A 123,539-nucleotide genomic window follows, 5' to 3' on the forward strand; every position below is an offset into this window, starting at 1 on the left:
GGGCCGGGGGAAGAGGCCGCGCGGGGCTGGGTTCCCGACACCGGCTCTCGCTCAGCAGGGCCAGGCACAAAGAGCCCGTGCTCTGCGCCCTCCGTGCCTCAGTTTCCCCCAGCGCTGGGCTGGCGAGGCGCAGTCCCCTGGGGGGGGGGGGCGGACGAGGGGCTCCAGCCATGCAGACCCGAGCCCAGAGGCTGCCCCCCCCCGGGATGGAGGCGCCCCCCCGCCGGCCGTGCCCGCTGCTGCCCCTGCCCCAGGCCGACCCCGGCTGTGCCGCTGTCCCGTCCCCGCAGGAGAAGCGGAAACGCCAGACGGAGATCGAGAACAAGAGGCGGCAGCTCGAGGATGACCGGCGGCAGCTGCAGCACCTCAAGGTGAGGACCCCCCCCCCGGGGACCCCTCCTCTGCTCCAGGGATGGGCCGGAGCCCCCAGCCCTGGGGGCGGCAGGACCGTGACCCCCTCCCCTGTGCTCCCCAGTCCAAGGCTCTGCGGGAGAGGTGGCTGCTGGAGGGGGCCCCGTCCTCCGCCTCCGAGGAGGATGAGGCGATGAAGAAGCAAATGCAGGAGGATGAAGTGAAGACCAAGGAGCTGGAGGAAACCATCCAGAGGTAACGGGGCCGGGGGTGGTGGTGTGGGCTGATGCCGGGGAGCCCGCAGGGAGCCGGGGACGTGCTCAGAGGGTGCCCAAGCCCCCCGGGCAGACAGGAGGCCAGGAGGCAGCTGGGTCCCCACATTGGACCCCACGGGCGCTGCCACCACGCTCAGGACGAGCGGGGCTGGCTCCCCGGGCACCCTTGGGTGGTCGTGACAGGAGGTGAGGGGGGGCAGCCCCCTCCCAGCCCCCCAGTGCCGGGGCGCTGATGGGGAGAAAGGGGCAGGGACCCCCCAGCGGTGTCCCGGCAGCCCGGCAGGAATGCACCCGGTCCCTGGCTGTGCTCGTTAATTACCGGTTAATTACCGAGCATCCGAGCAGGGCGGCCAGGCACGAAGGGGGCTTTGTGTCCGTGTAATGGCGCGGGGCATTCCTCCGGGCTGCAGGGGGAAAGGGCAGCTCGCGGGGAGACGGAACCAAAGGCTGGGCGGAGGTGCCCTGGTTCACACGGGGGGGACATGGGAGGGGCTCTGGGGGCCAGGGGGGGCTTTGCCGGGCCGATGGCTGGGGCTTTTTCCTGGGGAATGTGATCGGGATGAACGTTTCTGGGAGCAAAACGTGGATGAAGAGGGGTCACCCTGTGCCACCAGCCGATGGCAGGGCTCAGAGCCCGCGGGGGTGTCTCGGTGGCGGTCTGTCCGTCTGTCCCTGGCTGTGTCACTGCTCTGTGCTCCCCGGTCTGAGCGCAGCCCCCGGCCCGGTTCCTCCCCCAGGCTGGAGAAGGAGCTGGAGACGCTGGAGAACAGCAGCTCGGTGGCGTCCACCAAGGAGAACCTGGCCGAGGTGGCGGCGGTGCCGGCCAAGGAGGAGAAGGCCGAGATCGTCCCCAACGCGCAGAAGGTGGGCACGGCTGACCCCCTGCGGGGCCGGGTGGGCAGGGGGTGAGGGGGCGAGGGGCTGCGTCTGGGGGGGGCTGTGCCTGGTGCCTCGCCGCTGGGGCTGGGTGCACGGCGCGGTGCGTCCCCTGCGGCTCCTGACCTCGCTCTTCTGTCTTGCAGAGTCCCCTGGGCACAGCCGTAGGTAGGTGACCCTGCACCCCCCGTCCCCCTTGCAGGGGGAGCCCGTCCAGGTGGCAGCAGGAGGCTCCGTCTGCCCCGGGGCCCTCCCGTGGGCGCGTGTGGGGCACGTGGGTGGCTGGGGATCGGCTCAGGGCGTCGCTTCTCCTCTCCACCCCCAGCCAAGAAGGTCTCCAGCAGCCCCATGAAGGCGGTGGAAGGCACCGACATGATGAAGGCAGGTACGTGCCCGCTGCCACGTGAGGAGCACTCCCTCCCGGTCGCTTCCCTCCTCCTGCCCCGCGGCATCTTTCGGCTCACCGCCCTCAGTGCTCAGCCCGTCCTGCAGCCCCGCCACCAACGATCCCCGCCGCTCCATGAGTTTCCAAGCCTAGGGCATCAAATATCGGTTATTTGCCATCAGAGGGTTCGTGTTCAGTGGGATCCCGCGGCTGGTTTGCAGTTCAGGGCCCCCATCCCCTCCCCATTCCATGTCTCTGCTCCAGTTTCATCCTTTGCCTCCTGCTGTTTGCGGCTTCTCGGTGCGAGGGAGAGCAGAGACGCGGGGCCGGGGCCGGGGCTGCCTGCCCGTGGGGGCTTGCAGAGGTGCGGGGAGCAGGCAGGGGCTGCAGGGCTGCAGCCGCTGGCACCAAGCTGCCCGTGCTGGGATGGGGCTGGAGCTCCTGGAGAGGTTTCCTCTGGTCTGGGGATGCTCAGACCAGGCTGCAGCACCGGGAAGAACCCAGAACCCAGCTCTGTGTCCATGGAGCCGAGCGCCGCCGGGCCATGGTGACCCTGGTGCCTGCGGGGAGCAGCCGGGGCACTGAAGGATCGGTGCCGAGGATCGCCCGTCCCACAGAGCGCAGGGGCTGCCCTGCCCCCTTGGCCAGCACCAGCGCCTTCAGCACCGCTTCCCACGAGCGTGATCCTGGCCCCGAGCCCAGGCCCCCGCGGGTGGCCCCGCTCGCTGGCCGGACAGATGGACGCGGTGGCGGAGGTAAGGGGATGCCGGCAGCACCAGGACGGTGAGAGCCCCGTGGGTCCCGTAGGAGGGCTGTGCCCGGGATGTCGCACCTGCCTCTGCCTCCACTCCTCCTCGCTGCAGCCTGCTGCCTTGCTAACGCCGCTGAGCACCGCTGAGCACCGCTGAGCACCGCTGAGCACCGCGCCGTGCCGCTGCGCCTGCCCGCTGCTGGCTCCTGAGCACGGGCTGGGGAGGGCCGGGGCCGCCGTGACGCTCACTGTGCTCTTTGTGTCCCAGCCATGTACTCAGTGGAGATCACGGTGGAGAAGGACAGAGTTACTGGGGAGACCAAGGTCCTGTCCAGCACCACCCTTCTCCCCCAGAACCATTGTCTGCAAGGGGTCAAAGTGTACGAGGATGAGCTAAAAGGTAGGGCCCCATCCCGCACCGCCGGCAGGCGTCAGGAGCACAGGGCAGGGGCCGAGGGACCAGCTGCCCGAGCATCCCGTGGGCACCAGGGTGAGGAAGGGCCGGGGCAGCTCCTGCTGCCTCCACCGGCTCCACGGGGGAACTGGCTCAGGGCAAGCCCTCGACAGCCCGTCCTGCGCCCCAGCCAGCCCGGCGTGGGAGCCAGCCCAGCACCGTGGCGTGGACGGTCCTGAGGGGCCAGCCTGGGTTTGCACGTCAAGGCCCTGTGCTGATGGGGAGCACAGAAGAGGATCTGCTGTGTCCAGAGCCCCAGGAGCTCTGTTAAACCACAACAGCATCTCAACAGTGAGGCGATGGCACCGGCATCGCGTCCATGTCACGGGCACCTCCCGGCCAGGGACAGGATGGGGCTGAGCAGCTGGGCTGCTGGGGATCCCTGCGACCCTGCGCCACCCAGGCTGGCAGCACAAAGCCCATCCCCTGGGTGCAGAGAAGAAGCAGCTATAGGGAGCAGTGCCTGCTTTTGGGGCACCCCAGGAACCTGCTTTGATGGTGCTGGTGGCACCGAGGGACGGCTGTGTCAGTGAGGACTGACTGCGGAGCTGTGGAAAATGACCGGGAGCTGCGGTGGCTGAGCAGACCCTGGGCTCCATGGGCTGACCACAGCTGGGACCCCCCGTTCCCAAGGAGGTGCCGCGGAGCCCCCTGGCAGTGAGCAGCCCGGGTCCCTCCTGGCTGAGCCAGCCCTGCCTGGCCCAGTCATTATCTGTTATCGCTCGTCTGCCTGCGCTCCGTGGCTGTGGCACTGATCATCACATGATGCTCCAAGTCAAGTGGAAAATGCGATGCGCTGGGTGCATCCCTCACCGCCGAGCACGGCTCCTCCTGCCCTGCAGCGCTGCCAGTGCCCATGTGCTGCGCATCAGCAGCAGAAGACCCTGTCCCTCGGCAGGCACGGGGCCCCCGGGCACTGCAGGCACTGGGGCACGGTGGGACCGGGTGCTCAGCTCGGGGACCTGCTGCAAAGCATCGCCTCGGCCCGGGGCCTGGGTTCAGAGGTGCCAAGGGCTGGGAGCGGCTCCTCAGTGGTGCTGTTGGTGCAGCCGCGCCACTCGCTGCACGGAGCAGGGGCTGGGAGGGCTGGGGGCTGCCAGGAGGTGAGCCTGGCCTGGGGACAAGGGGACAGCACGGGGGAGCCAGGCTGCACGGGCGGGGCTCGTCCCGGTGCAGTCCGAGCCCCCTCCCCACCACCCCTCACCTCCTGCTCTTGTCCCCGCAGTGGTGCACGCGGTGAGCGCCGAGGCTGGGGCCCTGCAGAACGGGGCGCACCCGCTCAGCTCCTCGGAGGTGGACGAGCTCCTTCACAAGGCGGACGAGGTGACCCTGAGCGAGGCCAAGGCGGGCGAGGAGGCGGCCGGCAGCGCCCCGTCCAGCCAGAAGCCGACGCCGCGCAGGGAGATCACGGGGCTGCAGGCGAAGCCAAGGGAAAACTCCACGGCGCTGCCGCCGGGCGAGGGCGCGGAGCCGAGCCGGGAGCAGCCGGTCACCATGATCTTCATGGGCTACCAGAACGTGGAAGACGAGAACGAGACCAAGAAGGTGCTGGGGCTGGAGGGCACCATCAAGGCCGAGCTGGTGGTGATCGAGGACGCCGAGAGCAAGCCGGAGCCGGCGGGCAAGGACCACGCGCCGCCCAACGGCACCGCGCTGGAGCCCGCGGCCGCCCCGCAGCAGGGGGAGGAGGCCCCGGGCGGGCAGAAGCCGGGTGCCAACGCCACGGAAGCCAAGGAGGCCGAGCAGGACATGGACGCGAAGAAGCAGCGCTGCAAATGCTGCACGGTGATGTGAGCCCCGCGGCCGGCGAGAGCAGGCTGCCCCCGCTGAGCCCCTCCGCCCCCGCTCCCCAGGCCCGCGGCCCCGCAGGACACAGGGTTACTCCCTGGCCAGACACAGCCCCCTTTTTTCTGAAGAACCGGGGAAATCCAACGCGGTGGCTGTAAAGCCGAAGGCGGCAGCACACCGAGGCCGTGGCATCGCTCGCCCCGTCTGTCCAACGCCCGCTCCGTGCGACACCCCCAGTGCTGCGTGTGATATTTATTAGAGACCCCCCCCCCCACGCCCCACGTTTCGCCTGCCCCTCCCCACGGCCCTGCCTCACCCCGGCGCAGACACCGGGAGCGTTTCCCTCCCTCCTCCAGCAATTTCCCACCCGCCGTTGGAAGACGGACGCCGGCCGGGCCAGGGGTCAGAGACAAATCCAGCAGCCGGCAGGACCCGCGGTCACCCAGCCCGCGGCAGGCACGGCGCGAAGCCCCCCGCCAGCCCTTCCCCTGCACCTCCAGCGCCGTCTCTCCAGCACATCCCTGGCCTGGCTCCATCCTGGGTGCTTGGCCATCGTTGGCTCCATGATGCTGGGCTCGGCCGGGCTGTCAGAGCGGTGCCAGGAGCGTGCAGGGTGCCACAGACCAGGCACAGCTCCCCTGGGGCAGGCGCAGCCTGGGTCCATGCAGGGAGCCTGGCTCCACTCTCCTGGACTCTCCTCTCCATGCAGGGGCTCCTCGCCCTGCTGCTCGTGGTGACGGCAGCCACCGGCCAGGTACCGCCACCGCCACTGCTGCCGTGGGGCCGTTCCAACACCTCATCTGCCCTGCCGGTGTCACTGGGCTCCAGCACCCAAGGGGGGCGAGCGGGGCCGTGTCTGGGTGCCCACCGCCCACCCAGGAGGGTGGCGATGGCTGGGGGCAGCGAGCAGCGGGGGAGCGGGGGGTCCCAGCCCACGGGGATGGGATCAGGGCTTGGACCTGCCTGTGACACCCCGCAGCAGCGGGAGGGTGGCCCAGAGCCCCCCAGCCCTGCCCTGGGGTGGCCCCTGCGCCCTCACCACGTCCTCCTGCCCCAGGCAGCTTTGCAGAGCCAGCTTGCGGGTCACCAGTGTCAGGTCCCCAGCCCAGTTCACCCCAGGTGCTGGGACTGGGGCCTGCTGGGGGGACTGGTGTCCCGTGCAGGGTGTCCCTGGGACGCTGTCTCTGCCCTGGCTGCAGCGTGGTGGAGGTCGGGGCCGTAGCCCTGTGCCAGGACCGCCAGCAGCCTCCCCGCTCCCCTGCCCCACGCCCCAGCCCGTCGGCGGGGATTTCACCACCAGCATTCGTGTTTCCTCCCCACTGAGACCTTCTGGGGCAGCAGGGGGGGCTCCACCGTGGCTAGCCAGGCACCCATGGGTGCTGAGCCTGGCCCAAACCCTGGGAGCTGCTGGCGAAGCATCCAGCGCGGGCAGGGCTCCTGCTGGGAGCCCCCAGCTCCCCCAGCCCGGTCCCCGTGGTCCTGGTCCGCCTGGGTCCCTGCTGCAGCACGAAGCCGGGGGCCCTGCTGCCACGTCCCAGCTGCTGCCCCAGTGCCACCGAGGCTGCGGTTTTACCCCAGTTGTGTCTGCAGGGCAGGGAGCAGGGGCTGGGGGCTGCGGGGGGCTGCGGGGGCTGGCGGTGCTGCAGTGCAGGGTCTCCTGGGGGGGGCCCCGTCCCTGAGCCGTGCACCAAAAGCCTCTGGGAGAGGCAGAGCCCCGTGGGGGCAGGGGCAGAGCCTCTCCTGCCACCGGCAGGGACACGGCCGGCGGACCCCCGGTCCTAGGGCGTGTGTGACGTGGGGGGCTGGGGCTGGATGCTGGGGGGCGTCGGCCCCATTAATCCCTGGGGGTCAGGGCTGGGTCCCCCGCGGGGTCCCACGTCACCTCCCACCACCCCTTCCCGGGTGCTGATCCCAAACCAGGCCCCCTGCCGCCCTCGGCGCCCCCAGCCCCCCGGTTGCCTTCGGACCCAGCGTTGGCCCCTGGCAGAGGCAGGGTCAGGATCAGGCCCCGTGGGGCTGGGGCTGTGGGGGGGCAGCAGCAGCGAGGAGCCCGGCCGTGCCCCAGCCCCGTCCCGGCGAGCCCCGCGCCGTCCCCCCGCCTGGCTCAGCTGAAGTGCACTTCCCGCGCCCCCCCCGTGCTTTTTACTTGTGACGAAGCCGTTTGAAGTTTCCCCCCCTCCCTGACACCCCCCCCCCGTTGTTTGTAAGACACCCGAACCGAGCAAATAAAACTGTGTGAACAACCAGCCCCGCGCCTCCGCCTCTGCCTGGGAACACCTCGGCCCCACCGCTCGCACCCTGAGGTGGGCGCCGGGCACGGGGGTGGGAAGGGGCCGGGAGGGGGGTGCTGGGGAGGGGACGGTGGCCGGAGGTCGGGTCCATCCCCATTGAGCACCGCGGGGTAAGGCGGTGCACCAGCGGGGTCGGGAGCAGGGTCTGGCCCCGTCTCCCCAGGCCCCCCGTGCTGCCCCCCCCCAGCCGCGCTGCCTCGGCTCCGTCTCCTCTTGCCCCTGCCTGGAGGCTTCCCGTCAGCCTCTGCCCTTTGCCTGCTCCACGAGTGCAAGGGTCGCGGGCAGGGGTATTTGTGCCGGCACTGCTGGCAGCAGCCCTCCTCGCCTTGGCAGCGTTCCCGAGCCGTGCTGGCAGCGGGGCTGTGCCGGTGCCCCGTGCTCTGACCCGGGGTCCCCATCTCCTCCCCGCACCGGCACCGAGCGCCCTGTACCCCCTGGATCACCGGGGCTGAGCCCGTGTGGGGCGGAGGCAGAGGTGCTGGCTGGCCGGGCTCCAGCGCCACCAGGTCTCCCTGCAGGATAAATCCCCCTGCTTCCTCCCGGCGGGTTGCCAGAGGCACTCGGTCAGGGTGACAGCCAGCTGGGTGCTGCCTTTGCCACCTGCGGCTGTGCCCCGGAGGTGTCCGTCCCCGGAGCGACGCTGACAACACAGGAGGGAGATGTTCAAGTACACCCCGCCGTGGCAGGTCCTCTGTGCCACCCTGGAGCCCAGGGCGCAGGTAAGGGTGGGCAGCCTGCCTGTCACCCCCGCACCGCTGCGTCCCCGAGGTGGCAGCAGGGGACGGGGAGGGGGCACCGGGATGCTGGGAGGAAAGGGAGGCTGCTGCAGCTGGCGGGCACGCACTGGTGAAGATGTGGCAGCCTGGGCTCCTGCTTGTCACAAGGGGATGGTGCTGGGGTCAGGGCCCCCCGGGGACCACCGCTGTGCAGCCGAGGGTCTCTGCCCGCCTCCAGGCTGGTGGGGGTCCCACGGAGCTCGCCCCAGGCCAGGCTCAGGGAGGGCAGCGCCGGTGCTGGGATCCCAGGGGTCATTCTGGACAACGGGGCCCCGGCCCTGCCCGCTGGCAGAGCTGCCCGGTGCCAGCCCCGGGCTGTGCACACATCCGCACCCGCCGCAGGGTGTGGTGCTCGCCCGTGCCCCGCGGCCGCTGGCGTGGACTTTGTCTCAGCCCCACGGTAAAACAGGCACCGCGCTCCCTCCCGGAAACGCACAGCTGCCCGTGGCCGCGCCGGAGGCACCATCCCCGCGCCCAGCAGGTGCCGGCTGCTCTCCCTCAGGAGCGGGACGGGTGCCACAGGCCGCGCAGGGTGAGTCAGGTTTCCCAGTGCCCCGCAGCTGGGGTGAGTCGGGATTTACACCCCTGCCCTGCTCGGGCCTGGGGCCGGCAGCTGGGGCTGGGCCGTGCGAAGGGAGCAGCGTCTGGTGGGGCGCGGGGCTATGGCAGGGGCCGCAGGATGAGGACGTGGCCAGAGGATGAGGATGGGGACATCCTGCCCCAGGTGCAGGCGCAGCGAGGGCAGAGCACGGTGGCACGGGGGGCACCACCCAGGCCGGCCGTGACGCCTGGTGCCAGGCCGGGCAGGGTGCCCTCGGTGCTGGCTGCTGGCGGCGCTGCCGGGCTCCGGCATCCACGGCCCAGGGCAGCAGGAGCGCTGCAGCCACCGTGGGTCTGTCCTCGCCCGTCAGATACAACGGCTCGAGGTCTCTGTATCCAGCACAGGGGCTGCTCCCCGCTGCCGGAGCTGCTTTGGTTGGTCCCCAGGCAGGACGAGGGCCGAGGGGGCTGGTGGGGGCAGCGGGGCCGGGAGCACCGGGGCTGCCACGGCAGCGAGAGCGCCCGCCCCAGCCCTGCCTGCGCAAACAGGGGGTTATCAGGCAGCTGGCACGGGGAAAGCTGGGCCGGGAGAGGCCCCGTGGTGTAAACAGGAGAGTGCGAGCGGCCTCAGCGGCGACTCCCTGCTGTTTGCTCAGCCCACGGGCTCCTCCGCACGGCTCCCGGCAGCACCCCGGGGCCAGGCTGCGGCACCCGCGGCTCCCTGAGCACTGGGGATGCTGGTGGCCAACTGGCCGTGCCCCCACGCTGCCTCCCCGCTGGGGGCTGCCTGCTCGCAGGGAAGCAGCACAAACTCTTCCCCTGTTTGTGCTCCTCCATGGGGAGATCTCAGCCACACAGCCAGGGTAGAAGAGCGGCTGGCACCCCCCTGCTCTTTGGGGTTTCGGGGCTCTTCAGCACCTCAGTTGTGTCCGTGGAGAGGCAGAGGGTGCCCAGAGGAGGGGGCAGCGGTGCATTAGCACGCCAACACGGTGCTGCAACGCGCAGCACGGCGCTGCCTTGGCACACGGCCGCGTTGGTGCCCCAGCACGCTGCTGTGCCGGCGCACTGCTCGTTGGTGTGCACCGGGGGCCGTGGGCCAAGGGCACGGAGGCTGTGCAGGCGTGGGAGCCGTTGGCAGCAGGGCGATGGGTGGCGTGGGGGGGGGTGGGAACGGGTCATTGAACCCAGGCCAGCGATGAGCCCAGCTGAATTCTTGGAATTCCTCCACGGGGCTCAGGCTGAGCTTATCAGGGCCACGCAGCCCTGGGCCGCCCCGGCAGCACCCACACCCCACCGCCACCCGGCCAAGCCACTCCCCGAGGACGCAGCTCAGGCGGGTGCCACCCTGGGGCACGGGGACCCCCGCGCCGATGGCTCCAGGACAGTAAGTGCGGCACTGGGGGCACCGGCGCCACGCAGAGGGGTGAGCGCAGGGGGTACATGCGTACCCCAGCCCTATCCATAGGTGGTGCGGGCGTGGGGGCTGCCTGCAGCTCGCTGGCTCGCTCCTGGGTGTCCCAGGCGTGCCGGCAGGACTGGGGGCACAGGGGCCTGTGTGCACGGGGTGCGTGAGCACAGAGCAGGCAGGGGCCGGGCAGGCGATGCCTCGTCTGTGCCCTGGGTTTGTGCCAGTGCCACCAGGTGCCGCAGCCCAGGGACGTGGTCGGGAGCTGGGGCACTGCCTCCCCTGCCCCTCGCCGGTGGGTGCCACTGCTGGGCACAGCGGTGCCACGAGGATGGCAGCGCCGTGCCGTGCCCACTGCTGGAACCCCGGGGTGGGGGGACCCTGGGAAGCACCCGGTGCGTGTTTGATGGTGAGGGTGGCCGATGGGCGCTGCGGTGCTGCCCGGCCCAGCTTTCCTCAGTCCTGCACCCCCAGGGCTGAGCCGGGTCAGGCTCTGTGGGCACGGCTCTGCCTGGGGCTGGGCCTGCCGGGGACGCTGGCCCCGGGTGCGGTGCTGCCAGGAGCCTCTGCCAGCCCCGCTGCTCTCCTTGCCCCCTTCTCCTCCTGCTGCCAGCAACCCGAGCTCCCCAGCGCTCCCAGCAAGGACTTTTGCCCCCTCCAAACACGATTACCCGTGGGCAAGTTTTCATTACCCGTGTCACCACAGGCTGTAAACGGGTAATAATGAGTTATGGGAAGGAAAATAGAGGCTGTGGGAATCCAGCTGGGCACGGAGCAGCTGGGGGGGGCATTTCCCAGCAGAGCCCAGGCCTGTTACTGCTGAAGACAGTGGGGTTAAACTATGCAGGGGCATCTCCCTGCACCCTGCGACACCCCAGCTGCCCCTAACGCTGTCAGCGCTGCCTAGCCCCAGGTGCTGCCCCCCGGGAAAGGCTGAAATAGCCCCGGCTGAGGGCTGAGGAGGGGCTGTGGATGCTGCAGGGGATGCATGGCCACAGCTCCCCGACCCCCGCCTGGGGAAGCGGTGGTGGGGTCGTGGTGACAGCACTGCTCACCCGGCCCCCTCGGAGCTGCGGCATCCCACTGGGACCAGTGTTCCCTGCTGGGGGCAGGGACCCGCCTGGGCTGCCCCTCCCTGCCCGGGCACCCACTTTGTCACCGAGCTATGGCCCGGTTGGCAGCAGGAGGACCCACACCAAGGTCAGGGCAGGTGTTTCCTCCCGGTGTGCGTGACAGATGGGTTAAAGTCCCATGCTTTTTATGAGCCATGAAACCGTTTTTATGGTCCTTGCTGTTTCAATAGTCTCAGAGACTTGGAGCTTCCTTCCCATAAACACGCAAGGAGAAATTCCAGGCAGAGGTGGGCACGGTGTCATCAGTGCCTGTCCCAGCTGTGGGCACACGTCCCCGGTGCCACCCACGGTGAATGTGTGCCGAAACCCACGGCCAGGGCGAGGACAGAGGGGACTGGGGACGGGATCTGGATGTTGGCTTTTGGGCAGTTCCCTTTGAGAACAGAGAGCTGACCACTTCTGTCCAACAACTGCCGTTTCTGGGTAAATGGAGCAAATTGCTATTAAGACGTCTTTATCTTGCCTTACTGGTGTCTCCCTGTGGGCTCGGATATCACCTGGGCACTGCAGAGGATGAGTGCTGGGTTGGGGACGGAGCTGCGCCGCTCCGACTTCTGCTCCTTGAGCTTCTCCCGACGGCTTTTCTCCCCTCCCGCCCGCAGGGCCAGCAAGATCCTGCCCTCTGCTCAACACCTCTTCAGGTGAGCCCGGAGCCCGAGGGTGCCCGCGAGGCCGAGCAGTGCCCCCAGCCCCAGGAAGGTGCAGATTTGGATGCTGACTCCTGCCAGGAGATGGACAGGGTCACCAGGCACCTGGTCTTCCAGCTCCCGCAGACGGCGCACCGACACGACCACGCGCCCGCGGATGGCGACGACGACGTGTTTGGGTCCTCTCAGTACGGCAGCCAGAGGGTGGAAAATGGCTACGAGTGGAGAACGAGGCTGAAGTCGCCCTCGTATTTCCTGGATGGTGGAAAGGACGTCTGGACCCCTTCCCCAGACAGGGAGTCCAGGCTGGAGGTGGTTCGGTCGGGAAGCCTGTACGACCTGAGGGCTTACAGGGGTGAGAGGAAGCCCTCGAAGCTTTATGAGGATGACGAGCAGGAACAGTACAGGCTCCATCCACCAAACATCTCGCCCGAGAAAGCAAAGGAGCTGGAGGACGAGAGGAGGGAGGTGATCCGGGGGCAGGTGGTGAGGAAGAGCTCCACCATGGCCGAGAGGTGGAGCTCCATGGATGAGCTGAGCTCCATCAACGCGGGCGCGGGCGGCCAGGGGGAAGGCAAGCACAAGGGCACCAGCACCTCCAGCTTCGGCATTTACTTTGACAAGACATCCTCGGGGAGGGCAGCAACGCCCATCGACCCCGAAAGCATAGACAGGGAGCAGATCAACTTCGCCGCCGCCCGGCAGCAGTTCCTGATGCTGGAGAAGACCAGCCCGGGCTCCCTGCTCAGCCCGGGGCAGCACGCCGTGTCTCCGAAGCCAGAGGCGATGACAAGAATCTCTAGGCAAGAGTGGCAAAGTCCTGAGACCGCCACGAAGGCTGAGAGAGGTTACGGCGACGCCGGTGTGCCCAGCCAGGGCAGGACGGACACGAGCACTTACCAGGTGTACAACGTCTCCTACAGGACGCCCGTGAAGGCGGAGGGTTACGCTCAGGGAAGGGATGATGCCGGGAGGTTATATCACACCGGGAAAACATCCAGCCTGACCAAAGCGTCGTCCAGAGACGACCTGGACTCTGGCTTGGGGGAGATGTACACCGAGGGCAGCACAGGCTACGTCAGCAATGGAAGCGTGGAGGTCTTCAATGGCCTCGTGGAAGTGAGGAACAGCAGCAGCAGCCCCGACAAGGAGCTGAAGGCCAGCAACGAGACGCCCATCGAGCGGGAGATCCGCAGGGCACTGGAGAGGGAGGAGAACCTCTGGAAAGAGAGGGGCATCCAGCGGCTGACCTCCAGCAGCGAGCTGGTGGAAATCCAGACCAAGCCTCTGCTCTCCATGCACGCGTCTCCTGTTCCGGGCAGGAAAGGGAAGGACAAAAGCCGCGCTTCCTTCTACGTCCAGCGGGAAATAGAGCAGGAAACCAAGCGCGAAGAGGATCTGAAGAGGCAAGGGCGGCTGCTGGGGCTGTATGACCGGGGGACGCAGCAGGAGCTGGACGAGCGCAAGAAGGTGTTCGAGCAGGAGGAAACCCCCCCGCCCAAACCGGCCCCCGCGAGAAGGGCAGAGGAGCGGAGGAGCTGGGTCCACGAGGAGCAGCCCTCGAGCCACGGCTCCGGCCCCGCGGAGGACACGCGGGCCGGGAGAGCCCTGTCCACCCACACGGTGACCCTGACGCGCTCCCAGGCGGCCCAGCCCCGCTCCGTGCCGCCCGCCGGCGAGAGGGGCCGCGGGGAGCCCCCGGCGCACGACCACGCTTCCGCCAGCGCCGGCAGATGGGCACGTGAGGATTCCCAGGGAGGAAGGCTTCCCGGCTCCACCCCGAGCCCCGCGGGACCGGGCGTCCTGCGCAAGGAGCACTTCTCCTTCCCCTTCTGGAAACCCAGGATCTCCTTCGTGGACGACATGGGGACGCAGAGCCCGCTGAGGAGGGAGAAGGGGCCGGATGGGGAGGACGGCCGGGACGAGCAGTACACGCTGAGGACGTGGAAGCCCCAGACGTCGACGCTGATCGAGGAGGAGATTCGGAGCGACCTGCAGCGGGAAGAGGAGCTGCAGGAGCAGCGCAGGCGGCGGCAGCAGTTCGAAGGCTCCTCCCTGGGCAGCAACGACGGCTTCTCCAGGGAGGGCTCCCACTCGCGCCACAGCTCAGGTAAGGGGAGGAAAGGCATCGCAGGAGCGGGGCAGGCAGCTGCGTCCTGCCCCTGCCCAGCGTGGCTCCGAGTCCCAGCAGGAGCCCTCAGCGGGTGGGCAGGGAGCCCTGGAGTGCTCGTATGGAGGGAGGCAAAGCAATGAGGGAGCAAGATCCCGAGTCACAGCCTGTGCAAGGTGCCCCTCGCAGCTGGAGGCGGCCTCGCGCTGCCCTTTGGGATGATTTGACAAAAGGGCCCAGAAGTGCCCAGTGCATGCATTGCCCCTTCCTTGGTGCTGGCACCCAGGGGTGGGCTCCCAGCGGTGACCACAGACCCGCAGAGGTCCGGTCCTCGGGCTGGAGCCCGGCCCCGCCGTGGGTGCCTCCATCCCCGGGGTCGTGCTCCCTGCAGCCCTGGCAGCCCGGCCCCTCTTTCTCTCCCCAAGCCGCCTCAGGTGCCAGCGGCAGCTACTCGGTGTCGGGGTCCCCGGTGCCCACCCCCTCCTCGCGCCAGGCGGGGGTCCTGGGCCTGGTGTCGTCCTTCACCCCGCTGCGCGTGGCGGCTCCCGGCCCGGACAGCAGCGACAGCCTCAGCCCCGACTCGGCTCACTCCAGCACCTTCGAGGAGAGGAGGAGGAGGATGAAGGAGGACGGCAAGGTGAGCGCATAGGGGGTGCTGGGGCTGCCCCGGGGGCGGCAGCGTGGGCTCCCTGCCCTGCTGGGTCTGGTGCTGGAGGCTGGGGGGGGTGGAAGGGCCCCGCCATCTGCTGGGGGTCCTGGCCCAGGGGACCCCTGTGGTCCCCGTGCCGTGCTCGCACGCCTCCCCCGGCATCCCCCTGTGGCCGCCGCTCTGAACCTCTTTTCCTTCCTTTTCCCAGTACGCAGGCATCGAGCCCGTGGACAAAATCAACACGGAGGTAAGGCCCCTCCTGCCCCTGGGGGACGGGGATTGGGGGGCTCAGGGGGTCCCTGCCCGGGGTCGCTGCTCCAGCCCCAAGCGGCCGGGGGGGGGCAGGCGCCACACGGGGCCGGACGCCAAGGGCGGGAGCCCCAGTTAGGGGGAGGGCAAGTTGTGCGGAAAGGATTGCTTTTTTTTTTTTTATCCATAAAAGTGTTTTTGTGACAAATCGTGCTTTCTGGTCCCCCCAGGTGGTGGAGAGCACGCGGGTGGGGCGGCACAAGAGCGCCATGGCACAGCGCTGGGAGGCCGGGCTCTACGTGCGGGACGAGGACTGAGCCGCGCCGGGCGGCTGCCACCCGCAGAGACTCGCACATCACAAATTGCATCCGTTTTTAATAGAACAGATGATCCTTCTGATAAATTAAACGTGCTCGTTTGTGTCCCCCCCTTTCCCCTGAGATGAAATAATACTTATGTAAGGGGGTAAGAATCAGATCACTTTCTTTTAATTTCTTCTGCCAGGAGACAGCTAGATGAAGAGAAATCATACGGTAATTTAACTTCTTTCTCATTGCAAGCTGTGTCCCTTACAAAAACAAGTTTTATTTCTGAGTGGTTTTAGGTTTTCAGATGCTGCAGCCCCAGCCGGGAGGGTGCCTGGGCTGGAGCGTGCCGCTGGATCAACACCGAGCCGGGAAATTGAGGTTTCTGATTAAGTCAGGCAATCTGCTGAAGCGCAGTGATATCTAACATGTATTAATGCTGTTTATTTTGCTAATTTATTAAAGAGTCATTACTCTCATTCCTCCTGCTGTGTTGTTTGCCCAAACGCTCCGCTGGTTCTGCAGCTGGGGGTTAAAACGAGCGCGGGTGTTTCGGGAGGCCGGGGCCGTGCCTCCCGCTGCCGGCAAGGGGGCCCCTGGATGGGGCCGGATCCTGCCCACCAGCCCCGGAACCTCCCCGAGAGGCCGAGCCGTCAGCGGGCAGGAGCGAGCACGCTGCACCTTGCACGGGCCCCCTGCGTCCCGCGGTGCTTTGAGCTCAGCCCCAGCTCACGCTCAGGGAGGTTTTGGGAGCCTCGCGGGGGTGCAGCAGGTTCCCTTCTGCTGCCGCTTCCCCTTTGGGCTCACACAGACGGCGGGGTCATGGTACAGTACATACAACCCTGTGTATGAAAAAAGAAAACGGTTTTGCAGAACCCTCTGGGTGCTCCCTTCTCTTGCCAAGGGCCAAACTGCTCCTGGCGGCTCCAGCAGGGCCCCGCCGTGCCTCCCGGTGCCCCCCGCGACGGGGCCGTGCAGCGCCCGCTGGCACCGAGCTCGGGCAAATTAATTTGTCTGCGCTGGATCTGGGTCTCCGCCCCAAGCAACTGCTTCTTAATTGAGATGCAAAGATGACAAGCAGGTGGGGAGCTGCGGGATCATCCCGGGTGGTTTTCTGTTCCTCTTGGGCCCCACAATGAAGAGGGGAAAGGACGGGGCCGTGTCCAGCCACGTCTCCAGGAATGCCCTGTGTGCTCCTGGGCAGCTGGAGACACCGGGCAGCTGCAAGCCCAGGGCTTTTGGTCGTGCTTCTTGCAGAAAATAAATGTTCCTAGAAATCGGGTTCCACCAAGTGTGTGCATAAATGCATTTTATTAAACAAGCAAACAAAATTGGGACACTGCCTTGCTTTAATTCTTCTTTCAAAGTAGAAGTGTTTCCAAGTCCCCTAACCGAGGCCTCTCAGAAGCCCTTTTTGCAGAAGACACTGCTCCTAGCAACAGCCTACGCTGGGTAATTTCCTAATTATTTAAAATGTTTACAGTGCGAGCTGCCGTGACATGCGCTGGGACAGTTACTCGAAATTTCTGAAAACGCTAGGCCCTCGCTTCTACACAACGAAACATTTCTGGGGCTGATCCTTTCTTCTGTGAGCAGCAATTAATAAATACCCTTGATGAGATCTAATTTAGCCATCTACACAGGATGCTACTCATCTGTTTGACATGCAGTTAACCAGAAATTTAGCTTAGAAACACTGTAAGACAAATAAAAGGATCCACAGATATCCTCCCACGTATAGAGGCAAGTGACTTTCCCCTGGCATGTGAACGCGGCGAGCGTGGGGTTTTGGGGAGGCACGAGGGCTGCTTTCCCTCCTCAGGCTCCTTCCCACCGTAAGGCGTGGGGGCGGCAGGGCCCTGCTCGCGTATTTACTGTGTTTGCTTCGTGTTTGCTTTGTTGCTTTTTCCCGCAGCAAGGCGGAGAACCAAGAGATGCCGGTGTGACTGTGAAAGGATAAATTCTGCTGACTAATTGCGCCACCTGGTTTTTGAGGTAGCAGCCTTTCATTAAGGAGCTTTGGGACGTGGACTAAACAGGTCAGCACAGAGGAAATAAAAGGCTGACCTGCCTGCTGTCTTCTTGTTTCATCCAGCCAGAGTAAACCTGAGCCCTGTGGGAAAGGGTTTGCTCTGGCTCTCGGTGCCTGTTTGCAATTTGCCACACGGAGCTCCACGTGTGGCCATTCCTGAGCTGGGCACGGAAGGTTTGCAGGTTCCTGCAGCTGCTGCACCAAAAACGCAGGCTGTGGTGGGCAGCACGAGGAAAGCTGGAAGGCTCTGAGCGTTTGATGGAGCGAGTTTGTCTTTTTTATGGCTCCTCAAGCATCTGTGAGTTACTTGGTGATGTTAAACTTGAACGGGGCTGCTTCTGGCGAAGGCCTTGGCCACAAAGGCCTCCTTAAGAGCCCCTGACTGGGGGCTCAGGGGGATTTCAAACGCCCAAAGCCCGCACAGGGCCGGCTCTGTTGCCGGGAGTGCCGGCAGGCTTGCTGCAGAAGAGAGCAGTGAGTGTGCTGGTGTTCTGGGAAGCTGTTACCTGGTGGTTCAGGCTTACTGGTTCACCCTTGTAGGACAGACAAACAGTACTAAGTAAGACTTAATTTTATTAGAACATGTCAACAATTCACTCCAACAACCGGACTGTAAGAGTATATTGACCGAACAGCTGAAAGAAGTTGTTTAAGTCTACCGAAGGCTAATCATGTGGCTGTATTTAGTGCCCTGGGGAAAACGCCATAAAACTTTTCAACGCTGTCAGATATTTAAATAACTTTTAAAAACAGTCAGAGTTTCTTAAATCTACAAATCTTTCATTAAGAAAAACGACATAAACCTTGTTGAAAGTATTCCTATGAGCTATGGATTAGCAGCTGGCAAACATGGTATTTCATCATCCTCCTTCCACCCCACAACGAGCTCACGGTATTTATCCCTTTATGATGGGCTGTGACACGGCAGACTAAATACAGTTTGCAAGTGTCAGCTCCCCTAAATACAAGCACAGCTTGTTATTCAGCTGCAGAGCCCTCTCCCTGGCAGTGCAGCTATTTTATCATGTCACTAATAATAGAGTAGAACGTTAACTTTTCACGTTTGTAAAAATAGAACTCTCATATTTATTTAACTTACTGAATTACCAATTCTGTTAAGAAAAAGAACAATAGAAGTTTTTCACTTCTCCTGAAAGCTAAAGTAATGCAAATCTGTAGATGTTGGAAGGTGACACTGAAGGGATGGATTTTCTCTTCAACCTCTGCTAACTGTCGCTACTTAAACCTTTCAAACATACTTTGAAACAGGCTCCTAGCCAAGTGGCACAACAGAAACCAGCGGCTACCTTTACTTCTTGGCCTTCTTTTCAGCTCCTTTGACTTGCTGGATAATAACTTTCAGCATCTTTTCCATTTTGGATTTTGTCAGTGACTTTCTGCAGTACCACACTTGGTCCCACATGGAGTAGAGGGGCTTGGGAGACAGGTAGAGCGGATCGTAGTCGTGAAGCATGTCCAGCGGCCTCTTCTTAGCGTACTTCTTGTAGTCCTGGATCGGACAGTTATCTGGGTTGTCAGGCCTGGCAAAGAGGTGTGCAGCTGCTTCCCCCGTGGTTTCCTCTGCGTGGAGGTCGTTCTTCCACGCCAGGTACTCCAGCCCTGCCTCATCCTTTCTCAGCACCAGCTGTCCCCAGTACAGGTTCTGGCTGTGATTGTGTGTGCTTGCCCCAAACCCCCTAATGATATTTATGAGCATCAGGTGCAGAAAGCCCTGAGGGGTCATCTGGCTCAACAGCCCGTTCTTACGAAGGACATCCACGTTTTCATCCGTCAGGTTCTCTAAAATAGTCCACTCTCCCTCTCTCTCTTTTTGAGACAGATGCTGACGCTTCAGTTTTAAGGCTTCCTGAGACATTCTGAATTCCGCTCCTTTAACCACGCTGTACTCGTAGTTGTGATCCTTCAGGTATCTGTCAATGCTGCTCTGGAAGAAGTACAAAGAGTTGGCGGAAAAATCCATGCCGTTTTGTTTCTTTGCGGAGCTGTAGAACCAGGCCAGGTAATTATCGAGGTCTTCAGGTGGCAGCTTGTAGATCTCGCGCGCTTCAGAGGGGCAGTGTAAAACCAGCCAGTCTCTGAAAATCTTGATGTCGCCAGCATTCCGGTTTTTCTTCTTCAGCCCATCTAAAAGATCAGAAACAGCACTGTGAACAGCACGAACTAGCAAGATCAGCAAAATAAAAGGGGGCACAGAACAATGTTCACCTCCCTTTTAAAAGTAAGTCAGACTGAGACTGTCACGGACCCCTTCCCTTAAAGCTCTGGCTTTATCTGTGTTCTCAGCCAGCCCGCGCTGCTTGACAGCGCTGCTCTAGGCAGGACTGCTCCCTGCCCTGTTCCTTCTCGCTTGACTGGTGAATCTGCATGCTATCAGCAAGGTAAATGTGAGATTCTTTTTCTTTTAGAATCCTGTTTAATGGGGACAGAATGATTGCCCGGTGAGATTTCATCACTGAATGGGATTGTGGGATTCACGGGGTGGAAAGCACTGGTGCAAGTTTTATGGGCTATCTGGGACAGCAGCAGGACTGGAAACGGGAATTGTCGTTGGTGGCTTGTCCTTACGTTGGCGAGGGACCAAATTTCACCCCCGCTGACTTTGGAGCTGGTTCTGTGTGTCTGTGGGACCGCTCCCGTACCCACTCGCTGCGGTGCTGGCCCTGAGGCTCCAGCAGTCCCGAATGGCCTCGCTGTCCTTCAGCAATTTGCAGCTACTCTGGCAGTGCCTTACGGTGACTGCAGGGGCCACGCTTGGCTCTGCTAAAATAGCTGGGAGTTGGCCTGTGCTGTGATCTGCCTCGGGACCGAGTGGCATCCATCTCGTATGTTCAAAGCCTTGTAGCAGACGCTATGTAAAACACATTTCAAAGCGTTCCCCTGCACGGAAACCTCTCCAGGGCAGGAGAGCTCTCATTGTGGAATAAAAACATTAATGAAAGTTAGGGGTGAATAGTAAGGAAGCAGCAAAAGATGAGTAAAAGTGTATTTTTAAAAAAGGGTTGCCAGGATTCCAGTTGGGTTCTTTCTCAAGTTGCTATGGCAATACCACATCCACCTAGTTCGATGTAGCATGAGAAATTAATTCTTTGGATTGCTGAAAAGCTCCATCTGCTCGCCTGTGACTTTTCCAGGGCTGGGGAGGGGTAGATTAAAAAGGGTTCTAGAGCCAACACCTAGAAATTCCCTTTTGTACACCAAATTATTTTGTACACGCTTAGTTGTTATCTTAAAATGCTGTGGCGGGATTGAGGTGGATTCTACTGATCCCTACTGATCCCCGTGCTGCTGTTCCGGTGCTTTGCCTTTGTTACTGACTGATCTACGTGAAGAGATGAATGGCTTGTAAATCAATACGTGCATGCAAAGGCCTCGCTTGAGCCATAAGCCATTTATCTTGACAGGAACAGCGATTGCACAGACGTTCCCAGGTGAATTCCCCATCCCTCCTGATGATGTACGTTGTCAATTACGAAAACAGTGCTCATGAAACTGCACCAGTGTGCATGGTTGTGGCTACGCAAGGCATGAAAACGTAACGCTGAGCGCATTGAGGAGGACCACTGGTGCTTTAACTACACCCACTGTGGTACAGACAAACCCCAGTGCTCTCAGTAACCTGCTTGCTCTTAGGGGCTGCGTGGGAACGCGGGTGTGTGGGACTCAGTGCGTGGAGGTGAGAGGCGTGCTCTTGGCTGCTCTTCCTGTTAGGTGGAGCCAGGGCATTAAGCTACTGGAAGGAAGAGAAATGCTCTGACTTGAACCAAATTTTCAAAGTTTGCCTCCGTGTTTATGCCCAGATGCTAGCAGACAAAAACGTAAAGATGCCGAGGCAGCAGTTTACCTGGTGGTACTGTGCGACACCACCTGCAGGCATGCAAATCATAGAGGCAAATGTTGTGGCTCTGCCAGAGCATCTTTAAAGTCCTGGGCATTTGCATTTTATTTGAGGTGTTTAATCATTAAGTAACGTGTATGTACCTGGCATCAAGGATCTGGTGCATAACATATATCCTAAAACACGATCACTTAAATCAATTTTATTGATAGCTTCCCCACTGCTAGCATCGTTGTGATAGTGCCTGCACGCTGCGTGCCAGCTGCTCCTTCTCACGCAGACGGTGTCTGTCCCACAGCAGGATTAGAACAGCCACTGGCTGGGCTGTTCTCATGACAGGGAGTCATCTAAAATACACTGTGCGTGACTTAGCCTTGGTGTTGGAAGCTCCCTGGTAAGCCATGGATCTCACAAGTTAATGTTTGTGAAATTATATTTTCCCCCACTCCAGCAGGATTCCAAGGACAGCATGTAGGAAGATACCAAAAATTTTGGTCCCATTGCTGTCTCTGGGATTTTTTGTCATTGACTTCAGTGAAGCCAGAGATTCAGCCCCAATTTCTCCATTTCACTGCTTTAAAAGTTACTTCCTTGTGCTTTTTTCTCTTGAGACCAGAGTTCATGTCTCTGGTTCCAGCTTCTCACAGGGATTCTCTCTCAAGCACAGCCAACACGCTGCATGGTGATACTGAACAAAATGAAAGACCGAAGTATTCAAACTGGATATTTTAGGCTGGGCCACAGCCAAGTGTACATTCGGGTAGCACAGTGAATGCCATCATCTACTGAAGCGATGATTGCTTAAGCTAGGAACCTTTTTTAGTTCCTTTCAGTAGAAATAGCATGCCCCCTATCAGCTGCACTTATTTTGATGCCCCAATACAGATTTTGGCAGCTCTACCAAGTCCCCCTCCAGGTGATTAACAAAACATGCCCACATGCCCACCAACGCTCCCAGGAATGAAGCTCCAGACTGTCTTACTTTTGTTTGAGGATGGATGCTCCGAATTCTTGTTTTCTGGGCTCAGTAAGGCTGAGTGATGAGCTGTAAGCTCAGACACCGACGGTTTGCTCCCCTCAGGAGGGTTTTCAGCAGCATTCCCACTGAAGCCTGTTCCTGGTGTGCCACACTCGGGACAGCACAGTTGGAGTTGCTGCTGGACATCTACAGAGGTTTCAAACTGAAAGAATGTCACAGAGGTGGGTGACTCTAGTTGGGCTTTTGCTTCAGTGCTGGAGACAGAAATTTGTTTTAACGGTTCCTTTGGTGTTGCTGACCCGGTGGAATTCCTTGCTCTAGAAGTTTCACTTGTGAACTCCACAGGATTAAGAGGACCTTGACACATGAAGCTGCTTTCCAGGATCTTCTGATTATTTACAGGGGATTTTAGAATAGAGAGAAGAGTTAAGGGTGGCTTTTCTGTAGGGGCAAAGCCAGATGTGGGAGTGGCTGGCTGCTTGGGAATTGCAGTCTTCTGATCATGATGCGTTTGCAAATCTACCTCAGCAGTTACACAGCTAGTTGGTGGTGAGTCTGACCAAATATTCTGTCTGTCTCCTTGGTTTTCTGCATCCGATATGTGCTGTTCATCATCAGAGATGATTTGTGGATCTTCATTGCTTCCTAGCTTCACTGTACGTGCGTCTGTTTTGATTTCACCTTTGGACACATGCTGTTCTGCTGCAAAGCAGGGTTTCATGGATTTGTTGTTTTTCTGATTTTCTCTGGGTGCTGGTTTGTTATGTACTATGTAGACTGTGTCATCTCTTTGTTGAGTGACCCCTGGAGATCTGCTACGTGATCCTGTGGCAGCAGTGTCTCTTCTAGCTCTCTCAAAAGGTGAGGTTACCCTGATCCTCTTTTCACCTGAGTTAGCTTCCCTCGATGGAGCCTCGCAGGACGTTTGCCTCTTTCTCTTTTCTACAGCTTCATTCTCTTCTCTGCTTCTGAAGTGTAATTTTTCACACGGCCAGTGATATGCGTGTCCACCCCTACACATCCACAGGATAGAATTCTCTCTGCTGGGATGACCCGAGCTCTGCACCGCTTCCAAGGCTGGGATTTGTTTGCAGATATTGCCATGAGTGTGTGCCCAGGTGACGAGGTTGGAAAGATCCATGCAAAGTGAACTGCCATCGCCGCACCTTTCAGCACTGACGCTCTCGTTCTGCAAAAACATGTTGGGAGTAAATTAAGTGGAAGAGTATGTGCATGACATAGCAGTCCTGGGAACGTTTCCATCCCACCTCAACAAAGTAATAATTCCAAATCAGTGAGCCTTCTACTGATTCTATTTGTGTACTTAAAAAAAAAAAAAAAAAGTCTACTTTGAAGACCTAGAGGTCTTGCTCAATACTTGAGCGTGGTCCTGGAATGAGGAGCTTATAATAGATATTGCATACTTATGTGCTCAGAGTCTTGATCAAGTAGCTCAGCGTAAGAATTTGTCATGCCACAGCAGCTGTGCATGTGTTCTACAGCCACAGCACCGCGGAGATCGATGTTCTCACTGAGCCACCAAGCCTCTACCACAGCGCAGGTGATGGGAAGGCACCTTGCGAAGTGCAGTGCTGTCTGTGGGGCTGAGTCCTGCGGTCCAAACAAGCTTGTACCCAATTCTGTACTCCCTTATGGAAAATGTAACGGGGAAGTGTCAGGAATCAGCTCCTCAGTCTCCCACTTCCCCACAGCCAGCAGGGCTCGTTGCTCTTTTGACTGTGAAATGGTAGCACTCCTGGCACCAAAGGGAAATCAGACACGTGAAGCTGTCTGTAGGATGCTTTTCAGAGACAGAAAAGTGGACCTTGCACCCCTGTATCTAAAACTTGTTTTAAAAGATCTATATTTTTTAATGTTATAACTGATTCTGTTAGAAAGAATCACCTATGGGATCGTTTATGCCATAAAATACACTCACCATGCTGCTGGTTTCTATCTCACCGAGTGCTCGTTCGGGTGGAGTTCAGTAAGTGACTGTCGGAATATCCTTTCCTTCTCAGAACCTAAAATACACGTTGTGTGTGTGTATGTAATATATTTATTACATAGTTAAAATCTCTGGCTAGCAGATGCCACTAGTTTTTGGGCACTTTGATTACAATCTGTGGCTAGCGATCTTTAATTCCACAAATGGAGCGAACTGCAGAAACAGAAGGGCCAGAAATTGTGAAGCGACTTGTAACATTATCTGAGTTTTCAAATACTGACACGAGGCAGTTTCCTAGCTAAGGGGTTCTCTGCATCTGTCATTCATGTTTACTGGAGAAAATCTGAAATTCTCCCATCGGTTTTGAAAACTTCCATGGAGTAGTCTGGAGCAGCATAGCAATTTCTGTGTAACAGGTTAGAGGAGAGGTCAGAGAGGTGACGTTCATTCCTGTCGGTGTGTATATTGCAACACAGCCAAGAAACCTGACCGTGCCTTACGGGACTGATCCGGCACACATTTATAGCTCCTAATGGCAGCCCGTACCCCAGGCTGCTTAGTCTATTATTAATTAAAAATTTTGCCATAAGTGGTGGCAAAAGATGCCAGAAGGAACACCAAGGACTGGAATCTCATCTGGGCTGGCCCTGCGAGCAGCTCTGGCCGCTTCCCTCGGCTCTGAGGGTGTGGGTGAGCGGCGCCCATGAGTGCGTCCTCGCCCTGCGCCTGAGCTCGAGCCTCGGGGCCGGCCGCCAGCTCCGGGCGCTGCTGTTCTGAGCCAGCTGCAGAGGATGGAAGAAGCCCATCCCAGCTGACAGCCACAGCACTGCTCCGCTTCTGTGAATGCGGTGTTTGTCTGCAGGGATTTATTTCGTGGGCATGTTAGTTACACTGAGGGGAAGCCTGCAGGCGCGCGGGCTGGGAAGCGGCTGTAGCGCAGCCGTCTGTTCGTGTGCCAGCAGCCGAGGCAGAGGCTGTGCTGCTGCCCTTAGTGCCCAACCTCTGCCCTGCCGTGTTTGTCAGGCCCATGCAGGGTGAGGAGAGGCCGGGACGAGGCCGAGCAGCCCCGTCTGGAGGCCGGGAAGGACGAGCGTGGCCGCCTGGGCTGCCGGCCCCATCTGCGAGGTGAGGTGGGGACGCAGGGAGCAGAGGTGGGAGGAGGTCGTTGTGATCACGACAGACAAATCCCAGGGAGCACGGAACTGCTGCTTGGCCAACCTCCCACGCTGGAGAGCTCCTGGAAGCGTGTTTGCAGCAGCCCTGCTCGCTCGACCCAAAGCTGCCGGCGACCAGCACGCTGCAGAGTCCCGGCCGCGCTGCGTGGCTCCAGCTGGCGAGGCGCTGAGCACACGCTGCCTGCGAGCACTTCGGCCTGCCGATGCCAAAGCAAAGCGTGCCTCGCTGGGTGCAACGCCCAGGCGAGGAGGCATGCAGAATTTCCAGGCAAACGTTTACTCGTTCCAAGCAGAAGGAAAACAAAATACCATCGAGGTGGTGCGGGCTTCCGAGCTGCCTGTCCTGAGGGAAGCACAGGTGACAGCCACGCTGCCCAGCACCCGCAGGACAAGGAACAGCTCTGGACATAGGCACAGCACAAGCCCAGCAGAAAAGGAAAGAGACAAAAGCAAAGCACAGAAGAAAGGCTCTCTGTAACCTCAGCAGACAGGTCGTGGCACTAACTGTTCCTTTCCCCAAGAAAAGCACAGGTCAGATCTCCTCGCATCAGTTTAACTTCCCGATGAGGACTGAGCAGGAGGCATCAGAACCTTGCCTGTTTGGGGGTGAATGCTGCATGTCAGCAAAGCTCTGGAAAGCCTTCTGCTCTTACGCTAGCATCACTGCGTGTGTTCCTTTTTATGGCTTCCTAATGATAGTACAGATAATTTTAGCCTAGAATGCTTTGCTGTCTGCATATGCCAGCTTGTGAAATATGTAAAGCCAAGATTTTAAAAGAATCTTCTAACTGAAGCTGCTTGCTTTAAAAAAAAAAAATCCCTGAATACGTTCTGGGAGCAAAGGCATGCTTCCAGGGAATTTTAAAGCAGCAAACACGTTCTGAGCTCAGGAACTGTTAATCTGGTGTACGGACGTATGGTCATCATGATCTCGCTCCCAATGAGCCCTAGAGAACAGAGTTGGAAGGCACCTCGGGTGGCCATCGAAGCCAAGAGAAGAATGAGCTTTACCCAGGCTTCTCCTGAGAGGTGCTCGCCTTCAAAGCTCCCAAGGACAGGGGATTCACAGCCTCGCGCAGCGCCCTGCTCCTGGGCCTTGCCGTGCTGTACAAACTTGGGGGAGCAGGTTTCTGCTCTTTCTGAAGTTAGTGATGAGTTTTATCTTCCACTTCAACATGAGCAATTTCTCCCCAAAGAGCTGAACTGCCTGGGCAATCTGGCACTTACACACACTGTGGGAAAAGGTAAGAGAAGCGGAAGCTCTGTGGTCATGAGGCCATGAAATTATGGACTTGGCAGATGAACATCTTGATTTCCATCACGGCTGTCTTTAAATGGAATGCTTTTATCTCTCCTTATCTCCGAGCACATGTCTTCCTTTTCCTGATCCCACTGAAAAAGCCTTTTTTTCTCTCTTGATATTTAGGTCCAAATAAAAACTCTGGTGATCAGCTAAGGACGCTTCTTCAGCCCTCTCCTGCGCTGGTATTTACATGAGCTGAGGGTACCTCCAGAGACGCTGCGAAGTGGAAGTTTGGATTTACAGTTAGAGCTGAGCGGGGGAAGAAAACCAAACCATGCATTTACCCCGAAGGGCTGAAGTGGCAGAGGTCTCATCGCTTCGGTCAACAAAAATCAGTCACGATTGCTGCCGCAACGCCTCCGGCTTCAGCAAACCCAGGATCCTCACGGGGGAGGCGATCTGGGCTCGGGGCTTGAACTTTGTTTTGAAACCTCAGGCCTGGTTCTGTGGCCGTGAGCGAGGCAGCATTTTAATTGTCTTTCCAGGAGAGGCTCCCATCTGATAATGGACACTGCGTGCAGAACCCACACCTTTGTGCAGAAAAACAGGACATTCCACAGCTGCCTGATAAATGTTTTTGTTTATTTTTTTTAACCAATAGGGTTAAAATTAGTGTGCTGATACAGCTAAGTGAACTCATGCTAAGTGGATTCTCACTAGAAGGAAAAAGAAAAATGTTTAAGAAAAAAAATCTACAAGCTTTTGCTGTCTCACGGTCCTGATCCACGCTGAAGGTTTTCAAGACGTTAGCACGATATTTGCGTACTTCACTTGGCCACGTTTTCTTGAACACAGAGATAATTTCCCAGAAGTCTGCAGCGTTTCAAGAGAGCTCTTTAAACTCAAAGCTGACTAAAAGCATTGAAATGCTTCTTCCCTGTTAAGACCTTCTTGTGCCTGGTTTGAGCCACTGGGGGGGGGGAAATACTCATCCATTTCTGACAAACTTTCTGAAAACCATTTGTTTGTAAGGTTTGTATATGGAAATCACCTGAAAATTTGTACTTTTTCGCATTCCAGTGGACTCCATGCAGCGTTACGTTATGCTAAAGGTTGTCTGAACCCCTCTGTGACACACAGGCTGATGCAAGCAGGATAACTAAATAAAGAAACTAATTGTATGGACTCTCCAAGCCCTTTAACCACGGTGTTCCTGTCCCTCCACCCTGTAATAGTGCTAGCTGTGTTTCTCTGAAGTCTCTTTATAAGTCTGCTTCACAGATTAGAAACCCGAGGCAGGCACAAAGCAAGTAAATAGGAGCGCTTTGCCTTTCTAGCTCCAGATAAGACAGTGCAGGAAACTGGAACAATCCCGGTAGGAAAACAACAGGATACAGAACAGCAGTTCTTAAACGTGACTCCCAGCCCCTGCCCCCAGCATGAATTGTTTGCTCCCGCTCACTTGAGAGAGCTCACCAGGGGTGCAGCAGCACGGGACAGCTGTGAAACGGGTGCACGGGAGGGGACGGGCTGCCAGAGAGCCCTGGGAAGGGGCGAGGGGCGCCGCTGGGGCACGTGGCGGCTGGGCAGGAGGGGTGAAGCTGTGCTTCCCCGTGTCCGCTTGGAAGGAGCAAGGAGGGAGCTGAGAGCAGAGCAGAAGTAGCTCATGGCGCTAAAAGTCATTGAACTTATCCCACCGCTTCTAAGCAAGGGCCTTTGGGGTGGATCAATCATTTCCCAGCACATCGTTCTTCCCGTACTTGTCAGTGTGTCTCTCTCCTTCTCCTGGCTATGCCGGAGCCTTCTCAGCACCTCTTCAGCTCTCTTCCTGCTCCCCCGTATCCTTCCACTGCTCCTCCTGCCCTGCTTGCAGCAATGCAGCTCCCAAGATGCGCTCACTACAAGGTGGTGATAGTGGGCAGGGTGTAACTGCTTGCACCAGCTCCGAGAGACGGCTATTGAACAGCCTACAGCAATCACATTCCTTAAACAGGAGTATTTTGGTCTAAAGAACTGGATGCTTTTTTTCAGCTGAGTCTTAATTATCTCTTCTCTTGAGGGTCTGCATTACAGAGCTGCCGTCCTTGTAACACAACCGAGCTCTAAATCAAGTCGTCTTAAAACAGAGCCAATAAAAGCCTGCAGCCAGCTGGCAACAGATCGCCTGGTCCAACCAACTGTAATCAACCACTAAAAACAGATGTAGTAAAGGAAAAAATTAATTTGAAATCACCAACTGCTATAAATAGGCCCTAATATTTTAGATCCCTGCAAAGAAGTGGGAAAGCTGAAATGTGAGTAGGGCAAACCCGTTACCGCAGAGCGTTACGGCACCGGGCAGTGACCGTGCTCCTTCTCCCGCTCACGCCGCCGGTTGTGAGCTGGTGCCACCGGGGGCCGAGCGGGCCGTTATTTCCCATAGCGATTGTCATTTATTTTCCCGTTTTTGTTGTTTTCACGTTCCTTTTCCCGTTGCGCACGAGGTTCCGAGCGGCACCAGCTTGGCCAGCGGCGCGGTCACAGCGCAGCACCGGCGGCTTCGCGGAGCCGCAACGCAAAAACGAGGGGGGAGAGGGGGGAGGAGGCTCGGGTACGGCCGGGAGCGGGGCCGGGAGCGGGGCCGGGAGCGGGGCCGGGAGCGGGGCCGGGAGCGGGGCCGGGAGCGGGGCCGGGAGCCGCCAGCGCGTCCCCGCCAGGGGGGGCTCGGCCGCCGGCCTGCGCGCCCGGCCCCGCCCACCCCGAGGCCCCGCCCCAGGCCCCGCCCACTCCATGTGTCCCCACCCAATGATGCTCCGCCCGCGTCTTGAGGCCACGCCCCCATTCTGAGGCCCCGCCCCTACCGGTGCCGGGGGCGGCGCCTCCTGTCCCCCCGGGGCCTCTCGGTGTCCCCACGCCCCAGCGGGGGCTGCGGGAGGGGGACGCTGCCACCCTCAGGGGCTCGTTAAGGCCACCGTGGAAGTGCCCCCGTGGCCCTTACCTCCTGCACGGTCACTCAGGATGCTTCAGGGAGCCTCCCATGGAGCACGGCAGCCTAGGCCGAGAGGCGAGAATCCCACCAGGACCCAGAGGACAGGGCAGCCTAGGGAACAAGAGAAAGAAGGCATTAGTGATTTAGGAAATGATCTTACAGCAAGTGGTGTGGGATGGAAGCAATAAACAGCAGGTTCTCTGCCCCGAGAGCTGAGTCTGCAGCCACTTCTTATAGGTTGTGTGAGGCAAGGAGCTGGGATCGGCGGTATCTGGAGAGGCACCCTAAGAGGCAGCGGCTCCTGGTTTGTCTCCCTCTTGAGTGCTGCGTTCAGCAGGAACCGAGTCTCACGGATGAAAAATACCACAGCTGGATGGCATCTTGCCTCCTGGAGGAGCAGTGAAACCTAGCACTGGCACACCTAACCATTAATTTAGGAAAGAAAAATACATTCTGGCATCACGGCCCTAAGAGGCTGCCAACCCTTGTCCTGCAGCAGCGATAGCACACTTTCCAACATGTGAGCAAGAGCAAGTAATGAAGCCCACTCTCCAGATTCAAGCAAAATTTGAGTCAATAGCTGGGTTCAGATCTGCAGTTCTCTGCTGTAACTGCCCTGAGTGCACAAAGGCGTTTCTGTACAGACGTTTTTGGAGGTTTTGGAAACCTCCCCAGGCCTGCACCACAAAGCCTCTTCCTGGGCCTTCCAGCGCACGCTCTCAGATGAGCCCGGCACCAGTGAACGTGCCTTAGAGAATCACCCAGGCTGACGGCTCCCCAAAGCCTAACTGGGTACCTCAAATAAGCTATCTGTGCACGGCTAAGCTTGTGGGAAGGCAGGCCTGCTGGCCAGAGGGCTGGGTTACAGCCACAGCCGAGCTCCTCCGCCTACATGAAACCCTTTTTGTTTCTTTGGTGACCACACGTGTGCTTTAGTCCTCGTGGCAAAGCCCGGGAGGGCAAATCCTGCTAGCTGGCTTCGAGTGGCTGCAGAAGGAAGTGGTTAGCTCACAGTATGAAACGAAATATCTTCTCAATAACTGAAGAATTGGTTAATCGAGCAAGAAAACGCACGCTGTATGTGCGGAGCAGGCAGCTGTGCACAGCCTGCAGTTCTGCAGCCTCCCGTGCCCCTGTGCTGCAGCACATCCCCCAAACCCCTGCTGCAACGGCGCTGCCATCACGCCCTGCACTCACTGCCCTCGCCTCTGAGCATCTCACCAAATGAAATATTCAACGTGCTGAAGGATATTAAGTTCCTTTGTTCCTCTGGCAACCGAGATCCTGAGCGCTCTCAATCCTCCCTGCCTCCACGTGGCGCAGGTTCACGTCTCAATGTTCTTTTAATGCTCAATTTACTACTCCGGAGGCCTCAGCACCGGCTCACCTGCGTTACACAGCAACTCTGATGTACAACCTACTGGGCAAGGACACAGCTACTTCACGGGTGGGTATTTCTCATCCGCACCCAGGCCCTGAACTGCGCAGGTGGGAAGTGCTCGGGGCAGAGCTGGTGGCTGGCTGTGCAGGAAGCCAGCTCCGTCCTGTGCCGAGCAGAGCCCAGAGACGGCTCCCAGCGTCTGCCCAGCAGGGCACTCCCTAGCAGAGGCCAGCTGTAACTCCACAGACATCAGGAGCGGTCGGTCTCCGTGTTACAGCACTAGTTAGAACTAGTTAAAACACTGGAGGTAGGTTACTCGTTCTGTTCATCGCTTCCATCTAGTTGTCAAACAAGAGCCACGCTGAAATCCCTGCACCACCTCTTCCCACTTCCAGCACCTGAAGCATCGGCGAGCCCTCATCCCACAGCGCCAGGCCCCTGAGCTGCGGGAGCAGGGCTTCCCCGCGCTGCCTGCCGTGCCGAACACCCCCCAGCAACATATGGGCCCGCCAACAGAAGCCGCCCGCTGCATAATTACGGCACTGACAAACCAATTGAACCTCGGCAGCTGCCACTGGGGAGATCTCATTCAGTCTCAGTATTGCCTTTTAAACTTAAGTGGCACTGGAACAAACACATCTTTGATCCAAGTAGGAAATCATTTGGAGCTTTGTGTTTAATAGAGCTGAGGCCCTGGGAAAATGATGGCTTTATTAGCCTGGATGACCGTGCGGGCCTCATGGCAGGCAGGCGGTGGTTTGCTCCGACAGTCCCATCACTTCCTCAGACCTGTTTGGAAGTATTTGTTCTGGAATTGATGTGAAACAAGGACTTTAATTCAGCTGTGCTGCTGAAGCACCTACAGACTATGAGGAACCTCAAACAAGTATTACGGGAGGAGGAGAGGGAGCACGATTTTGGCAGTTCCAGAATAAAGTTACGTCTCTGCACTTCTGTCCTTGTGCTACGTCGTGCTTTCCTGGGGCCTGCAAGATTTGCTGCAGTAAGTTCAATAAGGAAGAAGCAAGATCCATAAAATATTCAGTAATGATTCATACCAAGTAGCCACGAAAACTTCGTCCTTCAGCCCTTCGAGCTAGTTGGTAGACTGGTTTGGCAATACAGTTAAAGAAGCTGTTTTCTTCCTAAAAAGATAGTCTCAAGGATATGTTTTAAAATACCGTCTTGCTCTGATTTTTCAAAAAGCATTCTCCTGGATTCTTTGGAAACTACTTAAATGCTTCATTTCTTAGAAGGTTGCTGTAGAAAAGCAAGTGAGAGGTTTCCCAAGAAAACCACATCAGCGTATTCACTGGTGGAGGGAGCTGTAAACATTGTCAATCTAAATATTGCTCTTAGTTACAAACAATTATACGGGCTGCGAATGGAAGCTGGCTCTGGCACAGCAAAACCTGCCGTGCAGACAGTAAGAGGGGGAGCAGCTTGCAGACGTACACCTAACGGCGAATGTCTAGGTGCTCTGCATGTCTGTCTCTGTCTCTTTTAGGGCCCCTTCCATTTAAATGACCTGTGCTCAGCCTGACGTTCTGTCTGGAGTCACCCAGCACCTGGGTAACATCCACTCAGGTAGCAGATGCAATGGGAGACATCGGTACGAGCCAGCAGCCCCTCGGCCCGACAGGTGAGCGATGCAGAGCCTCAGAAATAATGCATGAGCCACGTGGGGCCCGGCAGCGCTGCTCGCATGGTGGCTGCCACGGCTCCCCCACTGAGCTGGGAGCTGCACGCCCCGAGAGCTGGGGTGACAAAGCACCCGCCAAGGGACTCGCTGCTGGGGTGTTTCTGAGGAAAATGGGCACTCGGCGCTTTCTGCTGGAGTTACGCAGAGCCCCCGAGGTCCCAGCATGAGCGAGAGCTCGTGGAAAAGCTGCCTGCTGAGCCATCACGACCCCTAAGTGGTTTATCAGGAAACTGGCAGCACCGTTAGAGTGGAATAAAATAAAATCATTGTAAGGAAAGAAAAGAGCATTCCAGCCGCTTTCTGAGCAGCTTTGTAGCACGGGAAGGTGCCTGAACTGCACTAATCCTTCACTGCAGAAAATGCCTCCGAATAAAGGAAAAGAAATGTAGAACTGCAGCCACACAGAAGAGACCCCAAATTATGTTTATTTCCCTGCCCTAGGATAGCAGGGGAGATGTGCTTGTAAGGATGGTTGTTTGTATAAATAAATGTTCATTCTTGGCAGTGGAATGCAAACTATGCTGAAGGGCTGGAAACAGACCACTCTGCAAAGCTGAGGCCAGAGTAAGGGAAAGATGAAGCGAGGCTGTCGGGAGGAAATTCACATTCATTTTTAGCAACTTGGAGAGTTTCTCAAGCATGTTTGACATTTTTAATTATGCTGATGTAGAACCTATTCCAAGGACAAAAGCGGTCAGGATTGCTGGGTAAACAATTAGGAAATCTCATACCAGCCAGCTAGGGGTAGTGTTGCCTGTGGGGCTGGAGACTCTGCTGAAACACGGCATCATCTTTCATACATCTAGACAAATGGAATTTGAGTGTCTTGCAAAATCTTTGCCTAGGTCAGGAGACTCAGATCCTCATCTTGCAAGCTTTTTCGAAAGGCGTATTTTTGACAGTACACATGAGACAGGAAGGAGATCAGTCTGCTCTGCTGCTACTTGGCTGAGCTTTCCTGCAGTGTTTCCTGAGAGGCTAGGAAACAATCTCGTTACGTTTCTACCAATTGTCTCCGAAGCGTTACCCTTAGAATGGAAATAAAACTGACATTTCTTCAGGAGAACAAGATCGGCTCTGCAGCGCCGAGCCCCAGAGCCACGGCCTGTTGGTCTGCCTCCCATGCTCGGCACATTCTGCAGCACGCCTGCAGCGCCTGGGTTCGTGCGGGGAGCAGTGGAGCAGAGCTCAGCAGGCTCGCTCGCCCTCCTTCCTCTCTGAAGAATTTGCAAAGAAACGTACCTGTGGTTTAATTTCTGAGTCAAGGCTGATAAAGACGGCACAGGAATGGCAAGAGTTTGTTAGCGAGCAGAAAGGTTGCAGGAAAATGAGAAGGGAGTGGTTTTTAATGCACACCTGCTCTGTTTGCCTCGGCCACCGAGCTGCGGGTGCTGGCGGCACTTTTAGGCTGGTAGAGCTGAATAGGAACTTGCATTCTCTTTGAGATAATGGAAAGTCACAGAGGAGGTATCCAGCTTCTGGGCATGAATAAATCATTGAGGGGATGAATTATTCAGCGATCATCCCTACAACATGTGCTACATTCAGACTCAAGAGGCAACATCCCTATTGTGTGGGTTTTCTTCCCAAACATTACAGATGTATGACAGGCTAATGAATCTAAATAGGCAAATGTTGGGAAACGAGATTAAAAGAGTAATTTAAAAAAGAGCAGTAAAAAGCTGCGTGAAAGAGCTGGCATGCTTCGGGCTGGAATTACGCTGGTCAGATGCTCTCTGAACTCGGTGACGTCGGATCAAGCTGTCCACAACAGTTAGGAGCGCGATGTGAGGAATGAATAAAGAGCGGCTCAGGAAATTGGAAACACAGGTTGGAGGAAACAGACGGGGCTACGAGCGCAGGAACAATGCAGAAGCTGGCCCAGTCGTCCACCAAAGAACAACACGGGCGCTACACCTGATTTCTCCAGAGCCCATCTGCAGTCTTGATGCCACTTACAAGGTATCTGAAGATGCCTGGGCTCAGCTCCGTGCTGTCGGGTCAGTGTCCTTGCCTCACGGTGCTTTTTTTACGCTCCGTTTTTACGAGCTGAAGTCAGTTGGATTAAGAGAACAATCTGACTGCAGTGACTAGAAGGCTGGCATTGTTCAATCTGGACTGATAGAATTATTTGAATTCCACACCCAAAATCACAGAGCCTACGGCCTGAGCGAGCAGAGGCAATGCGTGATCCCCGAGCAGCACGTGCTGACAGTTAATGATCTCAGAAAGCTGCCGTGAAGAGTTGCAGCTCGGGTGTAAGCTGGAGCGGCATAATCAAACCATAGAATAATCTGCTCCAACCCTGGCTGGAAGAAAAAAAAAGTCCTGTGTTCAATAGCCAGGAAATGGCTGGTCCGTCCTTCGCAGGAAATGAGTCACCCGAAGGCATCCGCGAGGAGCAGCGAAGACAGGGAAGTTCTGAACTAACAGGGACTGATAACGACAGGCCGGCACACAGATAAATTTCTCGTTTTCTCTTAGATTAGGGAGAAGAAAAGACGTAAAACACGAGTTGTTGTGATTATGCCTACAATTTTAGGCCGATGCAACTACTTGCAGCACAAAGTACCTGTGGGTACGGCGTGTCAGCCCCGTGAAAAGGTGAATGAAGAACATACAGCGCACAGTAAAAGCTGCACGAGCACTGGAGGCGCATGAAGTTCGATTCCTGACCAATTTATTGATCAGCCACCCACTGGTGCTCTTTTTGGTAACACTCCACAGTGCCAAATTCTTATGGATCAGTGGAAAAAAAAACACTTCCCTTGCTAATGGTGTGTGCTGCTCCTAAAACCAGCAGGCTGCAGATCAGTGAGCTTTCTGCAAGCACCGGAGCTAACGAAGCCGGCTGCCCCCCGCTCCTCTGCACGCTCACACCCCCAGCCCAGCTTTCTGCCTGCATCGCTTGTAACGCTGCTGGTCCCCCCCCTTTCCCCTTCCCTCGCTCAGGGGTGAGTACAAACCCCCTCTTCTCAACAGTTTCGGGCCACGTGCGAGCTGCCCGGCCCAGGAGCAGCCACGCCAGTCCTTCTGCCGGTCGAGGCGGCACCGGGAGCCCCGCGAGCTGCGGGCCAACCCCTGCCAGAGCCCTGGTGTGGCGTCGTGAACGATGCACAGAAGAATGTTCTGGCACCCCGAGACGTTACAAAACTGCACGCACTCTTTTAAACAAAACAGCCACGTTAATTAAAAGTGGGTAAAAAGAAATAAAAGCAACAGAAAGAGGCAAAAGTATTCGAAACACCCCCTGCCCCCCCCCCCAAATTCACTGGGACTAGGCTGGAAGCAGAGTTCTATGCCAAGGAGTTTCCTGGTTTAGGACCTCGCAGGGTGCCGTGAATCATGGGGGAGGAGGGGAGGCTGCAGGAAAAAACTGTTAAAAACCACAGCTGGGCAAAGCAGCAGCTCGCACCTCTCCAGCTCCTGTTCCTGAGCAGGGAGCGGATTTTGGGGGGTTCTTGTTTTTAACTCACTGACAGACGGGGAGGGTGGAATCGTAAGGGGAAGGGGAAAAAACTTCCTGGTTTGCGAAGGAATACAGTTACAGGGGAGAAGTGTTCGCTGGCTGTGGGGCGGCTCCAGGGCTATTTTAAAAAGACAAAGAAAAAAGGCAGGAAAAGGGTCTCCTTCGTTTCCCAGAGTTTTTCGTCCCAGCACGGCAAAACAAATTCAGAGAGATAACATGGGCAGGAAGGGCTTAAAAAAAAAAAAAAAAAAAGAAAAACCTGGGTGTGTCCCTCAAGGCCTTCCTAGCTGTGAGTAACCGGAGCCTGGGGGAGGGTGGGCCCGTTTTGGGCCCGTTTTGCTGGATTGTACAAAAGAAGCTGATTCATATTTTTCCCTTCTCCCTCCTCGTTTTTTTTTTTTTTTTTTTTCACACGGCTATTTTCATGTGGGTTTCTTTTTCAAAACAAAAAGAAACACGGAGACGTGTCCTTCTCCCAGTTGTTTTTTTGTATAAAGTATTACTTTTTTCTTAAATGCATTTTCCTGTTTGGCCCAAGGAATCACTGTCCATGACCCCGCAGTATCTTTAGTCAGTTTGCTCCCACTGTATCTGAAAGGATACTAAAATTTCTGTTAAATATTACAGGAAGATGATAAAACGTTGCATAATCAGCATTTCTGCCAGAAAATCTGAGAAAGCTTGAGCAAACCCTCAAAGAGTCTTTTAAGCTAGCCCAGAACTGCACAGCACAGTGCTAATTCTTTGATGGCATCCCCCCGTGTTTGCTTTTCCAAAGATATCTGAAAAGCAGCTGCACAGGCTGTGGATCTGCACAGGCAAGAAACTGATCTCAACAGCTACTAAGAAGTCAGGTATCATTCTGACCAGCAATTAGTATACGGCATTAATGGTTTTTTTTCAAAGTCTTGGTGTTATATTTGGGGTACTGGTCTTTAGGGTGCGCTTCTTTACAAATGGGCTCAAAGATTGCACATTAAAAAAGGAGGGATCCTGCCTCCGTGCTCCCCTCTGCTGCAGAGGGGTTTCTTACAGGATATGGATCGGGTTGTCCTGACGGGAAGATGAATTAAACCCCTCCACAGGAGACAGCACTTAACATAGGCACAGCTCAAGAAACTGCGTTATGGCTTCTGAAATGAGATTTCAAATCGTGCTCTGCTTTGATCAAATCACTTCATCTCTCCGGCCCTCAGCTCAACACCTCCGAAGTGAATCACACAATCCTATCATTTTCCCATTCTTTGTCTGCCTGATCTAAGTTGTAAATCTCTTATCAGTAGCACAAGCTGAACCTCCTTTCAGGGGCAGTACCCAGCAAAGTGACTCTGGTTTCAGGGAGGACCTTTGGTCGCCTGGAGTGCCAGGGAAGAACGTTCCTTTTCTCCAGTTTAAACTTCACCACTGCACTGAGTGAGGGCCAAATGGCCAGGAGCCCAATAAAGCGAAGATATGGGAGTCAGCAGCTACCAGCTCTTGGTGAAACCCAAGCTTTTTGGAAGCTTTTGCATGTCACAAACAGTGACAGGAGCAGTGCAGCAGGCTGACATCCAAACTATCTGACCACTGCCCCACTCTGAGAAGATAAGGTCTTTGGCCATAGGAACCAACACAGTAACATGTCTGAGAGAAAATTATAGCTGGTTTCACGTTTTTAAACGCTTTTTTGCTATATTTATGTGTTTAGCATATGCTTCAGAAAGAAATGGGAATATAAAAGGCATGTCTGTACCTGTCAGCGTTACCTGACACTGAGCAGGAACACTGCCCAAGGCCAGGACTCCAAGTTCAATCTGCACTTCTAAATCCTTCCCTAACCCTGCACAAGGACACCACTGCTGGCACGGCCCAGCCGCTTCCATCAGAGGCAGACTGGCAGAAGCACACAAATGTTTTCACAAAAAATGTCAGAAGTGGGTGTGCTGGTGAGGAACCAAGGATCCTTTCTGCAGTAAGACCAGTATTATGTTGCCTAGAGACTCTCACAACAGGATTGCTGCTAATGAATCCGAGATCAATGTGGACTGAATGTTTGATATTTGATTCAGCGCTGCACAGGGGACTCGTAGGGAGGCCTGGCACAATTAATTCTGGTGCTGCAGTCAACGGGTAGGTTTATGACAAGCGAGGCAAGGAAAATAAATAATGCTGGTAGAATTCCCAGTGAGCAAATATTGCCTATATTTAAACAGCGCCACGCAGCATTTCATCTGGGGGAGCAAACAGCTTTACCACGAGGAGGGAGTGGGGAAGGACCGGCCAAGTCCTGCTGGATGTGTGGGGCTGATCCGGGATCTGCTCGGCCTCCAGTGGGATCCTGGGGCTCCGGGGCCTGTTCGGGGCCAGGAACAAAGTAAATCTATCGCATGCAGCGTCAGCTCCCGGACAGCGCCAGGGGGACGTGTTGGTTTCTTTGATTTATTTCAAAAACCTTCATCTCGTGGCACATGAATGAGTTGGAAAATTATTGTTAAGGGTGCACAGAAAGTATCTAATACACATAAGCCCATTAAATTTACTCTAGATGGCCCAACACATGATTTTAATGCGGGGCTTGAAAATCCCCCAGGAGAGAAAACCCATGGATTTCACCTGAACCTCTGGGGAAGTAAGGCCCACAGGCAATTACAGGCAGTAAGCGTGAAACACGCTTATCTAATTAACCACTGGGCTCTACCTGAGTAGGAAAAGAGCTGCTTTTATCCACAAACTGCGAGAACTGGGGCTGAGGAGAAATGCGCTGGTGGCGCCTGAGCAGGGCGGGCAGGTGGGGGCTTACCTCACGGCTCCTTGCCGCTCACTGCATAATCTGTATCCTTAGAACATTAACTGCAAACAGAATCTGCCTTATGTTTTAAGTAAAGCTTTCAAACGCCGTCCAGGTCCGTGAACAATCCCAGACCGGCAGCGCTCAATTATTCCCCGAATTTCGTCGAGGAGCCCGGGCTCCCTTACTCGAAATGGCGGCGGGCAGCGGCGCGCGGCTTCCCTGCCCACAACCAACATGGCGGCCGCCGCGGCCCCGGGCCGTGCCGCGGATGACGACACAATGTGCACGTTGGCGCCCTTGCCCGTACTCAAGATGGCTGCCACCGCCGTTCTCCCATGCCCTGCCCCCAATCAAGATGGCGGACCGGTGTGGCATTTCGGCATCCTTCCCGCTCTCAAGATGGCTCCTCCCAGCCGCGTCCCGGCGCCCACCCAATCGCGCCGCACACCGGCGCGTCGCCCCGCCCCTCTCCCCGCCCTCAGCCAATAGGCTCGGGGAGAGCCTCCGGCGTTCCCACCCCCGGGGGCGGGCCCTCCCCACCCCTGCCGTCAAGGTGACACCGCCGGCAGCCAATGGCGCGGCGGCGCGGGCGAGGCGGGCCGGGCGGCGCCGCCATTTTGTGAGTCTATAACACGGAGCCGTCGGGTCCGTTCCTGCTATTCCGGCGCCTCCGCTCCGTTCCCTGCGGGTCTCCTCCGTGTGCAATGGACGGGTGAGTCCCCGCCAGAACGGGCCCCGCCGCGCCCGAGGCCGCACCCAGGGCCTGCGGTGGAGCGCCGCCGGCCCCTGAGGGGCTCCGCGGGACCGGGGGGGGGCCGCGGCCGGGGCTCGGGACCCGGGGTCTGGGCGGTACCTCGGGGGGGGCGCCCGGGGCGCGGCCGCCCCCGTCGCTGGGGGGGATGGGGGGAGGTACCCAGGGAACGGGGGGCGGGCGGTTACCGGCGGGGGGCTCCCGGGGGGCTGCCCCCGGGGCCGTGCTCGCCGCAGGGGGAGGAGGTGCCCGGGGGGTGCGGGGGCGGCCTCGGTGTCTGCTCCGCGGCCGCCGCCCCGGCGCTGAGGCGCGGGGCCTGGGGCGGGCCGGGCCCCCCCTCACGGCCCCCCCCCCTCACAGCCTCCTCACGCCGCGCTCGCCCCCCGGGGGCCGCCTGAACCCTCCCGGAGCGTGGGCGGGTGCGGGGGGGGGGGGGGGGGCGGCTCCGTGCGCTTGGCCGGGTGCCCCCCGGTGTCCCGGGACCCCCCCCGGGGGGGCTCGGTTTTGGGTGGGGGGGGGGGGGCGGGGGCGCGGCCGAGCCCCGCGCCCATTGTGCGGCGCTTTCGCAAGCGGGGAGGTGGCGGTGGGGGGGGGGGGGGGGGTGAGGCCGCTCCCCGTGGGGCTGAGCCGGGCCCGGGGCCCCGTGGAAGTTGTGCCCGGCTCGGGGCGGGTCCCGGGGCAGCCGCGGTTCCCCCCCCCCCCCCCGCTCCTCGTCGCTGCCCCGCTTCGGAAGCGCTTTAAAACTCCCCCGGGGGCAGCTCCGTCAGGGCTCCGTGCCCCCCGTCTGCTTCGCTGGGCGTTTTCCTAGCGAGCGGGCTCCTTTCTCTTCCAGAGCGCCGTGTCCGTGCCTAAAATACCTCTGTAAAGGCCTCCCCGTAAGGAGTTTGTTTCCCCACAGCCGGGGGAGCCCAGCTCGGTGCCTCCTCTCCCCTGTATTGACGCTGCAGTGCTGGGGATGAGGCACAGCCCCGTCTGGTTTTTAGCTCTGCCAAAGCCTTGTGTGGGGTGTTTTCATCCTAAAAGTCTAGACCTCTTAAAATGAATGTAGTTTGCAGCCCAGGATGCCGTTTGTGTTGCTTTTTCCAAGTTGTTTGGCATGCTGAATGGTGTTTAAAAAACTCAGCATGTGAGATCACATGTTTTAGTGTTAAAAATCAGTTTCTGTCGGCTGTGTTCATCCTGGGTCCTGGGAAAGCTGGTTTATTGTGCCTGGTGAAGAAGTTCCTACTTCATTGTTGAAGTTTGAGTATAATGCGATGCTTAATTATTCATTAGTTTTTAAAGATCTTGGTGTGTGATCTGCTTACCCTGTGAAAGCTGACCCCTGCTGAAATTTCAAAAGCTGTTTTGAAAGAGGTTTTGGGTTTTGTGAGCTGGCGGTGTGACACCTCTCTGGCTCTGTGTTCCTTCTGTTTTACTTCTACCTAAACTGATGTGTAGTTGCGCTTTTGAGGTGATTGATCACTATTGAATAAGCTGCTTTAAAACATGCAAGGAGTTAATTCGAGAAAGGCTGCTTTGGAAAGTGACCTCGAGGTTTCACTGGCGCTGCTGAATTTCGATCCTTACTGTGCAGGAATCATCTCGTTCTGTGTAAAATAACTTCTGTGGAAGGCTTTATTGCCGACTCTTCTAGAAAACATAAAAACATTAATCCCATATTAAGGTTGACACAAGACAAGAATGCAGCTTTGAGATGTGATAAGCTGTGGGAGAAGTAAACGGGAAGAATATCCCATTTCTTTAATAAAAATACTTCAATACTGCTAGTTTCATGTGGCATTTGTTATCAGATGGGTTACAACAAGAGTATTCCAGGACTCAATAGTTCTTGGCAAATAAAAGCTCTTCCTGCTGGATAATTTTAAAGACTATTCCCTGTGAAGGCTACTTTATGTAAAACATTTCCTGCCTGTGAGGCCCGCAGGAGGAACAGGAAGTAAGAGAAACTGCTCGGGGGTAAGTCCGAGAGGTTTGGAGACCTCAGAGATTCCCTGCTCGTACCGCGCTTTGCTGGAAATGTTTGTGAAGGCTGCGAAAATCCCGGGGTGAATGTGTGTGTTTTATCCGAAGAAATGCGTGCTCACGAAGTATTCAGTAACTCCTAGAGGACGGTTACGATTCTTTAGGCCGATACGTACAGATGGGTTTAATTAGCTCGGTGCTGCTGGCCCTCCGAGTGCAGCGAAACCCATCTGTCCTGCTGGGCAGGGGGGGGCGGCAAGGCCGGCATTCCCACGCAGGGGCTGGGAGCAGCCCCTTAGAGAGGGGGGAAAAAAGCATGACCGTGGTGGAGCCGCCCAGCAGCGGCCATGGGATGAGGCTGGAGCTCCGGCTGTGATGACATGGCAGGCTGGGGCAGGAGAGGAAGTGCGAGGAGCTGAGCTGGCTCCTGCTCGTGCTAGGGCATAGCGAAAGGCGGGTGGTGTGGAGGGAAGGAGCAGTGCTCACTTCCCTGAAAAATGAAGAAGTGCTGCAGGAGGAGGGTAGGGAAAGAAGAACTGCTCGGTGCTAAATCACTCAAACTGTAGAACTGCCCTGAATGCTTCAGGTTTCCTGGCGTTTTAGGAGTGACTGCGCTGTGTTCTGCTTGTCTTCTGTTTCCCTGAAGCTGCTGCAGGCCTGCTAGCCAGCTCTGCGTCCCTTCCTCTGGAGCTGTGACTGTCAGGAGCGAGTTGGGACAGGCAGTGCTGCGTGTGTCAACCCAAAGTTATCGTCTCTGCTCGCCAGTGTCATATTGCTGCTTTACCATGGAATGGATTAGAAAAATCCTCAATGCAGGGGTGTAACTGATATCCTTTGCCTGCCTCGAGTCCTGCCACAAAAAATAACATGTAGGCACTGCAATGCTCTGGGATATTACCCGGTGCGATATGCTGGGCTGCAGGCAGCTCGTGCTGCTTCCCTCGGTGACAGAAGCAGCTCTGGTAGGCGAGTGGTGTGAACTGGGCACTGCTGCTGAGAGCTGGTGCGAGCTGCTGGAGGAGCAGCCAGCACTGCTACTGCTCATGGTGGGCACTTCGGCAGCAATTCTCATTGTGAGAGGTCTGCACACACGTGGTACGGGTTAATTGCCTTTTCCTGCAGGTCTGTTAGGGAAAAGGAGTATTTCTTGAGCAGAAACTGCTCGGGAGGGGAATGCCGTGCACCAGCGCTCCCTCGGCTGGGAGTTGCCCGGGCCCCTGGGCTGCTCCTCGCTGCCCTCCGCCAGCCTGGCGCGGGGCTGGCTCCGGGGCGCTGGCACGGGCGCCTGCCGAGGGAACGGCCCCGGCTCCGTCTGGCGTGTGGTGCCGCCGGGCTGTGGGTGTCCGAGGGCCCTGCTGCTGCTCGGGGAACGTCTCCGCGGCTGGAGGGGCCCAGCCCAGCCCAGCGGAGGTGACTCCGTTGGATAGGTCTTGAGGAGCTGTGAGGGGACTGTTGGTGGTGGAGTTGGCTCTTGCCACTTTTGCCCTTGACTTAGTCAAAGGATGTGATTTCTCCTCGCATCCCGTTCCTGCAGAGGATGCTGGACTTCACTGTGTGGGTTTTTTGGTTCTGGCCCCTGAGGTGCCCTTGAAGGAGGAGCGAGCTCCGTGCTAGGCAGGGGAAGAGCTGCGTTTTTCTCGGACTGCTGGGTCTTGGGTCTCCACCATCACCATCTAATAATTTTTCTTTGTATAAACTGTCCTTGGCTCACCTGCAAAGACAACTGTGCACTTTGACTTGCTTTTTTCTTACTACTGTAAACTATGCTGGATATTTGTGGCAAACCTATCTAACTTTTTAATCCTTTTCTTTCTTTTTTCTACAGCATTGTCCAAGATATAACAGTTGGTACAAAGGTAGGCACTTCTCACTTTTTCTCTCTTTTTACACTGCTCAGCATCTGACCTAGTTTTAGCCTCACCAAATGTCGATCTTCAGGTTTAAAGGGTTATTTCTGGTACCATGTAAATTGGTTTTAACCAGAAGGTAATTCAGTTTCATGTGCATTTAAAACTTTTATTGTGGCTCAGCACTTAGCTCTTGGCGTTTGGACATTGATTATCAACTGTCCTATAAGAACATTATTGAATTTAGAAGGCCCTTTCCCCTACTAAAATGTCAAGCCGTGCTCGTTATTTGTGTGCCAGACAACGGTTCTCAATGGAGAAACTGGTCCCTTCTCTCGTGAACTCCATTTCCTCTGTTCATGTGAATTCCTGTTCAGTTACATGTCAAAAATCCGTCTACCACAAAAAAAGGAGTGTTTTGGCTGTTGATTTTTATCTCCTGTGAGTACAGTAAATATGACCTTTACCCTTCTGGTCTCAGGTTTTGAAAGTGCAGGCCTAGCCCTGAAACTCAAAGTGCTGACAGGAGCCTCCTTATCTGTGCGGGTGGCGATAGCCGTTGTGTTCGGGATGAAGGCACATTCCTGGGGAATGGTGAGCTGGAGTGTGCGGGACAGACTGGCACTCCCTCCTCTGTTACAGGCTTTTCATTTCCTGTGGTGGACATGGAGTGAACATTGTAGCTGCTCTGGGATCGGGATCACAGCGAGCTCAGCACTGCGAGCTTGTATCAGTCTGTGAACGCTGGCCTCCAAGTAGTGTTCTTAGAGCTTCCTTAGTGGCCTGAATTCTGTGTTAGCGTCTCGTTGTTAAGGAAGAAACAGGGATGTGAGGGGCAGCTTGAACAGGCTGGCGAGGTGAGGCAGTGTGTGATACAGGACTCACCTGAGGGAGCTGGGGCGGTGGGAGCTCTGTTAGGTCTGCCAGTGAAGCAGAAGAACTGCAGACAACTGCTCTTAGCAAGGAGCTGCTACATTGGAAGCAGGGAGCTCGATGTGACTGCTGAGAGCACAGGCATGTTTGTTAGTGATCCACTGAACACAAAGGAGATCTACTCAGCATGTGTAGGGGAAGGGCTATGCTAACTTTTCCTGGTGTGATAACCTGAATTTGAATTAATTGTAGTGACACGATGGTGTCTGGCTCTGGCTGAGAACACCATCTGCTGCAAGGAGCTCAGTGTGCCATCGAGGGAGGAGGAGAAGCTTGGTGGGACCCTCAGGTTGGTTAATAGTTCACAGCCAGTTGAAAGGTGGAGTAAGTCCTACCTGGACTCCTGTAGGGCAGTTTGACGCCTTTTCCTGTAAACTGATCGATCTAGGTAAAAGTCCCCTAAATCGGTTTGAATGTTGTGTAATCTCCAGTTTCTGCAGCTTTAAGAAGTGGTTTTATATAACCAGACTTGACCAGGAAGCTTCTGAAGCTGTAATTGTAGTCCTCTCAGTGAATCTAGAGAAGCTGCAGGATGTGGTATTGCATGCCTCATCACTCCCATCTGCGGGGCCATCGCAGTCCCAGCACAGCACAGTCAGATGTCTGAAATGAGGGCTGGGAGGAATCCTGTGCTGGCGCTTTCACTCCTCGCGCAGGACAGAGCTGTAACAGCTCTTGTGCTGGGGGTAGAAAGTGGTGAGAGAAGCTTGGGCTGACAATGAAGCTCTGGAGGCAGGCTGTGAGAAAATTGAATCAAAACGTAGGGTGGCAGAGGGAAAAGACAAGGTGACTCGTCTTGATAAAGGTAAGTTTTACAGCGTGTTTGATGGAGCCATGTTATCTGAGTGCTTAAGCAAGGCATTGGCCGTGTCAGTGTAGCTCGTGTGGTGGAGGTGGTTCTGCAGTAAGCTGTAACGTGCTCCACGGGTGCTGCCTTAGGCTGGAGTCCTGGCTGTGCACAGCGGGGAGCCAAGGGAGGGCTTCTCATACAGCTGCCTCCCCTGCCTGCCCTGTGCTCCTGCGCTGTTAGAGAGCCTCTGGGCGCAGGACTCACGTGGAGGGAGGTGCAGGCTGCAGGAAGCGTCGCCGAGTTGGTTTTTGGTTCCTTGTTAAAAACCTCTCGGTGGTGAGTGTAAAACCTCACTGGCTACGGCTCTTCTGAAATACTGCTGTTGGTGTGTTGCTTCCATTTTGCTCTACCTTCCTTTGGTTAGGCAGCAGTTTGGAGAGCCTGCAGGAGGTTTCTGTAACATCACAGACGCATTCCAGCGTTGTCTCTGCTAAAATAACTACGGTGGTAGAGCTCTGTTCTTCCAGTGGCATTCTTCTGATCCCTGGGGCATGGCTGAAATTGCTTCAAGGATTAACCGACCCCCCCCCCCCCCACCCATTCAGAAGCAGATGTTCCTCATAATTGCTTGATAAGTTATAATGCTGTGTAATTGCAGCTTTGTGATCTGCTGACTTTATAAAACATGTACACAGAAGTGGTGTTCAGACGGGATGTACCTGGTTTGTTAGTATCCATCCAAAGCGTTGCTCACAGGAGAGCCTGCTGGCTCAGCTCCTGGGCTGGATGTGAAAATTTCCGCTGGAAAACTTGGTCTGAGGTGTAAACTTGCCCATTCTTACTCTGTATGTACACAGAGGGTAGGAACAGTGCTCTGTGCAGCTTCAAGTACTAGGAGACCGTAGTCCCCCGAAGCTGTGTCCTCTCGTGGTTTACTTCCAGCAGCACGTTGATGCGAGAGCACCAGGCACCTTTTTAGATGTTCTTACTGTGCCTGGAGTGTCCCGAGGTTGGAGAATACTCAGGCCAGTAGGAAAAGTGCCTGTAACTTAAACCACTGCTGAGCCAATTGTCAGAGATGATTTACGGTGGCCTCTTGGTCGTCTTCCTGCTGTAAAGCATTCCGGCTTGCTACAGTCTAACTTTGAAATTGAAGACTTTGTGAAAACATGTATCGGTTTGCTCTACTTTTAAAACAAAAAAGGCAGGGTCTGGTGCCTTTTAGACTTTTCTCCCATCCTTAAGGTATGTATTATGGGTACTCCCACATGCTTACTCATTGTTTGGAGGTCTTTGTTATGTTTAGGCTCTGTAACTGAAGTCCCTGGGTGTTTTCCTCCTGGCTTTCTGCTTGAGCACTGCACTGTGCTGCCTGGGCTCGTGTTCAGCAGGGAGGGAATTGTGGCTGTTCCTGGGCTTCACGTCTAACCTAGTCCTCAGGCTCCTCAGCTTAAAGTGTGTGAATCTGTTTAGGAAGCTCATTGCAGTTCTGCTACAGGACCCTCGATACACAGCTTTCTGGAATGCCCTGCAGATCAGAAACACATGACTTGACTGCCTTGACTTGTTTCTGCCCATAATTTCGTTAATATCTGGAAAGGAAGCGTGGCCTTCAGGTGGAGGGACTGGATTTGGGCTCAAAGGTCTGACCTGTGCACTGTCTGAGCTGGGTGACTTTACTAGAGTATGAGCTGGGATATATCATCGGTCTTTAAATGAAGTTGCACTTGGGCAATTAAAAATGGTTGCTGAAGAGTTCAGGCACTGAACAATGCGGTAGTGTCTCGGTTAGGTTGAGCTCTCTCTGAAGGGTGATGCTTCCAGAAAAGTACAGTGCACGTCTGTGGCATTTGAGAAGTTAATTTTTAAAACGGGGTTTGCTAGAGTGTGATACAGGCTGCCTGCACAGGAGTGATTTGTGGTCAAGCCAGGATCTTTGCCATGGGAACAGTAATTATGGCTTCAGGCAGCAGGCCAAGAATGTTGTGAGGAAATTCCAGTCCCCTCCTATGGCTTCGGTTGGAGGCTGCAACAAGCTGGCTCTTGTGGTCGTCCTGCAGCAGGCGTGATCACACATGTGAGCCACATGCGTGCAGCGAGCACACGGCTGCTGCTTGTGCTGGGGAGGCTGCTGCCCCTAACCTGGCTGAGCTGCTGCGTGCAGGGCTCAGGCACCTGCCCTGGGTTTGTAGCCAGCTGTCCTTGCAGGGGGACGGGGGAAGCCCTCAGGTAGCTGGGGGAAACTCCCAGTTCTTTGTTTAATGGAGCTGTAAGCTATTGGTAGGGGGGATCGCGACCAGAGGCAGCTATTAGAGCTGTTTAAAGCAGTTTCTCTGCAACAAATCTAAAACATTTGATGTGGAAGCTAGCTGAAATTACATGCATTTGGAAAGGAAAGAAGCTGTGATTCCTGGTGCAGATGAAATTGTGTGAGACTTCCTAGAGAGCGATCTGTTGATAAAATGGCTGTAGAAAATTCTCGGTATTTTAATCTTAAGCCTATTTTGCCCCCCTGTTTTTCAAATCATCACAGGTAGCAAAGTATTTCACAAATGTGAGACCAAAACCAGGAAATAAAAGTCCCAAGTGCAGGGGTGGACGCTGGTCACTGCAGTGCTTGTCAAACCAGACAGTTGCCATCTCACTAGCAAGGAGGAGTGAGTGTGAACCTGAAACTCGGTGCCATGCTGGTGCAGCCGTCCTTCAAGCTTCATGTGAAGCCTTGACGAGCGCTGTGCTGAGTTCAGCATGCGCGTCTTGCTAATCTCAGTGTAATTGCTTGGTTTCTGTTAAAGCAGGTCCTGGCTGTTACACAACCCTGCTGTAGGTGGGATTGAATTAGCGTGGAGTTCCTCCGAAACCCGCACGGTCGATTTGCTGTTTTCTGGATTTGGTCACGGCATTTCCATAGGCTCCATTTGTTTCAGAGTGACTCATGCAGCAGCGTTTCTTTCTGATAGTGTTTGCATTAAGCTTTATCGAGAGCCAGCCAGCTCCACTGCGATGATTTTAAGAGCTCGGGGCTGACTGCTAGTTAAGCTTCAACTTGGGAACGGTGTATCATAAAGCCTGGGTGTGTGCTATCCTACAGAGCAAGAATGACTGCATTACTTCAGTAGGGTTTAGGAATTTGGGGCTATTTAACATGGCCCCACCTTTTATTTGCTCAAAGGGCAGGTTTGTTTCGCAGGGTGTCTCCATAGCAGCTGGGGCTGAGCGAGGCAGGGAGGGGCCGGGGATCCGGCTCCACGGGCAGCCTGAGCTGAGCACGGCGCAATCCCGTTGCGAAATCCCCCAGGTTGTGTGAGCAGCAGCTTTGATGCCTCCCTTCCTGGTGGCTCAGGCTCCAACCTGCACGGGCCGATGGAGGCCGCACCGGCTGTCGGGGCACTGCGTGCTGTAGGAGAGCAGCTTCCTGAGGAGCCGGGTTCCTTGCAGCGCTCTGACCGGCAGCCCTACCTCAAGGTGCTGAGAGGTGTGCACAGTCTGAACCTCCCTGGGAAGCTTTGTGTGTCCATAAACGGTAGAGGGGGTGTCTGCATTTCAATTGGTGCATAAAAACCAGCCACGAGCCATCTGGGGGGCTGAATTTGTCCTCAACTCCTGCTTTTGGGCCTGATCAGATGAGTGATTGCACGTCCCTCAAATGGGCATGGAAGAGGGATGAACGCCAGAGCTCCTGACTTCTGCCTGGGGGCAGCAGCGCCCTGCCTCACTCAGCAGCCACTTCAGGCTCTTGAAGTTATTTTGTGTTAATCTCAGCTTTCAAACTTTCCTGGGATTGAAGGATATGCTTTTATCGCGTGTTCTTTGGAGGTGTTGTCACAAAAAGACTGTCTGCTAATGTTTTTTTACACTGCTGCACCTTTAAGTGACTACAGAATCCTTGAGGCAGGAGAGGAAAAAGGATCGTGTGGGAGGGATGCAAGCGAACCTTGCTGGCAGTGTCTTCCTTGGAAGATGAAGAAAACTGGCATCATTCTTCCTAGTAGGTTAAATTTAGTTCTGTTCCTAGCTCTCGAATCTCAACAGAAAATGCTGGAATGCAGCACAATGGGTGTGAGTGATGTCATCAGACTGGATTTCTGACCAGTTTCTTTGCAAAGAAGGAGGGAATCGGGGTTTGGAAGCGCACATTCTTCAACTCCTCGGGGCCTGACGTCGCGCGGAGCCCTTGAAGCATGCTTCGGGTATGCTCAGTTCTTTGTGCTCTGACAATTCTCCGCTCTTACCAGAGCGGGGGGGGTTGTGTAAGCTTCTCAATGATCTGTGTGTAAAATGTTCGGGGAGTCTCTTACTGGGTCCAAAACCTTTTTGCAGACGCAGGGGAGGTAGAGCAGAAGGATGAAGCTCGCAGGCTCTGGCCAGGCAGTCATGAGACTGGGCAGGGGGCGTTAATCTGAAAGGGGAACTCCTGGAGGAGCAGACCGAGGACTCTGAGCAGCACAGATCTTCAGTTTATTTTTTGGGGGTGTGTCCAGGTGGAACTGGACTTGCTTTTTGTGAAGGTTACTGCCTTGCTTTTTGTGAAGGTTACTGCCAGGTTACTGCCTTGCTTTTTGTGAAGGCACAGCAGCTTGCAGCTTGTGTTAAATCCCCCTTCCTTCCCGTGGAGGGGTGCTGCTCTCCTCCGCCTGCTGAAGCCATCCCGTGGTGTCAGTTCCCTAGCCAAGGCAGAGCACTGCTGCTGTGCAGGATGTGCTCAGTGGGCCAGGGATAAAGTTTCTTCTGTAGGCCTCAGGTTTGGCAGGCCTGGAGTTTGAGCTGGCCTTCAGTCGGCATTGCTTTCCCTTTCTGCATGCCCATCTTGCCATACTTTTTGTCCATTCTTGCCATTTTTGCCATACGTTCTGCTTTCTGCCCATAACCTTCGCAGCTGTTAGCGTGTAGTAGTGTCACCTCTTTGTACACTCCTATTTTGGTGCTCCTCTACTTTGTGTATGTTTCTAGCCTTCTGCATAGGCAGGATGTGGTGGGTTTATTGTAATCCATTTAAAAGGAGTGTCTGGGTCTGAGGTGGATAACGAGGTACATAGGGCAGCTGAGAATTCCCGCAGTACCTCAAGGTGTGCTGGTGGAAGCTGAGATAATTTCTGGCTTTCTTAACTCCCCACTGCGGTTAAGTTTAGGTAATATCCTAGTGAAAAAGAGGCAGTTTGTAATTGAATGAATTAACGATTGCTTTTTAAGCTGGGAAAGCCTAGACTGGTTCAAAATTCTTACTTGTTTGTTAAAACTTCCTTTTAAAGCAAAGACAACAGAGCTTGGGGGATAGCTGAGGACATAACTTCAGAAAATATGGGATGTTGGGATTCTGCCTGGCAGATTTTCCTGAGTTAGGGAAGGGAGCTCAAGTATTGATAGCAGCCCTGCACGGAGCATGAGTGTGTTATTAAATTAATGCAGCTTGAGCAACAGGCCCTTTGTAGCCGTGAGTGTTGCAGACAAAAGGAGGCTGCTGTCATAGAAACGCTCCCGGGCGGCGTGTTACCTGTCAGCAACGTGTCCACGCGGTGATTTTGGGGGCAGAAGCAGCCGTACCCTGGACTAGGTAAGATTTGGCGATGCCGCTTTAAAAATGGTGTATTTCCTGTAAGTGGGAAGAGATTTGTTAGCTCAGATGGAGGGGTCTGGAGGGCGGTGTTACTGTCAGCGTGCTGCTGTTGGTGGCGATCTCTTCATAAAAACACCGCTGCAATAGAACTGCCTGAGCAGAACTGCCCACAGACATTGGTGTCTGCTGCGAGCAGGGCTGCTGGCCTCACAATGGGAGATGGGAGAGCCGTGTCTCTGCGTGCGGCACGACCGGGCCTCCCCGGGGCACGGGGAGAACAAAGGTGGAGGAGTGCTGCGGGGTGACCCTGCCTCTTCCTTCCCACCCTGGTTTTACACTTAAAAGATAACCGAATAATATCATAAAGCTTCAGAATCCATACCCCTTGTAGGGCTCCTCCAGTAAAGCCCCAAATACCCAACACCCATTTTTGTTGGTGGTGAGCAGCTCACCTTTAAAGCAAAATCTTTGAGGCAGCCAGGCTTGGTTTGTTTCTTCTGGGCCTACTGAAGTAGGTTGCTTTGTGTGGAGCAGTGTAATTTATTTGTGACGTGGTTTTGAAGAAAAGGCACTGAAGTGTGTGGGAAGAGCTCTTGGTGATCACTGCAGCTCTGAAGGATCCCTCCCGCAGCTCGTGGCGGGGCGTGCAGGCTAAGAGTGGCTGTGCCCAGTTTACCTTGGGTTAGGTCCTTCCAGAAAGCAACCATCGCTGGAGATTCCTTGCAGTTAGGAGGTGAGCCCTGACGAGCAGCGAGACGGCTGCTGGGGAAAGCAGCAGCTGGGGCAGTTTGCTGGTGAGGAGAGCTTGCCTGCACTGCCTGCCCTGTGGCTGTGCTGCTGGCCCCTAACCCGAGCCTGCACCTCCTGGGTGTGTACTGGAAAAGGGGTTCTGAGGGCTCTGGAGTGGCGTCGGTCCAAGCGCACGGTGCTGTGCAGGGTCTGAAGTTCCCCTGTGTAGAGGAAAGGCCTCGGAGTCGTGGCTGTCCAACTGCTTTGGTCGTCCCCCTCTGTTTGCACGTACTTCCAGCTGGGAAGCTTACAAATTGCCTGCTGCTGCTTTTGATGTCGAACAATCATCCCCCTCTGCCTCCTGGCTCTGGTCACAGCGGGCAGCAGAGACTGTCTCCAAGATAAGAGGGGAGTGGATTTGAAATGCTCTTTCATTAAAGAAACACTGACATGTGGAAACGAGCAGCAGTGAGCACTCCGAGTGCTGCGAGTAGATCTGTAAATATGCAGGAAAACGTTTATTCCAAACAAGCCATTAGGAAAGTTGAATTCAGGGAACTTGTGTTCTTTCCCCAGTCACACAAACATTTGTTTTTAGGCTGTAGTTTCCTAGCATCAGATACGTGGCTGCTCGTAGCACTTCATGGGGAGCGAGGGGCTGGCCGTGTGCTCTCACAGACGCCTTGCTTCATGCTGGGAGTGCTGCAGCCGGGTCCGTCCTGAGCTTTACGAGTGCCTGAAGAACTCTTTGGGAGCTGAAGGCCCATTAGGGCCTGATGCAAGCGGTTTCATTAGGCCAATAAACACAGCCTGCACGGGGAGGTTTGCTTGCTGCTGGGCGGCTCTTGGAAATAGCTGCTGGTCCCATCCCAGCCGCGGGAAGTCGGCTGGCTGGGGCGCACGAAGGCTTGCAGCAGGCTGGTGGATTCCTTTGCCTTGGGATTACGCGTTAATTTGTCATCAAAAGGATGGGCTCGCAGTATAATAGCCTCCCAGACTAGTTTGCCTCTTGCTTGGACTCAGGAATCCCAGTGCTAATTAGAGCAGCTGTTAAAAGGCCTATTGCTAATTAGCACTTTGTGAGAGGGAGACACTGCTGGGTGGGTGCTGCCTTTGGAGGGCCTGGGCAGTGGGGGCAGGTGACCAGCAGTAGAGCACCGAGCACGGTGTTGGAACCCTGCCTAATTTCCCCTCCTCAGTACATCAAAGTCCTCAAGCTTGTCTTTGAAGAGGCAGCAGCGAGTTGTCAGACGAGAAATTCAAGATTTGAAGAAGAAAAGGAAAAAAAAAAAAAGCAAAACCGCCACCCAAACCCCTCTGTCTGTAACTCGCTGTTCTGGGGCTCCTCTGTGACCTACTTTCCCAACCTGTTTGCTGGAGCGGCAGCAGAGCCTTTGTTATCTCGCAGATACTGTTACTGCAGGGCCACCAGATACGGGGCTCGGGGGGCGATAGGGTTTCTGGTGGCCGCGGTGTGCAGCAGGGCATGTTTCCATCCAGGTGCCTGCAGTTAGCAGAGGGATGAGCTTGGTTGTTTTTTTCTGCTGGTAGAGGTCTTCTGGTGTGACACTGTAAAAATCGTTTTGGAAGCTACGAGAAAGTGCTTCTGGAGCTGGATTTCTGTTACTGAGTTTGCTTGCTGCTTGCAGTGAGCTTTGAGGTCTTCTCTGTAGCTTGTTTGAAATTCTTACTGATTTTAAGTGGCGTTTGTGTAAGCATAGATCGTGCTAAGAAGTAATTTGTTGTAGTGTTTGCTTCTTGCCTTAGTAATGCTTTTTTCATACCTTCCTCCTTAGGTTAGCACGGTGTCGTGGTCAGTGCAGGGAACGCTGCAGTGAACTGCAATGTCTTACAGTGATCTGCTCGAGGTTGGTTAGCATTATTTTCAGGGAGTGAAGGGAAATGCTAAGCTCCTGCACTTCCCTGCCCGTATGCCAATAGAAGGAATTAGACCATGCCTCCAGCTACTAAAAGGCCCAGAATAAATGCATTTCTGTGAATTCTGGTATCAGTTTGGGCAGTGTAATTCCAGTAGGAGCAGTTTGTTCTAGCTTTTGATCAAACATTTTGTTCTTCCATAGTCAAAATGTATGACACTGCAGGATGGAAAAAAAATCAAAGATGTTGGCATGCTCTGAGCATCTCGTTCTGCAAGCAGCCACGACTTTAGCAATAAGCTCCTAGTACAAAATTAAGGATGTGACCAGATTTTGTACCTGTGATACTCAGGTTTCTCCACTTCAGAATGCTTGTCTGTGTCCTCTGACTGGAGTGTACTTACTGAGGCTTTTACTGTTGTCCTAGAAGAGTGCAAACTATTGTGTTCCTACTCTTATAAATAATAAAAGTAGATCTTTCCTGGGACCTTCACTTTCTTGATTTCCCCCCCCCCCATTTTCTGGGGGGAGGAAGGGGAAGAGTTGCATTTCTTTCAATTCTCAGCATCTCCAAGTTGCGTTGTCTCACAGTTGCTGGAAAATGGCATCTTTGACCAAATACGTTGTAACTTGTCTTTTGCTCAAGACTTCTGTGATCTTGGTAACCCCCCATAAAATGGCTGCTCTCACCGTAATGAACGGCATTAGGAATTGATGAGGAGGTGAGACCTACCTGTTCTGCTGTTTCAGATCAGCTACAGTGTTCTAGCTTAACTTAAAAGAACGAAAATGTCATCTGACAGCAGTAGTCAGGTCCTTTTTTCTTAAGGAAAAAATGTGAATGTCAGTGCATGACGCTTGATTTAGTGGCTTCAAACAACTCAGCAATGCCTCAGCTCCTTGAGACTCCCAGTGCTTAGCTGTTGGGTAGTGCTACTCAGTTGCTAAATTGGATCTTACTTATGTTTAATTTATGATGACAATGAGGCTGACTGTCAGTATATTTTCACTTCTGTTCAGCTTCTCTACAACTTAATCTCAATTGTTTTTCTGCTTTCAGAATACCTGAATAGGATTTAGTAAAGATGCTGTCAGTTTACCTTTCTTCTTTTCTTTTCCAGCGGGGATCTGACGAGCTTTTCTCTACTTGTGTTACTAACGGACCCTTTATCATGAGCAGCAACTCTTCTTCTGCAGGTAATATTGCCCATAAGAAAAGAGTAACATGAAAAATACTGTACTATGAGGTCTGTTTTTACTTTATCTTAATTTTTAAATCTCTATTTTTAATACTTACTGAGCCTGTTGTAAGATGGTGCTGAATAGTAAGTCTCTGCCCTGTACTTTTAAGGTTTGCAGACTGAAAAATTGTTGCAGGACAGTTGCTGAAATGATTTTTACAGCATTAGAATGTGCAGGTTTTGCTGTTGACTCAAAGCACAGGTGAATTTAATGTAGGATTGTTTTGTCTGTGTATATCAATTTGTTGTTATTTAGGAGTCTTACACCATCTAGAGGTTAGTAATCCCTTGCAAGACAGAATTCTTAGGTGCTGAGTCCAGAACTTTGCCTTCTGTGCTTGCCAGTGCCATGAAATGCCTCTGAGGCCCTTACTGTTTTGGCTGTAGCTTCCCTGCCAGACTGTATCAGCTAATGTCTGGTATTGTGCTGCTGGTAGTCTTTGCTGTATGTATAATCCAGCTGATCTAAAGTTACATTTGAGTCGTATTGTTTGTTTTAGTGTCACTTGATCTAAGAAGTCCCTTTCAAAGTGCTTCATTGCTAAGAATATGTCAAAGTGAAAAGGAACAAAGCAGCAGTCTAAAATTAATGGCTCAGACCTACATGGAATAGAGTTGTGGGTGGGGTTGTGTATGTACTGTAAACAGGCTGTAAAATGGCCACTGGAGAGTTGATTCCATTGCACTGGCATTCAGCTACGTCACTCGCATTCGTGTAATTTGAAAAATGAGTAAAACCATGTGTATTCAGACTCTGGGTAAGTTAGACCATGGAATTTCTCTGTAACAGCAGTAACTGAGGGGGGAGCACCATATGTCAGAAGTGGTAGGTATGTGTATGTTGCAAGGAACTTGCTCTTCTAAGCAGTGACTTTTTTTTTTTTTTTACAGCTAATGGAAACGACAGCAAAAAATTCAAAGGTGACAGTAGAAGTGCTGGGGTCCCGTCCCGAGTAATCCACGTCCGTAAACTGCCCAGTGACGTTACGGAGGCAGAGGTCATTTCTTTGGGCTTACCTTTTGGCAAGGTCACCAATCTTCTAATGTTGAAAGGAAAAAATCAGGTACTGTTCCTAACTGAAAGCAGAGATTGTCAAAGACTTGTCATGTTGTCAAAGATTCTGTCATCAGTAAACCAGATCTAAGTTGCTTGAACAACGGTGGTGCATTAGGAGTCAATAACTTCTGCATGCTATGTTTTACTTCTCCACGATTGTCCCATGAGCTGTAGAAAATACTATTTTCAGACTGCATGGAGCAAGTCCGTAATTACTGGTTGTCATTTATAATTAGCATTATGCTTGGTTTTAAATTACAGACCAGGTAAACGACTTGGACAGCAGTGCTGTGAGTCGGCCTCTTTCACTCAAGTTAGCTTGGTAGTTGAGTAACCACCAGTGTGACTTTGCATATTAAGGACACCTTTACAGGTACAGAAAATGAACCAGGCAAAGCTGAAACACTCTTGGGTAATGCAGAAGGTGTGCACTAGTTTGGTAACTAAAATCGTCTCACAAATTAAGGAGTAAAAAAGCAAGCCAACTTTAATCATCACTTAAAATACTACGTCTTTAATCTTATTATGAAAATGCGCCTCTGATATGTTGCGTGGTATGATTATATGTAAGTACTTAATGTAATGACTCGCTACGATCCCTTGCATTCTTGTTCTGAAGTAGAGGAGACCATAAAGGTGTGGAACAATGAGTAGGCTTACAGCTCTGCAGAGAAGTACGGAAAGTTGCTTAATGTAATGTGTAAGTGCTCAGAGTCTGGGTTATTGCTCTGTTCTGGTGTTCCTGCAGATGTTTCCGTGGTTGCCAGTTAACTAAGGGTAGTGTAAAGATCTTAGGGCCACTGAAACCTTACATTAATGTCAGTCTGGTGTGCGAATGTGTGGAAATCAATGCTTTTTGTTTCAACTGCAAGTTCCTCCTGAATTTATCAACCATGTGCTATCGCTGAGTGTTACGTTGTCTCCTAGTGTGAGCTGCTTTAGAAAGATGTTGAATTGATTGATTTGGCTTTCTGTTCAGGCTTTCATAGAAATGAATACAGAGGAGGCAGCCAACACCATGGTAAACTACTACACCACAGTCACTCCAGTCCTTCGAAGCCAGCCCATCTATATCCAGTTCTCCAACCACAAGGAGCTGAAGACAGACAACTCTCCAAACCAAGCAGTTAGTTCTTCTTTACCTTGTGCTGGTGGGAGGGGCGGACAGTTCTCAGCTGATGATTTTGCTGCTGGTTTCAAGAAACTTGGTTTAACTATGAAAGTATTAAAAAGCATGCTGATTTCCTGTGAAAGTGTGGATATAAATGTTTCTCATCTAGGTTCTAATAGACTGCTTTCAGCGTGGGTGCTTTTGATTGCCTCTTTCCCCTCGCTAGTAGTTTTTCATTTGCTACTTTGACTTCTACCACAAGCTTGTAGTTCATGGAATAAGGTCTCCAAATAACAGCTTTTGTCCAAAGTCCCAGCAGACTGTTAAATGAGCTGCTAAAACTGCCTTGATGTTGGGAAGAACATGCATAGGAAATATGAGATCATGAGGAAGTGTTTAGCATTCTTCAATTAGAAACAGTAACTGAATGCATACAGACATGATTAATTTCTGGTGCTTTAAAAATGCTTCTAATACTTGAAAGTTTTATATAAAAAGAAGCTATAATGGGGCACAACTTGTCAGTAGCAAATACTCTATGACAGGTACAAGTGCTATCTTTCAGGCAGGCAGAACTTGAATACAGTGGTTCTTAAACTCTAGATAGTCCTGACAAAGTGTTATGTGCAGATGTGCTCTGCATGGCATAAAAAGCTCACTTCTTTTGTCTCAGCTGCTCTTGGCAATGTTTCAGGACAGGAACACTGGAAATAAGTTCAAGTTACTTGTGCCTCCTTATCAGGGTTGGCTGCCCAATACACCCAGTTTGCCTCCTCTCACTTTTCAGTCTGATTTACATCAGGATCAGAGCCTCTAATGCTGTGCAGATGGCACACCACTGCTTGGTTCATCTAACTAGAATTTGGCGCACAAGTGAGCGCGGTGTTGTACGCAGAAGGGTATGCTCACAGGAACCTGCAAGTCCATTTCCACTTCTGCATCCCTGTAGCAGCTGTGCATAAATCTTTTAGTTTTAGTCAGCTTCTGTAGTATTCTGGAGATGGTGGTTCATTCCAGAAGAGCCTAGTTTTACCTCTCCTAAACACTGGAATAATCTTGCTCCATTGGTAGGTGCTGACCAATATTTTAGCAGTAGCATAAGTACTTCATGCTTTACATAGGTTGTATTCTTGCTTTGCTGTTATTGATGGGGTGGTGTCCTATTGCCCATGTTTAAAATGTGCTGAAATCATTGTATCCACAGCCTTAGGAACAGTAAATTGCTACCTGGGTTTCTGCTCTTCTGTACTATGCAGTTGGGGATCTCAAAAGCTGAATGTGTGTTTTTGCAAGCAGGAATGTCAGTCTAACAGGATGTTTGGTTCTGCAGCGTGCCCAAGCAGCTCTGCAAGCAGTGAATTCTGTTCAGTCGGGAAACCTGGCGCTGTCAGCCTCTGCTGCAGCTGTTGATGCAGGAATGGCAATGGCTGGCCAGAGCCCTGTCCTGAGGATCATTGTTGAGAATCTCTTCTATCCTGTCACTCTAGATGTTCTGCATCAGGTAAAACACGCCAATGCTTCTTGAAGAGTGTCCTGGAGGAAAGGGTAGTACCAAATATGGAATTATTGTATTCTAAGTGCTGGTGTTCTAACAGCATGTGTTTTTATCCATAAAGCAAGTTCTGGGAAGAGCAGCTTTGAGCATAGCTGTTAGATTTCTACTTTCTAGACACCCTGACGCATACAATGAGGTTCATCTATTTTTGGTCCCAATCTGGCCAGATTTTAATTTCCAGAGATTTGCTGGCCCATTTTAGTTGCACTGCAACCTGGTAACAGTAGAAAAGACCAATATTTACCTCTTCAAAACTGCTCTTCATATTCTAGTCATATTCTAGCTCTGGTTTTGTGGAAGTAGTTGCTAAGCATCGTTGTGGGAGGTAGAGGGAAACAAATGCAGTATATACAAATCATTTAGGCAGTAGCCTATTTGGAAAGTTTATTCCTGCTGCCCACTATGGTTGCTTAACTTAATCTTCATGTTCAAAATGCAAGCTTGACTGCATTTAAGAATCCCTAAAATTCTGGAAAGTGTTCCAGTTTATGAAGGTGTGTATGAATCCTCCTGTGTAAGATTTCATGACAAACTGAAAGCTTCATTAAGGATGCAATTCAGTGATAATGTCACTTTTTCTAGTCAGATGCTATGATGTAAGATAAACAATGCTTGATGCAGTTTAAAACCTTACGTTTTTGAGTCGGAAAGCTAACAGGGTGATGGGATAACTTACCATTTCTGCTTTCAATAATGGAGGTGAAATATGAAGCTCTATTACTGGAAATGAGGTAACGACGCATGCAAATATTATCTTGCAGATTTTTTCCAAATTTGGTACAGTCTTGAAAATCATCACATTCACAAAGAACAACCAATTTCAGGCTCTGTTACAATATGCTGACCCAATGAGTGCTCAGCATGCCAAACTGGTGAGTAATATGTTTGCAGTGCTAAACACCTGAATTATTCAAAATTCTAAGCTTGTTTTTGTTAATCTAAAACAAATGTACCTGGTTATCATATTAGGCTTATGTGAGCATTACCCTACTGGCAGATTGCATGTGCAGGTGGGAGGGAAATTCACCACCAAGGCCAGTATGGTGTAACCTGGGTGAATGCTGAAGGGAATAGACTGGTGTGATGCTAACTCCATGCAAAGCAAGATGCCTGCCTGTCCTTGGGTACAGCACTACCTGGAATGATGGAACACCACCTCTCTTCAGAGATCTGTTACTGTGACATATAACATAAATACATCTCGGATTTAAAAACTGATTTCTTTCCTTGCAGTCGCTGGATGGACAGAACATCTACAATGCCTGTTGTACACTGCGCATAGATTTCTCAAAGCTCACAAGTCTCAACGTAAAATACAATAATGATAAAAGCAGAGATTACACACGGCCAGACCTACCTTCTGGGGATAACCAGCCCTCTCTCGATCAGACCATGGCAGCTGCTTTTGGTGAGAATTCTTAGAGTGGGAGTAGGACAAATGTAACTGATACTTCTGTCAGTTGGGGAAAAGAAGGGGATGTAAGCCTAGTATATTTGGTCATGTATAATTTTATAATATAGTGTGATTGAGAAATTTTGGAATCACTGAATCTGACTAGTGCAAAATACTAGCATGTACGTATGGTTGTGGGTGCACATTGCTGCTTTGAATGCTATTTTTTATTCGTGAGGACTGTTTTAACATGTTACCAGCTGTCTGGGCTTCTAGTGCCATCTGCTGTTCTGACTACAATACAGACAGCAATAATTTGGGGTGCTGTAACCCATACTTTGAAAACTACTGTGTTTAAACAATTATGGGACCTGCTAGCTTGTGTTGAGGCCAACAGGTAACTTCTGCTAGCTGCCAGACCAGTGGAGTTGGAGAAATATTCTTGTCATTTCTTGAAGACATTCAGTATTGTTTGAGACATTTTTTACTTAGTGGTTATGGTTTAGCTTCCAGCTAAATCTTTGTTGAAGGACTTACGGAGACGTTACAGCTCAGTCTAGAGTTTAATTGCTGTTGGCCCTCTATGTATAATGTGTATGTCTTTCCCAGGTGCTCCAGGAATAATCTCTGCCTCTCCATATGCGGGGGCTGGCTTTCCTCCTACCTTTGCAATTCCTCAGGCTGCAGGTACTGTACTTCGTAAGTTGGAATTTTCTATAGGTTCTCTGGTTGTTGCTAAAGCATCTTGATGTTTTAGAGCTGAGTAGTGATGGGGGGGCTAGTCATGGGAATCTGAAGTGCTGGCATTTGGCATGTGAGTGAATGGTGTTTCAGTACGTAATCTCAACTCGGAATGTGAGTGTAGCTGTAGGTACTCTGCCTCAGCTATATTCACATGGAGAGAAGAAAACCTGAATGTGAGAGTTCATAAAGGCAGAATTTAAAATTATTGAGAAACTTAGGGGAGGATATTATTTTGTATTCAGCACTTCACGTGATTGCTGAGGTTAGGAGCTCACTTTTACACCTGCATTTAAGCATCAAGCTAATTACTTGTGCTACTATATTGCACGGAGGTTTACAGCTCATGTTGCAGGTAACAATATAACTACGTACATGAGTAGCCAAGTGGCTGAGATGAAACACTTAAGCTTTAGGTGCTAGGCCAAACTTGGTATGCTATGAAAAACAATGTTGACTTCCCTGTAACTTGATGGAATTTCCTGGCTAATAAGAAACAAGTACAAAACAAATTGTTTAACCACTGATATTTTTAATATTTTGTCCTCTTGAGGAAATAAACAATGTCACTTTAAGTAATTTCATTTAATTCATTACTAATGGTTTCCAGAACTTTAGCTCTCCAAAGGAAAGAACTCTTAATACAGTGAGGTGCCGGATGTTATTGTGAGCAATGTAGAAATGCCTGTAAATGAAACTTTAATGTTTCTCCGTTCATGAGAAATTAGCTGATGGTAGCATATACTATTATATGCATGGTTAAAGACTGAAGCATTTTTGGCATGCTCTGGTTGGAAAGACCCTTACAATTGCACCGTTTGTGATGCCTTTCCTGCACCAGCAAAGCTGAGGCTTTGTGCTGATTCCGCTTCTTGTGAAATGCGAAAAATATTGTAGTCAACAAGATCGTGCTGAGGCATCTGTTAAACACCAGGCACCACAAGAGCAATTACTATTAGGAATGACACCATTTCCTGCAGCACCAGAATTGGAGGCTTCTGTTGCTGTTAGTACGTAGTCACTGTGTTTTGAATGGTTACTTGCATGTTGCAGAAGGTGCCATGTTCTCCCTTCTGGTGCAGCAAATACACTAGAGTACGTGCTGTTAATTTCTTTACTGGTTAATATTCTTTAATTTCCAGGCTTGTCAGTTCCCAATGTTCATGGAGCACTAGCTCCTTTGGCTATCCCATCAGCAGCAGCTGCAGCGGCTGCAGCAGGACGGATTGCCATTCCCGGCCTCACTGGGGCAGGGAACTCTGTTCTGCTGGTTAGCAATCTGAATCCTGAGGTTAGTGGAGTCCTAATTTTACTTTTTTCTCCTTCCTGTTACCTCTACTTTCACTTTCTGAACACAGATTATGCTGAAACTCGTTGAAAGTGAAATCCTACTATATCTTAAAGGAAACGGCAAAACTAGAAAAGCAGATGATGTGCTCTGCAAGCTCTGAACCTCAAAGCAGATCAGTACTCTAGTTGCTGAAGGGAAATGAGAAAGTCCATCTTTCAAATTAAAATCTCGCTCTTCTTTGGTTGAAAGCCAAGGATGCTGCCTGCCTGCTCTTGTCCCACAAAGACTACAATGCCTGTCCCCTTCCTCCCTTCCATTTGGAACCTCCCTGCCATTCCCATGCAGTAGTGTCATTTGGGTCACGGAATAGTCATGTCCATTCTTTCTTCCCCATAGCATGTTTTAGTTTTTTAATACATTAATTCAGAACTACAGAGAGAGTTCATTCTGACCTCTGCTCTTTCTGTGTAGTGTCTGGACCCCTGCCAGCTTGACTTTGTACCTGTGCAGTTTTCCTCTGCCATGTGCTTGCACATTTTATTCCTTTCCAAGATTCCTGGAAGGTTTTCTTTAGTTAAACCCTGTAACAGCTCACAATTTACACGTTTGACTCCATTTAACTTAGTGAGTTGAAATACTTGGGTTTCTTTAATAACAAAGCAGGAAAATTTGAACAAAAATCTTTAATGGAAGACTGTATCAGAGAATTCGATATGGGTATCTTGATTTTTTGTCAGATTTTGGCTCTTTGTTGGATTGAAAGCGTAGAATCTTCTATTGTGTGCAATAGAATGAGAGTCTCTAAAAGCACTTTTAACTGGTGGGACTGCACACACAACTTAATACTACTTTGCAAAGCTATAAAACTTACCAGTGATGTCAGAGTAACCACAAAACCTCTTTTGCATCAAAGGAGAAGCCTGGATGTGATGAGTAATCAAAAAATATTCAACTCTCGATGAGATGCGCTAATTGAATCAGTAGTTCAGACTACTCTTCATCTGTCATTACTGTTTTCTCCAGGGCATGAAATAATGGCAGGGGCTGTGATACCAGCTTTGATTTGGATGAGTTGGTTTTTCTGCCTAGGAACTCCTCTGCCCTTCCAGGAACTGTCATCTCTGGCTTGGTCCCAGTGACCTGCTGTCCAAACAGAAGTCTTAATTAAACGTTACGAGCTGGCATTGCTATTCTCAACTGATATAACACAGTCCATTTTTTTTCTTGGGATGATTGTATTGCCTGGATGGCAGTGATAGGTTGCAGACCATGCTTTACCCCCATTTAATCTGCATGTGTCTGATGGTGTGCACAGTTCTTGTTTAAACAGGATCAAGCAGTTATTTCATGCCTTGTGATTTTTTTTGAGCTCTTCACTATCCATCCAGCTTATCTTTGGGCTAGAGAGACTTTGATACTTGTACTGAAGCTGTGAACTAACAGATCTGAAACTTTTTCCATTGCCTGTATAATCAGTGTTGTAGAAACTTACCTATGCCACAACCAGTTAGTTAAGAGACAGTATTTCTCTGGAGTGACTGCTCCGCAGCATGTAAGGCTTTTTCCTGAATCAGAATCCTGGAAATTAAAATGACTTTTTTCTTCTCCACGGTGAGTGGGAGAAGTCTAAAGCACTCTAATCTGCGTGCACAGTTAGTGTTGCTGCTGGGAGCAGAGGTGCTTTCCCTTCCTGGATCAGCAGCAGCGCTGGGCTCCTGCAGTGTGGGGCCAACGCACTGAGATGGGAGGGAGCAGACTTCTGCTGTAGACATGGTACCAAGCTCCTTTATAGTAAGAACTTCCACCAGGCCTTTAAAGTACTCTTTTTGTAGTGGAATAGCTGCTCAGCCTGGTATTTTGCTCTATATGCAGTGGGTGATATCTAAATTGGCTTTTTTGGTTTTGTTACAATTAAGTATACCGTATGGGCTACTTCCTTTAGTCCTTGGCCCTAAAGCAGCAACTACAGCTGTTTGACTTGACAGGTGAAGTTATTTCTTCTGAGAAATGCTAGTAATCAAAAACAGTATTTTAAGACAAATTTTAGGGAATACCATTGCCATTTAATTAGTGTTAAAGCCTGTAGAAGTCACTCTGTTGTGATACTGTCTCTTACTTCTTTGTATATCTTAAGTAAAAATGCCTTTTCTTTATCGTTGTGTTCCACTAGGTAAAAACCTATTAACTGTTTCTGTAAACAAGTTATTGTATGTAGAATTCTATAAATCTGACTGATGGAACACTACATATTTCCTTATGTATTTACTGACCTGTGTTTTTTGCTACTTTTTTCTTTTCTCCCCCATCCCTGAATTTTTTTTCTTCCCCTGATCCGGAATTTCTTTGCCAACTGACTGCACGGTACTTCTGCTTCCTGTTGTTGCTTGAAACAAAAAATAAAAACATTCCCCTTCCAAAAAAAAAAAAAAAAAAAAACCCTGCTCTTCGGAAACCAACCTGCCCTTCAATATTAACCATCTTGAAAACTTCATCATCCATCAACCAATTTCGCCATTTCCTGCGGGGACTCTGCCCTTCCTCGTTGTGGACGATTTGTGCAACCTCGCTCTCCCCTTCGATTCCTTACCTCTTCCCTGTCCCTCCGCTGCCTTGCTCTGCTGTTCTCTAAAGAGAGTTACACCCCAATGCCTCTTTATTCTTTTCGGTATGTTATTATTCACACTTTTTATTACCTTGTTTTTCATTTATTTGAGATTACTTTTTTTTGATACTTCAAAAATGTACAGTTTGCAGTTTGCCATTTTTTTGAATGCATAATTTTTACATTGTTTATTTAGTTTGCTATTTAATTTAGTTTGCCTTTATTTTATGTTCAGTTATGCATGGTTTATTGCTTTGCATGTCTTTTTATAAGAGTTTTAAATTGTGGTAGCATGCTAAATTGTCCAGTCTTCTGGCATTTAGATTTTTGCTCTTTTTTTGCTGAAACCCAGTATCTTTTTCTTTAATGTATTGTTCCATTATTATTCTGCTATATAAGAATTTTCCTTAAGTAGAGCAGAATAAGTAAAACATGGTTGGAATGAGATTAGTTCTGGTTGTGAATGAATGTTTTTGCTCTTGGATTGATTAGCTAATATTAAGTTGAATGAGACTTCCCTTATTCCCCTTACCTGAAACTATTTTTTCCTCACTTTCTGAAGGAGTCTATGGTGACGTGCAGAGGGTGAAGATTTTATTTAATAAGAAAGAGAATGCCCTAGTTCAGATGGCTGATGGAAACCAGGCTCAGCTTGGTAAGCAAGCTTAAATTTATCGCATTGTTAGCATTAAGAGATATCGGTAATCAAAGGTTTAGTATCAGTGCTTTCTCTCAAAAAAAAAAAAAAAAAAAAAAGATGAAAAACTCACAAACAGCTTGTGCCTTTAATTGCTTGCCTGCATATATGGTACGGTTTTGGTGCAACTCCAGAAGGTATGGTTTGTTTGTGCAAGATAATCCAGAGGGAAAATGATGGAATAAGCAGTACTATAAAGCAGAGTAACAACGCCTGTCATGGAGTTCCTGGAAGATGCGATAACTGCATAGGGAAGAACTCAAATGAAATCTAGCTTTGATATTAGTGTCTGAAGAGAACTGAAATACCATTGTAGTCAGCACTGTCTTTACTGTTACAGCTATGAGCCATTTAAATGGTCAGAAGCTTCACGGGAAGCCAATCCGTATAACATTGTCCAAGCATCAGACAGTGCAACTTCCCCGTGAAGGGCAGGAAGACCATGGTCTGACTAAGGACTACGGAAATTCTCCTTTACATCGTTTCAAGAAACCAGGCTCCAAAAATTTTCAGAACATCTTCCCCCCTTCTGCCACTCTTCATCTGTCCAATATTCCGTAAGTATCTGCGTGGAGAGTTTGTGTGCCTCATTGTGGAAATATTCACAAGTTTAGTGTGAGAGTAAATGTTGTCAGCTTTTTAACTTCTGGCAGGAAAAAAGATTGCCCATCTTCCTGTCATTCCTCGGTCTTTCCAGTCCAAGGAGCTACTTGACTGGTAGAGAATTTAGGAAAGGATCCGATGGGAGCTGTTTTAGAGGTGATGTACATTTGACTGGAGAAATTATTTGTTTCAGACCATCAATAACTGAAGAAGACCTCAAGATGTTGTTCTCAAGCAATGGTGGAATGGTCAAAGGATTCAAATTCTTCCAGTAAGTGTTTTCCTCTTATGTCCTGTCCTTACGCTGGGCTCTGCAGTGTGAAAAGGGTAGAAGCATTTGGCTCTTACTATCAAAATCCAACCCAGGTTAAGAGAACGCTGAGCAGAATTGTTGCTTATGTAGTAATTGACTCATCTAGAATAAAGAATTACAGAGTAAGCCTGGGTGGGGTCCATGGTGAATGACTTGATGAAAATTTTAGGGTAGCTGAGTGAGAAGTTTGGATAGTCACATTTGTCTTACAGATGTACTCCCCGTGTAAAAGGACAGTATGCAGTTATCGGGTAGCTGATTTTCTGCCTGGTTTTGAGTGCTGGTTAAGAAAGCATGTACTGAGTTAAGCTCTGTGTATGACGGTACTGAGTGACTTAAACTTCTGTCTCGTCAGGAAGGACCGTAAAATGGCTTTGATCCAGATGGGCTCTGTGGAAGAAGCCATTCAATCACTCATTGACCTCCATAATCATGACCTGGGAGAGAATCACCACCTGCGTGTGTCCTTCTCAAAGTCCACCATTTAAAGCTTTGGAAGGCATGAGACAGAATGGACTTAACCTCTTGGGTTCAGCCTTGACCTTAGAAGGCTGAACACTAGGGTTTCAACTTCCATCATTCCAGAAAAAAGCCACTTTAAAAATGCAGCTGAAGTGACCTTAAAAGACCAGAGATTTTATTTTTTTAAAGAGAAATCAGTTTACCGGTTTTTAAAAAAAAAAAAAAATTAAATCTAATTCATATTGCTAACCTTGCAGTGATGGGTAACAATCTTGACTGTTCAAATAAATCACAAGTTAAAGTTTACACTTTGGAACCTGCTCTGGGAAATTCCCCTCCCCTCCTGCTCCTCCTCCCCTGAAAAGCAGATCCCAACAAGTTTATCAGGTTTCACATTGATGCCTTTTTTTTTTCTTTACCCATCCATGCCTTGAAAGACCTAAAACCACTGTGTAAATTCACTTTTGCGCCTTTGAGTCAGGATTTTGCAAAATGCATGGTGTATAGGAGCTCCCAACTCATCCAGCACAAAAATAAGTTGCATTGATCCTACCTAAACTGTGCATCTGCTATCCTGTGCCTTAAACTTTTTTCTTCTTTTGGGGAAAACATCTGAACTGTAGGGATTGGATGGGAGAGTTGAGGGGAATGGATGAGCTCTGGCTCACTAGATCAGCTTATCGTAGTGAAGGACTAATGAAGCTGGCAAAGTGGATAAAGAAAACATTGGGCTTTGACTCTAGGCAGTTGTATCCCACTGTCCATGATGTCTCAATTTGCATAGGATCATGTGTCTTCATGCCACTTTCCAATCTGCTTGTGGTTTATCTCCATCTGCAAACCTTCCAGTGGGAGTTATTTAAGATCCTTTGTGTGTAATGCTCAGACCAAGTAGAAGGGTCTGGGTGGGGAAGCATTCCCAAGACCAAATCACATTCCATTGTCGATAGCAAGTCAACAGGCTCTGCCCTTCACAAGAGCATTGATCAAGATATGAAATTAACCACTGTCGGACACTTGTGAAGATGAATCATAAAGAATTTGTCAAATTGTGTGTGTATATATATATATCTTTAAATACTTGGCTAGGATTTGAAGAATTATTGAATATCCCACATTTAGAAAGGTGTTCATGTGAGTCACCTTCGTGCCCCTAATTTGAAATTAACAAGACCAATGTAGCTCTGCCATCATTCTTATAGCATGTCTTCAGCATTTGAGCTTTTTGTTTTAATTCTTGTATTATACTTTTTGATGCAGTTGCTGTCATCTGTGCCTAGCAATATTTCCAGTTGACCAAATATTCTAATCTCTTTATATGCAAAAGAAATAGTTTAAGTACCTTTTTATAGAATGATAAGATGGTATAAACGTAATCTAAATTTACTCCTTTGTGGTATTACCCTTGTATACTGTACTTTCTTATTTTTTTTTTTTGTAATTGAAACTGTAGGGCAGGAATTTAGTTATCAGGCTGAGGTCATGACTGAGGATGAATAAATGTAATGACATTGAAACATGCTAAGCAGATTTTTAAAGCAATGTGTTTGAGGTAACAAGCACAATTAGCTTGTGAATTTAAGTAAAAGGACCCAGGCTAAAGTTTTACCCTTTTAACCTATAAGCCCAGATATTTTTAAGTTATAGGAAGGGAATCTATTGTAAGTAGAACGCAGATCGTTTTTTCCCAGTGATACAACAACCATTTTTTTTCTGGCTTACAACTCTTTCCTGGGCCATTCTGCCTTCTATTTTGTGTAATCCAATGTTGCCTTACGTTTCCCTCTAACCTGCAACCTGTTCGGATGCAAAATAACAAGAATCTTGTACTTTTTTTCAGGGTTTTTCTGCAAATTGTGGACCAAAGTTTGTTTTTTGTCTTAGTGTTGCAAGTTATGATTTCCTTGCTTAGTGTGGGAGCTCTTGACTTGCCTAGCACTGAGTGTTTGGAAAAGTCTTAACTTTTCTTAGTTCCTCCCTGAAATCTTGAGGATATGCATTATGCTGGAGAAGTGTGTGAAGTCTGAGTGAGGGTTCAGCTCGGGTTGCTGGCATGAGATCAGTAATTACTTGTCTGCCTTAGTCTTCAGTCGGAGGCCGAAAGGGGTGTGAAACCACCTGAAATGGAAGTTGCCCCCAGCTGAGCTGAGAAAAAGTTCAGCTGACATCAGCTGACAAGGAGATGCTGGTTTCAGTTACCTCTAAAGCTGAGTAAGCCTGTTAAGGAAATCTTGAGCTGCCTCTGAAAAATCTGTTTCCTTGCCAGCATCTTACATGCAGCAGTGCAAATTCAGATGTCTTGGTGGTAGTTGTCAGCTGGAGTTAGTTCGCTCATCTGCCTTCCTTCCCCGGTGGAAACCAGTAAGTTGAGTCCTCCCGCAGCTGGGGAGCGCGGGCAGTGTGGCTGCTTCTCCTGAGCACACCCCAGGCAGCACTACCTTAAGGATCCATGTGCAACCCGAGTGGAACAGCTGTGGTGGTTTAACTTTTAAAGAATTCAATCAACCTCACCCAAGACACTGGGAAGAGGCTTATTGGAATGAAACCTGTCTGGTGGCCTTCAATGTTGATTTGGTCAACCCACAGGCTTTATATATTTTGCAAAATGCAAGGAAGTGAATTGAGGTAACCCCAGAACCCAGACAATTGTGGGTTTTTTTCCTTTGGATCCCTGTGTTTGCATGTAAAGAATGTGAGTAACAAAAGGGTGTACATATTTATAATTTTTTTATACCTGTTGTAAGACATGAGGGGGCAGCAAAACCCAGTTTTTTATGGTGAACAGATGTATTGTATATTTTGATAACAGCTATTACAGGTTCAGTATTGTGGAAGGTGGGGTGGGGAGGGTAAGCATACACAACATCAGAATTCCATTGCCTCTTTCAAAGAATGTTTGTAATGCAAAAAGAAACAAAATTAAAACTATTTTATAACAACCTTTGTACCTTTCTGTAGCTCCATTATTTACTGTTCAGATTGTAGAAAGCGGTTATTGGCCAGTCTGTACTTGTGCTTTCAATAAATTTCTTCTGTATTCTTTGCTTCTGATTTTCCTCTCTCTTTATTGTGCCTATTTTGCTTCTGATTTTTCCTTCTAATGTAATTTCAGCTGCCTCATACATAACTTTGACTTTTTCGCATACCTCTGGGCTGGGGGAGTGTTTCTTCATGCTGGCCCCTCTGTGCAGGGGGCAGGATGGTGAACCAGGCCTGGGGCTGCGTGGGGTGACCGAAGCCCCCCGGTGTTCACCCTCCAGCCCTTCAGAGCTTGACCAGTGAAGTTCAGAGGTATGAGGTTATAGGGCCTTAACCGATGCTCTGCCTTTGTCACACTCCAACACTTTTGTTTTGTTTTTTTTTTTTTTACTTCATGTTCCTAAACTTTCCATATATTCTAGCTAATATCCATGAAATAACCAACTCTCCAGTCAAATACGTAATACTCTCTGTAGTTTTGTGCTCTAGATGTGTCGAAGCTTTCTGGCTAGCTGGATGTCTCAGTGCTGAGTTTCCCATCCAGTGCCCCGGTGTGACCTGGCCAGGTTGCTGTTGTAATGGCTAGGAGGGGGCTGGAGGCTTATTTCGGTTCCTGGGGTCACCCTGCTGTGCTGGTGGGAGCTGTGCTGGTGGGCACACCTGGCTGCTCAGCCCCCTGGGGAGCGAGGCCTTCTGTCCTGCAGGTTTTGTCCTCTCTGTGAGTCCAACACAGTTGAAGAAAAAATAATTTCTGAAAGCAGGTGCTGTGGTGTAGAGCTGGACACCTCAACACCTCGGCATCCTGAAGTTTGGGATCACAATGCTCAAGAAATAAAACCTCAGCGGACCCCCTGAGGCTCGTGGCAGTGTGCTCTGTGCTGTCCCTGTCCCTCTCCTTGCACCCCTCCAGCTCTAAGCGATGCTGGGGGTGCGCCGAGCTCCAGCAGCCGAGGGTGGTGACGGACAGCCCGTGTCTGTGGAGGTGGGACGAGTAAAAGCTGCGCTGCTGGGTTCGTGGCTCTGCTCCTGTCCTTTGGCTGCGTTCCCTTTGTGTTGAACCGCATTAGCATTAAACTGGCTTATTTTATAGGCTTCTCGGTTCTGGCTTCAGCCTCCAAGCTGGGTTCTGCAGGAGCCTCAGGCTGCTGAAAGAGATCACTGTTGTTCCTGGAAAGTGTAATAGGATTTGTAACAGCTGCCTCTGCCCTCGCCCGCTGATGCGCGTGTGAAACGCTGCAGAGCTCTGCGTGCCCTGGGCACCAGCAAGGCTGCAGGGGCCCTCCTGTAGGCAGGGGGGGCCCTGGGGTGCTGGGGGGGGATTTACGGCCTCCTGGCCCCTGCTGCGGGGGCTGCTCTCCTGTCCAGCATCGCAGCAGCTCCTGGCACTGCCGGTGTCCAGGTGCAGGAGGGAAAACGCCTGCACTGGCTCACCCGTGTGCATCTGACAGAAAGCTGACTCTCAACCTGTGCTTGTAATTAGACCGTTCTCACTGACAGCGTAGGGCAACTTCTAGAAAAGATGTTCTTTATTTAGAAAATGCTGAATTAGGGGAACCAATATTTTATTTTCAGCAAGAGAACAACAGCCTCATCTGCTCCCTGCCTCCAGCAGATCTTCCAACCACGCTGCTGTGCGCTGTAAGATGGGGGCAGAGGCTCGTGCGGAATAAACACCAACATGAAAGGCCAGGCCAAGCATCCTGAGCATCTCTGGCTATGGAAAGTGAATGCAGATAGCTTGGCTTCGCCACCAGCTCTGTAAATGCCGCTGCTAATCCTCCGAGCATGCCTCTGAGGGAGAGTCTGAAGTGCTGCTGCCAGCCCTGGAGTAGCGCTGCTCATGCTGCTGGAGCTGAACCAATATTTGCTGAAGCCACTTCCTCACGTTGCTCCGTGCCGGGGGGTACTCAGAGTCCTGCAGAGGCTCTTGGAGGGCAGAAAGGCTGCGCCCAGCGCCCTCGGAGAGCGGGGCCGCAGCCCCTGGGAGCCCAGGGCCGGTGTCGGGGCTCCCCGTGCCCAGGGAGGGGGTGGCTCTGGGGTGGCCGTGTCCGGGTGAAGCAGGGCTGAGGGCAGCAAATCCTCCCTGACCCCTCCGCAGGGACAGGGCCGAGGCTCCCCACGGCTCCAACCAACCCGAACCGTGCCACCGCTTCGCAGGCACCGAGGGAATTTGCTTTATTTGCTGCTCCAGGAGCAATTAGCGAGCGGGGCCCGGCTAACGAGGCAGGGTCTCCCCTCGCCCCCTCCCGCAGGCTGGGCACCCGCTGGCGGCGGGGCTGGGGCTGGGGGGTGGCTGCAGGGGGGCTCCTGGTGCCCCCCAGGACCAGGCCCAACAGCGGCCTCCAGCCGGGGGTCCCCACAGGGGGGCTGCGGCACGGAGCGGGCGGTTGCCATGGAAACGGTGGGGTCGGGGAAGGGGCCTGCGGTGCCGTTGGTCACGGCGCTGAGCGGGGGGCGGCCCAAGGCCCCCACCAACAGCTCGGTGCCGCCGCTGCCTTCATCCCCATCTCCCAGGGGACAGCAGGCTGAGCCCCCTGCTCCCAGCACGCCGCCAGCCCCCTACCAAAGCCCGGGACCCCCCCAGCTCCCCGGGACCCCCCCTCCCGCAGCACCCACACCTCGAGCTGCTGCCAGCAATCCCCGTGCTAATCCCCCGGTGGCTTTTCCAGCAGCGCGGCGGGGTTACGCGGGATAATCTAAATGTTTGCAAGGCCGAGGCTGTGGGATATCCACTGCTAATCCAATTGGCAGTTCAGGGCCATCTTCACAGCACCCCGCTTCTGGAGCACCGGGGGCTGTTGGCGCTGTCCCCGCTGCACCCCCGGGGGCACCAAGGGGCTTGGCCTGATGGGGGCTGTGGGGTGAAGTGGGGCAGCTTCGCTTCGGGCTTTGCCACCTCTTCCTGCCTCAGCACAGCCTCACCGCGCGGCTGTCACCGTCCCTGCGTGCAGAGCTCCTGGGGAAGGCAGCGCGCGGGGGCGGCAGCCACATCCAACCCCCCCCAGGTCTGATTTACGAGCCGTGACAAATGGCAGCAGATGCTGCTCTGCACCGCGGCCGGGGTCGTGCAGGGTTTCGCTGCCACCATACGGAGATGGGCTGGGGGGGGGGGCAGCCTGCGGGGCTGCCTTTGCTGCGGGTGCCTTGAGCTGCCCCCTGACACCCCCGGCAGCCCCCGTGCAGCCGGGGCTCTGCGGTGCCCTCGCAGGAGGCCGGGGATGACATGGGGACAACGCGGGGACAACGCGGGGACGCCGTCCTCGTGGAGGCCAGCGCGGCGAGGAGGGTGCCACGCGGGAGCCGAGCTGGGTGCCCGCATCCCCGGCGTTGCCACAGCAACACAACCAGAATCTGCAGCGCCTGCACTTCCCTCCCGGGGCGGCTCCGGAGCCGCGCTCGATGCGAGCGGGGTCCCCGCGTCCTGCGCGGGGTCACGAAGCCCCTCACACCGGGGGCCCCTCAGCCGCGCTGGCTGGGGGTCGGACGGGGTGGTGGCGTGTCGAGCTGTATTAACGTAATTGCTCGTCATCGCCTGTTTTTCATGGGCTGCAGCCTGGAGCTGGTTTCTCCTGGTCCGTGGTGGGGTGGAGAGGAGCCCGAGCCCCGCTGGAGGCGTGGGGGCGCGGTGGCTCCTCTCGCAGGGGACAAAGGACGGGGCAGGGGCTGCTCCACAGCCTTGGGCCGGTCCCGCACGGCTCAGCCGGGGCTCCCCCGCTCCACCCAGAGCCCAAATCCTCCACACCCCACCTTGGCAGCACCGCTGAGCCCTGGTCGTGCCCCGCAGACACCCCCTCCCCAGCCCTTCTGGAGCTGTGCCCCCCAAGGATGCGGCCCAGCCGGGGCACATTCACATTTTTATTCCTTTTCAAACCACAGCAGGTTCAGCCATTGCCTGGCAGATGCATTCACAGCTTGGAGACCCCCCCCAAGGGCTGCCTCCCCAGCAGCTCCCGGCCCCCCCAGGACCCCATGCACAGGGAATTCCCCCGGGGGGCTCCTGCCAGCCCAGGTGGGTGCCCTGATGCTGGCAGGACCCGGGCTGGCCGGGCAGGCTGCACCCCGTGTCCCCCCCGGTTGTCGTCCCCCCACCCCCAGCACTTCCCTACCCAATGTACACACTCTACTTTAGCCAGCACAGTATTTACACGCTCCTAACACCCAGAGCTCGGGCCCTGGACAAACACCCCCCTCCCGGCACCGTCCCCCATCTCCCTGCCCCCAGAACGATCCAGCCAACGCGTGGCCCCCGCCTGAGCCAGGAGCCCCACGACACCCCCCCCCAAAGCCCTTTAATGCTGTTTGCTCCCCTCCCACCCCACAGACTTACAATGCCAGAGTCAGAATAAATTACCCCCCCACCACCCCAAAATATCAGCACCTGTGTTAGAGAGAGAAGTGAAGTCCAAAGTGCTTGGAGACGCCCAGCCCCTGCGGGCGGGCGGGGGCACGGAGCCCCCTCTGCGCTCCCCGGGGTCCCGCGCACCCCTCGGCTGCCCCGGGGGGGTGAAGGTGTCTGGCCCCACCATTTTGTCACCCCGATGCTAACGACAGCCCCGTCCTGCCACCTCCCCAACGGGAGGGGGCCCAGCAATTACGGACCCCCCCCGTCACCCCCCAGGCAGGGCAGAGGGCGGGCGGCGGGGGCTCAGTCCTTAAACCTCCGGCTGGCCTGCATTTTCCTGTAGTAGTTGTCGGCCTCGCTGTCCGTGTGCCCGTCCTTCTCGGCCGGCTTCCTCCGCAGCGTGGACTCGCGGCTGGCCGTGCCCAGCAGCCCCTCGGGGGGGCCGTCCCCCCGCTCCCCGCCGCCCCCCGCCGCCACGTTGATGGTGGCCAGGCTGCCGTAGCGCGGCTCATCCTGCTCGATGTCGCTGACGGAGGAGCCGGGGGACACCCCGGCGCTCTTGGCCGGGCGGAAGCCCCGGAAATCCTTGCCCATCTCGCCCAGCTCGTAGGCGTCCGGCCCCTCGGGCCCCTTCTGGGCCGACTTCCACTCCCAGGGCCCGTTGCCGGCGGAGAGGTGGACGACGGGGTGGTGGGGCGCGTGGGCGTCGATGGTGATGATGCTGGAGCTGTCGCGCTCCGAGGGCGAGCGGTACTGCGAGGAGTCGGAGCTGGTGGAGGACGAGGACGTCTCCGAGTGCTTGGGGGTGACGGACACCATGCTCTGCTGCTTGGACATGGCGATGACCTGCATGAGGCGCGGGGGGTTGGCCACCCGCTGCGCCCCCCCTTTCTCCGCCACCATCACCCACTTGGCCCGCACGGCCGCCCCACCGCCGGCCGCCCCGCCGGCACCCGCCTGGCTCTCCTCGGGGATGTGCACCAGCTGCGAGGCGCCCGGCCGGGGCTGGATGAGGACGCGGGGCCCCATGGCCGCCCGCTCGGCCGGGCGCGCCTGCACCGTGGGGTAGAGGGACGGGGGCACGTCCTCGTCGGCGTCCCCGGCGCCCCGGCCCAGCGCACCCGCCTCCTCCGCCAGCGTCATGCTGCGGCCCTCCAGAGACTTCTGCTTCCACTCGGTGATGAGCTGCTTGGAGCGGGAGGCGTCCACGGGGACGTGGATGGTCATGTGGCGCCGCGCGGGGTCGTCCATGGAGGGGGTGTTGACGCGGGGCAGGGTGTTGCTGAAGGTCACCATGTTCTCCTTGCCCATGGGGCTGCGGGGGGCCAGCAGGTCCACGTCCACGCTGGCGCGCTTCAGGCTGCCCAGGGAGTTCTTCTCCCGCGGCACTGGCCGTGCCGCCTCCTCCAGCCGCGTCTGCGGGTTCAGCTCATCGGTGCTCACCGACTTGTTCTGGTGGTACACGGAGTCGTGGCCCCGCTGCGTCAGCGCCCGCAGCGCGTCCTTGGCCGGCGCCGGGGCCGGGGCCCTCTCCGTGGGGGCGCGGAAGTTGCCCACGGCGTGGTACGCCTGCAGCGGGGAGAGCGCGGGGTCAGCGGGGCCGGGGCGCGCAGCACGCAGCCCCCGCGCCCGGCAGCACCCACCAGGTAGGCGGCGATGCCCGAGCCGATCAGGAAGCCCACGTAGACGTCGGCGGGGTGGCTGCGGTACTGCGTGATCTGCGTCAGGCCGCAGATGCCGGCGGCGATGGCGAAGGCGAAGACCAGGATGGGCTTGAGGAGCTTGGTGCTGTCCGAGATGATGGAGTTGAAATACATCTGGGGGGGAAGAGGCCGTCAGTCGTGACACCAGCACCCGCTGCCTTTCCCCCCAGCCATGCAGGGCTCTGCAGGGCACAAGCAGCCTTGCAGCGTGTGGCACGACGCGGTCCCCGGACTCACCGAGACGTAGACGGCCGCGAACGCCGACAGCGTCGCGTGCTGGGACGGGAACGTCTTCCTGCAGCGGGGACAAAGCGGAGCTGCTGGGTGCGGGGGGGGACACGGGGGGGCTGTCCCCTCCCCGGCACGTACCTGGCGGACAGGATGGCGTGCTTGTCCGTGCCCGAGCAGATGTCCTGGGTGATGTAGGGGTTGGCGTCGCAGGGGGTGCCCAGCAGCGTGTAGTTGGGCTTGCAGACGGTCAGGAAGAAGGGCGCGTGGTAGCCGGTGGCCAGCTGGATCACATCTGTCACCAGGGCGGTGGCACAGAGCCCGAACACGTGGACACCTGCGGGAGGCAGAGCGGGGGGGATTGGTGGTGTCACCCCCCACCCTGCACAGGATGGGGCCCATGCGCCCCTTCCCAACCCGCATGGGGCATCCAGGGACCCCCTACCAGCCCTGGGGGCACCTCAAAAACACCAGGAAGGGTCCGGTGAGGGGGTCTGGGTAGTGGGTAGAGCTGTGCATTGCTGGGCTTGGCTGTCCCCACATCCCCCCCAGCCCCAGGACACCCCCGAGGAGGGCACGGCTGCCCGGGCTGCGGCACAACGTACCCACAAACCTTACGGTCCTGCGCAGGAAGGAGTTGAAGTTGCAGCCGCCGGCGTTGATGCTGCCCTCGGCCCCGGCGCGTCCCTTCAGCCTGGACTGCAGGCAGTACACGATGCCCTCCCCGACCATGATCTGGGGGGGAACCGGCAGCTCAGCGGGGCCCCAAAACCCGGCCCAGGCAGGATCCAGACCCCCTCCGACCCCCTCCCATCAGCGGGACGGGCCCGGGACGCACCGAGGCGGCAGGGGCGGCGAAGGCCAGGCTGAGCAGCATGAGCAGCGGGATGAGCTCCTCGTTGGTCTCCACGTAGGGCATGGAGAGCGCGCGGTCGTAGCACTGGAAGCCCACCTTGGCCGGCTTGAAGAGGTCGGTCAGCTCCAGGAAGTACAGCGTCACGATGGAGGAGGCCACGATGGGCAGCTGGGGGGGCCAGGGGGGGTCGGTGGGGGCTCCTCGCCCACCCCAGCCTCCAGAGCCCCCCGCTGGGTGCCCGGGGGTCCCCAGGGGGCACCGGCCGGGCGCGGGGCCGTGCACCGAGCAGCCCCGAGGATGCGCGGCCCCAACCCGGGTGGGACGGGGGTGGGGAGGCCGCAGCCCCCCCACAGCAGCCCCCCGCCCACCCCACACCTACCTCCACGAAGTAGAAGCAGGGGAGGAGCGTCATGCTGTCCTTGGGCGCCTTGGCCTTGTCCTTCGGGGAGATCATGGTGCTGGGGCGGGCGGGGGTCCCTGCCGTGGGGCAGCCGGCGTCACCCCGGCGCTCGGCCCCACGGGGGGGGGCCCCACTGCAGGGGGGTCGCGCTGCCCCCCCCCCCACCTCCTCCCAGCCTCCCGGGGGGGCTGTGACAACAGGTGGGGCGGAGGCTCGGCTGTCGCGACAGACCCCTCTGCCACGACATGCGCCGCTGCGCTGGGCGTGGGGAGGGGGCGTGCCGCCCGCAGAGCCCGGCCGGGGAGGGGGGGGGACGGGGGCGCCCTCCCCGGCCCCCCGAAACTTCTGACAAGTCCTGGGTGCAAAAAGGGGGGGGGGGGGGGGCACGAGGGGGGTGGAGCAATGGGGGGCTGTAAGGGAGGGGGCAATAATGGGGGGGGGAGATCGAGGAGGGGGATAACGGGGGGGTGATAACGGGGGGCAGGACCGGGGGGGGGCAGTACCGTGGGGGCAGGACCGGGGGGGGGCAGGACCGGGGGGGGGCAGTACCGGGGCCGAGCGCGCCGCAGCCGCGGGCGGGGGCTCGGGGGGGGGCCGTGTCGGGGCGGGGACCCGTCCCTTTGTGCCTCCGCCGCCGCCCGCGCCCCCCACTCACCTCCGCTGCAGCCGCCCCTGGGGGGGCGAATCCGGGCCGGGGGGGGGCCGGGCGGGGCGGGGGCGTCCGCGGGGCTCCCGCTGCAGCGGGGATGCTCTGCGAGCGCGGCGAGCGGCTGCTTCCTCCCCTCCTCCTCCTCCTCCTCCTCCTCCTCCTCCTCCGCCGCCGCCTCCTCCCCGCCGCCCCCCGCCGCCCCCCGCCCCGCCCCGCCGCTCCCGGCCCCTCTCGGGGCTTTGGGCGGCCGCGGGAGCCCGGGGGGGGCCGGGGAAGGGGAGCGGGGGGGGGTCGGGTGCGAGACAAAGGGACCGGGGGGGGGGGGGCGGCACCGAGCGGGGGCGGCTCCCCCGTGCTGCTGTGCGCCCCCCCCCGCTGCTGTGTCCCCCCCTAGGGCCGCTGTGTGCCCCCCCCGTTGCTTTGTGCCCCCCAGTGCTGCTCTGCCCCCCCCAGGGCTCTGCTCCTGGCACTGGGGGGCCAGGGCCATGCCAAGCCCCCATCTCCAGCCCCTTCCCCCCCCCCCAGCCCCTTGCCCCCTGGTGCAGCCCCCAGCTGCTGGGCCTCGTGTGGCTGCGCCGCCCCCCCCTCACCCCCAAGCTTGGCTCGGCCGCTGGTCGAAGCCTCAAATCCCCCCAAATTCAGGGCTGGGGAACCGGGGTGCAGCTCCCCCTGCCCCCCCGTGGGCTTCCCAGCCCCTCTGGAGGAGGAACGAGCCCCCCCCGTGCCCCCCACCCGCAGTGGATCCCGGCCCCGTGCCCCTCTCACACCCCGGGGTGCAGCCCTGGAGCCCGCTCAGGCCCCGGGGGCCACCGCAGAGCTGCCCCCGTCCCATTTTCGGCCCTAAGTGGGCAGAAATCTCCCGGCGTATTTAACGTTTAAATCCCGAGCGGCTGAAAGCTGCGGCTAAGCTGCTCTCCCTGCGGCTCCACGGGCCCAAAGCGCAGAAATCCGCCCCCCCCCCCCCGAGCAAACCCGGAGCCCCCCCACCTCACCAGGCCCCTGACACCCTCCTCCTGCAGGGGTCCGAGCCCCATGGCCACGAGCTCCCCAAAACTTGGGGGCTGAAGGCGAGGCCGAAGCTGCCCCACGCAGGGACCCGCTCACCCCGTGTGCCCCCGTCCTGAACCCCATCTGTAGGGCCGGGGGGGTGGCAGCAGCTGTCCCCCCCCCCCGTGCCGGTGCCTGTCCTGCTGAGCCCCGCGTGGCCGCGGTGACCCCGGGAGCATTTGGGCGGCTTTGGTGCAGCCGCAGCCCGGGACGTTTGCACGGCAGCCCGGAATCAAACCCAGCGATTTTTGAGCTGTAAAAACAGCAGGCACATAAAAAAAAAATAAAAATAAAAATTGTGTGTGAGAAGCAGCTACGTGGGCTGCAGCCGAGGCTTCCTTCCTCGCCGCTGATGGAAATCCCAGATCCCGGCCCCGCTGCGCTGGTGGCGCGCAGCCAGCCCGGGGCAGCCCGCGGGCACCGCGTTGGGCACGGGCCCCTCTGCAGCCAGCCCCGAGCCCCCCGTCCTGCCCCCATCCCCATCCTGCACCCCAGGGGCTGAGGTTTTGCCGAGGTCCTGGTGTTGCCTGGGCAGGAGCCGGGGGGCTGCAGGTGGTGGGGGCTCGGGGGATGAAAAACAGCCCCGGGGGTGGGGTCGGGTCCTGCCTCTTGCCTGGGGACCCCAAGCCAGCTGCTGGTGACCCCAATCCCACTGTCCTGGGGGTATTTGGGGCCACGGAGCAGGCTGGAGCTCTGTTTGGCTGCGTGGCCCCTGAGCACCCCCCGGGACAGCAACCGTTGACCCCCGTGCTGGGGGCCAACGATGCAAAAATCCCCTCCCGCCCGTGCCAGATCCAACAGCTGGGGAAGGCTGCTTCCTCCCAGCTTTGTTTGTGCTGAGAACTCTTGACCTGTTTTATAACCTGAATGTTTAGACACACTCGATATTTTCCTCACGCTGCGGAAACCCCCTCCTTTTTCCCTTCCTTCCCCCCCTCTCCGTGGCCCCAAACTGGACATAAAAGCGAGTCCCAACCCTGCCGAGCCCCACGGCCGGGTCAGAGGCTCCCCACTGCAGCCATGGGGCCGTGTCCTGCTCCCGTCCTCGTCCTCGCTCTGTTCCTGCAGCTGGGGGCCGTGGTGAATGGTGAGTGCCCCCCCTGTACCCCAATACTGGGATGGGGATGGGCTGGGGCATCCCCAGGGCGGTTCTGGGCTCTCCCAATGGTTTTGTGTCAGCAGCCCCGGGTTGGGGGGGCAGGGATGGGGGCACTGTGAGGGCTGGGGATGCCCGCGGGGAAACTGAGGCAGCCGGGAGGTGGGAACGGGGGCACCGAGAGCAGGGAGAACGCCAGAAAAAACCAGCAGCTGTCCCAAACCACACGGGGAGCAGGTCCCCAGCATATGGGGGGGGGACACGGCTGGGGGCCCTGCAGTGCTGTGACCCCAACTCATTCTGCTTCTCTCCCGCCCGCCGCAGCACAGCCCCGGGGACGGATCCTGGGGGGCTACGAGGCCAGGCCCCACCTGCGGCCCTACATGGCCTCGCTGCAGCTGGATGGGCAGCACGTCTGCGGGGGCTTCCTCATCGCGGAGCAGTGGGTGCTGAGCGCCGCGCACTGCACCGAGGGGACGTGAGTGCCGGGGGGGCAGTGCCAGCGTGACCACGGTGGCGGCCGGGCAGGGGCTGCGGGACCCCGGGGGGTTCCAGCTCCCTGGGGGGGGGTCTCTCTGTGAGCCCGCGGCCCCCCCGTGCCGTGCCCTGCCACAGTGGTGCTGAGCCCCCCACCCTGCACCCCCTGCAGGAACGGGAAGCTCTTCCAGGTCCTGCTGGGAGCCCACTCGCTGAGCGAGCCGGAGCCCCACAAGCGCCTGTACCGGGTGCGCACGCAGATCGCCCACCCTGGCAGCAACATCCACAACAACAGGGACGACCTCCTGCTCCTCCAGGTGCGTCGGGTGCCCCCTCCCCACCGCCCTCAGCACCCCAACCGCGCTCACCCCGCGGGGTCACTGCTGGTGCCGGGAGGAATCCCTCGAGGCCGGGCTGACGGCAGCGCTCGGCCCCCTCTGTCCCCCTCCTGGCCTGTGGGACCATCCCCGCTCCCCCCGCCATGGATTTTTGGGCTGTTTCCCAGTGATTCCATCACCCCTGCAGCCGTGGCTCCGACCTCCGGCCGCGTGCTGGGGGCTGCGGGCGGGGAGGCAGCACCGGGAGCTCGGGGAGGCCGGTGCGACGCCGGGGCCGTGTCCCGCTGAGCCGGGTCCCTTCCTTTGCTTGGTGGCAGCTGGAGGAGAAAGCGGAGCTGAACGCGCACGTGAAGGTGCTGCCGTTCCAGCGGGAGGACAGGGACGTTGAGGCCGACACGATGTGCGAGGTTGCGGGCTGGGGCACCATCACCCACAGCGGCCGGCGGCCGGACAAGCTCCAGCAGGTGGAGCGGCCGGTGATCAGCCGCGAGCTCTGCAACCACCGCACCCGCCACGACCAAACCATCACCGAGAAGATGATGTGCACCGACTCCCGCAAGAAGGACACCTGCAAGGTACCGGCCTCCTCAGCCTCCTGTCCCGGACCCAGGGCCGTGGGCTGGGGCTGCTGACCCCCATGGGGGCCTGGGTGGGAACAGCTCCGGCTGGGGGGGAGGATGTGGGGCAGGAAGGGGCTGTGGGGCAGGACGGGGCCGTGGGGCAGGACGGGGCTGCAGCCCCAGGGAGGGAGCGAGGTGGGGAGTGGGGGGAGCAGCAGCAGTGCCCCCCCCAACACTGAGCCCCTGTCCTGCAGGGAGACTCCGGGGGCCCCCTGGTCTGCAACGGCGTGGCCGAAGGGGTGGTGACGGCCGGATCCCGGGTCTGCGGCAACTACAAGAAGCCCGCCATCTACACCCGCATCGCCCCGTACGCCGCCTGGATCGACGGCGTCATGGCCTCAGCGGCCGGGGACGAGGCCGGGGACGAGGCCGCTCGCTGAGCCGGGCTCACGGAGGGACCCGGCTCCACGCCACGGCTTGCTGCTGCCGGCCCGGCCCACGCTGCTGCGCCGCTGGGCGCTGGGCTCCCCGAGCACCCCCGCAACGCCGGGCCGGGAGGGGGCACAAAATGGGGCAGGGGGTCCCCAGCCTCCTGCTCGTGAGGCTCAGGGGCTGGCCGGGGGCTGAGCGATGCCCGGGGAGGGTGGGGGTCCCCAGGCCGCAGGCTTTGCTGAACGCGCCCGTACCGCCGACCGCGACCCTCTGCAATAAAGCAATCACTGCTCCTGCCGCAGAGCTGCTGGGGCCAAGCGGGGCTGGGGGGGGGAACAGTGTGAGAGCACCGTGTGGGGGGCACGGGCAGCTGCACACACAGCTGGGGGGTGGGTGCTGAGCCCCCGGGGCACCCCCACGCTCCCCATCGCTGCTCCGTGCCATCTCCGTCCTCACCTCCCCAGTCACACGTGGGTGAATCCCGTCCCCCCCTGCAGTGTGCTGAGCCCCCCCCGTGCCCTCCTGCCACCGCTCACCCCCGTTGGGCTCCCCTGGAGGAGCGCACGGACCCCCTGAGCCCCAGCACCTCTCCCAGCCCCGCTCCCATCACCGAACTCCGTGGTTGAGTGCCCTGAGCCCGGTGCCCTGGGTGGGAGCACAGGGGCCACATCCTGCGGCATGGTGAGGTCCGGAGCTGGGACCAGCCATGGGTTCCTTGTGTGAGCATCCAGTAAGGCCCAGGAGCTGCTTGCGGTGCTGCTGGCACGCTCAGGACCCTGGTCCTTGGCCCCAGACCCAGCCGCGGGGCCCCAGGGCTGGCACAGAGCCCCGACATACAGTGCTGGGACCAGCAGAGCCCAGCTGGGACCAGCAGCGTCCTGCTGGCAGTGGGATCACGGCCGGGCTGGGAGCAGAGCAGAGCTGCTCGCCCTGCCCTAACGCAGCCGTCAGGGGAAGGAGAGCATCCTGCCCGGCCCGAGGCAGAGGAGCCCACCCATCGCTCCCTCCGCGTGCCACCGCACGTTAAATAACCCCAAACCTGCTCTGAGAAGCAGGAAACGAGCGAGGGCCCAGGCTGATTAGTTTTACTTACAGGGGAAAGGAGCCTTAACAAGGAATTGGAGCTTCCTAATTAGCCTTTTGATTTTCCTTAATTACCAGAATAGCAAGGCAGAGCATCTCCACACAGCAACGCATTAAATGGAGCTGAGAGCCAAGCTCTTTGCCATCAGCTCCATTTTTCACTAATAAATGAAAACCCATTCCCAGAGGGATATAAATATATTAAAAAAATGGCTCGTTCTTTCCCTCAAGTGGTCTCCGAGGACAGCCTGAAGTTTTCTGGCTGGGTGGGAATTCGGCCAAGCCACAGATCAGCTCCAAGCCTCCTCGCTGTGCTTTGTCCAAGCACTCAGATTTTTGCCCGGTTCAGTGAAGTTGCTGAGCACCCCCAGCGTGGTTTGATGTCAGCAGGACAGGGCAGGTCCCCTCTGATGTAACATCAGCACTGTGAGTTTGGCATTTCTACCAACTGGCAGCACCCAACAAAAGGGTGGTTGAGCACAATCCACCGAGGCAGAAGTGTGATATGAGTCACGTCTGACCTTGAGCACAGGACGGAGCTGTTCTAGGAAAGCTCTTCCTCAAACACGCTGGAAGCGCCCGGCTTTGCCCAAAGCTGCAGACTTACAACAATCTTAATTACCTAGTGTTTTCTCCCCTTGTGTCCATAATAACCTCACAGAAGGCCGAAAACATTAATTTCCCATCCAATTCTGCAAGTGGTTGCAGTTCCTTGCCTAATAGGGATGCAATGAACAGCTTTCCTGCTTCTCCTCTGTTCATACATAAACAGCCCTGGACGCAGGCCACACGAAAAGTCACATGAAAGTGCTGAAGTTTTGAAAACAAACCAAACAGCCCGTACAAAATTTGGGGAACCTTTATTTACAAAAGAGCTGCTGGCTCTCAGTGAGAGCCAACGGGATGGGTTTGCTCCAGGCAGCGATGCTCACATCCCTTCCTCCAGAGGGGGAAGAAACGGCTCCTTTAATTCCAACAGGATGCACAGTGACGCTTCCCTTCAAGGAGCAAGTTCACTCAAAGGATGGAGAAGTGCAAGGAAACAGGAATGGAGGAGCCCGTGCCCCATTCCCCAAGGTGCCGGGTGTTTGTTTCCCTTTCACTGGGGATTGTTTACCCCCAGCTACCACCCACCACCACTGTGCAAGGGCTGAACCCAGAGCTCGGCCGTTCCTTGTGCTAGCGCAGAGCCCCAGGAAGGCAGCAGGTTTCTCTCCTCCAGCTGATGCTGCCTTTGGGACTCCCTTCTAGCCAGTCTGTAAAAAAACTCCTTTTCTTCCTCCCCTCTATTTTTTAAGGACAAAAAGGGGTGAAGCACAAAAATCAATGCAAGAAAAACCTAGCAGCACTGCCGGACAGCCCCTTGGCACTGCCTGGCAGGCAGCACCAGGACAGAGCTTTCTGAGAGCTCAGAAGAGCTGCTGCTCCTTGGTCCCAAACACTGTCAGGGGAGGAAGCTCTGCGCTCATCCATGTGGCACCCCTTGTTCTCTCCGTGGCCCACAGAACGCGCTCTCAGGAATAGCTGAGAGGCATCCTCCTCCACAGCCCCCCACACAAGCAGTTCTTGATCCAGCGCTGCTCCCACTGCTTCACCGCCGTGACTTTGTTGGGCGATTTCAGCATGGTAACACAGCCACACCTGGAAGGAAGCAGAGAGGGGCGACTCAGCACAGCAGCCACAGGGGCCCAGGAAACAAGCCAGCAGTGCTGGAGCTTCTGTGCAGATCACAGGGGGGTCAAGGAATCTGAGGAGGAAACGAGCTTTTGTCATTTGCAGGTGATGTTTGTGAGCACTGAAAACCAGCTGAAACCATGTGAGCAATTATCTTAAATGAAGAGAGGTTATCTGGGAACAGAAGGCTGTCTTCAAGACAACAGCCCCCAGCTGCTATTTATACATGAAACAGCAGACATTCATCTTATAAAAATGATCTGCTACAGAGACTTTCTATTAAAACCAATAATTAGAGCTAATTCAATCACATGATCAGATGGATGTTTGCTCCCTGCACCATTATTTCAAAATCCAGGCTCTTTTGTGAGAGTGGATGAAGGGGACAGCAAAAAAGGACTTTAAATACAAACCTAGCTTGAAAAACTTCCCTCAAATGGTACCATAGACACCATGAGTATTCCCTCTCACCACCTCCTCTCCAAGAACAGAGGTGGTATCAGACCTGCAGGCTGAGCTTGGGATCTCTCATCACTAATATAGATTCAGATCTCTGTTTACTCACGTAATCTGACTGCTCTCCTATTTTTCTTCCTGTGAAAGCAGTATTGTATTTATTCCATGCTGCCATATCCAGCCCTCAGATGAAAAGCAGTTCAATCATGGGCAGTGAAGAATGTAGTTAGTTCTCAAAGAGCTGGGGTTACTTTGCAGGGCAAAGCAATAAGATTTTTAATTTAACAGCCACGCTGCAATGATAGCAGCAGCTATCTTGAGCCAGTCACACTGCTCTTCAATAACCATTTTAAGGATCTTGGCCTTCCAGATTAGGGATATCTTAAACGTAACCACAAGTGCTTTCTTTCAATGCAAGCTGTAGTGCCGTAAATGAAAAGCCTTATTTTAGATGCAGCATTTCCTCCTGCAGGCGTAATTCACATGAAATGTTACTGGGATACCAGTTGGGATGGTAAACAGAGACTACAGGAGCTTTTGAATGACAAAAAGAACAGCTTGAGTTTCTGCCAAGACCTCCTCTGCATCTAAGGGATTATGTTTGCATCGCTTACCTGGTACATGACTTGCATTCTTCTGTGGGGTATGCTCCTAAATGGAGCCTTCTCAGATGATCAATTTTGGGCTGTCCAGGTGCCCTAGATAGGAAAAAGAATGGCAACTTTTCTAGAATATTGTCTCAAAAAGCTGTTTCCAAGACAGCGAGCTGCATATCGAAGTGCCACTGGATTCAAGGGCATGCTTGCACAGATCTAATCGTGAACTAGCATTTCACCCCCTCCTTTTGCCACCTCTTTTCATACTTTAAATTACTAGTCAGCTGCAAGTTGAGAAAGGAATTCAAGCACAGAGGATATACTCTCTTGGCTCACGTCATAACAGATGCCCCAGATCCAATGGCCTCTCAGAGGTGGAAAGAGAGAGATTTGTTTCAGATCTCTGTACCTTACAAAGGCATCAAACTGGGAAGAGACAGTGTGACCAACGAGCCCAGGAGCTTTTCCAAACTGCAGCCGGACAAGCTGTTTGTTCTGCAGCTTGCTGATAATGCCATCGTTGATAGGCAACCAGTCAATATTGGGAATGAGCAACTGGCTGGGCAGGAGGCAGCATTCATCTATCAGGGTATCATCTGGCTCTGTTATGTGATTTTCCTCACGACCTGCATGGAAAATAAGGCAGAGAGTGAAAGAGAACCAGCGTGATCTTTAAATTTCTCATTTACAGATCGAGAGAACTGCGTGCAGCTTCCTCCACCATCCGCCAACACAGCGCAGAAAACAATAAACTTGGCAGCTGTACTCGCCCTTTCTAAACACTACAGACCCACTCAGAAGTCACTCCCCACAATTAATTCTATCACGCACAATCCACATTAAGGAAGAGTCTTTTGTTCGGGGAAACCGGCAAACACTTACAGCACAGCCAGAGTTTCGTTAGAAGCCTGAAGAGGAGGGACATGCTGTCCTGGGTGTCGGAGGTTGCTGTGTAGACAGGGAGGCAGCTTGGCTTTAACAGCCCCCAGATACGGATCACCACCATCAGCTCCCTGAACATGCCCAAGGACGCTCCGTCGCGCAGAAAGCTGTGGCCCGGCCGCACGGGAGAGCCCTGCGGAGGGGAAAAACAGCTGAGACTGGGACTTGGGCACAGACTGACAGAAACACTGTTCCCTTCCCTTTTTTCAACAGCAGACACCCGTGGAACTCGTGGCCAGAGGACGCTGCGGAGGTTCCTAAGACCGCCTGTTCTCGGGCCTGCAGGCTCTCACCTGGTTAGGCAGGCTGGCCAGCAGGTAGAGCACGAAGTCTCCCACCCACTGAATGAGCTGCTGCAGGGACTGCAACGTGGTCATCTCCAGGACAAACTCCTCTGTCTTCAGGTTGATCATCACCTTGTCAATGTCTGAAACGGAAGCAGGACATCTGACTCAGGAAGAAGATGGATCCAAACTTCACCTCCTGTCCGTGTGGTGTGGGAAGAGGTCCCACCCTCCCCTTCCTCAGACATGGGAAGCCACCGTGAGCCTGTGACACTTTACATCGAATCTGAAAGGGGAACGATCCCAAGCAGAACACTCAGAAGGCAACGCCTGACGTTATGAGCATCACCACCTACCTATATCTGTGATCTTGGAGCAGATCTCTGTGAGTCGGTCCCCGGGACTCTTGTCTGGGGTGTTGAGGAAGTGTGGGCGCAGCAGCGACTTCAGGGTGCAGCTGATGGCAATCAGGAACAGCTTGGCATGGTAGTCACACACACGGGCTATCGTGCTGGAGGAGAGCTTGCAAAGAGACGCCTTCATGGCAACAATGCGCGTGGAGAGGACCTGAGTGACAGGGAGACACCAGGAAAAAGTCAAAGTGAAGGTAGAATTAGGATAAGCTCATTATTCTCTTCTCTATTTCTGCTCCATGAATGACAGGAGTAGTGAACATTGTTCTGTGCACATACAAACAGTGCTACTGTTCCAGACCCGCTGACAGAAGCTGTCAAAAAGCGGCTCCACCAGCTCACCAGAGCTTTCCAACAGGTTGAGACCCATTCATGGCAGTGACAACGAACGCTGCACAAACAGGTCCTTCACAACCCAAGTGCTGCTCAGGCAGAACATCCAAAGACAGCACAGCCAGGCTGTTACAGCCCTCTGAGCTCCACCAGTTACTGCTCCTGCCTCCCAGGCACCCAGACCCCTCCCTGTGCCCACCCTCTGTGCCACAGGGAGCTCCCGGCCCCGCTGACCTGCTGCAGGGCCGCGCTCTGCCGCATGTACTCTTCGTGCAGTTTCTCCACCAGGTTCTGGACCATATTGGGCTGGACGTGGAGCAGGATGTCCCACCAGTCGTAGCCAGTCACCATGCAGTACTCCAACAGGAACAGCAAGTGACGCAGGGACGTGTTCATGTCCAGCACGTGGCCCATGGAAGGGGAGATACGAAGCATGCTCAGCTGAACGGAGGAGGCAAAGGAAAGCCTGTGTCAGGAACTGGGTCGAAAACATTCCACAAAACCCACCGGGTGACAGCAGGTGACCTGCAGCTCACTCCTGACCCAAAGACACCGCAATGGGATTCGCCCCGCCCTGTTTAACATGGCTCACACAGCTGGAGGTAACAATCCCGGAGTCTTTCTCAATGATCCATCACCAATCAGGGAGATAAAGAAGAACAAAAGCGCACACCCCACAGCTAAAAAAATCCAGTACCTTCCCGTGGCTATCAATGCCAGCCAAGGCCAGAGATGTCCAGGAGAGCTGCATGGCTTTGAAGTGCACTAAGGGACCAGCAGTTCGCTGCCTTTTGATAGACTGCTCGTCCACGGGGCGCTGGGAGGAAGAGCCATAGAAGACAGCCATCATCTGCAGGGAGAGGCGATGAACGATGTGGACGCTGCCGTCGTGAAAAGCCAAAGCCAGACCTGCGGAGAGAAGACAGCCACAGGTGAGGAAGAAACTTCCCCCTGTGTAACCTCGCCCACAGAAGGAGCCGCCGAAAGCTCCTGTGGCAACACCACAGCACCCAAAGAGCAACACAGACTCCTTACCCAGTCCAGGGAAGAATTTGGTGTCATTCGCTACCTTCAGGTCCGTGTTGGTTAGGGAGATGGGCAACTTCGGCAGCGCCACAGCCGAAACCCGATCCAAGTCGTTGGTGGCAGACAGAATTCGCCACTTCAGTATCATGGGCTGCTTGTCTCCGACTGTGGGAAACAAAGGAGACATCTCTCACTACCACCTCTGGCTTCGGGGGCAGAAAAAACCACCCGTCCCAGCTCTCTGCCCGCACCGGGCTGTCCAGCTGTTCTACCACACCAGCCTATTCCCCATTTTTGGGCTGAGCTCAGTAACTGCACAAGTTACGACTTGTTTTGCTCCACCTGTCCTGATGGAAGGCTCTGCTGGCAGCAAGTAATAAATCTGTATGTACAACGATCCTTTGCATTGCACTGGGGCAAAACGTGTATGTTTGATTTTGTTATACTTGAAATCAGGTGGAAGGGAGATGCAGACCGGGCAGCTCGACTGAGCCACTCGCTTGCTGCACGTTTTTTTCCTTGAGAAGACTCAGCTTGCTCTGTTCTCAGCAGGAAGAGTGGTTGCGCAGCAAAACAGATAATGTTTTACTGAGTGAAAGTAGCAATTGAACCACTTCCTGGAAACCAGCAATTTGTTGCCTAAGATGCAAACGGATGGAACAGAACATGACCAAGAATACCTGAAAAATAAATACGGGACTCTGGATGATCCCATACACGCGGTAATGGGTCTGGGAACCCGCCTTGCTCTTTCTCTCACACCAGGCTCCTACTTTTAAGAGTACCAGATGCTGAAACTCACCCACAGGAGAGATTTGCTGGAAGATGTTATTGACAGGCAAGCCCTCTTTCCGGAGAGACCAGCACTCCACGATGCTGCTGTTCTGGTTGGAGGCACAAAGCAACACCTGCGGAACAGAAACCCGTGCTTCTGTACACTCAGAGCTTACTGTGGGGAACACCACTACCCAGGGGCATTTTCTGCCCTCCTCCTGCCCCATTTTGAGGCTCTTTCTCCTAATGAGCTTGTCCCCCACCAGTGAAAAGCCGAGCACTGTATCAGCAACGTGTAATGGTGAAGTCCCTAGCTCCGGCTGGAATGAAAGAGGCAGAGCTCTGCAAGGAGCTACCACAGCCCGGGCCTCTCCAAACCACAAACAGTCCCATCTCCAATCTGTGACCTGCCGATGCCATCCCTGTGCATCGGGCTAAAGGGAAAGGGCAGGAGCTGAACCGACTTTGAAGCTGGAGCAGACACGGAGTTCTCCAGCACGGCACTCGATCCTCTCCATGGGGAAGAGGAGAGGAGCTCAGGCTCCCCGGGTCACTTAACTTTCCACAATCTCATTACTGATACCCTGGCAAATAGAGTTAAGCTACTAAATTAAGTCATGTGGATCCAGAGCTCCGAGTTCTGGAGGGGGACTGCTTTGAAGCCGAGACCTGCAGATGAAAGACTTCGTGCCCCAGAACCTCCCGAACAGCTCAGAACTCCCGCACCAAGCAGCAGTGGGGGCATAAAGCAAACAAAGCAGCAAATAATCAGGCTAATGAAGGACGGGGCTTTGCAGAGAGCTTTTCCAGGAACTGGAGGGCTCAGCCATTACACCCTGCACCTTTTAAGTGCAGGCTGCTCAGCTGAGGCTCCAGAAACAGCAACGAGAAACACAAAGGGCATGGCAGGACACGATCGCTGCTCTAGAGCCACGTGGGGAAGGCCAGGCTGGGACAAGCAGCTCTCTCCTTTGTTATCCGAGGAGCTCCCGCTTGTTTCAACAGCAACGGCTCACCTGCTCCGACATGTCCCGAGCCAGGAATTTCAGGTGTGTGATCGCTGGGTACTTGTCCTTGCGGGCAGGGTCCGTGGTGCAGCGCATGAAGAGGGACGGCAGGATCTCGGTGTCGATCTTGCACTTCTCGTTCACCACGCTGACACAGACTTTGTAGAACTGCACGGGGGAGGTGCTGCTGCCGTCCGACGTGGCCACCACGATGTTCCCCCCGCCGGTGAACGCGACGTCCGCCAGGGCGACGCGGCAGCGCAGCCGGCACAGGCTCTCCGTGGACGTCAGCACCTGCCCGTTGGGCTTGAGCAGGGAGACAGTGACCAGCCCGCTGATGGTGACGGCGATCCAGCCCTCCATCGGCTTCCCTCCGAACAGCGTCAGCGACGGCGAGAACTTCACCCGGGAAAACTTCTCGCCGAAGTTGGATGCCCCGGACTGCGAACGGAGAGCAGGGACACGGGGACGTTTGTGTCTGCAGAGCATCTCCAGCTCCCCGAGCCCCTGACCAGAGGCAGGTCACTGAGCTCACGCACCCGACGCTGCTGCGAGACCCCGGGGAAGGGCCTTGCCCTGGCCCTGAGCGGGTTCAGCTTTACAGGTGGCAGCAGGAAGACACCGAGCCCTCAGCAGAGCTCCTGGAGCAGCTCAGATGCGGAACTGCTACCACACCTGGAGGAGCAGTGCCCCCTCTCCCTTTCCACAGCCTGCCACCAACCCCCTGCACGACCCCGGCCCCTTTCTGTGCCTCGGTTCTCCCGTGCTAAAGGGGAGAGGGATTTCTCTCACTGCTGCGGGAGTTAATGTTTAAAATGTGAAGAGGTAACTCGTACTTGGCAGGCTTTCTGTCTCCTGAGCCATGTTTCTAAACCAGCCCCGTACCTATGTACACTTTGGCTCCTGTTACTGAATCCCTGAATCAAGCCCCACGACCTCGAACACGTCTGTTCTGAAGCTCTGCTGGTAGGCAACAAAATGCTTTTGTCTGCATTTCACAGCCTGAGAAATTGGGGCAGAGTGAGAAAGGCAGGCTAACAGCACCAACAGCACCAAGGCATCCCATGCTGCACCTCAGCAGGACCTGGGACACTGATCTTTGCTTCTGCCTCGACAGGCTCCCCAACCTGACCTGCCTAAGGCCACGGAAGAAGCCCACGGCAGCGCAGAAACACGCAGAGCAAAACCCTGCCACAGCCGTGACTCTGCTAATGACTGCTAATTACACGAGTCCTAATGACCGCAGCCAGCCCTGCTGAGCGGCGCGGGGCCGGGACACACCTTTTCCACGTGCAGAGCCAGCTTCACGCCGTTGTGCAGCCAGGACAGGGCCACGACGGGGTCTCCCTCCACCATGCTGCCCACGGTGTTCTCCCAGCTGTTGGCCAGGTGGTCGGTCATGCTCCAGCACTTGATGTGGCCGTCGGCGTCTGCGGAGAGCAGCCTGGAGCCTGCGCACAAGAAACGAATCGTGAAACAAAGCCGTGGTGCGGGCAGGCAGAGCCCCTCAGCGTGTGGCTGCGAGGCGACGATGGGCTCCCCGCAGCGAGGGACAGGGACGGGGCCCGGGCTCACCCGACTGGTCCCACTCCAGGCAGGTGATGACTTCGGCGTGCCCGGAGTTGACGGAGTAGACGTCCCAGGGGTGCTCGGTGTCGATGATGTGCACCATGTGGGTGAGGTCTGCGCGGGGGGAGGAACGGGACCGCAGCCCCCGTCACCAGCCGCCCCGCGGGCACCCCGACCCCACGCAGCCTCCGTGGAGGCGGGAACCGCGACAGGGGCTAACCACGACATGGGTTAATCACGACATATCGCGTTGCCCACGACATGTTCTAACTCTGACGTGCTTATTTTACCCACGACATGTCGCTTTGCCCTCGACATATCGCATTAACCATGACATATCACTTTGCCCTCAACATATCGCATTGCCCACGACGTGTTTTAACTCTGATGTGTTATTTTACCCACGACATGTCGCATTAGCCACGACATATCGCGATGCCCACATGCTTTAACTATGCCGTGTTTATTTTACCCACGACATGTCGCATTAGCCACGACATATCGCGATGCCCACATGCTTTAACTATGCCGTGTTAATTTTACCCACACCATGTCGTGATACGCCCGCCATGCAGCTTTACCCGTGAGGTGTTTTCCCCTCACCAGGCGTTAACCGCGCGCTGTTTCCCCCCCCTCCCCCCGCACCCTTCTCCTCCTCGTTGCGGAGGTCGGTGGTGAAGGCGATGAGGTTGCGGCAGGACCAGGCGCACACCAGGGGGATGGACGGGCAGTGGTTGCTCTTCGGCCGCCGCTCCCACTCGCACACGTAGGCCAGGTCCATGGCGGCGGGGCCTACCGGGGGGTCTGCGGCCTACCTGGGGGGTCCGAGGCCTACCGGGGGGACCGGGGCCTACCACGGGGCCCCGCGCCGCCGCCGCCCCGAGGCCCCCGCCTGCCCGCCGCGCGCCTGACACCGCCGCTCAGGCAGCGGCGCGGACAGCCCGGGCCGGAGGTCCTCGCTGGGAGGGAGGCAGCGGAGGGGGGGGTTATTTGCATAAAGATTTACCCAGAAGGCATCGGGGGCGGCGGGAGGGGTGCAAACGGTGGAATTTGGGGAGATTGGGGTGAAAACAGAGGAAATCGGAGCGTGTTGTTGGGGAGGGAAGCTGCGGAGCAGGAATGGGACTAGTAACGAATAAAAAATTTCGCCACCCTATCCTTAACATTTTTCTGTGATGACACTTTAAATAGCACCGCGGAGGCATCATGTTCCGTGCTCGCTTCGGCAGCACATATACTAAAATTGGAACGATACAGAGAAGATTAGCATGGCCCCTGCGCAAGGATGACACGCAAATTCGTGAAGCGTTCCATATTTTGGGGCCGCGGGGGGCTCCGGCCTGGCTGCTGCCACTGCTTTTGCTGTTCCCCTGCACTCGTTGTCCCCTATTGTCCCCGGGGCCCATTGTTTGCACGGCTCATTGTCCCCTGGGCTCGCTGCTGCCGTGGGTTCCTTGTCCCCTGGGCTGGTTGTCCCCCTGGCCCCTTGTCCCCTGGGCTCACTGTCCCTGGGTTCATTATTGCCACAGGCTCCTTGTCCCCAGCTCATTATTGCCATGGGCTCATTGTCCCCCTGGCCCATTGTCCCCTGGGCCCATTGTTGCCATGGGCTCCTCGTCCCCTGGGCTCGTTGTCCCCCTGGCCTCTTGTCCCCTGGGCTCACTGTCCCTGGGTCCATTATTGCCACAGGCTCCTTGTCCCCTGGGCCCATTGTTGCCATGGGCTCCTTGTCCCCTGAGCCCACCGTTCCCATTGTGCCCCCCCCTCAGACCAACCCACACCCAAGGCCCGGTGACGCCTCGGTTGCCCCGCGCAGCCCCTCCGGGGGTCCCGTCCCCCACCCAAGCTCCGCAGACAGCCGTACAGACATAAAACCACGCTGTATTACGATTAAAAACAGCCCCGCTGCCCTGCGCAGGCCGTGGTGCCAGCTGCAGCGCTGCCGGGCTCCACACAGGGTGGCCGGGCCCCAACGGCACCACCAGCACCGGCGGCATCAGCGGGGCCGGCCCGGCCACCCCAGTAATAAATACAGGCACGGACACGGCCTGGGAGCGAGGAGCGGGGCCGGGGACAGGCGAGCGGAGGTTTCGGTGCTGGGCAGGGGGCAGGCCGGCCCCCGCCATCAGCTCATCTGGCCCAGGTAGTCTGAGAGCAGGAGCTGTGGGGGCAGGAAGACGCGGTGCTTGTTGCTCACTTTCATCTGGCGCTTGCCTTCGATGTCCGAACCTGGGGGCGAGCAGAGCGCTCAGCGTCACCCCGCGCCCCCCAGCCCGTCCCCATCCCCTCCTCGCCACCCACTGGTGCCCGCAGCCCCCCCGCCGTCCCCAGCCCCCTCCCGGTGTCCCTGTGGCACCCTGGGCTCCGCTTCGCATCGTTAGAGCTCTCGCTGCTCCTCAGCGCTAACGAAGCGCTCAGCGGCGAAGGCTCCTCCGCAGAGACAGAGCCCAGAGCCTCCCCCCGGGTTGTGAGCAGGGCTGAGCCCAGAGCAGCCCCCTGCTTCCAGCCATCCCCACCCAGACCAAGGGGAAGGGGCACATGAGGTGTCCCGCAGAGCTCCGGGTGCTGTCCCGGCAGGCTCCATGCAGCCAACATCACCCATGGGCGGACACAGCCCGGCTCCCGCGGTTATCTGCGAGCCGCAGCGGGAGGTGGGACGGGGGAGGAAGGGAGGAAGAGGACGAGCTGGAGAGGGGAGATAGCGACGAAGGGGAAAAACAAAAACAAAAATAAAAACAAACGCGAGGCTCTTACTGGCAGACACGAGGTCCATGTACTGGCAGAGCGCGTGGAGCAGGAGTCGCTCGAAGCTGGGGGAGATGGGGACAGGGTTAGAGCTGACGTGGTGCACACCGGCGCTGTCCTGCCCCAGGCTTACCCAGGGAGCCCAGCAGGGGAAGGGGCACAAAGAGCCACAGGTCCCAGCGTGGGGCTCATCCCCCCGTCGGGTGCCCCCAGCCACATCCCGGGGGCAGCAATGCCTGCAGCGTGCGATACCTGTTGTCCATCAGCGCCGTGTAGACGGAGTGCGGGGTGACCGAGAAGAAGGCCAGCAGCTCCTCCTCCAGGCCCTCCAGCGTCCCCTGCGAGGAAGGCAAAGGCACCGCTGAGAGGGCGAACACGAGGAGCCAGGCGAGGGGGCACGGCGTGGCACACCCCAGCCGCTCGTCCCCATGCGGCTCCGTGCCCCGCAGCCACCAGGGCTGTGATTTTGAGGAGCTGCAGCCCAGCCAGGGGCCCGGCAGAGCCACGAGCACGTTGAGATCCCAACCATCCCCTGCCACGTCCACGCAGCCGGAGGCACGAGGCAGCGAGCCACAAAGCAGGGAGGAATCCGGCCCTGCCAGCTCCACGCTTCCTATGCCAAGTGCTGGCACCGTCCCTTGTGCGCGGAGCGGCGAGGGCCAGGACAGCCTCGTGCCTTGCATCTCCTTCCCTGCTGGCACTCAGGGATCAGCTCCATGCAGCTCTCCGGAGCACCGTGACCCCAGAGACAAGCAGCAGGAACGAGTCTCATTTGAGGGCAAGTTGAGCAGGAGCCAACAGGCAGGAGGAGCTGAGGCCGCTTTTAGAGACAGAGCTCTAATTAGAGCAAGAAAAACAAACAGAGCAGGGAAACAGCACCGCTGAGCAGGGAGCAGGGAGCCAGGCGCCCCAGGGCCTGGCTGCGCGTGGCAGCTCGCTCCCCAGCCAGCCGGTGCGAGGCCACGGGGCCGTGCTGCAGGTTCGCCTGCCCGGAGCACTCTGTGGTTTGACCCCTTTCAAAAGGCATTGCAGTTTTTCCAAGCATCTTCACGTGGATGGGGCTGAAAACCCCCCCAAGGCTCCTTTGCTGTCCTTGGGGACAAGCACACCTGGTTTCCTCTAGCCCTCACTGAACAGAGACCAAAAACCAGCAGGTAAAAATGCCCTGCAGCTCCCAGAAAAGCTCAGCCGAGCCGGGGAAAGCCCCCTCCCTGCACAGGGAGCTGAACACGACGCCAGCTTCCAGCCAGCCCTTGCTGCAGGGGTCCCACGAGAGCAGGAGCTCATTGCCCAGACCTCATCTGGATTGCCGGGCTCAGCGCCGGTCCGTGGGCTCGGGGACAGCACCAGGACGCGTCCCCGGGCCCTGCCCCAGCCCCCCGGCCCCCGGCTCACCATGGGGATCCTGCCCCGCTTCAGGGTGGAGCGCAGGCGGCGGCTGATGCGCTGGAAGCACTCCTTGGGCGTGTAGGCAGGGTGCTCTGCGGCCGCGGAGGGAAGACAGAAGGGGCTCGGATGGGGTCCGCGGCCCCGCAGAGGTGCCCGACACCCCCCAGGACCCAGCCGGCCACCGCAGCCACCGCCAGCCCCCCATGAGCTCCCCCCGGTCCACCACGGGGTCTGTGGGGCCGGACCCCTCCCTGCAGCACCCGAGGGGTGAGCGCAGCCCCGTGACCGCTGCAGGGAGCAGGACGTGGCCCTCGGGGAAGAGCTCCCTTCCCAAAGCGCATGCAAGGGAGGGAAGGGAGAGGCTCCCCCCCCCCAGCACCTTTCCACTTCTCTTTGTTCTTCACAGGCAGCTTCCTCTCCTGCTTCTGCCGGGCCTCCTCCTCCAGGTAGAGCAGGACTCGCTCTTGCTCCTCTCCCGACCGGTTCATGAAGTCGTTCCAGATCTGGCAACACAAGGGCCCGGCCCCACCGCAGGCGTCGCAGGGAGCACCGGCTGCCTCGTGCCCACCCGGCACCCCCAGGAGCCAACCCCACTGCCCACCACGACCGCTCGGGGAGGATCTGCAGGGGCAGCGCTCAGAGCCAACACCAAGCTGCGTTTCTACAGCGAGCCCAAGCGCTGCCAACACCGTCCATCCGCGCAGTCCAGCCTCACACCCAGCTCTACATCAGAGCAGCTGCTTCTGGCTCGGCCATGAGCAGCACAGCACCCGGAGCACCCTGCAGCCTGCACCCCGAGCACCCAGCGGGGACAGGAGCCAAGTTTTGGGGACTCGGTCACGGAGCAGCACCACGACAGTGGCCGGGCTGTGTGAAGCAACCACACGAAGCACCACGGCTGCCCCAGGACCAACCTCTGTGGGTGCAGCCTGCCCGGGGCTGCTCCCAGCACAGCTCCGGGCACCGTGGGGACAGGCGGCCGCCTCCTACCTCCACGTAGGTCTCGTTGTTGCAGGCCTCGGCGAAGATGCTGGGGGTGGCGGCGTGGGCGAGCTCTGCCTCCTCGCTGCCGCACTCGTCTCGCTCCAGCAGCGTCATCAGGTACCGGGCTGGAGGAAGGCAAAAGCGGCGTCCCCGCCGAGCCTGCGGCCCCCGGCCCCCCCCTCCCACCGCCCCCAGCCCCTTACTGTTCTCCAGCCGCTGCAGGCTCTTGCGGCCCTTGGCCTTGGGGATGAGGTCGGAGTTGCGGACGGCCTTGTTGATGTAGTACTGCTTGCGCTTGGAGGGGGAGAAGCGCTTGGAGGGGGAGCTCTCCAGCGGGGGCAGGCAGTCCTCGATCCTCCTGCGGGGGATGCGGTGGAAGGGACTGAGCGCCCCGAGACCCCCGAGACCCCCGGGGCACGAGGACGGGCGGGTGGCGGGGCCGGGCAGCATCCCGCAGGGTTCCAGGGTTAAAAGGCCACGGGCACTGCCGGGCCCCGAGCACCGCGGGTCCGGCTCCGTCCTCGCCCCCCGGCAGCACAAACCAAGCCCCCAGCACCGGGAGCGTTCCTGCGCCGAACCAGCCCCCCCCGAGGGGCTCCCCCCGGGCCGCAGGGTGGTGTCGGGGTTTCGGTGGCGGCGATCCCGGGCCGGGAGGTGCCTGAAGGTCACGGCCCGGCCGGTCTCGGGCTGAGGTTCACCGCGGGGCTCGGTGAGGGGCTCCCGCCGGGGCTCCCGGCCCAGCCGCCGGTGCCGTCGGGGTCACCGCGCTCAGCCCGGTGCAGAAGCGTCGCCGCCCGGTGCCGTTCGCCGGGGTCCTCCCCGGTCCCGGTGCGTTTTGGCCAAAGTGGGGGGGGGGGGGAGGAGACCGGGAAGCGGGGGGCAGGCACCGGGACCCCCCCCCAGCACCGGGATAGGGACAGGGACCGGGTCCCCAACCGGGTACCGGGACCCCGGCACCGGCACGGGGACAGGCACCGGGACCCCCCCCCCCACCGGTACCGGCACCGGGACCCTCCCGGGGGTGCTGGGACCGAGCCAGGGAGCGCGACCCCCCCGGCACCGGGACCCCCCCCGGTACCGGGACCCCCGGCCCCCCCCCCGCCCCCTACTCACGGCAGCAGCACCATGGCGCGCCCGGCCTTAAAGGGGCCGCGGCACCGGCACCGGCACCCCCCGAGTGCCCGCAGGAAGTGGCGTCACGGGGGCGGGGCCGCGCGACGGAGCCCCGGGGGGTGCTCGGCGGGGTGTGCGTGTGTGGGGGGGGGGCTTGCAAAAAAAAAATTAAAAAAAAAATAAAAAATCGTTAAATAAAAAACGCGGGGAGGGGCCTCGGCATCCGGGGCCGCGGCCCCTTTAAGGCCCCGCCCCGCTCTTAAAGGAGCCGCGCCCCGCCCCGCCCCGCCCCGCCCCGCCACCAGGCGGCGCTCCCCCCCAGCCCCGCGGCCCGGCGCCGCTTCATTTGCATGCGGCGGCGGCGTTCGGCCAATGGCGGCGCGGGGCGGGGCGCGGCGGGGGCGACGAACCAATAGCGAGGCGGGGCGGGGCGGCGAGGGGGCGCGGCGGCGGCGGCGGACCAATGGCGAGGCGGGGCGGGGCCTCGCCGCTCCCCTCCCCCGTCCCGCCCGCGGGGCCAGCAGCCGCCGCCGTGCGGGCACCGAGCGCAGCCCCGGCCCCGCCGCTGCCCGAGCCCCGGGGGCCGCGGCTGCGATGCGGGTTGGCGGCTCCCGGCCTCCTCCCACCCGGAACCCGCCCGGTAAGCGGCAGCGCCACCGCGCCGGGAGCCCCGCGGGCGGTTACCGGGGCTCGGCTCCCCCCCCGCCCCCTCCCCTTTTTCCCCTTTTCCCCTCCGCCGCCCGTTACCGGCGGCCCCGCGCCCCCTCCCCCGCCGCCCGGTGGCCTCGCGGCGCTCTCTGGGGCCGGGGTTTCCCCTCCCGGGGCGGCCGCTCGGGTCCCGCCGGTGCCCCCCGCGCCCCCCCCCCCCCCCCACCGGGGGGTTACCGGCCGCCGCCCGGTGCGGTGGGGCGGAGGAGGTGGGGGGGGGGGGCGGTGGGCACCGGGAGCGGACCGAGCCCGGGCAGCGGCCGCGGCCGTTTTCTGCCCGTCCCGGGGCCGGTCCCGCTGCCCCCAGCGCCGCGCCCAGCTCCCGGCCCCGCCACGTGCCCGCACCCCCGGCACCGGCACCGGCACCGGGCCCCTCCCGTGGGGTCCGGCGGGGAGCGGGGCCGCAGAGGGGCTCGGGGGACCCCCGGTGTCCCCCCCTCCGGTGCCACCTCCCCCACGCGGGGACCGGCGGGGGGCGCGCGGCGGGGGCTCCCCCGTGGGTTTGGGGTCCCGGTGGGGCTCAGAGCCCTGCTCGCACCGGGGGGCACCGGGGAGGCCCCGGCTGTGCCCGGGCGCGGGGTCCCGGAGCCCCGCACGGCTGCGGGAGGTGGGCCCCGGGCCGCCCCCACCGCCACCGGGGGGGACACCGGGGCCGCGAGGGCAGGCTGCGGGGCGGGGGAAGCGGCTGCGCCCCGGTGCTTACCGGAGGGGGGGGGAGGCCCGGGGGGGGGGGGTCCCGTTCCCAAAGCACCGGGGCAGGGGCAGGGGCTGAGCCGGTACCGGGCGGGCGGCCCCGGTTTTGTGGCCGGGATTAACGGCGGGGCCAGGGCTGAGCCGGTGACCTTGTGGGTGGCCCCACCGGGAGGGGCGGCCCCGGGGACCCCACGGGGCTCACCGGGGCGCATCCCCCCCCCCCGTGGCACCGGGCCCTGGCGGGGCACAGCGGGGGTCCCAGGATTGAGCCCCCCCCGTGCTGGGGGTGAGGGTCCCGGTGCGGCCCCTGGGTGCCCCTCGCACGTGGCACCTGCGCCCCCGGGGGACCGGGGAGACCGGGGGGGTCCCTGGGGACGGTGCCAGTGTGCCCACGGTTCCCCCCCCCCCCTCCCCGCGGCCCCAGGGCCCCGTTATCTGCGGCTGCTGGCCCCGTGCCGCCCGGGGGGCCGGTGGCTATCGGGGTGGGCAGGCCCCTTCCCCCTGCAGCAGCAGGGCCCGGCCTCCCTATCTCATTAGCCGGAGATTAATGAGGCTCCGGGGCTGTCTTTAACTCCTTCCTCCTCTCCCGTTCTTCTCCCCGTGCAGGTCCCTGCCCGGAGCCGTCCCAGCGCTAGGACGAGCGGCCGAGGGGGGGGGGACACCAGCCGCACGCAGCCCCCCGGGACGCGCCTGGACGGCGAGGACGCAGCCATGCACGGGGCCGCAGCCGCCTGCTGAGCCCGCGGACACTTCGGCGCCGTGCCCCCGAAGACGGCCGAGCGGCCCCGAGCCCGCGGCCCCGGCACCGGCAGGAGCTGTGCGACGAAGCGAAGCCGGGGGGGGCCCGGGGGGGGGGCGTCCTCCCGCCCCGAGCCAGCCGCAGTGGGCGCCTTGCGTCCCGACGGCCTCGCCCAGCTCCCCTGTGCCCTCCCGGGGGCCCGGCAGCCCCCTCGCAGGGCTGCCGCCCCCTCCGAGCCCCCCGCCTTGGCCTCCCGCCCCGCTGGAGCGCGGCACCCTGCCGGGCGCTGCCCCCCGCGCCCCCAGGGCGTCGCCCCCCGCCCGGCCGGGGACCTGCCGCCCGCCGGCAGAGCCATGAAGCTGCAGGCGGTGATGGAGAACCTGCAGCGGCAGCAGCGCGCCCGGCTGCAGCAGGCGCTGGAAGCGCGGCAGCAGGAGCAGCAGCAGCAGCAGCAGCAGCGCTCCACGCCGCCCCCCGCCCCGGCGCAGCCCCCGCCGGCCCCGGGGCAGACCCCAGCGCGGGGCCGAGGTCCGGACCCGGCCCCGGCGCCCTCGGAGGAAGGAGCGGAGCCCGAGAACGCGCACATCCAGCGGGCGCAGATGGCCGCCCTGGCCGCCATGCGGGCCGCCGCCGCCGGCCTCAGCCACTCGTCCAGCCCGGGGCTGTCGGAGGAGAGCCAGGCCTCCGAGGAGGAGGAGCGCGGCGAGGAGGAGGAGGAGGAAGAGGAGGACGGCGGCTACCAGCAGGAGATGGGCTCCGAGGACGAGGAGGATCTGTGAGTACGGCTGCGCGCACCGGCACGGCCCCACGGCAGGGTTTGGAGAGCGGCGAGCCCAAAGCTGGGGGCTGGGGGGGTGTCGGGGTGCGGGGCAGGCAGCAGCACCAGGGTGCTGACCCTGGCTGGGACGTGAGCCGGTACTTTTGGGGGACAAACACTGGATTTGGCCATTATCTCCCTGCTCAGCCCGGTGCCCCGGGGTGGCAGCAGTGATGGGGCAGAGCTCCCTGCCCCGCCGCACTGATTCCTCGCAGCGGGCTGGCGTGGGGCGAAATTTCATCTCTGCCCGAGGAGCCACGTGGGGCTGTGACAGAGGATCCCGGCCCGGTTTAAATAATTCAGGGCTGCCTCCTCCCAGCTCCCCGGGCAGGGAGCGGGCCGGGCGCCATCTGGCCGAGCTCTGCCCGTGCCTCCCGGCACCGGGAGCACCCCGTGGGGACAGGCAGGGCGCTGCTGGTGCTAGGGGCTGGGCGGCTGCGGGTCTCATCCAGATGCTGAGTGGGGACAGGGAGAGGGGCCTGGAAATGGGGAGGTTCGTGGAAATGTCCCGCGGCTGCCCAGGGTGAGCTGAGCAAACCTCTCCCCTGCTCCAGGAAGGGCAAATGGGATGAAGAGGACTTCGAGGAGGACCTGGGCGAGGAGGAAGAGGAGGAAGAAGAGGAGGAGGAGGAGGAAGAAGAGGAAGAGGAGGACTACGAGGAGGAGGAAGACATGGGCGAGGAGGGGCTGAGCTCGGCGGAGGCGGTGCGGACGGGCCCCGGGTCCCTGCTGCTCCGCAAGCCGCCGGCGCCGCAGCACTGCCGGGGCGAGGCGCAGCGGCCGCCGGGCGGGCAGGAGCGGCTCCCCGCCGGACTGGGCCCCCAGGGCCACGCGCAGCTCCCGCAGCCGGCGCCCGACCACGGCGACTGGACCTACGAGGAGCAGTTCAAGCAGGTGGGAGCCGCCGGGACGCGGGGACGGGTGGCCGCGTGCGTGGCCCTGCGGGCGTCTGGGGGAGCCTGCGCCGCAGCTCGCTCCTGGCGCTGCTGAGAAATCAGCAGGATCCCCCCGGGGACCGAGTCCTTCGGCTCACCGTGGGGACCCGGGAGGATTCTCGCTGAAAACAGCAGGAAAAAAACACCCCGAGGCTGCAGGTCCGAAGGGATTCTTGGGTTTCTTCGTGCTCTCAGGGCTCTGATGTGCCGGGGCCGGGGGCTGCAGCCCCATGGACCCAGCCCACGGAGGGGCACAGAGCAGCGGGCTCAGCACCAGCCCCTTCCAAAACGCAGCGTGGGGACCCCTGAGTCCCCCCCTGCTCCTGTCCGGCTGTGTGGGTGCAGTTGGAGCGGAGCCGCCTCCAAAATGAGGTGGAGGAGTGGAAGTGCCCCGCTGCCCCCCTGCTCTCCCGGGGCCTTCTCCCGGCCGGGGATGCGGGGCCGCAGTACCCGGGCTAATAGAAGGAAATGTGCTTAAAGCGGGGCTCCCCGGGGGCTGCCCCGGCCCTTTGATGTGTGTGTTTAAGTACATCTGAGTTTAGGGCTGGGGGAGGGGGCGAGAGCAAACAGCAGCAGATGGGACCCAGATGGAGAGGCCGGCATTTTGGGAGGGGTGCGGTGGCCGCAGCCCCTTCCCCGGCTCAGGGCGAGGGAAGGGGCTGGGGGCTGCCAGGGGCTGGCCTGGGTGCAGGCAGTGTACCCCTACCGGGATGGGAACGGGCCACCGGGAGCGCGGCGAGCGCGGCCACCCCGGGCAGGAGGGGAGCTTCTGTCCCCCCCCCTCCCTGCTGCGGGGAGGAAAACGGCCGCCGGGGCTGGAGGCTGTTTGTTGCACAACTCCCGGCCTCCCCGGCAGGATACGGCCCGGCCTTCCGAGCGTTTTGCCCTGTGCTGGGGCAGGGGAACCCCCCCGAGCGTGCCCTGGGCTCCTCCTGGTGCTGCGGGGCCTTGGGCACCCCGAGGTGGCACCGGGTGGACGGGGTGCAATGGGGTGGGAGCCGTGGGGCTCCCTCGGTGCCAGGAGGGAGCGAGCACCTGTGCCCGGCTCCCCCGGCACGGCAGAGCCCCCCCGGCACCTTTGGGCACGGCACAAGCGTGCTGAGGACCGTGGGTCACGGCCACCCTGGTGCCCTGCGTCCCCAGCCCGGCAGGGACGGTGCCGCGGTGCAAGGCAGCGCCGAGGGGCAGGATTCGGCCCCGTCTGAGCTTTTCCTCCAGGCTCGGTGGCCGGGCAGCCCCGGCGCTCTCAGTGGCTCTGCTGGCTCGTCCGTAGCTCTAACAACGTTCGTGTGGGTTTCAGAAACACACCAAACTTTTCCTGTGCTGTCTCGAGTGCGCACATATCCTCACCTCCCGGCGCTGCATCGTCTTCTTGTGGTTTCTCTCTTTTGTACTTCCTGTAATTAGAGAGTGGGGGACGTAATCTTTTTATCTGCGAAAAGGCTTTTAGATACCACAGCTGTGATCTTCCTGTTTGTCACCGTGTGAGCGTGTCCCGGACCCTTGCGATCTCCCTGGGAGCTCGGGCTCCCGCGTGCCCACGTCCTGCTCCCAGCCCTCGCTGCCACGCGGGGGAATTGGGGACTTGGAGCCCGGCTGCTCCGGGTGGCTGCGGGCGGCTCAGCCCCGTCCACACCGCGCGGGCGAAAGGGGCCGAGCATCCCTGCCCGTGCCCCGGGCACCCCGGGGAAAAAGCCGCTTGCTCCAGCGCCTGGCACGACGACAACTGATGGTGGAAGCAGCCGGGGGGGGGGAGGTTAAAGCTGCCTTCTGCCTCCGCGGGTGGAGGCGAGGAGGAGGCAAAGCGCCCGCTCGGGGAGAGGCTTCCCCGGCGCGTCAGCGCGCGGGCGCTTGGATCCCGGCCGCTGGATCGGGGCCAGGGGTTGCTCGCGCGGCGCCTGGCCGGGAGCTCCTCCTGGCCGCCCTCCAGCGCGTGCCTCTGAACGCGCTCCAGCCCAGCTGACGGGCTGGGAAGGAGCAGCAGGAATGTAAACACAGCGCGGGCAGGATGCGCCCGCCGCCGCGCTGCTGCCGCCGCCGCAGGGGCGCTCCGCGGGGCCGGGGCTTCCTCAACACCCCCCCAGACCCCCGGCACGCCGCTGCCGGGCTCTAACCGAGCCCCAGGGTGCTTCAGGGAACCTCTCAGTGCTGGTGGGGGCTGCCACGCTGCAGCCCTGTGTAGGGTTTAATGGGGTGGGGGCCGCGGGGAGCTGTGGTGCTCAGGGCAGTCCCCGGGGCTCTGCTCCTTCCCCGGGCGTTTTCTCCGCTCCGTGCGCAGGGCTGTGAGCGCGGTGCTGGCCTTCCTGCCGCGGCGGGGAAGCGCGGCTCGAGGAAGGTGCTATTTCTGGGTTCCTCTCTTCTTGCAGGCGAGCTCAGCTTGCCTGCAGCCTCGTGCTCGTGGTGGCCGAACCGTGCCCCCTGCGGGGCGAGGAACGCGGCGGGGCTGCGTGCGTTTGCTGGAGGAGGGGAAGGGGGGGTCCCCTCGGCACCCCGGCACTGCTTTCACTGGGGCCGTGTGCCGTGGTGCTCTGCACCACCAGGGCAGCTCTGCTCGGTCGTGGCACCGGTCACTGCACTGCCCGGGGGGCTCTGCCACCGTGGCAGTTCTTTATTGCCCACTTTGGGGCAGATTCCTGCAAATGGGTGCTGTGGTCGGTCGGTGTGGAAGCTGCAGGAGGCCCCGCAGGAGGGAATGTGGTGTAAAGGGGAGAAGCGGAGGCGCAGGGCCGGGAAGCTGTTGTGTGGCACCTCCCCGTCCCCGGGGACGGCCACTGCGCAGGCAGAGGTCAGCTCGCCGCTGACCCGGGCGCTGGCAGCAGAACAAAGGAGCCCCCGGCACGGCGGGGCAGGGGGGGCTGCCAAAGGGCACGCTGGGTCCGCAGCGGGGGCAAAAAGGGGCATCAATGGGGGGGCTGGGAGGGGGGCTCAGCCTCCACACCCCCGTGCTGGGGTAGCGCAGCAATCCTCGTGTCCTGCTGCACGGCAGCACCACGCTGCGCTCGTGCCGGGCTGCATTGGGCTCTGTCTGTTCCTGAGGAGGGAAATCCCCTTTGCAGGACAGGGACACCGAGACCTGGTGCTTGGAGCAGGGCTCAGCCGGGGCCAAGCGTCCTCAGTCCTCTGGGATTCCCCGTGCATGGGCTCTGTGGGTTTTCTGGGCCCTTCACCCGGCCCCAAGGAAAGCACGGAGCTGCCCCCACCCGCCATGTGCGTCCCTTCCCGGCCCCGCGCGCGGGGACGTGGCGCTCGCTCGTTATTTCTCCTCCCTCCCTCTTCCTTCCTAGAAAAGCCTGCGGCGGGGCTGAGCCCCCGCCACGGTCCATCTCCGGGGAAGGAAGAGGTTTGTGACGGCCGCCGTCTCTTTCATCTCGCCCCCAGAGGCACGCCAGGACCCCGGGGCTGGTGGCGATGCCGGCGTGTCTGTGCTCCCCGCCTCGAGCCGGGGGGTTCGAGCCAAACAGAGGCAGCAGGGATGGGTGAGCCCCTGCACGGCCCCCCGGGGGCTGTCCCCATGCCTGGGTGACGCTGCGGGTGCTGGCTGTGGTGGTGCTGAGCGCGAGAGGCTCGACGCCTGCCAAAACTCGGGCGCTGCCGCAGCAAAGTGCTGCGTAACGCCGGCCCGGCGCTGGGCTACATGGGGGAAAAACCCCACACATCGGGCACGGTGCTGAGCCCCAGCACGGTGCTGGGCCCCGGCACGCTGCGGGAGGAAGGGCCCTGCCGGGCAGCACCGTGCCCCGCGGGTAATCCCTCCCCTGACCTTTCTGTTTCGGATGGCGAGATGAGTGCGTGCCCCACTAATACCAGGAGCCTCAACCCGGGGCGCGCTCGCAGCCCACGGCATCGGAGTTTCCTGTCCCTGCCCCTTTTGGAGTTTCCTGTGCTGAATGTGAAAGCCAGCTGCTGCTGCTGCTGCTGCTGCTGCTGCTGCTGCTGCTGCCCGGCTCCTCGCCCTCCCTAATCCCGTGGGCGGGGAGCTCGGGGCTGATTCAGCAGCCAGCCGGGGCCGTGCACCCCGTCACCTCGCGGGGGGCCCGGGGGTGCCCCTCTCCTTGGGGTGCTCGCGCCTGTGTTGGATCTGGTGGGCTGGTGCTGAGGATGAGGAGCGGGTTGTGCTCCTCGTGGGGTCGCCGAGCTGCCCGGTGCTCGCCGGGCTCTGCAGTGGGGCCGTCGGTGGGCGCCCGGTGCCGCGGGGCTCGGTGCCGCCGCCACGCGCTCCCTCGCCTTGCAGCCGGGTGCTGGAGCTCCTGCGGCTCTGTTCCTGTTTGAAAGAAGCTTTAAAAAGACCCGGGGAGGGGGTGGGGGGGGGAGGCTCGGCTTGCGGTGAGGTGCTGGTACTTTTGGGGGGGCGGGAGGTTTCTGAAGATGTTCCAAATTGGGACGGCTCAAACTCGCTGGTGGCACGTGGGGGCCGAAAACCTCAGCCCTTATCTGCTGCTGAGCAGAGCTCGCCCGAGATACAGGGTTTCAAAGTGCAACGGTTAGAGAGAGAAAAAAAAAAAAAAAAAAAAAAAGAAGAAAAGGCAAAACGAAAGCAACTCGGTAACCCCTGCGCAGGGGCTCGCGCGCCAGCGTCCGGCCCCGTCCCGCTCCCTGCGCTTTATGGGCAAGTCTAGACGGCGCCCTGCGCGCGGGCTGCCATTAGCTCGCAGGAAAAACAAGCCGGCCTTTTTTTCTGGGAGCCGTGGCTTTTTTGATTTTCCTCTAAATGATGGGGCAATCCAGTAAATGGCGGGGTAATTGCAGGCGGCCCGAGGAAGCCGGGGAGTTGCGACACGGGCGTTGCAGCGAGCTGGGGAATCGCGACGGGTCCTGTCCCAAAGCTGCCGGCCCCCTGCCCGGGGTTGCCCCCCCCTCCCCGGAGATGTGTGTGGCATGGGGACAGCGAGCCTCGGGGGGGGGGGGGGGCAGCCGTCCCCCTGTCCGTCCGTCCTCCCCCCTGTCCCTCCGTCCATCCGCCTGCCCGGCGCTGGGGCCGCGGCCCTGGGGGCAGGTGCCTGCGTGGTTTCATGCTGCTCACATGACTCAGCCAGCAATTAAAACTGAAAGGGGGGGGGGGAAAGGCGAGAGGGGCCGTGGAGGCAGAGGAAATGGTGATTTCTCGCTCAAAGGCGCCCTTTGAGTGCAGCCGCGTCCTCCCCGCGCCCCTCGGACACCGCCTGTGATCGGGAGGGGCGCTGCCGGAGGGTTTTGGGGGGGGTCCGGGGCTGTTTCATCCCCGGGATGTGTCCGGTGCTCAGGGCTGGGGTCCTGAGAGTGCAAAAATCCCAATTTTGGCTTAAAAAGCAGAGCACGCCCCCCTCGTGTAGCGCGTACCCGTGGCGAAGGCCTCCAGCCCCAACGGCCCCACCTCGGCCACCTCTGTCCCTCCCCAGGCCCATGCCGGGGGCTGCAGGCGGGGGCCAAGTGGGGGGCTAGCAAAAAAAAAAAAAACACCCCCCAAACCCCAAATCTTGATTTTCATCAACTGGGAAGCAACAGCGAGCTCTGCACAATGTGAGCTCCGCTGGGGCCTTCCCCGGGAGGCAGGGCAGCAGAAGTGATACCGGCACCGGGGGGGGGCCGGGGCTGATTTGTCCCCCCCGGGGGGCTCGGAGCGGGGCCGGGGGGGGGGCACACTGCCCCTAATGGCGGCGGGAGGTTTCCATTTACTTTCTTTAAAATATTGATCGGGGCTTTATCGCATTAGCGAGCCGAGCGGATGAGCCGCCCCCGGGGAGGGAGAAGGGGAGAAGGGGCCTCTTCCTGGGAAAGGGGCGCCTCGTCCCCGGGGCCGGGTGCCCCCAGACCCCCCCCCCCCCCTCTGGTCCCGGGGCCGCCACCGCCCACTCCCCACCCGCCTGCCCTCGGCGGGGGGCTCGGGCAGATAACGCGGGGGCCCCGTCCCCGGGCGGTTCTGCGCCCGGAGGAGGGCGATTGCAGGGCCTGGCCGGCCGCGGGCTGATAACGGGGGCGAGGAGGAAATGGGGGGGGGGACGGGGACGACACAGCTTGGGGGGGGGACCGGGAGAGGCAGCGGGTGCTGGGCTGGGAGGTGGATTGCACGTGGATGGGCTGTAGGAGGGGGGTTGTGTTCCTGGGGGGTTTTGTTGGCCACGAGGCGCGGAGCTGTGACCCCCGGGGGGTGCGGGGGGAGTCGGGCAGCCCCCGGCCCTCGGCTCGCCCCGCTCCCTGCTGAAGGGTGTTCCTGGGGAGGGCTCCAGCCCCGTAATCGGCTCAGGGAGCCTTCCCGCAGCTGTAATCCCCCGATCCCGGCCGGAGGTCAGGGACTTCTCCTGGGCGAGAGCAGCTCAGGCACAAAGTGCCTCCTGGCAGCCCCGGCGCGGGGTCCCTGCCCTCCGGCCCCGCTGGTGCTGCCTTCGGTTGGGCTGAGTTCGTGGGGTCCCGGTCCTGTTTTTTTCCCAAAAAATGGGAGCCAGGCTGGGGGACGAGGGGACGCTTCTCCTCGGTGCCAGGAGCTGGGGATGGAGCAGGGACAGGCTCAGGGCAACAGCTCCACGGGGATCATCCTGGGGGAGCCATCCCCACCGCACCCCAAGGCTCTGCCCTGGCTCGGGGGGCTCCTGGGGGGGCTCCCCAATCACCTGAGGCACACCAGCATCACCTGGCAGCGTCCCCCCCCCTCCCTGAGAGCCCCGGGGCTGATTCCCAGGGCTGCAGAGGAGGCAGCCGCCCCACGGCTCCGGCACAGCTGAACCAACAGGAATACGGGTTTATTTAAAAGAAAAAAAAAAAAAAAATGTTGCAGAGAATAGAGCAAGGCCTTTGTCAGCAAAGCAAACAGTCGCGCCTGGAGCGGGGCGGTTGGGCAAGGGCTCAGCGTTGCTCCATCGCCCTATTTCTGGCCGAAACCGCAGGAGAAACGCGAGGCTGCCTTCGGGGCCGGCCGGACGTGCCGCAATCGCAGGATGGGGGGCGCGGGGCCCTGGGGGGGGAGGTGAGGGGGGGGGGGGGCAGGGGCCGCTCCCCGCGTGCGCGGCCCTGATAAGGCACCTGCCCGCGCGGCCGCCGCGCCGGGAGCCGTGGGCGCAGCTCCTGACCCCCTCCGTGACCCTCGGAATAAGTCACTTAATCTCCCCGCGCCTGGGTCTCTGGTCCGTGAAGTGGAGCTGGTGATAATCCTGCCTCTGGCGGGGCTGCTCCGAGCCAGGGACCCGGATCCCAGGGGAGGGGGAGCCCGGCTGATCCCCCCGCCCCCTTGCCCCACAGGCGTTCCAGGGAGGGGACCGGAGCTGGGGAAGGGCACCCCGGCCCCACGGGCAGTCAGCCCGGCGCAGGCACCTGCTGGAAATCCCTTTGGGGAGGGGCTTTGCCTCCTGCCTCGGTTTCCCCGTGCATGAGCATCCCCCCCAACCACCACGGGCGGTGTTTCCTGGAGCGGGCGCGTGCCGGCGCCGTGCCACATCTCACACGGGGCAGGGGCAGGGGCAGGAGGGGTGCCCGAGCGGCGAGGTTTCCCCGTGCGCCTCAGCAGCTTCTCGGTGAGGTTCCCAGGGCTGCCGGCCCACCGCTGGCTGCCTGTCAAAACCAGCTGCGGCGGCTGGAGCTGCGCCAGGGACCGCGGCGCTGGCAGGGCCGGGGGTGGCGCGGCCGGGCTGGAGCCCCCCGGCCCCGTGGCGGCGGAGGGGGCGGCTCGGTGGCGCGGCGCCCACCCGGGACGGAGGCGCGGGGCCTCGCATTTCAGGAACAGATTTGCAATTACACAAATCCCCGGCCCTGCCGGGCTGAGAGTGGAAACCCTGGGTGACTCATCTGCTTTGGCTTACAATGATCTCCTTTCTAAGACGATCATTTACATATGGTGGAATTTAAACCCCGGCTTGCCTACAACGGCTAATTCAGCCGCGCTCCTGCCCCTTCTCGCCTCTGCCCGCGCAGGTGCTGAAGCTGCAGCGCCCTGCCCGCACGCCCTGCCCGCTCGCCCTGCCTGCATTCCCTGCCTTTATGCGCTGCCTGCATGCGCTTCTCGTGTTCCCAGCCCACGCAGCCTGCCTGCACGCCCTGCCTGCATTCCCTGCCCGTACTCACTGCTTGTGTTCCCTGCCCACGCACCCTGCCCGTACGCCCTGCCCGCGTGCCCTGCTCATGCACCCTGCCCGCACCCTGCCCACGCCCTCCCCGGGAGATGGGTCCCTGCCCGCAGGTCCCCGCCTGCCGTTCCCATTAGGCTTTAATCCCCCCAGAAAAGCCCGGGGAAGGCTGCCCCGATCCCACGAGGTTTGGGTACAGCCGGTGGTGCCCCTTGGACCGCCCCGGCTCTGCTGCTCCGGTGCCGGCTCCCTGGCCGGTGCCGTGCCTGCACCGTGAGCGCCGGGTGCATGGGTGTTGCTGCCTCGGCCGAGCTTTCTCAATACTTACTGACTCCACTGAATTAATATTTGCACAGGGTCAGGTGTGATAGAGAGCATGTGTCAAGGGCATGCACAAACACATACGTGGCGAAGGGCTGCAGGCAGCCGTGGCGCTGCTGGTGGGAGCTGACTTCCAAATGACCTTTCCTGGCTGGCAGCTTTTGGCTTAAAAGAGAGGAACTGGCCCCAAAATGGGGAATGGGCACGTGGGGCACTGCCAGGGCTCCTGCACAGGAAGGAGGGGGGCTCGGACCCCCCATGCCACTGTGGGGGGGGGCACTGGGGACGCCAGGGAAGCTCGGTCCCAGCTCCGCGGTGACCATTTGGCACGGTGCAATGCTTGGTGTTTGCGTTCAGCCAAAAACCCCTCTCTGCTTTTTATTTGAGCCAGAGCCCCGCGAGCTGCCTGCAGCCGCGTTGTCCGAAATAGTTGTTCAAAACGCGATTGCAGCAGAATTCACTTCCTCCTTTGCAAAAAGGGGAAAAAAAGCAGCAAGCCACCCAACCGCCCTCAAAACCGGAGCTGGGTCTGGGCTTCGGGCTGCTCTGCTGCGCGCTGGGGATGCTGAGCGCCCCGAGCCCGTGCAGGGCGTCCTCCGCGTGTCCCTGGGAGCGGCCCGGGCCCCTCGGGGGGGCCCGGGGGGGTTTGTTCCGAGCAGGCGGTCCTGCAGCAGGTTTTTCCTTCTGCTCCCTCTCCCCTCCCTGCCACTTAAGCCGACAGAACCGGCTGAGCCGATCCGTCGTGGGGCGGGCGCTCGCCTGCTCCGCGCCTTTTGGCCGCGCGCCCCCCGGGAGCCTTCAGAGCGCGGCGCTGGGACCGGGCAGGATCGGCCCCGCTGCGTGGCGGGGCGGGCGGCCGACACGGGGCGGACAATGGGGGGTCAGGGAGGTTAAACGGCGACTAATTCGCCCTTTCAGCGTCTCCCTCTGCTTCCCGGTGACACCCGCATTGTCGGCGCTGACACCGGCCCGCGTCCCTTGGCCGGTGGCACGAGGCAGGGGGTCCAGGGCGCGTCCCCGCGCGGTGCCAAGCGGCAGAGACAGCGCTGCTGGCCCTGTTAGGCTCTGGGGGAGCAGCACAGGGGGGGCAGGACCCCCATCCCACCAGGGTGCTGGCCTGGGAGGGTGAGGGGTGCCGGATGGCTCAGCTGGGGACGTTGTGAAGGGCTCCTGCAGGACCAAAGGGGGGACGGCACCGCGCGAGGTGCCCTGGGCACGGCTTTGGTGTGCCGCAGCGGGAGGGCTTCAGCACGTGGCTGTGGCTGGGATTGAGGCGGATGCTGCGAGGTACCGGGGGGGGGGGGATGTGGCTGTGGTGGCGCTTGGGGTTTTCACAGGTGCTGGTGGCCTCGGGGGGGGACAGCCCAGACCGTTGGGGAAACTGGGAAATTGGGAAATTGTCCCCGTGGTGCGGGAGCAGTGACGCCCCTGGGGGCATCCTCAGGGCCCGCCACCCGCCGGGTCCTGCAGCCCCCAGCTCCTCCCAGGCCCGAGAAGGGGACCGGTGGGGGACAGGCACCTGCAGCGGGGCCTCGTCCCCCCGGCCCGGGAGGTGGCCGACCTGCGGAGGGGACAATGCTGGGAACGGGAGGGAACAATAGAGCCGACGGGAAGCGCGGCACCACCGACGACCCTGTAAACCTCTCCCAGCAAACGTACCCAGGCTCCCCCTCCGGAAAGGGGCCCTCGCCCGGCTGCCCCCGGGGACGGGGAGCGCCCGCGCCGCCCCCCTGCGCCCCGCCACGCTGAGCTCAGGCGGCAGGAATCCGGCCGGGCCGGTCAGCGGGCTCCCTGCGGCACCGCACGGCCGCCCGCGCGCCCTCGCTGCTGCCGGAGAGGCCACCCCAGCCCCTGCTCGTGGGGAGCCCCCCCGCTGCCCCTCTGCTCATTCCCAGCCCCGCTGAACCCCGCTTTTGGGGAGGGGGCTCGGTGCTGCCGGGGGATTAGGGGCACGCGCGCAGGGCAGGACCGGGGGCAGCCCCTCCGGCGGGAGGTGACCCCGTCCCTAAGCCGAGCTCTTTATCTGCCCGCGGGATCGGGATCGGGGACGGGGACGGTCGCCCTTCGGCTGCCTGGGGGGGGGCTGGGGGTGGAAAGGGAATCGGCCCCGCGCATCACGCGCTCTGGCCGATACGAACCTGACACCCGGCACAGCTGCTGGGCGGGCGGCCCCTTCCGCGGCCCCCCCCGGCAGCCCCACGCCCGCCGAGCCGGGGGGGGGGGTCCCACCGGTGGTGCCGCCGTCCCCGCAGGGCTGCGCTCGCCTCCACGGGGGCACTCCTGCGGACCCCGAACCCCGCGGTGGCCGTGCTGGCACCGCGTGCCCCAAAGCCCCGAGCGGGTCACGGCTTTACGGGAAACCGCGTTCGAGCAGCAGCATCCGAAACGCGTTATCTCAGGGCTCGTAACCAACCCTCCAGTCTAGTTTTTACAAATTACTTTCTTTTTCTAAAGAAATCAACCCCCCCTCCCCCCCACACCCTCTGCGCCCCGAATCCAGGCCCCAGCGTGAGCGGCGTGGGGCCGGTGCTTCGCAGCGGGACGGCGGCAGCTTGAGCGTGGGGTGGGGGTCGGGGGTGGGCATCGGGGGGACGGTGTGGGTGCGGGCGGGGGGCTGCGCACGCGCCCCGGGCCGGGAGGAGCAGGGAAAGCCCCGGCCTCTTGTTTATTCTTCGTTGAATAACTTCTGGCGGCGCGGGCTGCCCGCCCCTGCTGCGCCCCTCCGCTGTCAGCAGGACAAAGGAGCCGCGGCCCCGGGGGAGGAGAAGGGCCGAGAGCTGCCCCTCGCTGCCCAAACACCTCGACGTGCTGCCTGCTCTCAGGAAGCTCCAGCACCTTGCTTTATTGTTGGTTTTCTGTTTTTTTTTTTTTTTTTTTTTTTTTCCCTAAACGCAGCAATCCCGAGCATTTTAGCGCCTGCAGGGGGTCGGCCTGTTGCTGACAGGTTTTGCCCATCCCTGGGGCTGGGGGGAGCTCCGGGGGGCTTCCACCCACCCGGCGCACGGCTCGCACGTCCCGAGCAGGCGTGCAAGAGAAAGGAGGAAAGCGGTGAGCGCCGAGCCCTCATGGCGGGGAGAAAAACCCCTTGGCAACTGTTCCCCGGGGCCTGGAAACCCACAACTGCGGCACGGGAGCGGGCCACGGTGCTTGCAGCTCAGATGGCAGCACCCACCCGGCCCCGGCGTGAGCCTCGTTACATGGGAGCCTCGTTAGACCGCAGCCTCCCGGGGCCGCTTTCCCTCCTGCCTTTAATTGCCCTCGGTGCTGGCAGCTCGCCGGGCGGCTGCTCAGCACGTTGGTTATCTCAGCAGACCCCGGCGCATCCCGCGGCGCTCCCGTGCGGCATTCCTGGCATTGCCGAGGGGCCGCCGTCCCGAAAGCCCTTTTAAAGTCAACGGGCCGGGATTTTCGCGTAATCTGGTTTGAACGGCTAAGCCGGTCATCCACACCAAACGCCGGGCTGGGATCCTGCCGGGGGCTCGGCTGCGCCCCCCTCCTGCCTCTCCTCCCTCCTCCGCTCCTTAGGGACCCTCTGGATGTGTGTGCCCGGCACCTCGGCCGGGAGCACGGTGCTGCCGGGGAGCCTGGGCGAACAACCCCCCGGTGCCCATGGTGATGGTGGTGCCACCGGGCGTTGCTCCTGGGCTGGACAAGCCCCGGTGTGGGCGCCCTCCTCCTCCGTCCCCCTCCTCGGCCACACGGAGCCGGGTGTCCCGGGGGCGGCCCCGCGCTAAGAGGATATGGTCGGGGCAGCTGGTTTACAGATTAAGTTATTTCCACCTCCGTGCAGCCTCCCTCGTTGCGCCGCGTACCCCGACCCGCACACGCTGCTGCGCCCGGGCTGCGTTTCCTGCAGCCCCTGCCGCCTCCGCTCCCGGCCCCGCCAGCAGCCGCCGCGTGGCCCCGGCTCGGCCCTGCGCCGTGCTGGGGGCCGGGGTCCGGCACGCACCGCGGCTCGGCACCTGCCGCTCTCGGTGCAGCCCGCGCCGTGCCCGGCCGCCTGCTGCGTGGTTTCGCACGCTGCTGAAACGAGAACGAGTTTCGGTTCCTCAGGTTTTATTTTGAGCTCCGATCGCTGCATGCGAGGCTGGGCCGCGTCCCCGCGGCATGAGTTGGGGACGGGTGCGCGTGGCCAGAGCCGGCAAAACCGGGATGCCAAAAATCCTGGGGGTTGGGGCAGGGATTTCTGTCCCTTTCCACGTCCCAGCCGGTGCCCGGGTGGCGCAGGGGAGCCCGGCAGCTCCCGGGTGCTGCTCAGGGGCGTGGGGCAGCCAGCGCAGGGCACCTTTGGGGCATTCTCCTGTCCTCGGGGACGAGCCCGGCCACCCGTGTGCCAGAGGAGACCCCAAGAAGCTGAGGGCGTGCTGGGGACCTGGCGGCCTCGTCCCCCCGTGCCACCCCACTGCAGCACACGTGGGCACGTCTCAGAGCCGCGGCTTCCGCGGTGCTGTCGGCACCTCGCCGGTAACCACAAGCAGCTGCGTGCCAAGAACCCTTCATCCTGCGGTGTCACTGGGGGTGCTGGGGGACCCCCCGCTGGCAGAGGGCATGCAGGGCTGCTCGGGCTGGGGGAACGGAGGGAACGTCCCCAGTGAGGCTGCCCCAGGCACCAGGGGGGCACCAGGGCTCAGAGCAGCATGGTCCAGATGGTGCCCAGACGTCCCCTGCAGCTTTGCCCCAGGATTTGGGGTGAAAATCCGGGCTGAGCACCTGCTCGGCCATCGGATCTCAGCATGGGAACGCCGGGCACGGGAGCACCCAGAGCTCGCCCCCAGCAGCACTTTCCCCGGCAGGAGCCCACGGATCAGAGGTGCGTGCAACGATCGGCGGCCGGGGCCGGGCAGCCCGCCCCACTGCCACTAATCCCCCCCGGCTGAGCAGATGCACGTTTTCCTCAGCTGACGGTTAATTTTCTTTCATCCTCTTAAACGCGTATGTCCAACATTTCCTTCGGGATTGAACCCCTGCCCCGCTGCACCTGGCCGGGGGGCGATGCCCGGGGTGCGGGGAGGGTCCCTGCAGGACTCCAGCTGCTGCCAAAGCCCCGCAGGGGTTGTGGGGTGGTTTCCTGGCCCCATTTCTGCTCTGTGGGGCCGGGAAGGGTCTGGGGAGCCGCACCAGGCAGCGCCAGGCCCCTGTCCGGAGTGGGAGAGCAGAGGGGCAGTGCTTGTCTCATCCCAACCCCAGATGCAGATTTCCACCCACGCGTCCCTCTCAGCCCGAGCAGCCTGGTGAAGGGGCCCCGAGAAACTTTATTTAAGAGCTGCCCTTATAAAAATTGAATGAGGCGATGTTTTAATAAATGGCTAATCAATTTTTAGAGCTCTGCAGGTTAATAGGCTGCTCGTGACCCTCGCGCCACGCTGGGTGCTGCTCTGAGCAGGCATCGGGTCCGATGCTGTGCCGGGGACACTGGGCGCTGGTGGCAGCCCCGTGGGCACGGCCACCCCGCGGTGTCAGGGCCAGCCCCGGGCCCTGCCCGTGTGGCTGCTCGCAGCTCTCCCGCCTGCCACGGCTCCTTCCTGGCACTTTTGTTCCTCTGCGTTTCCCTTTTTCCTCCCCCGCTCTGGCAGAGCCGAGCTGCAGGGCGATGTTTTCCCAGCCTCCCCCTCCCCTCCGCTCAGCGACGCTTTTCTCCCTCCTTGGGTTTGTATTTAATCAGCTGGCTCGGCTGAGAAAGCCTCTGCTGCCTCCCCGTCCCACCTCCTCCCCGCTCCTTTGTCTGAAATGCGGGAGCGGGAGCGCGGGGGGCTCCGGGCTGCCACCGCCCCGCAGGCTCGGGGGGTCCCCACTGGCTCGGGGTCCTGGGGCGCAGCAGGGCAGGGTTGGGGTGTCCGGGTGGCAGAGCCGGGGCTGGCGGGGCCGTGCACCCCCTGGGCACCCTCTCTGCAGCACGTGGGGCGCGGAAGCAGAAGCGGGGCAGGTCCTGAGCCCAGCACCGAGCTCTTTGCTGGCAGCGGGGCTGCGGGGGCAGGAGGAGGCACGAGCTGGCAGCACCCCCGGTGCCGCTCCCGGCCTCCCCACGGCTTCAGCCTCCTCTGGTTTCCGCAGGGTGTTTGGGGAGGCCAAAACGAGGGGCGATGCCGTGCCCTGAGCTCACCGCAGCCGGCCGTGCCGGGGCGGGTGGCTGCGGCATCCCGGCCGTGGTGCGGCGGTGCCGGCTCCTGGCACGCGGTGCCCTCTGCTCCAGCTCCCGTCCTCCCGTTGCCCGTCCCCGTTAGCGGGGCACAGGGGGCACGGGGCCAGCTCGGGGCTCGCCCTGCTCGGTGCTGCCGTGGGCTCGAGGCGCTCGGCAGCGGCGCGGGGGAAACCCTCCCTTGGTGTGCGGCTTCCCAAAGCGCTGCAGGAAGCGGGGATTGGCGGGGGCCCAGCAGCCCTCAGCTGGTCAGGAGCAGCCCTCTGCCAAAAAGCTGCGCCGGCCGCATCCTGCACGCCTCCAGGAGCTGCTCCTGCCCTGCCGGGGGGTTCTGCTCTGCTCCCCCCGGGCTCCCCCAGCCTCGGGACCTCGGCTCCCGGCAGTGCCGTGGGGACCGCGGCACCCATGGGGCACCCGGGGCCCGCGTGGCATCGCCGCCCCTCTCCTGCCGCTGGGGGGGCCGAGGGGGGGCTCAGAAGGGGTCAGCGGTAACGACAGCTCCTGACCTCTCCCCGGCTGTTTGCTCAGGGGCCGGGCGAGCTTTTGCAAGGTTTCCAGGGGAACTGCGGGTTTATGGCTTTCCTGTAGCGCCCTTCCCTGTTATCGGCTCGGCCTCATTGATCCCTTTGATCGACGCCGGCGGGCGAGGAATTCAGCCCCCCGGGCACCCTCTGGGAGGGTTTGGGGGGGGGTCTCACCCCACCCCACCGCTTGGTGCTGCCGGGTCCGCGTGCCGGGCATGTCCACTGGGGGGGTCGGATCGGTCCCCCCGTAAACGCGGCCAGTGTGCGGTGCGCAGCCCTGCGGTGCGTGCCTGTGGGGTGACGTGTTCGTATTTATAGCCCCCTCCCCACCGCCCGCGGCCCCGCTGGCAGTTGTTCAAAATCGTCACTGAGAAAAGCGAGCACAGCTCAGCACGGGGGGGGGCTGGGGGCTGCCGCGTCCTCCCCGCTGCGTCCTCGGCCACGTCCGCACGGCCCCGGGGCGCACGGAGGAGCCGGGGGCAGTGGGCACCGCCCGGTGTCCCCCCCGTGGAGCCCCCTCTCTGCCACCAGATGCTTCCCGTGCTCGGGGGGGGGGGGGGATTCTGCGTGGCTGGGGGTCGGCGGCAGAGCCCCCGCGCTGCGTGCGTGCGGAGGGCGCGATGCGCTCGGCGGGCCGGCAGCTCTCGCTGCCATAAATCAGGGCAGGAATGTGTCGGGCTGTCAAACAAAGGGTGGGGTCCCGAGACAAAAGCTGGCCCCAGCATAAATGGGCGCTGGAGGAGCGTCCGTGCATAGATCTTCCTGTCCTGGCTTATGAAAACATTTCCCAGTTGTGCACAGGGTGCGAGGCGACATCAATCTTGTCGGGTTTGCTCCTCGGGCAGCGCGGGGGCCAGGACGGGAAATGCTTTCGCAGGAGGAGAGGTTGCCAGCCCCACGGCCTCCCCCCGGCAGGCACGGAGCCGCTTTCAGCACCGGGCTCCCGAGGCAGATTTGTTGCTTTGCAAAGCGGGAGCGAGCTCTGGAAGGCGGCACGTGCCGGGAGGGCAGCTGGAGGGGCACGGAGCGGCTCCAAGTCCCCGTCCCGGGTCCTCCTCGCTCCTCACAGCCCTTGGTTTTGGTGCTTGAGTCCCGGACTCCCCCAGCACACGGAGGCAGGCACGGTCCCACACAGTCTCGTGGCGTGGCACAGGCGTGCGCCCTGGCACAGGAGCTCGCTGCCGACCCGGCGCCGGCTCCCTGGGGCTGTGCAGGTGCGGGGCAGGGACCGTGCCGAGGTGTTGTCCCCACTGCCCCCAGAGCGCAGCCGGTGCTAAAAATACCCGGGCTCTGCCTTCCCGGGAGGAGCCGAGGGCCGATTGCAGCATTCTCGGTGTCGGAGCTGCTCAGCCTGCGGGCGAGGTTCGGGGCAGCGCCGTGGTTTCGGGGCCAGGAGCTAAGCAAGGCGAACGCCTCCGCTCGCCCGCGCCCTGGCTGTGGAGCGCGGCAAGGCTGTGGTGGTGGCTCTGCCGCACCGTGAGCACCCCGAGCACGGCTCACTGCAGCGGGGGAAGCTGCTGGCAGGTGTCAGCACGAGCACCGAGGCACCGTGCGCCCCCAGCCAGGTGTCCCCAGGGCTCCTTTGTGCCCCGGCTGGGCTCCTGCCGCCCGCGGTGTCCGCGGCGCCGCCGCTCCTGCAGCAGAGCCACGTGTGCAGGGCTGGGCTCCTCGAAAGCCTCCTGCCGTCACCCCACGCTCAGCTCCCACCGAGTCAGGTTTCCTGGGAATTCGGGCACCCGACGAGGGGCCGCCCTCCCTCCTGCCACCTGGGAGCCTCCTGCCAAAGGCTCCACGTGGCCGCGGGCCCGCGGGAGGCCCCTTGGCGCGGTGACAGGGCCGGGTCGGGGCAGGTGAAGGCCGAGCTGCAGCGGGGCTCCCCCTGCTCCCAGCGGCCTGGCCCCTGCCACCCCGGTGGCTCTGCGGGATGCCGGAGGCTGGGGGCACACCCACCCTGAGCTGCGGGGATATTGGGACCCCACAGCTCCACGCTCGGAGCCCCTGCGATGCCGTGGAGCTCCACAGAGCTTCCTGGCACTCCCCAGGGAGCTGAGGGAGCTGCCCCCGGCCCCACATGGGCTTTGACGGGCTGCTGGGGGGGTTCCCCGGGTGCAGGGAGAGGTGTGGGGGCTGCCGGCAGAGCCGTGAGCGGTTTTCTCCTCTCGTTGTGCAGCTGTACGAGCTGGATGGCGACCCCAGGAGGAAGGAGTTCCTGGACGACCTCTTCAGCTTCATGCAGAAGCGAGGTGAGCCCCCCCCCGCGCCCGTCCCTGGGTTTTATTTCCTCGCATGTCATTGGAACCCAAGGTTAATGCTCTGGCCAGACGGGTAGTTAATTTTTAACCTCTTTGCAAACCGGGGTCAAACCTGCTCCGCTGGAATCTGCGCCACGAGCTCGGCGCAGCGATTCCCTGGTGCTGGCCCCCCCAGGCTGCCTTTGTCAGCGCCGCGCTGCCACCGGGCTCCGTCCCCTTCTGGGCAGCTCGGCCCCTGGGGTTTGCCCCCTGCCTGCCCCCCATCCTGCCCCACTGCCCCGTCCCGGGGTTCTGGCAGGTCCAGAGCAGCCTCCATCCAAACCTGGCTCTGCTTTTAGGGCCGAGGGTGGCATCCAAGTCACCGGCCGTGCCTGGAAAATTTTGGCCTGCGGTATCAAAGGGAGAACGTCCGTGTCGGGTCTGGCTCGTGCCAGGTCCCCAGGATGCCACACTGCGTCCTGACGGGGGGCAGCTTCAGGGGGTGCTGGTGGCTGAGCCCCTCCCTGGGGGTGTTTGGGGAAGGGGGCGGCGGAGGGACCCCGGCGCTGCTCGGGGCGAGGAGCCCAGCGCGGTGCCGCCAGAGGCCACGTCAGCTGCTGCCACCTCCCGGCACCGCGCCGGGGAGAGCTGGGAGGAAACACGGGGTGGTGTGTGCGGCACGGCACAGCACGGCACGGCACGGCCCCCCCCAGCCCCTTCCAGCCTGGATCCGGGTGATTTTTGGGGTCCCCCCCAATGCTCAGGCTGTGGCAGTGCCTGGGGGCAGTGCACCCCCTCCTGTGCGGGCCGGGGCAGCCCCCCCCACGTGCAGGTTATCAACAACCACTGCCGCCAGGCACCGCGCGGCTGGGCTGAGATCTACGAGTTTCATTTTCCTCCCCGTGTGGGGCCGGTGCTGAGTGAGCTGCAGTGAAGGGGGGGGGTGCAGAGGAAAACGGGGGGCAGGGGCAGGGCAGCAGCAGAAGCCCCGATGCTCCCTGAGCACCCCCGGCCCCCTGCGGCCCCCAGCTCCCCCCTGACCGCTCGCTGCGGGGTGCTGGTGGCCGCCCGCCCGGCTTGGCCCCAGCACGACCCGAGCCTGCCCTCTCCCCCTCCCCAGGGACCCCCGTCAACCGGATCCCCATCATGGCCAAGCAGGTGCTGGACCTGTACATGCTCTACATGCTGGTGACGGAGAAGGGCGGCCTGGTGGAGGTCATCAACAAGAAGCTGTGGCGGGAGATCACCAAGGGGCTCAACCTGCCCACCTCCATCACCAGCGCTGCCTTCACGCTCCGCACCCAGTGAGCTCCGGGGAGGGGACGCGGGGTTGGGGGGGGGGGGACATGGGGACGCGCCGGGACCCCCGCCACCGCCTCACGGCGCCTTTCCGCCGGCAGGTACATGAAGTACCTGTACCCCTACGAATGTGAGAAGCGGGGGCTGAGCAACCCCAACGAGCTGCAGGCGGCCATCGACAGCAACCGGCGGGAGGGCCGCCGGCAGGGCTTCGGCAGCTCGCTCTTCACCTACTCGCCCGGCGGCACCCACGGCCTCCTCTCCTCGCCCAAGCTGCCGGTGCCGGCCCTGGGACTGGCCTCGGCCACCAACGGCGGCTCCATCGCCCCCGTCCAGAAGATCAAGAAAGGTAAAGGCCCCCCCGGCACCCCAAAACGGGCTGAGCTGAGCGCTGGGGGCCGGCACGCCTCGGGCACCCGGTGGCTCCGTTCCGGTCCCCTCCCCGAGCCCCAAATGACCTGGGGTTGCCTCGGTGGCACCAGGGCTCGTTCTGGGGCGGGATGGGGACCCTGGCACCCTTGGCGCAGAATCACAGAACGGTTTGGGTTGGAAGGGACCTTTAGAGATCAAGTCCAGCCCCCCCTCGACAGCCCTCACTGCATCAGGCAGCCCAGAGCCCACCCAGCACCCCCAGCACTTCTCCGCAGGGCTGCTCTTCATCCTCCCATCCCCAGCCACCCTCGTGTTTGGGGTTGGGGTCCCCCTGCCCCGTCCTTACTGGGGGCGAGGTGCTGGGCTCCCGGTGCTCACATGGAGAGGTTGTGGGGGGCCCCGTGGTGGTGCCCGGGATCTGGGGACGCCGCAGACGCCTCGCTGCGTCCCTGACCCCGCGCTCTGCCCCGCAGAGGAGGACGCACCCATCCCCATCTCCATGCCCAGCCGGCTCCCGGTGTCCCTGGCCGGGCACCCGGTGGTGGCAGCGCAGGCGGCGGCCGTGCAGGTGGCGGCGGCCGCCCAAGCCGTGGCTCTGGAGCAGCTGAGGGAGAAGCTGGAGTCCGGGGAGCCCCCGGAGAAGAAGATGGCGCTGGTGACGGACGAGCAGCAGCGGCTGATGCAGCGGGCGCTGCAGCAGAACCTCCTGGCCATGACGGCCCAGCTGCCCATGAGCATCCGCATCAACAGCCAGGGCACGCGCTCGCCAGGTCAGTGCGGCCGCGGGGCTGGGCGGGGGGCTTGGGGCTGGGCGGGGGGCACGCGGCGGGTGCCGGTGGGTCCCTGACCTGCGCTGTCCCTGGGCAGAGAACCGCCAGGACTCCTCCGGCAGCCTGAGCAGCAACGGCACCAACAGCATCAGCATGTCGGTTGAGATCAACGGTATCGTCTACACAGGTAGGGCGGGGACGGGGCGGCGCGCGGGGTCCCCTTTTGGGGGAGTTCGTCCCATTTTCATCAGCGGACGGTGCCGGGACGCTGGGTGCCCCCCGCTCAGCCCTGCTCTCCCCCCCCCTGCAGGTGTGCTGTTTGCCCAGACGCCCGGCCCTTCCTCCTCCTCCTCTTCCTCCTCCTCCTCCGCCTACAGCAAAGGCAACGGCAGCAACGGCGGCGGCCGCAGCAGCGGGAACGGCGGCGGTGGGGCGGGGGGCGGCGGGGGCAGCGCCCCCCCCCGCCGCCCCGGCCGCTCTGGCCGTGCCCCCCCCCAGCTCTACCTCCAACAACGCTTCGCCTTAACGCCCCCGCCACCCCCGGCGTCGCCTCTCGCCAAAGCCAACAGAGGTGACGGGGGCAGAGCATGCCCCCCAGCGCCGCGGCGGGCCGGGGGGGGGGCTCGCAGCGCTGCTGGCGAGGGGAGGGGAGGAAGCTTCAGCCCCGGGGGTTTCATTAAAGGCTGCCTGGGCTCGGAGCCACCGCGGTCCCCGAGCGCTCCGAGCGGCGCGCGGTCGGCCCGGACCTGTTTACCTCACACACATCACACTTTGCACTGTACATTTATTATTATTATTATTATTTTTTAACTCGTGTTACCTCCAGACAGACGTACAGACGCCTGCCAACGCGAGCTTTAATGAAACCTCCTGGCACTCTTTAAAGGAAAAAAAAAAAAAAGATAAAAAAAAAAAATTGGAAATCGGGAGATATTTTATTCATTTAGATCCTTTTTCTTCCCCCTTTATTTTGAGAACTACACTCACTATATGGGATTTTAAGAGGTTGTTGTTTGATTGTTTTGTTGTAAATAGCTTCTATTTTATTCTCTAAAAAGAAGAAAAAAGAATCAGACTTTAACATGCAAATGATATATATTAGCATTCATCAGGGAAGCAGGAGCTGGGGAACCTCGTAACCTCCTTTTTCTTTTCCTCCCGGGGCGAGCGATGCCCGTGCTTGGCCGCGCTCCTCGCCCGGGGACCGCCGCGGGCTCCGTGCAGGGCCGGGGGGCTCCGTCCGCGGCTGCGGGGAGCGGGCGCCCACCTCCTGCCCGCGCCCCCCGGCTGCCCCCCACCCAGTCCCCGAGGCAGGCAGCGAGCAGGGCAGGGAGCACGGCCCCGTGCGGTGGCACTTTGGGGACCTCCCTGGGGACGGTGACACTTCGGGGCCCCCCCGGGGCCGGCCGCATGCTGTGTGCTTTCAGCTTGTTGCTTTGAGTTCTTGGTGGAGAAAATGGTCTCGGATGGGGACCCCCGGCCCCAGCACCCAGCCCGGACCCCGAGCTCGGGGCCGCAGGCTCGGTGCCGGGAGGGGAGCGGCGCTCGGGGGCTCCCGGGGGCTCCCGCAGCGGCCGGGGCAGGCGGACACGGGGTGGCCAGGACCAGGCCGCCAGCTCGTGCTGGGTCCCCGGCGTCCCCCCAGATCCCCCCGTTTGGTGCCCGTCCCTCTGCCCCGAGCCGGGCCGCGTTGTCAGGTCGCTGTTTTCTGTCCCCCCCCCCCCTCCCCGTAAGGCGATACTACTGTGCAGATCCAGTTTGGGCACATTTTCCCCCCTTACGCCAGGGCCAGGTTCCGGGGCCGAGGTGACACCCGATCTGTTATTCACGCTTGGAGCAGCAAACTGGTTTTGTTTGCAGTGGGGACGGGCGTTTTGTTTGTGATACCGGCCGGAGGAATCAGGAAAATCTGGTGGCGGCGGCTGGGCCGCGGCGGCTCCCCGGGGCCGACCTCTGTTTTCTCGGCTGCTCCCCGCGCCCCAGGCACCAGCTTGGGGGGGCCATGCGGGGCGAGCTGTGGCCACCCAGCACCCCGGGGAGCCCCCAGCACCCCGCCGGGTGTCCCCAGCCTCCCTCCCGATCCAGGGGCGCTCCCCCTCGCTTAAAGCAGCAGGAACCTGGAGAGGTGTCCCGAGAGTGCTGGTGGGGCCGTGGGGTGCTCTGCGGGTCCCCAAGGACACTCCCCTGTCCTTTGGGACCCCCAAAGTCCCCCCCCCCGGCCCCAGCACGGGGCGTTTATTTTAAGCTTTGCTCTGCTTTAGCCGTGCGGGTTTCAGCTTTCCTCTCCCTCGGACGTTTTTTGGCCGCCCTGCCCCGGCAGGCGTTAGCCCCAGCCATGCACATCTGCGTGAGACACAATCGCGACCTGATACCGACCCCCCCCAAATCGGTATCTCGATTCCTCAGGTTTCGACGGCGAGCACAGGGTTTGCCCCCCTGCCCCGCGCGG

General features: G+C 58.7%; 9 protein-coding genes and 1 non-coding gene across 14 annotated transcripts in view; 6 read left to right on the plus strand and 4 right to left on the minus strand.

Annotated features, from left to right (window-relative positions):
- The window catches only part of PALM (paralemmin), a 13,665-nt gene extending 7,940 nt beyond the window's left edge, over positions 1–5,725 (plus strand). Inside the window, exons 3-9 of one of the 3 annotated variants that reach the window (XM_032203760.1) lie at positions 291–371; positions 476–606; positions 1,364–1,490; positions 1,649–1,670; positions 1,828–1,887; positions 2,907–3,038; positions 4,318–5,718. In XM_032203760.1, the coding sequence (XP_032059651.1) occupies positions 291–371; positions 476–606; positions 1,364–1,490; positions 1,649–1,670; positions 1,828–1,887; positions 2,907–3,038; positions 4,318–4,886 (1,122 nt within the window). In that variant the 3' untranslated portion in view covers positions 4,887–5,718. Of the gene's footprint in view, positions 1–290; positions 372–475; positions 607–1,363; positions 1,491–1,648; positions 1,671–1,827; positions 1,888–2,906; positions 3,039–4,317 lie in introns of all 3 variants that reach the window. The other 2 variants (XM_032203759.1, XM_032203761.1) reach the window with 2 other exon arrangements.
- Positions 5,726–11,756: 6,031 nt separating this feature from the next.
- MISP (mitotic spindle positioning) lies at positions 11,757–15,464 on the plus strand. The gene is made up of 4 exons (XM_032203766.1): positions 11,757–13,782; positions 14,208–14,419; positions 14,640–14,678; positions 14,911–15,464. Exons 1-4 carry the CDS (start codon positions 11,757–11,759, stop codon positions 14,995–14,997), a joined length of 2,364 nt encoding a protein of 787 aa, XP_032059657.1. The 3' UTR covers positions 14,998–15,464.
- A 2,247-nt stretch (positions 15,465–17,711) lies between these two features.
- On the minus strand, positions 17,712–29,235 carry LOC116499123 (uncharacterized protein KIAA1958 homolog). Of its 2 annotated transcripts, XM_032203750.1 has the most exons (3): positions 29,196–29,235; positions 21,856–23,041; positions 17,712–19,162 (listed from the first exon to the last, which is right to left on the minus strand). In XM_032203750.1, the coding sequence occupies exons 2-3, from the start codon at positions 22,991–22,993 to the stop codon at positions 18,327–18,329; spliced, it is 1,974 nt and encodes a 657-aa protein (XP_032059641.1). In that variant the 5' UTR covers positions 22,994–23,041; positions 29,196–29,235; the 3' UTR covers positions 17,712–18,326. The 2 variants fall into 2 exon arrangements, with proteins under 2 accessions (XP_032059641.1, XP_032059640.1); XM_032203749.1 differs by lacking the exon at positions 29,196–29,235 and having other exon boundaries at positions 21,856–23,053.
- A 9,903-nt stretch (positions 29,236–39,138) lies between these two features.
- PTBP1 (polypyrimidine tract binding protein 1) lies at positions 39,139–66,203 on the plus strand. Of its 2 annotated transcripts, XM_032203534.1 has the most exons (15): positions 39,139–39,220; positions 43,050–43,080; positions 54,076–54,151; positions 55,087–55,259; positions 56,232–56,378; positions 57,694–57,864; positions 58,680–58,790; positions 59,152–59,326; positions 59,921–59,998; positions 61,195–61,343; positions 63,975–64,008; positions 64,508–64,600; positions 64,983–65,199; positions 65,439–65,516; positions 65,914–66,203. In XM_032203534.1, exons 1-15 carry the CDS (start codon positions 39,213–39,215, stop codon positions 66,044–66,046), a joined length of 1,674 nt encoding a protein of 557 aa, XP_032059425.1. In that variant the 5' UTR covers positions 39,139–39,212; the 3' UTR covers positions 66,047–66,203. The 2 variants fall into 2 exon arrangements, with proteins under 2 accessions (XP_032059425.1, XP_032059427.1); XM_032203536.1 differs by lacking the exon at positions 43,050–43,080 and having other exon boundaries at positions 39,152–39,220.
- A 7,175-nt stretch (positions 66,204–73,378) lies between these two features.
- On the minus strand, positions 73,379–76,582 carry PLPPR3 (phospholipid phosphatase related 3). Its single transcript, XM_032203602.1, has 7 exons — positions 76,508–76,582; positions 76,111–76,296; positions 75,878–76,007; positions 75,414–75,609; positions 75,282–75,339; positions 74,985–75,158; positions 73,379–74,910 (listed from the first exon to the last, which is right to left on the minus strand). Exons 1-7 carry the CDS (start codon positions 76,580–76,582, stop codon positions 73,645–73,647), a joined length of 2,085 nt encoding a protein of 694 aa, XP_032059493.1. The 3' UTR covers positions 73,379–73,644.
- A 2,592-nt stretch (positions 76,583–79,174) lies between these two features.
- Positions 79,175–81,428, plus strand: CFD (complement factor D). Its single transcript, XM_032203889.1, has 5 exons — positions 79,175–79,311; positions 79,645–79,798; positions 79,970–80,114; positions 80,453–80,710; positions 80,950–81,428. Exons 1-5 carry the CDS (start codon positions 79,245–79,247, stop codon positions 81,133–81,135), a joined length of 810 nt encoding a protein of 269 aa, XP_032059780.1. The 5' UTR covers positions 79,175–79,244; the 3' UTR covers positions 81,136–81,428.
- A 1,622-nt stretch (positions 81,429–83,050) lies between these two features.
- MED16 (mediator complex subunit 16) lies at positions 83,051–92,110 on the minus strand. The gene is made up of 14 exons (XM_032203852.1): positions 91,930–92,110; positions 91,291–91,398; positions 90,997–91,166; positions 89,725–90,156; positions 88,737–88,842; positions 87,944–88,099; positions 87,606–87,817; positions 87,143–87,349; positions 86,519–86,729; positions 86,172–86,305; positions 85,819–86,011; positions 85,346–85,562; positions 84,955–85,038; positions 83,051–83,851 (listed from the first exon to the last, which is right to left on the minus strand). Exons 1-14 carry the CDS (start codon positions 92,063–92,065, stop codon positions 83,725–83,727), a joined length of 2,493 nt encoding a protein of 830 aa, XP_032059743.1. The 5' UTR covers positions 92,066–92,110; the 3' UTR covers positions 83,051–83,724.
- A 387-nt stretch (positions 92,111–92,497) lies between these two features.
- Positions 92,498–92,604, plus strand: LOC116499280. Its single transcript, XR_004254217.1, has one exon. It is a non-coding gene; the product is annotated as a U6 spliceosomal RNA (small nuclear RNA).
- Positions 92,605–93,145: 541 nt separating this feature from the next.
- Positions 93,146–97,574, minus strand: R3HDM4 (R3H domain containing 4). The gene is made up of 8 exons (XM_032203736.1): positions 97,516–97,574; positions 96,606–96,760; positions 96,409–96,527; positions 95,798–95,921; positions 95,425–95,510; positions 94,282–94,367; positions 94,039–94,094; positions 93,146–93,513 (listed from the first exon to the last, which is right to left on the minus strand). Exons 1-8 carry the CDS (start codon positions 97,527–97,529, stop codon positions 93,410–93,412), a joined length of 744 nt encoding a protein of 247 aa, XP_032059627.1. The 5' UTR covers positions 97,530–97,574; the 3' UTR covers positions 93,146–93,409.
- Positions 97,575–100,008: 2,434 nt separating this feature from the next.
- ARID3A (AT-rich interaction domain 3A) lies at positions 100,009–121,616 on the plus strand. The gene is given in 9 exon segments (XM_032203790.1): positions 100,009–100,430; positions 101,027–101,366; positions 118,589–118,661; positions 119,770–119,953; positions 120,050–120,297; positions 120,794–121,090; positions 121,188–121,277; positions 121,401–121,545; positions 121,547–121,616. Coding segments are annotated over 9 exon segments (1,869 nt in total).
- Positions 121,617–123,539: the final 1,923 nt, after the last annotated feature.

Source organism: Aythya fuligula, chromosome 26, assembly GCF_009819795.1.
Source record: "Aythya fuligula isolate bAytFul2 chromosome 26, bAytFul2.pri, whole genome shotgun sequence".
Classification (NCBI taxonomy): Eukaryota; Metazoa; Chordata; class Aves; order Anseriformes; family Anatidae; genus Aythya; species Aythya fuligula.

Excerpts from the sequence above, each read along its gene's own strand:
- MISP (XM_032203766.1), top strand. The coding sequence starts at position 11,757 with ATGGACAGGGTCACCAGGCACCTGGTCTTCCAGCTCCCGCAGACGGCG. Across the intron at positions 13,783-14,207 it reads CCACTCGCGCCACAGCTCAG|CCGCCTCAGGTGCCAGCGGC; the intron begins GTAAGGGGAGGA and ends TCTCTCCCCAAG. Across the intron at positions 14,679-14,910 it reads TGGACAAAATCAACACGGAG|GTGGTGGAGAGCACGCGGGT; the intron begins GTAAGGCCCCTC and ends TGGTCCCCCCAG.
- LOC116499123 (XM_032203749.1), bottom strand. The coding sequence starts at position 23,053 with ATGTTTTTGCAGAACGAGAGCGTCAGTGCTGAAAGGTGCGGCGATGGC. Across the intron at positions 19,163-21,855 it reads GCATCCATCCTCAAACAAAA|ATGGGCTGAAGAAGAAAAAC; the intron begins GTAAGACAGTCT and ends CTGATCTTTTAG.
- PTBP1 (XM_032203534.1), top strand. Across the intron at positions 59,999-61,194 it reads TGCAATTCCTCAGGCTGCAG|GCTTGTCAGTTCCCAATGTT; the intron begins GTACTGTACTTC and ends TTTAATTTCCAG. Across the intron at positions 61,344-63,974 it reads TTAGCAATCTGAATCCTGAG|AGAGTTACACCCCAATGCCT; the intron begins GTTAGTGGAGTC and ends TGTTCTCTAAAG.
- PLPPR3 (XM_032203602.1), bottom strand. The coding sequence starts at position 76,582 with ATGATCTCCCCGAAGGACAAGGCCAAGGCGCCCAAGGACAGCATGACG. Across the intron at positions 75,610-75,877 it reads CAGGACCGTAAGGTTTGTGG|GTGTCCACGTGTTCGGGCTC; the intron begins GTACGTTGTGCC and ends TGCCTCCCGCAG. Across the intron at positions 75,340-75,413 it reads CACGCCATCCTGTCCGCCAG|GAAGACGTTCCCGTCCCAGC; the intron begins GTACGTGCCGGG and ends TCCCCGCTGCAG.
- CFD (XM_032203889.1), top strand. The coding sequence starts at position 79,245 with ATGGGGCCGTGTCCTGCTCCCGTCCTCGTCCTCGCTCTGTTCCTGCAG. Across the intron at positions 79,312-79,644 it reads GCTGGGGGCCGTGGTGAATG|CACAGCCCCGGGGACGGATC; the intron begins GTGAGTGCCCCC and ends CGCCCGCCGCAG. Across the intron at positions 79,799-79,969 it reads GCGCACTGCACCGAGGGGAC|GAACGGGAAGCTCTTCCAGG; the intron begins GTGAGTGCCGGG and ends CACCCCCTGCAG.
- MED16 (XM_032203852.1), bottom strand. The coding sequence starts at position 92,065 with ATGGACCTGGCCTACGTGTGCGAGTGGGAGCGGCGGCCGAAGAGCAAC. Across the intron at positions 90,157-90,996 it reads TGGCTCTGCACGTGGAAAAG|TCCGGGGCATCCAACTTCGG; the intron begins GTGTGTCCCGGC and ends CTCCGTTCGCAG. Across the intron at positions 87,350-87,605 it reads GCATTGATAGCCACGGGAAG|CTGAGCATGCTTCGTATCTC; the intron begins GTACTGGATTTT and ends TCCTCCGTTCAG.
- R3HDM4 (XM_032203736.1), bottom strand. Across the intron at positions 94,095-94,281 it reads ACGGCGCTGATGGACAACAG|CTTCGAGCGACTCCTGCTCC; the intron begins GTATCGCACGCT and ends CATCTCCCCCAG. Across the intron at positions 93,514-94,038 it reads CATGGACCTCGTGTCTGCCA|GTTCGGACATCGAAGGCAAG; the intron begins GTAAGAGCCTCG and ends GCTCGCCCCCAG.